This window comes from Halichoerus grypus, chromosome 4 (genome assembly GCF_964656455.1).
Source record: "Halichoerus grypus chromosome 4, mHalGry1.hap1.1, whole genome shotgun sequence".
In the NCBI taxonomy this organism is placed as follows: domain Eukaryota; kingdom Metazoa; phylum Chordata; class Mammalia; order Carnivora; family Phocidae; genus Halichoerus; species Halichoerus grypus.
The window spans coordinates 159,909,070-160,051,362 of NC_135715.1; the positions used below are offsets into that span (position 1 = coordinate 159,909,070).

At 42.4% G+C, this 142,293-nt stretch overlaps 2 protein-coding genes, 1 long non-coding RNA gene and 1 pseudogene across 3 annotated transcripts; all 4 read left to right on the top strand.

The window, feature by feature from the left end:
- The first annotated feature begins 2,734 nt into the window (after nucleotides 1–2,734).
- On the top strand, nucleotides 2,735–84,498 carry LOC118539774 (aldehyde oxidase 2-like). The gene is made up of 36 exons (XM_078070028.1): nucleotides 2,735–2,788; nucleotides 4,866–4,917; nucleotides 6,514–6,619; nucleotides 8,103–8,211; nucleotides 9,589–9,715; nucleotides 10,955–11,016; nucleotides 14,044–14,133; nucleotides 16,738–16,818; nucleotides 18,614–18,758; nucleotides 23,252–23,344; nucleotides 27,478–27,629; nucleotides 29,155–29,248; nucleotides 31,232–31,341; nucleotides 32,962–33,146; nucleotides 33,813–33,990; nucleotides 35,252–35,344; nucleotides 36,444–36,613; nucleotides 37,208–37,322; nucleotides 39,088–39,210; nucleotides 42,153–42,249; nucleotides 42,774–42,898; nucleotides 43,800–43,933; nucleotides 46,221–46,308; nucleotides 49,131–49,217; nucleotides 49,407–49,598; nucleotides 51,870–52,097; nucleotides 56,669–56,764; nucleotides 58,616–58,744; nucleotides 60,676–60,750; nucleotides 61,502–61,554; nucleotides 62,717–62,831; nucleotides 66,901–66,966; nucleotides 67,078–67,266; nucleotides 70,019–70,186; nucleotides 80,604–80,679; nucleotides 82,926–84,498. Exons 1-35 carry the CDS (start codon nucleotides 2,735–2,737, stop codon nucleotides 80,655–80,657), a joined length of 4,035 nt encoding a protein of 1,344 aa, XP_077926154.1. The 3' UTR covers nucleotides 80,658–80,679; nucleotides 82,926–84,498.
- A 9,716-nt stretch (nucleotides 84,499–94,214) lies between these two features.
- On the top strand, nucleotides 94,215–110,779 carry BZW1 (basic leucine zipper and W2 domains 1). Its single transcript, XM_036098516.2, has 13 exons — nucleotides 94,215–94,364; nucleotides 95,588–95,661; nucleotides 97,428–97,604; nucleotides 99,477–99,571; nucleotides 100,491–100,556; nucleotides 101,169–101,304; nucleotides 102,123–102,232; nucleotides 102,377–102,547; nucleotides 103,002–103,148; nucleotides 103,682–103,820; nucleotides 105,563–105,685; nucleotides 106,092–106,115; nucleotides 110,554–110,779. Exons 2-13 carry the CDS (start codon nucleotides 95,598–95,600, stop codon nucleotides 110,751–110,753), a joined length of 1,452 nt encoding a protein of 483 aa, XP_035954409.1. The 5' UTR covers nucleotides 94,215–94,364; nucleotides 95,588–95,597; the 3' UTR covers nucleotides 110,754–110,779.
- Nucleotides 110,780–121,209: 10,430 nt separating this feature from the next.
- On the top strand, nucleotides 121,210–123,459 carry LOC118539745 (uncharacterized). The gene is made up of 3 exons (XR_013446785.1): nucleotides 121,210–121,993; nucleotides 122,944–123,076; nucleotides 123,375–123,459. It is a non-coding gene; the product is annotated as an uncharacterized LOC118539745 (long non-coding RNA).
- Nucleotides 123,460–141,356: 17,897 nt separating this feature from the next.
- Nucleotides 141,357–141,465, top strand: LOC118539775 (U4 spliceosomal RNA; annotated as a pseudogene).
- Nucleotides 141,466–142,293: the final 828 nt, after the last annotated feature.

Genomic DNA, 142,293 nt, shown 5'->3' on the forward strand with positions numbered 1-142,293 from the left:
TGAAAGGCCTAAATGTGAGACAGGAATCCATCAAAATCCTAGAAGAGAACACAGGCAGCAACCTCTTTGATCTCGACCACAGCAATTTCTGGCTAGACACATTTCCAAAGGCAAGGGAAACAAAGGCAAAAATGAACTATTGGGACTTCATCAAGATAAAAAGCTTTTGCACAGCAAAGGAAACAGTCCACAAAACCAAAAGACAGCCTACAGAATGGGAGAAGATATTTGCAAATGTTTTATCAGATAAAGGGTTAGTATCCAAAGTCTATAAAGAATTTATCAAACTCAACACCCAAAGAACAAATAATCCAGTCAAGAAATGGGCAGAAGACTAGGTGATGGACATTAAGGATGTCCTTAGTGTGTGAGGATCCTCTAGATGTGAAGAAGTAGGGACATAATGGATGTCCATCCATTACACATGATGTAATGAACACTGGGTGTTATATACAATTGATGAATCACTGAACTCTATCTCTGAAACTAATAATACACTATATGTTAATTAATTGAATGTAAATAAAATTAAATTAAATTTAAAAAAGGGAGAGGAAATTCAATGCTGCTTTTTGATGGTAGATAAAGAGGGAGGGAGGGCATCATAGCAGGAAAAGAACAGGGTTGTTCTGATTGTAGACATGGAAGAGCCTTCTTCAGTCATTTAACAAATACTTATTGGGCATTTATTCTGTGGGAATTTACTCATTCTAGGATACAGTGGTGAGTTGAAAGTAATATGCAAACCCTCATGGAGATCATGTTCTAGTAGAGAAAGCAAATAGAAAGATGAACAAATATCCACGTCAGGTAGCAACAAGTGCTATGGAGAAAATGAATCAGCATGGTAGAAAAGAGAGTGCCGGAGATACGACTGCAGACTGAGTGATCAGGGAAGAGCTCAGACCCACAGAGCAAGAAGGCACCAGCCATGCCAACGTCTAAGTGAAGAGAAGTTGAGGCCAAATGAATAACACGCACCAAGGTCTTGGCACAGGAAAGAATTCCACATGTTCAAGAAGCAGGGGAAGACCAAGATAGCAGGGATTACAGACAAGGGAGGAATTGTTTGAAGATGCACTTGGAGAGGTGGGCAGGGCCAGTCCCATGGGGCCTCCATGGAAAGTATATGGGGTTTTGCTAAGTGCTCTGGGAGGCCATTGGAAGGTTTTGAGTAGAGCAATGCCAGGTTTAAGCAGAAGAATGGCAATGAGAAGAGTAATTTGGCTGGAGCATGAGATTTTTTTTGAACAGCAAAAGTCTGAGGCCTGAAATAAGGACAGACTATGGAGGGCTTTGCATCCTGCACTAAGGAGTTAGGACCTTATGTTCCAGGCCTAAGAGAGCTACTGAGGGTATTTTTAGCAGGAGTGACGTGATCAAAAACACTGACCTAAAGGTCATACCTAATTCACAGCATGCTCTCCAACATCTCCTCTCAGGACCTTGTTGTGGGTTTATTCAGCAACTTTTAACACATGTGAAACACCTGCATACACACTGAAACATGTGTGTAAACACTTGTCTCCACAAGTGTAGGAAGATGCTTGGAACCTCGGCGTTAGAATTGCAAAGAAAATTGGAAGCTACCAACTCCATTCAATTAGGAGTGTTTCCGGACTAGCTCTGTGGTGGTTAGGATTCTGAAGCCACATGTGGACCAAGTAGGAAAGGGGATCGTCCTCAGTTAGCCAAATCAGGATGATACTAGGTCTTTGCTGTCACTGGCTTGAGGCCCTGTCACAAAGTGAGGTCATCTTAAGACAAAGGGTTGACTCTAGCAATGGTGTGCCAAGGCTCCATGCACTTGTGAAGAAGTGTTAGGGAGCAGAGAAGTCTGGCCTCCTCTCTTGAAACCAGTCCAGTTGAGCAGCTACCTGCTTTACTTTTATGTGAGGCCGAGTCCTGGGCATTGCTTTAGCTGAAAGAACAAGAACTGCTTGATTTTATCTCCTCATATCTAACTGGAGAGTTTCAGAAAAGTAAAAAATTATATTTTTCTTTTTATTAAGGAATCTGTCGATACACTTAAGGTGTTTTAAGCCAGGAGATCTTGGTTTGGTTTCCTGCTTTGCCACTTAACTTTCTATGTGACCCTGAGCTACTGATCTCACATATCTGGGCCTCGTTTTATTCACCTGCAAAGTGGTTGCTTTGACTATATCACTCTTTTCCAGTGGAGCAATCCTCTAGGTGTGAGGAAGTAGGGAGGGGCTGGGTGGATGTGGCACCCCACCCCTCCACTTTAGGGCACAGAGTGCACTTATCCATATGTTGTCCTTGAGGACATTTCTGCAGCTAGAGTAAGAAAAAAGTTGGGAAAAGTGGGAGGTCTCAGAAGGCCCACTTCTAGCTCTCTTTGAGAAGAATGAAGTCTGTCCAGAATATATTCCTGGGGCTAAGACAGTGTGCAGAGTGGGTTTAAGTTTAGGTGGTTGTTTATGGTTTTCACACTAAAGCACTCCAACTCACAAGAAAGCAAGAAGAGTGGGCTGTGCATGGAGGGAGCTGTGAAGCCAAGATTGGTGGGAAGCAGAGGAAGAGGCCGGGCCACACAGGCACCCTAGACTTAACAGACCACAAAACAGGGAAGTCTCCACCCCTTGCCCTGCTCTCTGGGGCTCTAAGCTGCCTGCTTCTGCACAGTTGCTTGGCGCTAAATTTTCATTTCTCTGACTGGTGCCAAAGAACATCTGCACCTAGAGTTGTAAGGCAAAATTTATTTACAGGTGCAATGCCTTGCCCATCGAAATTGGACGACTTGGTTTTCTTTGTGAATGGGAGAAAGGTAGGTGTTGGGTGATACTACTGTGGCTTGCAGAGACAGCAGGAAACTACTAGCTTAGGGGCAGCTCTTGTCCGTCAGGGACAGGAAACCAGGGCCTAGGAACCCAGACTAATTTGGCCTCTTGCCCACTCAGCCAAGGTCTAGCTTCTGAGAATATGGGGAGGTGGTAACGCATCAGGGTTAATCACACATGCCTCGGCATCAGGCAGGCTGGTTCCAATCCAGCTCTGCCATTTATAACCTCATGCAAGTTACTTCAGCTCCCTGAGCCTCAGAGCACTCATCTCTAGAATCTACTTCCTAAAAAGATTAAAAGCAAGATGCTTCTTTCATCTAGTAGGAATCCCCTGGGTCCTTATAAAACACTTAGCACTGGGCCTGATATCCTGGTAGCACTATATCTAGTAACATATCTTGATCCTCAAGCTCAGGGGGACAAGAAATAGAGCTTTGTTTATTTTTATATTTATCAACTTAATTCTTCTCTCGAGACTTCATTAATCAGAATTAGTTGAAATGTAATTGCCGTCAATTTTCAGTCCCCTTTCCCAGGTTGCAACTAAGTTCTAGGGGGAACCTGTGTGACAAGAAGAGTGGCCTCTGCCATTGTCGCTCTCCCCTAGCATCCCCCGGTCAGTGCCCACCACCAGGCCGCACACTGCTGGTTGACCCTCAGTGCCCTCTGCCAGGCCCGCTCTGCTCATGAGCCTCTATCTCTCAGGGGAACCTTTCTGTAGTTCCCAAAGCATGTGGCTTCGCTGTGATCTTGCCACCTCCTCCAAGGCCCCTCTGCACTCCAATCCCACAAACCTAACTGGGATTTGGCCTTGTCCACCCTCCCACCCCAAGAAAGGAGATAGAACATAGTTTTCTTCATGTGCCTTGTAACTCTTCTCCTGTAACCAGCATCCACAGCCAGTAGCCACCATACATTTTTCCAAACCTTCATTCATGAGCTGAGTCCTAACTCACTTGTTCCACCTGCCTAGGCTTTGGAGTCTCCTTTGTCTATTTTCTGTTCTAAATCCCTTCTGAATCATGAGCCCAAAATTATTTTGTAGGGGGAGGGTCTACACAAATTCATGTTTTTCTTCTAGGAAGAAAGGAAGACCCTAACATGAGTAGACCACTGTGTCTTCCTTTCCTCTGATGCCACAGAATGGCTGGAGGTGTTTACAGGACACTCTAAGATAAAGTCAAAGGAAATATCCCCAAATAAGCAAGTGGGAAAGAAGCACCGGAGAAGATCCCTCCAGGCTTCTGAGTGATAATCCTCCACTTTTCGAGGAGAGGGAGGGAGAGATTCTAGTGTACCACCAGAGATACCCTGAGTCCTGAGCTGGGACGAGTCTCACCATTAGCCGCTCTGCCATGAGAGGACTGGCACACTCAGGGACCCCTTCAGGATGACAGCAACTCTCCCCACCTCCCATTTCTGCCACCAACTCTGGAGGTCACTCATACTATCACGTGTGCTCCCCACGGGAGGTGTCTCAGAAGTGCCAGATGAGCAACTTCCTATCTAGATGCCTTCCCTCCAGGACCCTGCATTGTACACACACACACACACACACACAGCATCCAAGTCTCTCCCCCGTTTCAAATATTCCAAGAGTACAAAAGACTGAGTTGGAAGATTCCACACACACAGGTAATGGAGCAAACATGAAGAATGTAACTCCCAGTGGGGGCTTACCCAGCAGTGGCCCCCCACTCTAATCACATATAAAAGCATTGTTGTCACACTTGGTAAGTCTCCAGCTCTGTACACATATATGAAACTTGTTTGCCTTCAGAGCAAAAAATAAATGGGCAAATGAAAGTATTATACCCAAGTGCCTAAATCAAGCAGGCCACGGCAGACATTACTCTGGGTCACCCTCTCGATCCCCATAATAAATCTCTTTTCTATTTCCAACGCAGGTGATAGAGAGGAATGTGGACCCAGAAGTCACTCTGCTGACCTTCCTACGAAAGAACTGGATTCTTTTGATCAAAATCTGGGCAGTGTCTATGTTTGCCTTAAAACTTAAGCCTGCTATGATTATGAAAACTAATCTAACTTCTCTGTCTCCAGTCGGCCCCGTTGGCCCTTGCTGTCTCTGCTTTTGGCAGTGGTTTTAAGGATGGTAAGTTAATTGGGCTATTTGGAGAGGATGAAGTTTCCCCAGAGCTTCTTATATCTGGATTTAATAGCAATGAAATAGAAGCTAAGCTCTTTACTTCAGCACTAATTATTCCTTTAAGGGCTCTCCAAATCCCCAGGAGGGTGGTTATATAATCGAGGTTTATATTGCATGTACCCTGTCCTGGCAGGAAACCAGATTCTCCAGATTCAGGAAGAGCATGTGTCATCAGAAAAGATCGTCTTTCCCTACATCTGTTCTCTTATGAGAGATTTTTCCCGACCATTTTATATTCTGAAATTGAGATCTTCATAATGACAAACATTTTAAGTGGTAGGTCTAATGTATCTCTCCGAGAAGCCAAAAGGTAAGTAAAGAAATGGCAGAAATTATAAATTGATGGAGTCAGCCCATGGACAAGTTTTGCTTAAAAGTCCACGTGGTGTTTAGTTAGTTATCAATGTTTGAAAATTAGGAAATCTCATATTTTAAAAACTCAAGATTTTTCAGCTTCTCATGAGAAACGAGAAAGTAGTCATTGCTGCATGGCAGCCGTCTTGCTGAGCAGGGAGGGACTGCCCTAGCGCCCTATCTAGAATGGGCACAAGCTCTCCAGGTACACGCAGCCCACTCCACTCATTTACGTGCCTCTCTGATAAGCATCTGATGTTAGAACTTAGTTTAGATGAACAAGCCTTATGGCTTAAAAAAAAAAAAAGTCAGTCATTCTGAAATCTTCTGAAACAGTCGAATGAATTACATCCAATCTCATAAACTAAACTGGCTGGAAGTGGACCACAATTAGGAAGAAGGAGGAGTAAAGAGAGGGGGTGGAGTCGGAGCCTGGATTTGGGCTTCGACTCTGACCAAGCAAGAGCACAGGGACACGTTAGGTGAGATCTGAAAGTAAGGATGGGGGTTTTTGCCAAAGGCTCAGTCACTTGTTTTCAAACCATAAAACTCTTAATCGTAGGAAACAAACTGAGGTTTGCTTGGAGGAGAGGTGGGTGAGGGAACGGGGTAGCTGAGTGATGGACATTCAGGAGGACTTGTGATGTAATAATGAGGGATGGGTATCATATAAGACTGATGAATCATTGACCTCTACCTCTGAAATTAATATTATATGTTAATTAATTGAATTTAAATTTTAAAAATTAAAAAGAAAAAATAAAATAAAATAATTAAAAAACAAAACCAATGCAATACAAATGGACAAAACTAGAATACATTGAACTGCTAAAAATAAGATCTTCTCTCCCAATTACACGATTGGGACCCAGAATACCTATAATGAAATAGGGCTTTTCAAAGGGCTTTTACAGCCATCGTCCTATAAGATGTTCATGATAAACCTGTGAAGGTAAAGTAGGTATTACTTTTCCCTCTTTGCAAGTGAGAAAACTGACAGGAAAGGTTAGCCTGTTCAGTATCACACAACTAACAGGATCTAGAGTGGCCTTTACTGAAACCTGGCAGGCAAATGACTTCTCAGACCTACCCTTCACCCCCCAAAAGAAGACCTTCCTCACTAGTGACACCCCAGGGAGGCAGCTGTAAGGGGGTGACATGTGTGCTGTGCATCTTTTCCTTGAACAGCCCCTCTAGTACGCCTCACAGGAACCAAGTACGCCTATGGAGGAGGAGGGCGTGGGGCCTGCACTGTGATGGTGTTGAAGCGTGACCCGCTGTCCGCGAAGATCAGGTATCCTACCCAGAAGCCAGAGGCCAGGAGGGCTTTGTTTCTTTGCCAGGCTTGTATTCCCATCTGAGCGCAAAATGTCTCTAAGCCCTTGTGATTCTAACCCTCCTTAGATCTTCAACCCCTCTGAAAATTGGATAAAAGCTATGAGCTCTCTACTCAGAAAGTACATAAACTAATTATATTTTGCACATACTTTCAGGGAGATTACAGACCTCCTAAGGCCCGTCTGTGTGGGAATTCATAATGCCTGTCTAGAGAAGATTTAATAAACACATGCCTCCCAGGGTGAGGCCAGTTGAAAAGCAAAGAAAGAGTGTCCAGAAAACTGGGCCCCTTTAAGGTTTCTGGGCTGAAAACAGCCAGATCCTCATTATGGCTCAATGTACTCATCCGGGGAGTAAATGCTTGACTTAGGAGAAACATTTATCTTTGGCGGTCATGTACTCCATGCACTTCCTGTCTGCACATGCGTCACGAGCACAGCTTGTTCTAATCACACAATACTCCCTATGCCATTGCCCTGATTATTAAGGCTTCACAGTCCTTCCTGTTTTTCTTATTCCCTTGTTGTGTTGATAACATTCACAATAAAGGTGGGGGCAGACAGAATCCAGCTTGGGACCTTTCGCAACTAGAGCTTCTGGTCCCCCCTCGCCTTCTCCTTTCTCCTATAAGGTGTCTGGAGTGATCTTTTCATTCACCACCTCAGGGTTTGCTGGCCAAACCCAACACATCTATGCGTCCCACGTTAAGAAACCCCAATTTAGGCAAGCCATTCATTTTACAGATGAGGAAACTGAGGCTTAAAGAGATGAAGTGACTTGTTCAAGATCACACAAGTTTCTAGAACAAGGACTTGAACCCCTACATGTTCTGGTTCTGAAGATGATGCCTTTTCTACTGCTGGGCTGAACCAACCCTGCAGAGCAGGGACCTGGGCCACAATTGCATCCTTTAATTAAGGGCCAGATTCCAGGACTTGGGCTGCTCCCAAATCCACTGGCCCAAGAAATCAAGAAATGGCCTCAGAACACATGTCATTCCACTGTTGAATGAACTTATCCAAAGATTTTAATATTAACAAGCAAAAAAATTCTCAAATGTAAACATAAAAGACATAAGTGTACCTTTTACCTGTTATGGGGTCAATATCCTAATGAATACTAGTTGAGGTCCAGTCATACTCCTGATGACATGAGTCCATTCCCACTGAGTCCAGACCCAAGTGGGTCTGTATGGGCTTAGGAAGTGTTCTGAAGTTCAGAACGCCCAGGTTCCCTCTAAGGATCCTCAATTCTTACGGATAGCACAGTGTCAGCAGAGAGGACTCTAAATTCTCCTTCCCTGTCACCCCTCCAGTTCCCCATCCCCCAGGCTGAATGATAGGCTTGGGGAGTTTTCTGCTGCCCTTCTTGGTTCCCAGATTCCCCAAGAGGCAGGACTGTGTTACTCTCCTTGATTTTCCTGCGTTGCTCATATGAAGACACTTCTCCATTACTGCGTGCCTGGTGCCCATCTGCTCTCTGGACGGGGCTGCTGTCAGCACCGTGGAAGGTGTTGGAGGCATCAGCACCAGACTTCACCCAGTGCAGGTGAGAGCACACTGTAATTTTCTCACTCCTTAACTTTTTCTTTTTAACCAACACTGTGTTGACTGTGCTGCCAGGAGCTTCTAGGTTGTAATCAGGTAAGTAGAAGCTTTGGATGCATATTGATCAAGATAGTAACACCTAGGTGATTTAAAGAAAGCTGGAAATCCATCCACATTTTATTAGACGATCATCTTCTTTTCTTACTTTTTCCACTTGAATGATAAGCAGGATTATCAAAACATTGATTGATGCCTATGTGACTATAGGCTGGAGTAAATATTGTACACAGGATATTATTCATAGGATAAAATGTCAGAGGCGAACAAGATAAAACTCAGGATCATTCCCTGTGGCATAGGAGATCTTGAGAGTAAAATCAGAACTGGGGCTGACTGCACCAGAGCACATGGACAATCATTTCTCCCAATCTTAACTTGAAGCTGGAACACAGAGCCTGGTTTTAAGCGTTGGCAGAAAACACATCGACTCCTCTGTCATTGTCACGAAGAAGGGAGCTAGAGAACTGGAGAATCATAGGTCCAGATCCACCAGGACCGCAGGTGCTTCCAGCAGGAGGAGCCCAGAGGGTCTCTGGGTTTCACAACATGAGAATCAATTCGAGGAAAGGTCAGCAAAGGCCAAGGACCCAGCAGAATTTACTAGAATGTCTGGGGAGATCAAAGAGGATAACACTCTGAAATCCAGAACAGGGCTTCCCAAGTTTTCATGTGCTAAGAATCATCTGGGAGCTTGTTAAAAATACAGATTGTGAGTCAGGCGTTTGGGAGCAGAGGCCTGTGGTTTTGCACTTCCTGCAAGCTCCCAGGTAGAACCGACCCCACCGGTCCATGGACGACGCTTCAAATAGCAAGGATCTAGGACACAGGCAAAAATCTTGGCTCTTTGAAAGTAGAATTCCTTTTGAGCCAACACAAAAGAATTTAAAGAAGGTAAAGTGAGGTCAACAGTAAATAGCCTCCAAATCAATCAAAAAGAGGTGGCCCCATGGTCAGAATTAAGCTGGACAAGACATGGAGGTATTCAAGAAAATCATTTCTGAAACGTACACATACTTTCCTTATAATTACTGATTTCCAGACAATTCTCACTCTGGGAATAGAAGCTGCACACTATTAACTCCCAGTTAGAAGGATCTGGGCTTCTGAGCTTGAGAGATGGTTATAATGATAGAATATGGCTTCTGAGTCACCTCCTCCAGAGCAGCACAGGAAAGGGGATGCTGGCCATCTCTGAGCCAGGGCAGGGGTGCACTGCTCAGGCACTGGGTTCCAGCATGATAAGGGAGGTGCCAGATGGGGACTCTGGTGAGGAGTGGTGACAACAGAAAGGCCTGTGATCATGCATATGTCCTTCTAGGAGAGGATCGCCAAGAGCCACCACACCCAGTGTGGGTTCTGCACCCCTGGGATGGTGATGTCCATGTACACGCTGCTTAGGAACCACCCGCAGCCCTCAGAGGAACAGCTCGTGGAAGCCCTGGGAGGCAGGGCTGACATGGAAAAAACCACCACACGCTTCAGGCTGCTCCACCCCACTCACAAGGTCATCTCAGCCCCACTCAGGGGCCCCCTGGTTGTTTCTAAAGTAGCTACAGCTCACCCAGGAGCAGAGAAGAATGGCAGAGCACTTGCTGGAGAGGGACCACACACACACATCTTGACACCTGACTTCTCTATCCAGTGACTTACTTGGCTGCCTTCACTGGGGCTGTCGTAACAGTGTCACCAGCTAGGTCAGTTAAAACAACAGGAATGTATTCTTTCACAGCTGTGGAGGCTACAAGTCTGAAACCAAGGTGTCAGCAGGGCCATGCTCCCTCTGCAAGCTCTAAAAGAGGACTCCTCCTTACCTTTTCTTTGCCTCTGGTGCTTGACAACCAACCTGGCATTCCTTGACGCATCACTCTAGTCTCTGCCTCTGTCTTCTCATGGGCTTCCCCCCCTGGGTCTGTGTCCAAATTTTCCTCTTCTTATAAGGACACTAGTTCTTATAAGGATTAGGATGGACTCTAATCCAGTATGACCTCAATTTAACTTGAGTATATCTGCAGCGGTCCTATTTCCAAATAAGGTCACATTCATAGGTTCCGGGTGTCAGAACCTCAATATATCTTTTTTGGAGGACACAGTTCAACCCACAACAGAGCCCTTCACATATTGAAAGGACGCTTTTAAATTTAAAAATGGGTTTAAGTTACTAGAGAGGAGTACCTACTCATATCCCTTTTGCAGGATCAATAAACACCATTCTCAGGTGTCAACAGTCTCTAAACAAGTCATCTGTTAAATACACAGATTCTTAGATTGAGACCTGAAGGGTGAGCACAGACACCCTCGTAATCTACCAGTTGCTTCCTTTGCTCTCTCTGCCCCATTACGGAGAATCATACCATGCCTTAGAACTGGCCTACGTTTTCTTGTTTTAGGATCCCCTGTATCTTACATAGACACATGTTGAATGAATGAATAAACTAATAGATGAATGCAAGTGAGCTCACCAGATGGATGATCATCTTCTTTAGGACAGAAAATAAAACTGGGATTGATGTGGTGGGAAGGTTCATATTCTAAGAAGAGGAAAAAAGCATTGGACAGTCTGGCAGATATTTAAACACTCTCAAAAACAACAACAACAACAACAACAAAACCTAGGTCTGTTTTAACTTTGGAAAGAAACTAGTGAAAATAAAGCCTACTGATAAGCATGCTTCTTCTCTGACAAGGTAATCTGTGCCGCTGCACCGGGTATCGGCCAATTCTCGCAAGTGGAAGGACCTTCTGTGTGGTGAGTAGGTGACTGGGGACACCCTACAGAGCAAGAATGACAGTGACAGCTGGTCAAGGCTGGGAATACAGGGGGGGAACTGTTTAGATCATCTAAACAGACTATAAGGGAGACCAAGTGAGTTAGTGTCAACTAACTCATGAGAATTTTATCTATTTGTTGAGGATAGGGTGAAAGTTACAGCACCTCTGGTGTTCCACACCCCACCACAGAGGGCAGGCAGGGATCTAACCAGGCATCCAGATATCTTCCATCACTAGTTACACGAGGCACCAGGAAAGCACAGGTAGGAGGGTTCCAGCAAAACCAAGGAGATAAGCAAAGGTGTGGAATTTGCTTTGGGGAGGCAAGGTTAGTTCCAAGAATTCAGACTGGCTGGAAAAGTGTAAGCAGGTAAAGAAACCAAATATGCAGAGTGGAATCCAAAATTCAACCCCAAGTACAAGAGCACAGGGAGTTTCCATCATAAAGTGGGGTGATGGACGCCTGGGTGGCTCAGTCAGTGAAGCATCTGCCTTCTGCTCAGGTCATGATCCCGGGGTCCTGGGATCGAGTCCTGCATAGGGCTTCCTGCTCAGCGGGAAGCCTGCTTCTCCCTCTGCCTGCTGCTCCCCCGGCCTGTGCTCGCTCTCTCTGACAAATAAATAAATAAAATCTTTTAAAATAATAAAATAAAATAAGATAAAATGGGGTGCTTCACTGGGCTACTGTGAAGATCAAATGAGAAATCATTGGCAAAGCATGTAGCAAAGTTCTGGCTGGCACTTAGTTGCTACAGTTTGCTGACAATGCTGTTGAGGCAGGATGGATGTGTGCAGTACTGCCCTTATTCCCAAGCAAGGGGGACTCCACATTTGGAAAGGCCCCTTGCTGGTCCCTCCTCCAGCCATTCTCAGGAGACCATGGAGCCAAGGTGACTTGTTTAGTTGGACCCTTCACCCTTTTCTAGACCATGCTCCAGATTTGGTCTTGACCCCATTCCCAGGCCTAACACCAACCTCTTCCTGAGCCCATCTTCCTAGGGCAGATCATAACAGCCAGTGTGTGCCCCCCTAGGTTAGAGGGCAGCCAACAACTGGCTGTTTCTGGAAAGAGTGGACGGAACTGAGGCATTCAGCCCGGGATGTTCACACAGGTGTTTGAGGCCCCTCAGTTCAGAACAGAGCCAGGGTGGGAAGAGGAGGGCAGCAGGCCAAGACCGGGGTATCCATTTATACTCTTGCCCTAGCTCCACAAATAGTAGAGGTGGGCCTGGAAGTGGACCAGCAGGTGTATCCCTCTCCCCAGAGCCAGGCAGCCCCCGTAGGTGCATGTCCTAGACTTCTGCTGCCACACAGGGGAGCCAAAGTTGATAAGCTGAGAAATAAAATGAAAAGCTTGTAAACCCATTAAATTGCCAGTGTAAGTGAAGCACTTGTCAAATATGAATAAAGGAAGTTAAAGGAAACCTCTCTCCCTCTGGAATATGGATGTTATCCACCTTTCCAGGCACAGACTGGGGATAAAGGCAAAAATGTGGTCGGAGACCCACCTGCAGCCAGCTAGCCCCAGGGACTTTAATGGGTGAAAGAAACTGGGCCCCAGTGGAAATACCTGAGGCTCACATCTACTAGGTCAAGAGAAGATGGGCTGTTTCTGTTATAGTTGATTCATGGCCCATCATGGATGCTCTCAGAGCTCTGAGTAAGAGAGGAAGCTCTGGTCACTGGGCCCAGATGGTTTTGCTCCTTGGACAGTTAGGAAGATGGCAGCCTGAGGCATTTGGGCAGAGAACTGGGGTATCAAAAGAAAGTATTTTACTAGATACTGAGGAGAAATTATTTAAGGAAGAAGACACAAGAGGTAAATTTGGAGGAAATGGGAAATGAAAGAACCAGTAAATGGAAACCTGCTGTAAAATTCGATTGTCCATTCATTCTCAGTCAGTCCCATGCAGATCCCAAATGTCTAGAACACCTGGTTCCAAAATAGGTTTTTTTCTCCATCTTTCTTTATTTTTTTCTTTTCTTTTGTCTGAAAGGTCCTTATATAAATGATAACATTCAGTGTTGCTAGATCTTATATATTCTAGAGAATGATTAAATCATCATTGCCCTAAAAGGTATCATATCAATTAATTCTACCACTAGGAATTCACCTATGAAAAAATTCAGAGACGTACACAAAGCTGTCCATGGAATGAACAGAAATGTTCATATGTTATTTATAGTTATACAATGAAGGGAAAAAACCTAAGTATATAACAATAGCAAATGTTATGAATATATTATAGAATAGCCAGAAGATGGACTTTTATATGATCAGCAAAATTATATTTTAAAGACATTTTAGATGTATTATATGTTGACTAATTGAATTTAAATTAAAAAAAATAAAGACATTTTAATGATATGGAAAAAGATTCACAATATAAATGAATAAATAAACACATAAATGAACAAAATAATAGGCAAATAAATGAATAAAAAGGCAAAATAAAAAGTATATTGTACTATAAATATAGTACATATATATAATATATAAAAATATTATCAGTGGAATAGGGTAATTACAGTTTCTTTTATGCTTCTTTATATTCTTTATTATTATATAAATAATTATTATTATACTATATATTATATTTTTCTATATATTATACATCATATTTTATATTTCATATAGTCTATATTATCATTTTATTTTTTAAAAATTTATTTATTTATTTGAGGGAGAGAGAGAGTGAGCACATGCACACAGAGGGAGAGGGAGAAGCAGACTCCCCTCTAAGCAGGGAGCCTGATGCAGGACTCAATCTCAGGACCCTGGGATCACGATCTGAGCCAAAGGCAGGCACTTAACCAACTGAGCCACCCAGACGCCCTAATCATTCTATTTTTGAAATAAAGCAAAAGATCTTGTGATTATCCCTGTTCCAACAGAAACCACTAAAAAAAGTCTGGAGTCACATTTAAATTGCCAAGCCTTTCGAGGCACATACCCATTTACCTATTAAAAAGTTTTTCATCTAAAGGCATTTCACTGTCCTAGGAGTCAAATGGCTGTCAACAGAAAGGAACAGGAAAATGCTGCTTGGATCCTGGAGGAAATGATTCTTCCTCACTCCGCAGGGAAAGTGACGTGAGTCCCTGTTTGTTTCGTCCTCTCCCTGAGAGTATTGCTTAATGCTGGCCCCGTGTTAAAACTTTGCTTGTTAAGTGTTGATGGTCGTACGCTGCATTACTTTCAAATCTCCAGAGCACATGCATGAATAAAGCACTTTTCATTTGGAACCTGATAACGGGGTGATTCAAAGCCAGCCTCTGATTTTCCCCTTCAGTCTCTGGAAGGATGAAACGAGAAAACATAAACCCACTCAGACAAGAGGAAAAGACCTGCCCCAACTCTGATGAGTCCCATCCTTGGGTGGGAAGGGGGTTTTGTGCCTGGTCCCACTCAGGCAAAGCTGTCCTCTATCACCACGTCCCCTCCTTTGCAGAGAGAGGGCACTGCAACCTCAGGAAGGGAGCCTGTCCAAAGTCACGTGGCAAAGGCATGATCACCACAGCTGGGAAGTTTAGCCGGAAACATTGTGGTCTCTGGCTTTGCTCTCTGAGAGATAGTAGTTTCCAAAAAAGACCCACTGCCAAGTTCTTAAAGGAATTACTTAGAGAAGTTGGAATAAGGATAAAATAGGGTCCGCTCCCCGTAGACAAGGAAATCTGAGAGAACAGAGCTGCCCTAAGACAAAACCGAGCCCATCATCCCCCTGCTGTATCTATTTCTATCCCTCACACCTACCTTGTTCCCATTCTCAGCCTCCCACTGTCACCTCATTTTGGTCTGAAGATGTGCAGTGGAATAGAGGGTTATTGCCAAAGAAGGTAGGCTGCACCCTCCACGAACACTTCACAGAGGATCAGTGTGCCTCAGAGGGGTCAATACATTCAATTATCCTCAATTTTGTGGCCTCTGGAAGTCCATCTGGGCAATGACTGGGCTCTGGGGACCATCTGACTCACTTTAACCAAACTCAAAAGAACATGATATTTAAACTGGAATGTGCCCTAATATTCATTTACAGAAACCCAATTATAAAGTGGATCTTATGGTCACTGAGCTGCATGTCCTTTCCCTATAGGAAAACACACATAGGAAGCTCCATTATAATGAGGTTGCTTGGTGAACATGGATGCAGAGCAATTGGATAATCTTAAGGGTAGTACCACAGAAGACCCCTCTCTTCCACCAGGGTAGACCAGCTGGATGGCAGGGGTCTGCCCCATGACTGTTCCTTCTCTTAAAGCTATGTTAAGATCTTCTATTATTGGACCAGCTATTAAGCCCTGGCCTAACACCTGTTTGGGGAAACTTTAATTCCTCAGATCTGACTCTTTATGTTTTTTTTACATTTTCATTCTCACACACCAGCTTATTCCTAGGTTTCAAAGACATACCACATTATTGCCCCCAGGTACCGCCTACATTTCTTTTTTTTTTTTTAAAGATTTTATTTATTTATTTGACAGAGAGAGACACAGCGAGAGAGGGAACACAAGCAGTGGGAGTGGGAGAGGGAGAAGCAGGCTTCCCGCCGAGCAGGGAGCCTGATGCGGGGCTCGATCCCGGGACCCTGGGATCATGACCTGAGCCGAAGGCAGACGCTTAAAGACTGAGTCACCCAGGCGCCCCCTGCCTACATTTCTAATTCTAGCTAATGCAAAAACTGATCATTCAGACGTTGGCCTGTAATTCCTCAATCTGGGGTCTTACTAAGAGCCGTTATAAGGAACAGTTTCTCTTCTGGAACCTGGGAAGACCCCAGAGAAACAGAAAAAGAGGGGGAGTGTTGGACAAATGTCAATCCATTTCACCTAATTGTCACAAGTTACCCTTCAAAATATACATTACTTCCATTTATCTTTAGAAAGGTTAAGTACCTTTCTTTTGGGAGGGTGCCAAGTTGTGACAGAGCTGAGAATGAACCCAGATCTGCCCCTGATGTCTACCCATGTTCTTCTCCACTACACAGACCTCTAGCTCTGCTTCCCATGGTTCTCCCAGTTTGCTGCACCTTTTTAGGAATGTTTTCTGGGAATAAGTGTTTCCAAAGCTAAAACAGATCTCTTTCAGACAAGATTAGAGTTTGGGTAACTTTCCACTGTGCTTTAGTTTTCTAATTGGTAAAAATGGAGATGATAATTTACATTCTTTATATAATTGTTGTGAGGACTAAACAACAATTATACATGTAAAAGCACTTGGAATGTAACACTCCATAAATGTTAGCTATTGTTATTTAAATTAGTGGGGGTGGTTTATGCATAGGCATGTATGTCTAGAGTCATTTTTATTTAAACTTCAGGACTTCTCAGAGCCTTTAGCATTTTGAATCCTGACCTGACTGGTGAGAGGACAGTGGCTGGGGCCCAGTGGAGTTGAGTCCCAGACCTACTGACCTCTGATAGTTTCTCATATAAGGTCTTGGTGTTTCACAGGGGACTCTTTGAACTATTTCAGAGAATACTCTTTTCCTTAGTATCATATCAGGGGCAAATCAGTATTTCTCTTACAACAAGATTCTTATTTAAAACTTTGATTTGGTTTGAACTATTTCCCATTACTCTCATATTAGGAGAGTAGGAGAATTATGACTATGTTCATTTTGCCTAATTAATGTAAAGAATTACAATGCTGTTTCTGGTTTAGCTGGGCTGACAAGACCATCTTCTGCCCTTTATAAAGATTTGCACAGAGTTATTTGCAGAAGACGAGTTCCAGCCCTTGGACCCTACCCAGGAGCTCATATTTCCCCCAGAACTCTTGGTAAGACAAGTTGGGTGCTTTATGTGTTTGTTCAAATGTCACTGGTTATAAACTAAGTTTTATAAAACTACCCTTTCCTTCCTGCGAAGTTGTCAAACTGTGGAAATATTTGATCACATCAAGAAGCCTGTCCCCACCCAGCTCAGCAAGCCCTCCCTGGCTGATGCCCTGGACACACTCCCTGAAGCCTCAACTGAGGCTCTTTGTTGAATGACTTTGTCATTATGCTCACCGTGGTCATCTGCAGCATCTCTCTGTTGACTGTCCTAGCCATCCAGCTTTGCTCAGCTTCTAACTTGGTCTTCCAGCCACACTAGTACATTGACCCCAAGAAGCACTTCCAGGGCCCTCCCTATGGCCTACCCTTCCCTCTATCAGCATCTCTCTCTCCTCTCTGGCATCTAGTGGTCCCATTCTATAAAATACCTATTTCTGAAGGGGTTCTGATGTGTTTATTCACTCATTCAACAAATATCAATCATCCACCAACATGCCAGGCACTGTTCTAGGTACTAAATATAGAGCAAGGAACAAAACTAACACAAAAACCTACCCACAGGGGGTTGTCATCTGGTAGGAGAGACAGGTAATAAGCAAGATGATAGATAAGAGATACAGCATGTTAGCTAATGAGAAGTGGTAAGAAGGAAAAAAATAAAACTGAGAAGGGGGCTGGAATACTGGCCAGAGATTTCTCTGAGAAAGTAACATTTGAAAAAAGTTCACCAGAAGTGAGGGAGCAGCCTCGACCGTAGGGGAAAAGCAGTCCAGGCAGTGCACACAGCAGGTGCAAAGGGGTCAAGGGTAGGAGAGCACCTGCCCTGACCAAGGGGCAGAGCAAGGTGCAGCCTGGCTGGAGCACAGTGAATGAGGTCGGAAAGCCACTGGGGAACAGACCACAAGGACTTAGGCTGCTGACTTTTACCCCGTGAGAAATGAGAAATGATTAGGGAGGTTGGACAGGGGAGGGGCAGGTTCCTATTAATGTTCTAATGGGATCTGGGATAGTTCTGGCTGCTGGGATGGGAATAGCCTGGCGAGGGGCCCAGGAAGGAACAGCGAGCCTCGTCAGGGTGGTAGATCTATCCTGAGAGATGGTGGTGCTGGACCAGGCTGCCAGCATGTAGCTGAGAAGAGAGTGGATTCTGGATATATTTTGAAGGAGAACCAACAGGATTTGCTGCTGGATGTGATGTGGGGTATGGGAGAGAGAGAGATCAAGGCTGACTCTGGGACTTTGGACAGCTGGAAAGGGCAGTGGCCATTGACAGAGAAGAGGAAGACCTCAGGAAGAGCAGGGTATTTTTTTGATGGGGGATCCTTTTTGGGGGCTTCAGAAAGGATGGGGTATGAGGAGCTCAGTTTGGGATATGTTAAATCTGAGATGTCTATTAAACATCTCAGAGGAGACATCAAGTTCTCATTCAGATCCATGAGTTTGGATTTCAGAGGAAAAGTCCAGGCTGATGATGTTAATTTAGGATTATTAGTATAATTATGATTTTTAAGACCATGATACTGAATTGTGTTCAATTGATCTATAATGAAGTATCATTGACAGGTGCCAACCTATATCATCACTTGCCTACCAAGAGCTACATATATTAACAAGTCTTAAGTTAAAGAAGTGAATATCTAATTATGGAAATACAGGCATTAGTCGATGAGTGTAGTGAGTCTTTTCAGTCAAGTGGACCCCGGGACTCCTGCAGTCTCTCTAGAGGAATATACCTCCCTCGGGGAACCTGGAAGGCAGGTGTGCCCATGTGCAGACACATTTGTCCTTTGCACTTAGAGAATGGTAGAGAAGCCAGAAAAACAAACCCTGACCTTTTGTGGAGAGAGGGTTACCTGGATCTCCCCTGGCACCCTCAAGGATCTCCTGGAGCTGAAAGCCAAACATCCTGAAGCCCCTCTCATCTCGGGCAACACCTCAATGGGTGAGTGACTACAGCGTTTCTCGCACCACTGTTAGAGCCGAGCCCGACCTCCCATCCCCTACTTCGCTCTCAGTCTACAAACACTCCTTTTTAAGCCTCATCCTTTAGAATAAAAAGGTTATAATATAGTAGTGCATTATAAAAATTATTATAGAAATAATTAGATCATTATATCATATGATATATAATATAATAGTACACAATACGCTATTTCGGGTCATGAATATATGTGATATATATCATATGATATAATGATCTAATTATTTCTAAAATTTTAGATATAAATAATATGTGTAAATTGTGTATATTATAATAATATAAAAGCACAATACAAATATTATATTATAATAAAGTGGTCTCCAAAGTTGGGTATACCTATACCCTGGGAGTGTGCAGCATGACCCCCTGAGGTGTGGAGAAAAAATATTAGAGGGTGTTTTTTATCATTTGGTTTATCTTATCTTTTTTTATTTTGTTTTTGTTAAATAGTGAGTAGATATAAGAGAAGTTTTAAAATATGTATGGGTATGTTAACAGTGCACACCCAGTTATCACCTACACCCAGTTTAAGAATGAGAACTTTACCAAGAACTTTGAAAGCCCCGTGAGCCCTCCTAACCACATCCCCTACCTTTCCCTTCCTCTCAGAAGCACTCATTAGTCCAAATGTGGTGATGGTCAGTCACTTTCTTGTTTTTACCATTTTACCACATATATTTGAGTCTTTAAGCAATATGTCATTTACTTTAGCATATTTTTGAACTTCACATAAATAGACTGACACAGTATTCTTCTTCTTCAATTTGCTTTGTTTGTTCAACATTTTTGACCTGAAATACACTCATAATGTTGCAGGTAACTGCTAGATTCCATTGTATGACTGTGTACAATTTGCTCATCCATTCTACTGTTGAACGACATGGAGTGCTTTCCAAGTTTTGGCTCTATGAATATTCTTTTTTTATTATTTTTTATTTTAATTCCAGTATAGTCAACACACAGTGTTATATTAGTTCCAGGTGTACAACATAGTGATTCAACAATTCTGTATATTGCTCAGTGCTCCTCATGGTGATGCAGTCTTTATTTTTTTTTTTTTTTTAAAGATTTTATTTATTTGAGAGAGAGAGAATGAGAGAGAAAGAACACATGAGAGGGGATAGGGTCAGAGGGCGAAGCAGACTCCCTGCCAAGCAGGGAGCCCGATGCGGGACTCGATCCAGGGACTCCAGGATCATGACCTGAGCCGAAGGCAGTCGCTTAACCAACTGAGCCACCCAGGCGCCCCGGTGATGCAGTCTTTAATCCCCCTCACCTATTTCACCCGTCCCCACCCACCTCCCCTTTGGTAACCATAAGTTTGTTCTCTGTTGTTAAAAATCTGTTTCTTAGGTTGTCTCTCTCTCTTTTTTTGCCCTTGCTCATTTGTTTTATTTCTTAAATTCCACATATGAGTGAAATTACATAGTACTTGTATTTTTCTGACTGATTTATTTCACTTAGCATTATACCCTCTAACTCCATCCATGTCATTGCAAATGGCAAGATTTCATTCATTTTTATGGCTGAGTAATATCCCATTGTGTATATATATATCACATCTTCTTTATCCATTCATCTTTTGATGGACACTTGGCCTGTTTCCATAATTTGGCTATTGTAGCTAATGCTGCAATAAACATAGGGTGCATGTATCCCTTTGAATTAGTATTTTTGTGTTTTGGGGGTAAATACCCAGTAGGGCAATAACTGGATCGTAGGGCAGTTCTATTTTTAACTTTTTGAAGAAACTCCATACTGTTTTCCACAGTGGCTGCACCAGTTTGCATTCCCACCAACAGTGTGCAAAGGTTACTTTTTCTCCACATCCTCACCAACACCTGTTGTTTCTTGTGTTTTTTATTTTAACCATTCTGACAGGTATAAAGTGATATCACACTGTAGTTTTTATTTGCATTTCCCTGATGATGAGTGATGTTGAGCATCTTTTCATGTGTCTGTCAGCCATCTGTATGTCTTGTTTGGAGAAATGTCTGTTCATGTCTTCTGCCCATTTTTAACTGGATTATTTGGTTTTTGGCTGTTGAGTTGTACACATTTTGGATACTAACCCTGTATTGAATATGTCATTTACAAATATCTTCTCCCATTGAGTAGGTTGCCTTTTTGTTGCTTGTTTCCTTTGCTGTGCAGACACTTTTTATTTTGATGTAGTCCCAATAATTTATTTTTGCTTTTATTTCCCTTGTCTTGGGAGACATATCTAGAAAAATATTACTACAGATGATGTCAGAGAAATTACTGCCTGTGTTCTCTACTAGGATTTCTATGGTTTCAAATCTCACAATTAGGTTTTTAATCCATTTTGAGTTCATTTTTGTGTATAGTGTAAGAAAGTGGTCCAGTTTCATTCTTTTGCATGTTGCATGTTGCTGTCCAGTTTTCCCAACACCATTTGTTGAAGAAACCATATTTCTCCCATTGTATATTTTTGCCTCCTTTGTCAAAGGTTAATTGACCAAATAATTGTGGGTTTATTTCTGGGTTTTCCATTCTGTTCCATTGATCTATGTGTCTATTTTTATGCCAATACCATACTATTTTGATTACTACAGCTTTGTAATATAATTTGAAGTCTAGAATTGTGATACCTGCATTTTTTTTTTCTTGTTCAAGATTGCTTTGGCTATTCAGGGTCTCTCATGGTTCCATACAAACTTTAGGATTATTTGTTCTAATTCTGTGAAAACTGCTGTTGGTATTTTGATAGGGATTGCATTAAATCTTTAGATTGCTTTGGGTAGTATAGACATTTTAACAATATTCTTCCAACTCATGAGCATGGGATGTCTTTCCATTTCTTTGTGTCATCTTGAATTTGTTTCACAAGTGTTGTATAGTTTTCAGAGTACAGGTCTTTCATCTCTTTGTTTAAGTATATTCCTAAATATTTTGTGATTTTTGGTGCAATTGTAAATGGGATTGCTTTCTTAATTTCATTTTCTGCTGCTTCATTATTAGTGTATAGGAATGCAATGGATTTCTATACATTGATTTTATATCCTGCAATTTTACTGAATTCATTTATCAGTTCTATGTTGTTGTCATTTTTGGTGGAGTCTGTAGGGTTTTCTATATATAGTATCATGTCATCTGCAGATAGTGAAAGTTTTACTTCTTCCTTACCAATTTGGGTGCCTCTTATTTCTTTTTGTTGTCTAATTGCTGTGTTTAGGACTTCCAGTACTATGTTGAGTAAAAGTGGTGAGAGTGTCTCATGTCTTGTCTTGTCTTGTCTTGTCTTCTCATTCCTGACTTTAGGGGGAAAGCTCTCAATTTTTCTCCATTCAGTATTGTTAGCCATGAGGTTTTCATACAAGGCTTTTATTATGTTGAGGTATGTTCCCTCTAAGCCTACTTTGTCAAGGGTTTTTATGATGAATGGATGTTGTACTTTGTAAATGCCTTTTCTGCATCTATTGAAATATCATATGGTTTTTATCCTTTCTCTTATTGATGTGATGCATCATGTAGATTGACTTGTGAATATTGAGCTACCCTTGCATCCCAGGAATAAATCCCACTTGATGGTGGTGAATGATTTTTTTAATGTATTGTTGGATTCGGTTTGCTAGTATTTTGTTGAGGATTTTTGCATCCATGTTCATCAGAGATATTGGCCTGTAGTTCTCTTTTTTAGTCATGTCTTTATCTGGTTTTGGTATCAGAGTGATACTGGCCTCACAGAAGGAATCTGGAAGTTCTTTTTTATATTTTTTTGAATAGTTTGAGAAGAATAGGTATTAACTCTTCTTTAAATGTTTGGTGGAGAGGCATCTGGGTGGCTCATTTGGTTAAGTGTCTGCCTTCAGCTCAGGTCATGATCCCAGGGTCTTGGGATCGAGCCCTGCGTCAGGCTCCCTGCTCAGCCAGGGGCCTGCTTCTCCCTCTCCCTCTGCCGCTCCCCCTGCTTGTGCCCTCCTGCTCTCTGTCAAATAAATAAATAAAATATTTTAAAAATAAATAAATAATTCAATGTTTGAATTATTGAATTATTGAAGCTCTCTGGTCCTGGACTTTAGACTGTTGGGAGTTTTTTGATTATTGCTTCAAATTGCTAGTAATTGGTCTGTTCAAATTTTCTATTTCTTCCTGCTTCAGTTTTGGTAGGTTATATGTTTCTTATTATGAATATTCTTATGTATGTCTCCTGGTTCCAATGTGTAAGAGCTTTCTAAGAACCTCCCATCCATTCTATTTTCTATTTTTATATACATATAGTAAATGTATAAATAAGTAAATACATGTACTGGGAGAGCATTCTTATAAATTTACTTTGCAGGACATATAGCTACTGCTTTTACATCTATATATATTTATTATCAATTTTTTAAAAATTAGTATCTGAATATTTTTATGAGAAACTTTAAATGCCAAGAAAGGGCATTTTCTCTTTCCTAAATCTCTCTAAAATACATATATTTACTTTTCAGGACCTGCAATGAAATATCAAGGACACTTTCACCCAATTCTCCTCTCTCCTGCTAGGATTTCTGAGCTCAGTATGGTATCCAAAACAAGGGATGGTGAGTTCCTGGTATTCTTAGTAAAACATTAGTGAACAAATCCCTGCACAAAACTTACACTTACCAAGGAGCTTGGAACCTACTTACACATTGTCTTGTCTGGCCTATTTCTAACTCTTCATCATTTTTCTGATGTGATATAATATCCCTACCATAAAACCTTACTATCAAAAGCTTTGCACAGAATATGAGGTATTCAGATGACATCATTTAAGACCTTGTAGTCACTTGCAGGATTCTTGCCTATAAAATGCCATGGTGACCCAAAGACAGTAAATTTGCAGTGTAATTTTGATGGGAAGACAGCAAGAGAACTAGTGCTATCCATCAGTTGAATAGTCAATTTCTAGGAGGGAGGATGTTTGCAAGGAGAAAGTAGGAGAAATATTGTCTGGCGCTCAAATGCTACTTATTTCATGTGGACAATGGCAAGAGGTAAAATGAGACAAAGACCTGCCCAGGCAAGCACCCCAGTCACTTACAATGTCCTTAAGGGACATTGTGGCCCACTACATGCAAATACTACTACATCAGGCAAGGTGGTACTCACAAAGTAGGAAGAAAACCTGCAAGACTTTGCCTTCAAGATGCACAGCAAACCCTTTGATAAAAGGAATCTTATTTTACTCCTTTCCTCATCCCCCAGAGCTCCTAGCATGTAAGCACATGCATATAAGTACTATACATGCATATAAGTGCTCAGTTCAATGACTGACGAATGAGTTAATGGGAAAAAATGAATGAATGAGTGGGTCAGGAACTTGAATTTGTGATACAGTGGTAATGATGACTTTCTTAACTTAGGCAACAAGGAGGTGGACTGAACTGAAAGCTGAGTCAAGACTGACTTGTAGGCCATTGTGTGCTTGTGGGCATCAGTGGTAGGCAGGGGAGGGGACCTGCCTTGGCTGTATCACTGCCATCCAGGAGTCCCATCTTCCTGGCTCCTAACCAGCATCAGCCGAAGTCAGACTGTGCAGCAGACCAGCAAGCATGCCTTTCCCCGGCATCACCCTACTCATTTGCAAGGGAAGGGACCCTTCCTGGTTTCGCCCAGCACTGGGGCTTTGCAGCTCCAGCCTCGGGATGACTCAGATAGCACACCTGAGTGTCACTCAGAAAACAAGGGGAATGTGCTTAGATTCACTCAAAATCTTGGTGAGAACAGAAGGGAGAGAAGAGGGAGTGGTAGAATGGGTGGATTGGGAGCAAAGGTAACCAATATAAGCAGGAGGTTAAGGCAGGAAAAACTTTCCCTAATCTTCACCCCAGGTATTATTTAGCCCAGTTTTCAGACTTCTCTAGCACCCCAACCCTGCCTTCAAAAAAACCCCCTTAAACAGAATAAATAAATGAAAATAAGCTGCTCTGTTCAAAGGAGAGGGGAGACTTTTCACCATCCCCCTATCACTGAGCCCCCTTATGTCTGTGCCTGAGAGGACCCTTCCGAGCACAAATCAGATTCCTCAGGGTTACCCAAATCCCTCATTTTTAGGAATTCCTCATGAGGAAGCCAACATGCAAAAGGAGAGTAGACTTGCCGAAGGTCCCCAAACTGGCTAGTGGCCAGGCCACCAAGCCACACATCTCCCGTTTCCACTTGAGAACTCTTTTCCTTACTTGATGAGCCTTTCCCCATCCCCCAGGCTCACCCTGTGGCCTGCCCAACTGGTGGTTGGAATGGACTGCTCAGTTTGGATCTGCAAAGTAGAGCCAGATTCTGAAATCTGAGGAAGCTGTAGGCCTTCCTCAGGCCCTCTTAAAATTAAAGTGTGAGTACCCTCTAGTGGCAGAATGTTCCTCCAGGAACTTTTCCCAAGATTCCCAAATTTTTCCTAAGGCCCGGAAGAATGCCAACATTGGTGGGGGAGGGGTACATTGGAGCCAAATGTGTGTGTTCCCCCCTCCCAGGACCCCTCCCACGGGAAATAAATTTCTGTGAAGGTTTATATTTGTTTAAATTTTGAATGCTGATCCAAATCACGTACATGTTTGACTCAGTGTACATTTTTTCCCCTCAAAATCTTTAGTATAGTAAGTGCTCCAGAAAGTCCCCACCTCTTTTTTTTTTTTTAAGATTTTATTTATTTATCTGAGAATGAGAGAGAGAACACGAGAGGAGAGAGGGTCAGAAGCAAAAGCAGACTCCCTGCTGAGCAGGGAGCCCAATGCGGGACTCGATCCCGGGACTCCAGGATCATGACCTGAGCCAAAGGCAGTCACTCAACCAACTGAGCCACCCAGGCGCCCCAGTCCCCACCTCTTTATCCCATAGACCCATGCACTCTGAAAAACATGAAGTTAAAACAAAACCCACATTCTGAGAATTAAAAAAGTCGAAACTCTTTCCAATTATACAGGCTAGGTTTTGTGACCAAAGATGGAATAAAATGTGAATAGGAATACAGTAAGTAGAATTTTCTCAGTACAGCCATGTCAAGCCTAACACAAAGTCAGGGGGTAATGTGAGCAATGGAAATAGAGCAGAGCAGACAGCCAGCATTTTACTCTCCCCTGGGGCTGAACGGCCCTATTTTACCTGTGTCAAATAAGAGACAGGCTGGTCTGTACGATGCTTCTGACCTTAAAATAACAACAACAACAACAACAACATCTTTTTGTTTCTGAATTCTTCCCTACTAATAAGGCTCTGGGTCTATAAGGTAGGAGGGATTGCATGACAGGAAACAAGCTTGGACTTCCCAGTGCTCCTGAGAGCAAAAGTATGGCCAGGATTTTTGCAGAAGTTAAAGACCAAGCTCCGATGGACCCTGTGGTGATAGGAAGCAATGAACCATCGCTGATGGGTCTGGGATGGGCTCCTATGTTACAGGGGCCTTTTATGAAACACTGGGCAGCAACAGGGTGAGGACTCTAGGTTGAGACATTCCAGGGGGAGGAGAAGTTGAGTTATCTTTAGGCAAGATTTGCTTCATATAAGGATAATAAGGAACAGATAGTGGTTTCCCTAATCAATTAGGTTAGCTGTGATTATTGAAGCTGCAGGTATGTTATGTGTTATATGGGTATGTTGGCAGGGGTGGGAGAAGTATTGTGCCAAGTATGTTCTTAATATTGATAAAAGATAAAGCTATGCGGGAGGGGAAAATATTCTCAAAGATTAATCCACAAGAGAAAAATCAAAGCCTAGCCTGCAACCTGCAAAACAGACTAACTAAAGTTAGAACCCAGCCCTGGAAGTGATGTCAAATCAGACTCTATGTGTGGGCAATTCATTCTACAAATGCAAAGAAGTCAAGGATTAATTTTAAAAGGCCAACTAAGTGATCCCTTGACAGTTTGGGTGACTTCTTCACTTTCAAAGATTGACCTGAACCCTTTTCATCTCTATTGTAGGGAAACCCCAAAGCTGGTGCTAATAGCCTGCCAATACGCACAAGTATGCCTGCAACACCTGTTTATTTTTAATTACTTCCTTGTCAGGTAGCAAATAGCATTGCCCCAATCCTCCTGGATGCTCTCCGATCACTCCCACTTCCCTGGACACTCCCTGGGGACCCCCGATGTCCTCACACCCAATAATGCCCAACATAATATCTGGGGAAGCTCCTCAGGAGCTGTGTTCATTCTGATTGGCTGGCGCCCTCTTGGGACTGGTTGTCAAGGATTTTGAGTATCAACGCTACCTGTAGAGGTGCAAATCGGCAGTCAAAACATTATTGATTATAGGCAGTGATCTAAGTGATTGAAAAATCCTTGGTCATTATTTTAATGCCATCAGATTTATTCCCCTTAGTCACAAACAGCTTTGCATAGTTTCACTGTGGTCAGTCAGGAGAGTTCTAGTAAGGTCTGCCACCTGCTAGTTGTCACTCTCATTCCTTCTTTCTAGCCTCTATTTCCTTGCATTTGTCTAAAGAAGAGTATAGACCAGCCCAGGGATTGCTCCTGGCTGCACAGAACTACCTGGGGAGCCTTTGAAAAAGCCCCATGTCTGGAAATTCCGACTTAAGTGATTTGGGAGTAAGGTATCTGTGCTGTTGAGTTCCCAGTGATTCTCTGTGCAGCCAGTGTTGGGAGCCAATGCACCAGCTGAACGCGACGGCCCCGGCACCATGATTATAATTCAGTTGCTCCTCCCATGTCACCTATAAAAACAATTTGCTTCCTAGGACTGACAATAGGTGCTGGCTGCAGTCTGGCCCAAGTAAAAGACATTTTGGCTGAGCGAGTTTCCGAGCTTCCAGAGGAGAAAACTCAGACATACCGAGCCCTCCTGAAGCACCTGAGGAGTCTGGCATGCCAGCAGATCCGGAATATGGCAGTACGTTCTAGGGGCCAATCATCAGACACACTGGACCTATTTCTTAATTTCACTGCAGTGTTGAAATAAGCATTGGCAGAATCAGTATGCAAAAAGTTCTCAGCAGATTGAAACAACAGGCACAATAAATAAATACTTAATATTTAACAAACATTATTAAAAATATATTTAAAAGAGGACTCTAAGTCAAGTTCAACATAATAGCCAAGTAGCAATGTAGGTCATAGTTTTGCTAATTTCATGATAAGACTATCAAAGAATGTAATTTAGTTTTAGGCTGCATTAACAGAAGTATAGTACCTAAAATAAGGAGGGTAGCCTTCTCTACTCCATACTGCTCAGACTGCAGCCGGAGAATAATGCTCAGATCTGAGAGTCACACTTTAAAGTCTGGCTGTTTCTGAAGAAGAAGAAACAGAAGAGACATGGCTTTTCAAAATAGGCATGCTCCCTCGCTACATACCCCCAAATGGTATGTTAGAAATCCTTGGGATATGGGCAATTAAGGGAGGACGTATTTCTTTTGAAAAAGCTCTTCCAGTGATTCCTCCTGTCAAGAACTCTAACACCTTGCAGCCTGGTGAGGAGATGGTGGCAGGAGAGTGCGGGGTTGGAAACCACATCAGAAAGAGGAATGGTGGGGGTCAGAGGGATCATGAGCGCTGCCTTCAAATATGTATAGATTCAAAAGGGCAGATGTGATTGACTTCATATAATCACAAAGGGTAGAAGTGTGACTGATAGGGGAAAATCCAGGGAGGCAAATTCAGCTCAGTGGAAACAAGAACTGGAACATCAAGCTGTTCCTAGAGGAATGGGGGTTCCCTGTCCTCACCCATGTTCCAGCCCAGACCACAGCAACCCAAGGTGGTCACTGGAGGCACCATCACTATGTGGAGAGGAGAGTATGAAGTAGAATGGCCAGTCATTTCCCTCCCAAGTTCTGAGATGCTATAGGTTCAACCAGACCCCAGAAGAGGAAAAGGGCGGCTCTCCCTCAGTGGTGTAGGAGCCCAGAGCCCCAACACACCCATGTGGGTGCTGGCCATGTTGGAGGCAGGGTTAGATGCGGGACAGCAGCTCTGTAGCCGGGACCGCAGCCACCTGTGCTGTGGCCGAGGCTGAGCAGGGGCTGGTTCACAATGGGCCACAGAGTCCTGCTACCTGGGTTTGAATCCCAGGCCTGCCCCTTCCTAGCTGGGAGACCAGGCTCAAGTTTCATAATTCCTCTGTGCCCAGTGTCTTCATCTGAAAAATGGCATCAATTTCACTGGGTTGTCGAGAGAAGTGAGTGAATGTGTGTGAAGAGGTAGAACAGGACGAATGCTGTGTGAGTGGCAGTTACCATCAGTTCCTCTCCCGATCCCAAGTAGTGGGCAGGAGGGGCCTCCCAGATGCTCGGAATGGAGTCCCTCTGCCAAGAAGAACAAGACTCCTTGTGACTGCGAGAGGACCTTAAGCAGGTGCCCGTGGGGCATAGGATCTGAGGGATAGAATGACCCAGGTTATAACTATCTCTTCTTAGTCCTTAGGGGGACATATTATAAGCCGGCACTGCTATTCGGATCTGAATCCAATTTTGGCTGTGGGCAACGCTACCCTCAATCTGCTAGCAGAAGGTGAGCTGCCCCAGAACATTCTGAACTGCACCGAAGACTTTCTGTCTTTCTTTCTAGGGAATGGCTGTAAGTGAAAGCCCTGGTCTGGGGCTCTTAGTCCACGTGGGGAACTCGGGCTCCTGGAGGAAGGCACACGGATGCGAGGGAGTGGCTCGCGCTTGCGGCTGGCCCCACAGCCCACACCCACACGACACTCCCCCACAGCCGCGTGACAGCCAGGGGAGGTGAGCAGAGCCCCGGCCGAACGTGCTCTGCTGCCTGAGGGCTGCTCCCTCCTCCTTTTCATGCCCACCCCTCTCAGTTGCTGTGTGTGAAGCCACGAGGCCAGGGAGGACACACTGCAGACACCACGGGCCCTCTAGGGACAGGAGGAAGGGAATGACTCATTCTACATGCTGGCTGAGAACATCATTCCCTTGGGGCCGTTCCACGCGAAACTACCCTTGTCTCCCTGGAAACGCTCATCTCCCTTGGTGCCTCCGCTGCCAGGCCGATGCCGACACGCCCATTTCCTGGGCGCTAACCATGGCCCAGGCTGTGCCGGACATCGGACACACAGCCTGTCTAGTCCATCCAACCGCCCTGCTGAGGCCACCTGTAGAGACAGACACGGATGGGAACCATTGCCTGCAATGGGCTGCCTCCCCGGGGTTCTGCTTCTCCCTGTGATCACTCCTGCCCGTCCCTCACCCACAACCCACCAGATACCCACTCCTTCCACCCACCCCACTTGGCCGGCCAGTCATTCACCGTTCCTATGGGCGGTGGGACCCAGGGGCTAGGCTGCAGGGAAGCAATCACAATCTGCTCCCCACGTGAACTTTGGGGCGAGGTAAGCCTCTCCAGGGGTTTGTTGGCCATAATACGAGCCCATCCCTAACTGGTGGGAAGTGTTGGGAGAGGCTTTGTGCAGAGGAAAAGCTCTCGGTGTCCCTATTCAGCTTTGCATGGGGCCCACCCAGGAGGGAGGAGCCAAAGGGCCTCACCCTGGCCTGGCCCTGTCACCCATTTTTCTCAGCCCTCCCCGCCTATGGTCCAAGACAACCCCAGCCTGACCCCCAAAGAGCAGGAAAGAAGAAGCAAGACTCTGGAGCATCAGGATAGCATGGAGAGCCCGGCCCCCATGCAGAGCCTTCTGCTTCACCAGTAGGAGTAGTGCTAGCAGTGGTGTTCTCCTACTGGGCTGTTGGTCATTACCTTTGGCTTAAGGTCTCTGTTTGCCCAGCTTTGCCCAAGCCACCTCCACCCTGAGCGCAGCCTCGCTCCGGCAAGGCTGGTAGATGAGCTCGCTGACCCCAGCGGCAGGACAGGCCAGCCAAGGTCAGCAGGGGCTCCTTTGGGGCGCTCCTGCCTCCTTCGGGACCCCCCTGCGTTCCAGTCAGCATCTTGCCGCCTTTGTCAGGCACAGAACCAGCTCCGACTCTCTGGGCTGCAGTTTGAGCCCTCATGGCCCTGCTGTGCAGCCACAAACCACGTTTTATAACGGGGGGCGGGGGTATTGCTCTGACCGCTAAATTGTAACACTTGGGCTGAAAGGTTTTGTGAATTGCTCACTTCATTTTAAGGGTGTAGGTATCCAGCAGCAGCAGCAAGAACAAAAAGCAAATGCAATGATTTGAGCTCTGCTGCTAGTGGAAATAAACCCTGTCTCTGCCGAAGCTACGCCCTTATCTTGATCATAGCGTTGAACGAGTTAGGTTTAGTCAACCAGCCTCTGCCTAAAGATGAAAACGGCACAGGCCTGACCGGCCTTGGGGGGGGGGGGCAGGAGCCCCAGCTCACAGAGCACGTGAATGCCCAGGGGCCTCCGCCACCCGCCCTGGGCGGAGGAACGGGGGAGCCCTGGACTGTCACGCACGCAGACGGCTGCCTCACTCGGGGCAGAGGAAGGTGACCTTTTCCTCTTTGCTGCTGACATTTAAGAGTGCAGAATACTCCGGCATTCCTGTCACAACTATGCAGAAATGTCATTTTCTTCAACAGCAGGTACACGCCAGATTCCTCTAAACGAACATTTTCTTGCCGGGTTGGCAAGTGCAGACCTTAAGCCAGAGGAAATTTTGGAATCTGTGTACATCCCTCACTCTCAAAAGGTAAGAATTCTGCTGGCTGCTTCTGAGAGTTGTTTTTCCCTTTCCATAACTGAATGCAGTCATCTTTAGAAATCTGAAAACAGATGGAAGGAAAATAACTCTGCCCTGAAAATCTGTTTCCTGTCCACTGTGGGCTGGCCCAGCACCAAAGCTCTCAGACACCCTCGGGTGAGCAGCTCTGGGGTGTGGATTTGGGGTTGTTGTTTCAGCTGTGGGGTGGGGCCCGCTGAGGGCAGCGGTTGTGTTTCCACACCCCTTTGTGTCTACAGATCAACTCTGGGAGGCGGAAATTAAAGCTCTCCAGCTATGGAATGAGCTTCTCTGCCTCACCCACAAAGAGGTGGACGCTAGGGCTGGGCATCCCCACTTCCCACTCTAGCTAACTCCAACAGCTCAGAGAAACACGAGGGCCTCCAGAAGTTTGCTAACACAGGTATCTGGGGTTGATGTGACCACCCAGCTGGCTGTGGCATGGGTCCTCTGTCCTCACTCAGTGTTCCGTGTCTCTCCCCAAAACTGTACCTGAGTCCAAGAGTACAGTCTTCCCAGAGAGAGGCAATTCAACACACACACACACACACACACACAATTATCAAAAGCCAGGAGTTAGCTTGGTTATGCAGGAAGTCTTATATTAAGTCATGTTTTCAGCCATGTATGACCTTCATTTATTTTTCCTTTGCAATGGAAACTTTGAGATGTATTCTAGTCAAATGTGCATCTGCCTAAAGGCTCCAGACAGAAAACCAGGCCAACTCAAGCACAGTGCCCTCAGTGGCCGTACAGTTGGAAACACACTTGAGATACAGGTCATCGCCATTAACCCCATGTCAAAACATCCACAGTCACGGTGCCAAAGAGCCCAGTGAGGCAGCCATCACCCTCCTGACTCTTGTTCCTGATACAAGAGTCCCTAGTCCACTGTCAGAAAGTTCTAGTCGACTCCTTTGTGACCTTTGCAAAGTGGAAAGGTAGTCATTTCTACAAACCAAGAAATGTGGTGGGTCTCTTTCACACTGTAAGCAAATTGCATTTAAAAACACCTATGCTGGGGCGCCTGGGTGGCTCAGTCAGTTAAGCGTCTGCCTTCAGCTCAGGTCATGATCCCAGGGTCCTTGGATCGAGCCCCGCATCGGGCTCCCTGCTACGCGGGAAGCATGCTTCTCCCTCTCTCACTACCCCTGCTTATGTTCCCTCTCTCGCTGTGTCTCTCTCTGTCAAATAAATAAATAAAATCTTAAAAAACAAACAAACAAACAAACAAAAAAACCACCTGTGCTGGGAGGGCTCCTCCAGCCTCATGAAGATAGAGGCATCTGGAGACTAGAGGGAAGAGCCCCTGGAAACAGAGCACATAGACATGATCCAGGTATCTTAGCCTCGGGAAAAGTGCACAGTGATCCCTGTTCCTTGAGGGCGCCGGGCACTGGGGATGGGCCTTCGGGAGGGCGCCATTCTCACTTTGAGTGAGAAGGCAACCGACTTGCCCTCTAGCTGTGCCAAATGTCTTTTGTGTCCTCTTAGATTGAGTCTACGTGATGAATTAGTAGACCAAGAAGCAGAAGCCATGCTCTTAGTTTCCACATGTCAAACAACCCCAAATGGTTCTTGTCCCCACAGTGGGAATTTGTGTCAGCCTTCCGACAGGCTCAGGGCCAGCACAATGCCTTGGCCGACGTGAGTGCTGGCATGCGGGTCCTCCTCAAGGAAGGCACAGACACCATTGAGGACCTGAGCGTCTCCTACGGAGGGGTTGGGGCCGCCACGGTCAGCGCACGGAAGTCCTGCCAGCAGCTTGTGGGGAGGTAGGTAGCGAACCCTGCACCCCAAAGGTGAAACCTGGTGTCAAAAAAGAAAAAAAAGGAAGAGATTTGGCTCTGGCCAATGTTGTTAAAAGCCCTGGGAAGATGGAAACTCCTGTACGTAGAACACACTGCTTGTTCTCTCTGTAATTTTGCTAATGAATCAAACCTCACTTGACTTTGGTTAACGAGGGGCCGCGCCATGGGTGCGGGATACAACAAAACTGGCCTGGGACCGCATTCAGCCCCCGTCCTCACGCGCACACCAGCACGCCAGCAAACCCACACCAGCCGGTGTCCGAGGGCACCTATTGCTGCACCTGCTGCTCGGGAACACTCGATTTCTTCCTCAGTAAGGGCCTGTCCAGTTCCCAATGGAATTGTCCCTAATGGGCTCTTTGTCTAATGCCTGGCTCCAGCGTGGTCTGGCTCTCGGACATGCTTGGTTCATGCTGCAATGAAAGGGTCCCATCCTCACCCTGCCATGACCCTCAGGCCCTCGGTGCCTGGATTTTCCTGAAGGGCTTGGTTAGGGGATTTCTAAGTTCCCTTCCAACTCATAAAAGGAGACCGGGGGTTCTCTAAATTGTCACTATCCAATATCTAGTACATGCTGTGCTGTTGAAACTGCCCTTGAACTCGTCCCTTCCCCGCCTCCAACCCCACCAGGCCCTGGAATGAGCTGATGCTAGAGGAAGCTTGCAGGCTGCTTCTGGAAGAAGTCTCCCTCCCAGGCTGGGCTCCAGGGGGGAAAGAGGAATTCAAGAGGACTCTGGTGGTCAGTTTCTTCTCCAAATGCTACCTGGAGGTTCTGCAGGAACTGAAGAGGCTAGGAAAGCTGATGCCTGTAAGTGCTCTGGCATTCCTGGGCTCCTTGCAGCCAAAAGCTCCCAGCTTCCCGCTCCGTGTGCGACCTGTCTGTGGGCAGCCTGGGCCGTTACCTGTCACCTGTTCTGAGGCGGGTCTTGTCAGCTCCCAGCCAGCCCCCCTTCGGGGATTCAGCCCTGGAGGGCTGCTACGTGAGGCTCAGGATGCCAGGCTGTCTGCATTTCTTAGACGTTCACTGCGTGTCCTGAGCCGCACGGCCTCGCGGGGCCCCTGCCCGCAGTGTGCAATTTCTTTTTCTTTTCAACTCAGCTTTACTGCAGTATAATTACATATAACAAAATGCACCTATTTAAACCCAATGAGTTTTAACAAATGTGCAAACCCACATAGCCACCGTCAAACAAGGTATAGAGCATTTTCATCACCCCCAAAAGTCCCTTTTGGCCCCTTTGCAGTCAATCCTCCCAGCCCTGCCTCCAGGCAAACTCTGATCCGCTTCATGGCACTAGAGATTAGGTTTGCCTGTTCTGAAATTTTATATTCAATATAAAATGTAAGATAAAATTTTATTTTTCAAAAAAATACTAAAATTTATTTGTATGCAAATATTTAAGTGGCTTCTTTCTAGACTTTCTGATTGTAAATTTCTGGAATAAGTTAAGCAAAACAAAACGTTCTCTCACTCTCTATTTCTTTCCCTGACTATGAATATAACTCTCACCCTACCTTGTACCCCCTGTTTCCAACCACACCCCACTCCAACACTCCTCACGTCACCCAAGGTCCCCAATTTTCATTTACTCAGAGGTAGACCCTCACCAACCACATTCACCAGGGCAGTCATCCTGCCATTTAATTTCTGAATCAAAACACTTGGTGTGTTTCAGACACCCAGAGAGCTTTCCCAATTTTACTGCTGAATTGCTGCGTTGTTGAGAAAAGCAATCAGGATGTGGGCTCTTTTGTGTACAGTGAACTCCATTTCATTCTGGGATGGCTGATCCAGTCCCCAATTTTCTTTCATCTGCCTTTACCCAGCTCATTGACAGGTCTCTCCATCCTCAGGGTGACTGGAGGATCAGATTCAAATCAGTCAGTCCAGTTCCTCTTTATGTGGAAAGGAAGGGAGATCCTGGGAGGTGATGTGGATTTTGGTCCTCCAGGTTACCCCGGGCTTGCAATTTCTTGGATACTGTAGGCAAGTCATTTTCACACACATCAAAGCCCAGTTTAATCATAGGCTAATCGGTTCATCTTTATTGTTTTGAATTGTCTCTCAGGACAGCCATCATTATCCTGAAATTTCAGACCAATTCCTACGTGCTCTAGAAGATTTCCCTGTCACAGGACCCCAGGGAGTCCAAAGGTACCAGGTCAGTGAGTATAATTTAATGGGAACCTAGGAACTAAGAGATAAGCTATAGCTACGTGAGCTAAGCAAGCACTTCAGAGTTGTGATTTACAGTTCTGACTTTCTAGTTTTTGCTAGTACATTGCCCTTTGTTTAGGCCAAGTCCGGGAGCCACTGTATCTAGAATCAGGCCTGAGCTACCACTATGCATACTCAAGGCTGAACCAACCTGGAATGGTTTGACCATCTGACTAATAATTGATAATCTCCTCCGACTGATGTTCTTTGGGCATTTGTTTGAAGAGCACCTAAGCCAGGTGTGGGGGAAGGACTGAGTAAGACAGTAGCAAGGTTCAGCCTCCAGCCCTGATTGCAAATGTCTGATCTCCAGTCAGCAAAGCAAGAGCCCTGCCAGTACCTGAACCCACCCTTCTTGAAGGACAATATAGAAAGTATCTATTATTATCTGTTAGCACCCAGCCCCTCCCCCCCACCCCATCTACACACACACAGATCATCCCTGAGAAGCATTCCAGAGTAAACACCTCCATCTCCTTATCCTCCCAGTGATGTTTTTGGGCCACTTACAGGGGCAGCCAACGCACCTTGGTCTGGATCTGGGTGGACTCCACTCCATTAGCTCTTCTCCCCTCTCCCCTCCCCCAGGCCCCGTTCAAGTTGATGCTCAAGGTTTTGGCTTAGATTTTGGTCCCCTACCATCGGGATTTATATCATTTTAGGCTTCATCATCATGATCAGTTTAGTTGTGAACAGTTTGGTCATGAGAAAGGTAAGAAAGCAGGACATGGAGGCCCTCTGAATTCCAGAATAAAGCAGTACAGAGGCACGACTTGGAAACAGAAGATGCCAAAAGGAAAAGCTAGGGTGCCCCTTCACCTACTTCACAATTCTGCCAAAAGGTCGGCATTACCACATAACTGACAGGACAATTCCCCAGGCTAGTTACATCATTAAATTGTCACATTTATCATCTGACCCACTCCAGTGTTTGTTGCCTGAGGGCAACTCATTTTTTAATCCTGAATCAGGAGTGTTGGTAATTGGCCAGGCCGCTTGCGGAGATTCAGGTTTTCCAGGGCAACTCTTGTCTCCCTCTGCAGAGTGTGGATTCTCACCAATCCCTCCAAGACCCAGTTGGACGTCCCATCACGCACCTATCAGGTCTGAAACATGCTACATGTGAAGCCGTATTTTGTGATGACATTCCAATGGTGGATAGAGAACTTTTCATGGTTTTGGTGACCAGTACCAGAGCCCATGCAAAAATCATGTAAGTAAATGGAAAGCTTTCAAAAATTTTTTTAAAAGCACACCTGCAGTTTCCCTCAGAAGAATGTGCCTGTTCTGCTGTGTCCTAAACCCAAAGAACCTAAAATTGAAAGAATAAAGAAAAGGTCACCATCCCCAGGAGCAGAAAGGGAGGGTATCTGGAAATGACCATTAAGAAAGAGAGAACAAAAATAGTAGTTATGGGCTCCTTGCTTCTATTCTAACTTCACAATACCTCAGCTCTCTGCTGGAGCCTCAGGCCTGGCTCCCAGGAGTAACTCAGAGTAGGGCGATACTCAGCTGGTGATAAAACCCTGAAATACTGCATTTCTGAATGGTAAATGCCCGGTGTCCTAAGCTTCCTAAGAAAGTCGCTTGCCACAGCCACATGGGCCCCGACCCTCACTCCCCTCCAGTAGCTGAAGTGTTACCCTAACCCAGCAGGGAACCTCCTAGATCCTGGGGCAGGTCAGCTCTTATTGGTCAGGACCTAAGCTGTTGTAATTTTTATTTTCAACAATGTTCTATCTTTCCCTTAGGTCTGGGGCCCTCGAAGTTTGCTGATTTCTACTTCTTAAATATTTTTTTTTTTCAGATCAATTGATTGGTCTGAGGCCCTTGAACTACCTGGGGTGGTCGAGGTGATAACAGCTGAGGACATGCCAGGCACCAGTGGGACTGAGGATGACAAGCTGATGGCTGTAGATGAGGTACAGAGCACGCCTTCTCAGGCGACCTTGTGCAGATAATCACCAGGGTCCGACCTCGAGCTGGTTTGCAATCGCCCCCCTCCACCCACCCCCCATTGGGGGATAGAAGTGCCAATTCTTCCAGCTTCTCTCTACACCTAACATCTTTATTCAGACAGACTTAGAAATTACATAGTAAAAAGGACATTTATTGCAGAAAAACAAGTCCTAGTTTTCCCACTGTGTGCTCTTGAGTCAGTTTACCCTTGTCTGAAGAATGAATGTAGGAGCTGACCGTATCAGGATAGAATACACTAGAAAAACCTTAAAAGGAGAGTACAAAAAATACAGCTACTCCCTGTTATTATACTAAATTCCTCCTTTCCTGGACCAACCCCACATACACACCCCCACCCCCACGGACTCTTACACAGGCCAGTTTTTATAAAGTTGCTCTTGCCATCCTTGACCTTTTAATTCAATTCCACGATCATTCATTGAATACTTGCTTTTGGAACCAGGCTACCCTGGTTCATGTTCCAGCTCCACCCTCACTAGCTGTGTGCCTTTGGGCATCATTATCTGCAAAATGGGAATCATCATAGCACCAACACCGTCGTGTTACTGTGAGATTTAAATGAGCTAATGCATGTAAAATGCTTACAACAGTGCTTGGCCCCCGAAGGCTCTCAGCAGGTGTTAGCTGTACTGTCAGGTCTCAGTGAGTCACACGGACTGTTTCTCCAACCGTGAAATGAATCACTGTTCTTTTGGTTGCACTCCGGACGAAGAGGTCAGCTGTTACTTAAGAGCTCTATTATCTGCGGGCGCCTGGGTGGCTCAGTTGGTTGGGCGGCTGCCTTCGGCTCAGGTCATGATCCTGGAGTCCCGGGATCGAGTCCCACATCGGGGTCCCTGCTCGGCGGGGAGTCTGCTTCTCCCTCTGACCCTCCTCCCTCTCGTGCTCTCTGTCTCTCATTGTCTCTCTCGCAAATAAATAAAATCTTAAAAAAAAAATTAAAAAAAAAAAAAAAAGAGCTCTATTATCTGCTCAGGAGGCCATAACAAAATACCACAGCCTGGGTCACTTTAACAAAACTGAAACTTATTTTCTCACAGTTCTGGTGGCTGATCAACCAAGATCAAGGTGTTGGCAGGTTTGGTTCCTCCCGAGGCCTTTCTTCTTGCTTTGCGGGTAGTCATTCTCTCAGTGAGTCCCCACACGACCTCCTGTCTGTAGATGAGCCTCCCTGGTAGCTTCCTCTTCTTGTAAGAACATCAGTCCTTTGGGTTAGAGCTCCACCCTGATGACCTCACTTAAGTTTAATTACCCCTTTAAAGGCCCTGTCTCCAAATACCGTCACATTGGAGGTTAGAGCTTCAACATAGGAGTTTGGGAAGAAGGAGGGGATTCAGGGTAGTTCGTAACAGGAATCACACTATACAAAAAACACTTTTCCTTCTCTTTAAATTCTACGATGATAACTCATACCATGAAGATGACACGTGTGAACCAGGCTTGACAGAGGACACAACAGATTCCAGTCACAGCCAATCTCACATCCACTCTGGGGCTGACATTCATTTAGTAAAATGGCCAGTGGAATCATCTGTATTATTTAAATTATTTTTTAAATTAATTTTCTTAACCAAGCACATGTGGTTGAATGTGACCTCCAGTATGGTTATTATTGCTAAACAAGAATAAATAAGACACCAGCCACTGTTGAGTAAGACTATTTCTACAGATATTTTTCTACCTGCTTCAGGCATATACTTTCTGCAGGTGCTTTGCGTGGGCCACATCATCTGTGCTGTGGTTGCAGAGACAGATGTACAGGCAAAGAGTGCACTTGAAAAGATAAAGATCACCTATGAAGATCTGGAGCCAGTAATCTTGACCATCAACGTAAGCAGGGGAGGCTGGTTTCTTTCCTGTAAGGTTGTAGAATCAAAAGCACCTTTGTAAATTTCTTTTTTTATTTTTTTAAAGATTTTATTTATTCATTTGAGAGAGAGAGAGAGAGGGAGAGAGCATGTGCAGGGGGAGGGGCAGAGGAAGAGGGAGAAGCAGGCTCCCCACTGAGCAGGGAGCCTGATATGGGGCTCGATCCAGGACCCCAAGATCAGGACCTGAGCCAAAGGCAGACGCTTAGCCGACTGAGCCACCCAGGCGCCCCCACCTTTGTAAATTTCTTGATGCAAGACTAATTCTAACTTTTTCTTGTCACTGACTCGTTCTGGAAAAATCAGCTTTCTCTAGAAGGTATTACTTGTATGAATTAAAATTAGCTTTGGCTCTAAGAAATGAGGAGGAAAAAACACACCAAGAATTGAAGTTTCTTTCTCTCTCACATTCAAAAGATCTAGAAGTAGTCAGTCCAGGGCTTATTTGGGGTTTTATGTTTCAGGGATCTGGGCTCCTTCTATCTAGTTGCTGCATCATGCATGGTTTCTATACTCCACGTCACACTTTGGTCCACAATGGCTGCTGAAGCTTTGGCCATTAAGTCCACATTCCAGACAGCAGAGAGAATGAGATGATGAAGAAGGGCATGTCCCCTCCCTTTAAGGACACTTCCCATATCTCATTGGTTAACACCTAGTCAGATGCCACACCTACATGCAAGGGGAGCTGGGCAATGTAGACTTTATGCCAGGTGACTACATATCCACTAAAAATTGGGTAAGATGATGAGAATGGATATTGAGAACGATCATGTTTTCAAGGTGGGGCCAAAAAAACAGAGTGACTTTCATGATAGAATTCCACAGAAATTTCCCCTCTTATTTTTGGGTCTAGCTGATGGAATACAAATGCTATTTCCAAAGCAGAAAGAATGAAGTTAGAATAGAAAATTCAGATATAGACTGGGATTTGCAGGTTCTAACTCAATGAAGGACAAGTTCAGAGTAACTGAGCTGAGAAAAGCTTTCTTATTTGTGCACTTGTGACAGAAAATAGAATTTTTTCAAAGGCCCCAGTGAACCACTTGACATTTTTTAAATGTGCCTAAAAGGTACAACTTGCTCAATATTCAAAGTGTTAAAAAGGTCATGTTTCTTGATCTTTCTAAACCAAATCAATTCTGTTCCAAATTCCCATTTTGCCAAGTTTGCAAGAAGTCCAGACCCTTTTTCTTGGCTCACTCTCCATCCCTGGGTTGTACTAAGATTCTAATACCAGTTTTTGAAATCTCAGTTCTAATCCCATTTCCTCAAGGGGGAAATGGCACCCAGAAGAAAAACCATGAAATATCCTGGGACTCAGAATGGTTAGAGATCTAGAGTTCTCTCAGAATGGGACTGTCCAGAGTCAGCTAAAAATTTCTTTTGTGAATGAAAGTAGGTAACAAAATAGTCATACATACCAACACTTACTCACCCATCCACCCATTCATTCACTTCAATGCTGTATATATGAGAGGCAGTGGAGGGTAGTGGCTAAAAGCACAGGTTCTAGAACCAAACTGCTAGGTTTGAACCCTGGATGCGCACCTGACTAACCGTGTCACCTTCAGCGAGTTAAGGTGTCATGGTTTCTTCACCTGTAAAATGGAGCTAATAATAATACCTACCTCATCAAGCTGTTACGAGACTAAATGAGTTAATACATGGAAAGCACTTAGCACAGTGCCTGGCACATACTCAATCCTCACTAAACAAAGCACATATTACAACAAGATTATATGATCTCATGACGCATTTCCAGTATGGCGATAAACATACTTCCACATGAACTCGGGTGGCTCAGTGAGATCTTGGTGTAGAAGAAAATGAAAAAGTCCACTATCTGGTACACATTTTCTGCTGCTTTAAGAAATCAAGTATTCTTCACCAGGCAAGAGGCTTCTGAAAGCTAAGCTGGGGCTCAAACGCTGCCTCCATCTCTTATTTGCAGCATGACTTTAAGAAAGGCATTTAACCTCTCTAAACCCAGTCTCTGCATCTGGAAAAAAGAGAGATCATAATGGAATTAATGTGAGAATGCATATACATGTGCTGTGTATTGTGCAGTGCTTGAACAAAGCGAGCCCTTGGTAAATATTGGCAGCTCTCATCATTATCATAACGAGCAAGATAGATGATGAACTCTAAGGCTATTGGAGAGTAAGAATGCAGGAAACAGGTGCCATTCTGAAGTATGGAAAATCACGTTGGGCCAAAAGGCTCAGCAAGGATCAGCTGTTAATAGGTGAATCCACAGAGCCTCAGAGTGGGATGGCTTCCAGTCTTCATGTGTAGTCAGTTCACACTATTGTCGGAAAGAAAACATAGAAGAAAGGGCTAGAAAGGCCCTTACGAGATATGCCAAATACCCAAAGAAATGAACAAACTTCCTACAGTGTCTATTGGGCTTTCTTGCCCAGAGATGTGTTAGGACTTGAGTCTTCTCTCTCAACTTGGCCTCAGTTCTTTAGATCCCTGAGTTAGAGGTTCTTGTATGTGAGCTACCTAAGTCTTACACAAGTATTTTTCTTCAAGGAGAGGTTAAAGAGGGAAGGCCTAGAACCTCACCCGTACTGCAGTTAGACCTATCACCTGTTCCCTGGACATCCACACTGAAGATGAGAAATGAGCATTTATCATCCTGGGCCATCATAGCATCCCCAGATCTCAATTCTTCACATTTCCCTAATCCTTCTTGTCGGTTTTCCCTGCAGTCTAGAAGACGTCCTTCTGACATCCATCTCATCTCTACCACGAGCCCACTACTCTAGTACTTCCTTGCTTGATGATTCCCTTCGTGGTTATTTTAGGGAGTTTACTGGCCTTTGATTAAGAAAAAAAAATGCCATAGGAAGAAAAAAAAATTTTAATTGGCTTGTGTGTTTTTTTCCTATCATTTAGGATGCCATAAAGCACAACTCATTCCTATGCCCTGAAAAAAAACTTGAACAAGGAAACATTGAGGAGGCATTTGAAAAAGCTGATCAAATTGTTGAAGGTAAGTGATTCAGGATATTTAATAGAATCTTTGCACGATTTCTATTTCAAAGCAGATACTGAGAACATGTGATTTTCTCTCAGAAGGGTATCCTCTAAAGACTCAGAACTTTGACAAATTTCTCTTATAGCTCTTCCTCTCAGATTATGTGTGTGTGAGAGAGAGAGAGAGAGTGTGTGCGTGTGTGTGTGTGTGTGTGTGTTGCCTTTAGAGGTGGGGGGTGGGGAGCAACAGAATATATAGAAGAAAAATCCCTAGCACTTTGATTAGTCAAGGACAGAGGAATAGAACCAGACACTTTGAACCTGTTATCCAAAACTGTAATCTCAGAAACAGATTGCCCTCTGTTGCCACAGGACAAATGCCTGATCCATCAGTTCCTTGGTCTGAACAAATCCAGACTGGTCAGTCCACATCTTACTTGCTTTTCAATTCCTCAACATAGTAGTTTCCAACTAGCACACGCTTTCAAGAATTTCCCTATCTTGCACTTAACAAGAATTTCCCTATCTTGCACTTAACAGGAGAGGTCCATGTTGGAGGACAGGAACATTTTTACATGGAAACACAAAGTGTGCTTGTTATTCCGAAGGCAGAGGACGAAGAACTGGACATTTATGTGTCAACACAGGATCCAGCCCACGTGCAGGTAAGGCCCAGGATCGCCTTTACCTTCCCAAATTCCTAATTCCATCATGGCCTTTGATGCCCACAGCCTCACAGTTGGCAGCCATTTTACCTGTAGAAACTTGATGTCCAGGTACTAGACCCCAGTGGAGCAGCTAAGATACCAGAACACTTTTATTTTGTCTGGTCTTGTCAAGTAAATAAAAGAACAGTCGAGGTGAAGGGGATTAAGAGTACACTTATCATGATGAGCACTGAGTAATGTAGAGAATTGTTGACTCACCATATTGTACACCTGAAACTAATATAATATGTATGCTAACTATACTGGAATTAAAATAAAATAAAATAAATTAAATCAAATTTAAAAAAAAGAACAGCCACAGTCACTTGAGATTTAAAGAGAGCATTCATTTGCAGCATGCTTAAATGAGCTCTATGATTGGATAACAACACTAAATAATATCCCGTATGTGGTTTTTCTCTAAAATAATCATTACAGATAAACTTTGGAGTGAACACATCACTTTGTAGCACATTTTCATTTCCCAGTTGCAAACTGCCCTAGGGTTTTTAGCTGCAAACATCTTCTTTAGCAAGTTGTCCTGAGTTTGCTGATTTTCACCTTGTTGGGACTTCAGGTCTAGGCATTTGGCTATGATTCCAGCTTCTGACAGGAATCTAGGACTCAAACAGTTTCCCTTCTGGAAAATACCATTTTTCTGCTGGAAAGGCTGTTCTGTAAGATTAACGATGTTTATGAACTCAATAGAGCTCTGCAAGACAGATTTAGACTATCTTAGTTTTTTGTTGTTGTTTTTCTGATAGTAGGTATGGATGAATATTGCTATGATGTTGTTTCAGAAAACAAAAGGATTCTTTGCCATTTCTTGGAAAACTTTTCCATTATCTAACTTTTACAGAAAACAGTGTCCTTTACTTTAAACATCCCCATCAATAGGATCATCTGTCACGTCAAACGGGTGGGTGGAGGTTTTGGCGGGAAAATAGGAAGACCAGCCGTATTTGGAGCTATTGCAGCTGTGGGCGCTATCAAGTAAGTGCACTAGGGGATATAGGAGGGTATAAAATGTACAGAGCTAAGGGTAAATCAGTGAGTCACTGAGGGTCACTTGGACTGCTGTCACAACCACCTGAGTGTCCTTGGGCAATTCAGGCTCCTGTCTCTTTTTCTTTATAATTATAGATAGAGTACCCACCCTCCTAGAGTTATTTGAAAAGTCGAATGTACACAGGACTTCAAATAGGCTAATTTGCTATAAAAAGGAAAAGTGATATTATTAGTTAAATAGTTCCAAGGCTGAGGCTGCCCTGGCCTTGAGTTTCAAGGAAGGTGACCCATTTAGGGGTGGGACAAGTATCCTACCCAAGTGGAACACCAAGGGGGTGGGTCCTCCCCCACTTTTCCTTCCTACTCTAGCTGCAGACAGGGTGGAGTGAGGAAAGAAAGGCTCCCACCCTCTGCCTCTCTGCACCTGGGAAGGGCTGGCTATTCAATGTTAGTTTAATGATAGATGACATCCTCAAAGAAAGTTCCCGGGCTAACCCCAACCAGAAAGCTTGCTCTTTTGCTGTTTATGCTATTCCAGTTGCTAGCTTTTCAGATCCTTGTTCATTTTCTACGACTGTTTCTTGGTAGTAACAAAGTACTGTCAGAGCCCCAGTCAGCCCACAAAGTTCAAAGGTCCTGCTTCCTTTGACAAATTCTGTGTAGTTCAGAGCTAGCTCCCAAAGCACTCAGATGTGTGTCTTGTTCTGCAGTGAGAGGTGGAAAATCACAAGATCTGAATGCCATCTCTAGTTCTTTCCATAATGAACCTCTCTATTCACACCCACCAAGAACCCAGCAAGGGATAATCAGTTCATCATGCTCCCACTAGGCGTTGTGCCTTTAAGACTATTCAAGCATTACCGCACATTTGAATCATCCAGGGAGCACTTAAATCCCAATGCCTAGGCTGCCCCATAAAGATCCAGGCATCACTGTATTTGAAATTACCCCGGTGGTGCCACTGTGCTGCCAAGTGTGGGAACCAGCGCCTTAGGCTACAAGCCTGCCTTAGCACACATCTGCATGCATTCGGTAGTTCCCAGAGTAGGCTTCCCAAACTGTTGATAATAAGACTCTCCCAGGCTCATAGAAATCCCTGCCTCCCCATCCCAGACCCACCAAATCAGAATCACCAGGGGGTGGACCCAGAAACTTTACATTTAACTGATGCTCCAGGTAGTCTTCACCATTAAAAAAACAAAAACACAAACACAAAAAAGCAAAAAAAAAAAAAAAGGAAACCTCGTGCCAGAATTATAGTTTTCAACATGTACCTGAAAATACCTGATAAGAATCACTGAGAAAAATGCCAATTCTAGGGCCCCTCCCCAATGTATTGAATGAGAGTCCTAGTGCTAAGGCTCAGGAATCTGAATTTTCACCAAAATACCAGATGATTCTTTTGCACTCCAAAGAGTCCAGAACCACTGCCCTAGAGATACAGAAAGGCTAACGCTCCGAATACTGAGGGCCCAACTTGGCCAACAGGGTAGCGTTCATGGGTAGAAATGAAGATGCTAACCAGCAGGCTAAGGACAAGTACTTGGCCTTGTTTTTGCAGTTGTGTTGTTAAGTTTGCATTTATCTATTTGCACTCTTTCTCTTTTGTAACTAGTGGTGGGGATATGCAAAATGGCTGGATCTGGGTGAACATCAAATCTGAAGCCGTAAGAACGCAAGTTAGGGACGCCTGGGTGGGTCAGTCGGTTAAGTGTCTGCCTTCACCTCAGGTCATGATCCCGGGGTCCTGGGATCAAGTCCCACATCGGGGTCCCTGCTCAGCGGGGAGCCTGCTTCTCCCTCTGCCTGCTGCCCCTGCTGCTTGTGCTGTTTCTCTCTCTCTGACAAATAAATAAATAAAATCTTAAAAAAAAAAAAGAACACAAGTTAACTGGCATGTGACATTAATCGCTTTAGCTAGATCTCCAACCATTGAGTTATAGGCTACAGCGACAGTAGTAATTTGGTCACATGTTAATTCGGATCAGTGCCCAGCTCGTTGTATGTGCTCAGAGAGTATGGTTGCATATCAGTGCCCAGCTCATTGTATGCACTCAGGGAATGGATGGTTAAATGAATGGCTGGATAAATGGGTGGGCGAATGGATGTAGGATGGATGGGTAGAAAGGTAGATAGATGGATGGGTGGGTAGATAGTTAAATGAGGGATGAATAAATGGGTGGGCGGATGATAGATGGGTAGATGGATGAATAGGGGAATGGATGGATGGGTGGGTGGAAAGGGTGGAGAATCTAAGATTTGTTTTCTTTAGAACTGGTCATCCCATTCGTCTTGTTCTTGATCGTGAAGATGATATGCTAATAACAGGGGGAAGGCACCCATTATTTGGAAAATATAAAGTGAGTATTAAAGGTGAAATTATTAAAATACCTCATTTTATCTGAGTGGTTTTATAATTTTTTATTATTTTGATTTTGCTACATTCTAAAAACAATAATCTTACCTAAAATATTAAATGAAAATGCTGTGTACTTGAATACTCATAAATTTTATGAGGAAATTTTAGTAAATCTAGTATAGATTATGAAGAAATTGAATGATAACACAATTTCAAATGATAAAAAATTATTGAAGGAATAAGATTTTCATTGGTGGTTCCTCAAAGACAAAAAATGAAAGAAGCTACAAGGACTTGTTATACCAAAACTTCCTGACTATAAAAATATTTTGTGTAGCGGCACCTACACAAAAGTGTGGCTCAGTCGGTTAAACATCTGCCTTCAGCTCAGGTCATGATCCTGGAGTCCCGGGATCAGCCCTGCATCGGGCTCCCTGCTCAGCTGGGAGTCTGCTTCTCCCTCTGCCTGCCCCTCCCTCTAACCGCCCTCCCCGCCCCCCTCGCTCATGTTCACGTGCGCACTCTCTCTCTCTTTCTCTCTCTCTCTCACTCTCTCAAATAAATAAATAAAATCTTAAAGAAGAAAAAAAAAGAAAAATATTAAAAAGAAAATATTTTAAAAAAAGAAAATATTTTGCAGTTGAAATGTTTGGAAACAATTTTACCACTGTAACTACAAAATCATTTTTACAAGTGTTTCCACTAAGTTGTTATGAAAGTGTCACAAAAGTTCTTTGCAAATAGGAAAAAAAGAATCCACTAACTAATGAAATAATTTTATATTTTTTCAAACCACACTCATTGCATTTTATACAACTATGGCATAAGCACCATTAAAAATACTGTTAACATCTAGTTGACAACAATAGTACTTTTCAAATTTGTGACTGAGTTCTTAGGATAGTTCTAATGTAATGTTTCTATATCAAAGACGTTTTATCTGGGAATTGCTTAGAGCATACACATAGCTAGATACTCTACCTGAGGTCACTGCCTTAGATTACTAAAGTATTGTATTTCCTGGGTTACTAAAGCCATACCACAGCACCATTTTATTTCTTCCATTGGCATTAGTAATTTTTATAATTTGGGAGAAAAGGACCACACTTGGCCATTAAATTTTTTATTTGCCTTCAAATGCACAGAGATGAATACAACTACTATTATCTTCTAGCACCAAGAATAATGTAGAGGCACATTCTAGGATTATGGCAGTGTGTTTTGTTATGGTGGTTGTTGAATTCTTTGGTTTTGGCCTGAGTTATAAATCAGACTTTATTTATATTGCATTATGAGACTGTTTTAGTACTAGTCTTTATTAAGAAGGTTCTAGACTGTAAATATTTTGGTAATTATAGTAATGTAAAATATAATTAAAATGAGGGAAATAGACTTTAGAAAATCCAAATTTTATTTTATTTTTAAAGAAATATAATTTTACTTCCAATATAGTAAGCTGTGGGTGTGAGAGAGATGTGTCAGTATGTGTATATATATAGAGAGAGTGAGATCCTCATTCAAACCTAGCTAACCAAGTTTTGCTGGGTTATTCAGAGCTATTTGTAAATTAGCATAATAGGTGTTTATGTGTAAATAGGTTCTTCTGAAATTCTTGAAAAGTTTATAAACAGTTTAAGAATTCTCTCTACTACCTTACTTATTATACCGTTTTGCTTAGCAGTCCTTTCTTCATGAAAAGTCACAGGTAAACTTCAGCCTAACCTTTGTCAAAATTACCATAAATTCTGAATTTGTGGATTTTTCTACACGTGCTAAGTGCTCTGCTTTGTTATCTCCATAGATGATGATAGCCATACGGTTGTACCTCAGAAAGGCACAGGTACCAGGGCCAATCCTTTTCTGGTGGAACTACACCAGGAAGCGGGAGATTTTCCATCTGGCCTGTGCAGACCAATGGTCTAGGTGGGTGGGAGGGGAGTGGCAACTTCAGGAAAATGCAAGGTGCTTATTTGAGTCCCAATAAGAACAGTAGCACTAGCTCACATTTGTTACATCCTTAATCACAAACAATCACATTTGTTACATCCTCAATCAGAAAAATGCAAGGTGCTTATTTGAGTCCCAATAAGAACAGTAGCACTAGCTCACATTTGTTACATCCTTAAGCTCCCTAAAATGAGAGCAGCCGTTCTCATGTCCTTTCCCCAGCTTCAGCTTCCAAGGCTTTCCCATAATGAGATGCACTCTGGAATTCCAGAGACTTTTCCACAAGGGGGAGAAACTACAGACTAAATTAGAAGGAAAACTAACAAAAAGTGAAGGAGATTTGGGGCACCTGGGTGGCTCAGTTGGTTAAGCATCTGACTTCAGCTCAGGTCATGATCTCAGGGTCCTGGGATCGAGCCCCCGTGATGAGCCCACCGTGGGGCTCCTTGCTCAGCAGGGAGTCTGCTTATCCCTCTCCCTCTGCCCCTCCCCCCACTTGTGCTCAAGCTCTCTCTCTCTCTCTTTCAAATAAATAAATAAAATCTTAAAAAAAAAACAGTGAAGGAGATTCTTCCAGGAATAAAGAAGAAGAGGGTAGCAATTATACACCAGGAGGCAAGCAAGGACTTTGGAATTCCATACTGACTGTGAAGCCAGAAAATGATGCCTCAAAAGGATAGGGCTCAGCAAAATTCAGGTCAGGAGGCCTTTGTCAGCCAGGCAATGAAAAAAAGGGGATGGCCAGGAGTGGTACACCACCAAGCAAATGGGAGCAGAGTCTGCCTTCAGTTGTGCCCAATCCTAGAGCTGGGTTGTGACTTAAACTTGGCTTGTAAATTTTAAACAGATCATAATATGTCCTTCATTTGGTGACAGGTGGGATTCATGAACAACGGGCGAATCAAAGCTCTGGATATTGAGTGCTTCATTAATGGAGGATGCATGCTGGATGACTCTGAGCTGGTATGTGCATCAGAAACCAGCACCATCTTTAATCCTGAATAGAATGCAGAACTTCTAGATGAGTCTTTACGGAGCATTTTTCTTCAAGTACTTACCCAAGTTCCACAAGCAGTTAGACTCGGTACTTGACTTTTACAGAAAAAAAACAAAGTATTGTCCAATATATATTAATATCTCCTTTCACTTTAGGTAACAGAATTTCTCATATTAAAGCTGGAAAATGCATATAAAATCCGCAACCTCAGGTTCCGGGGCCGTGCATGCATGACAAATCTACCATCTAATACAGCCTTTCATGGATTTGGCTTCCCACAAGGAACCCTGATAACAGAATCTTGCATCACAGCTGTGGCAGCCAAATGTGGCCTTCTGTCAGAAAAAGTAAGGTTGTAATCAAGGTCGTAACCAAGGTTGGTGAAGAATCAGATGAGGTAGGAAACTAGCTACCCAAGGAAAGACCCTAGAAGAACCACTCAAATTAGCCCCAGCTCAGAATTTGAGGTAAATTAAGTGCTACCTGAAAGAAATGACTTTCCACTATCTTCCTACATCCTTATGCAAACAACTTTCTGTTTCTTTCTTTCTTTTTTCTAATTTGTACAAAAATAATTGCTCTTTTTAAAATTCTAACCACACTGAGGGAATTAAAATAAAAAGTGAACGTCCCCTTTTTCATCCCATCATCCCTATTGATCAAGGGTAACCATTGTTAAGAATTCTATGTTTATTGTTCCAGGCCTCTAGATTCATACACACATATGTAAACATTGATGTATTATATGTGTGTGTGTGTGTGTGTGTGTGTGTGTGTACATAGAGAATTAGTTACCAAAATGGGACCATGATAAGCATATCATACTTTTTCTGCTTGACAGTAGGCCACGGTTATCTTCCTGTGTCAATAGAATGATCCACTCATTCTTTTTCATAACTGAATAGCATTATGTAATAGGGACTTACCATAATTTATTTAGCCACTCCACTATGATACACATTTATGTTGTTACCCATTTTGGGCTGTTAAAATGATGTTGCAAGAAACATCTTGGTACAGATAGACCAAAATATAGATGTATTTTTGCCCTATTGTATATATCTGAAGGATAAATTTATAGAAGTGGAATTGCCAGTATACTTGAAAATTTTTGAGAGATATACTGCCAAAAGATGCCCTCCAAAAATATTATTTTGTACAGTATCCTGGAAGGTGCACAGTATAGACAGGATGCTAGGCCAGAGAGAGGCAGGCCACTGGCAACTGAGATAATTATTAATAACAGCTTTCTAGCCTTCACACATTTCAATTAGGCCCTAGCCTACTTTTTACACTTCTTTTCCCTGTTTCCCCAGTATAGTCTCTCTGCTCCAGAAGCCACACTTAATATATTGCCCTTTGAGCCCCTTGGCCCCCAAGTTCAACAGAGAGGACCAGCAGGTTTGTGATTGTCAGGGTACTTCCTACACACAGTAGAACACCTACATATGGTACCAGGAAGAACATAGTTATCCTAGAGAAGTCACATAAAGTGTTCTATGAGTACAAGGGAGAAAGACATCACTTTGGCTTGCGGGGAGGAGAGTCAGCAAGAACTTTCTGGAGAAGATGACACTTAAGATAGGCCTTGAAGAATAATAGGCACAGATAATAGGAAGGTAATCCAGGCAAATGGAGCAGCTCCAGCAAGGAGAGGCAACCTCTTTGTGGTTCAGTTTCCTTATCTATGAAACAAGGATGATATGACTCACCACACAGGGTTCCTGCAAGAATCAAATGAGCTAGCACTTGTTAAAACATTTGTTTCCACAAACTGGATGGTATTATTCCAATGTTACTGCTGATAATGATAATTATTTAATGTTACTAGAGCGAAATGGGGAGAATGAAGACTTCCTGAGCACATCTCAGTGGGCTCTCCTTCTTTATCAAATCTTGCATGCTTTCAGGACATACAACACCCCATATTCAAATACATTTTTAAAAAGATTTGACCACACATTCCAGAGGCAATCAGAAGGCTTAGAGTAGATCTGCTATTTGTTACTCGCTGCAATGCTATTCCTCTGTAGCAGGACAAATCTTCAGTTATGACAATAAACCCTTGCTTTTATATACAATCTACCAGCTCTTCCTCATCCTCTGAACCTTGTAGGAAAGAAGGCGTATCTTCTTCCCTCAGCCTCTCCATCCTGCTGCCCTCCAGGGACCAGTTACTACCGCTACCCTCCACTTGAGGAGGGAGAAACCCTGATTGGTACATTGAAGAAGAGATGAGAAATAACTCCCGTTATTTTTTTTAAAGATTTTATCTATTTATTTGAGAGAGAGAGAGCACAATCAGGGGAGGGCAGGGGAGGGACAGAGGCAGAGGGAGAAGCAGGCTCACCGTTGAGCAGGGAGCTGCCATGGGACTCGATCCCAGGACTCTGGGATCATGACCTGAGCTGAAGGCAGATGCTTAACCGACTGAGCCACCCAGGCGCCCCTAACTCCCATTATTTTTACAAAAGCACATGCTGTTCAAAGAAAGAAGCAGCACCCTGTCTTCTCCTCACCAAAGTTTGTGTTTTAATGGGGAAGCTTTTCAAGTCTCTCTTTTGCAGTCAGTTTCTGTCTTACCATAAACTATCAACTCAACTTCTCACCCATTTCAGATTAGGGAGAAAAACATGTACAAAACAGTTGATAAAACCATCTACAAACAAGCGTTCAGCCCTGAGACCCTGATCAGATGTTGGAATGAGTGTCTGGACAAGTCTTCCTTTCACAACAGGAGAATGCAAGTGGAAGAGTTTAACAAGAAGAATTACTGGAAGAAGAAAGGCATGGCAATCATCCCCATGAAGTTTTCAGTCGGTTTTGCTGCAACAAGCTATCATCAGGTAAGGCTTTTCTACGTGGTGAATAACCCTCACATCAGATGCACTTCTCGCCCTGTCAGCTCACGTTGACTTTGGGAGAGGGTCACATTTCCCAGGCACCAAGCCCCTCCCTCCCCAGCACCTGGGAGAAATGTAAGAACTCTCCTGAGCAGCACCCCCATCTACAAGCTCGTTCAACACAGTGCGGTAGAAAAAATGTCTCGGTGTCAGAAAATGGCATCAGCAAGCCTGCTACCAGCATGGCTGCCAGGACGCAGCAGTGACCACAAGCACCACCCCACCCCACCCCAAATCATCCCTATGCCAAAGGGAATGAGAGCCCACAAGGCCTGGGGTGCTGAGCTCTCTGAGCCCAGGGGTTACGGCTTGGGCAGGGAGTGGGGCCTCTCCCGGTCTGTGCCCCAGACCCCTCAGCTCTCCTCAGTGCCCCAAAGTCTAGGCAGAGAGGTCACTGCATGTTGTCCTGACAAGCTGGCTGTTTCCAGCCGCCTCTCCCAGGAATCTGTGTCAATTCTAGTGGGGAAACAGGGGTGCATGGTCCAAAAATCCTTCTAGGTAGATTGCAAAAGGAAGAGGCAAGTCACTCAGAGGCCACATCCAGAAGGGAGGAGGAAAGGTGCAAATAGGTGAGTCCATTAAATAACACAGGACTGGTACAGACAAGTGTTCCCAGCAATCCCAATGGGTCCCATATGGGAAAGCTGTTTACAAAACAGGGAAATGGTATTGCCTCCCCATTATTGTCCACCAGAAGCAGAGACTCCGCAACTGGAAAAATCTTATGTGCATTAGATCTAAATCTAAATCTAAAAATACATTAGATCTCCCTGTGCGTATACCATTGAAAGCATTTTCCCACTTACACCCAACTACCAGCAGCCAATAGACACATGCGCGTGCTCACACCACAGAAGCTGCCCTGTCCAAGGAAATCCTTCTTAGGGAGTAAAGCAGTTGCCCCCAAGCCCTAAGCAGCTGGAGTCAGGTGGCCCTAAGAAATCCTTGGCCCTGCCACTTACTAGCTGTGTAATATTGAGCAAGTTATTTAACCTCTCTGAGTCTCAGCTTCCTCAATTATAAAATGAGAATAATAATCCTTTCTCTTAGGACTGATGAGGACTCAACAAGCTAACAAATGTAAAGCACTTGGCAGGGTTCCCGGAGCACTGTGTAGTTATCCAAGGCAGCCCACACCCCTTCCCCAGGAGGTCTCAGACGCACCTCGCAGGGCTGTGGCTGCTCCAGCACTAGGATGAGACTCGCCGGTCTCCTGAGTCACACTCCTGTTCAGGCCCAGCGTGCCTGTTCTGCACAGAGGTGCGGGCAGGTTGACCGTTACACCTACGGGCCTGGACTAATCCAACAGCTGGAGCGTAAGTTATTCTAGATATCTGCCTGTGGGGGTTTTTTTCTCTGACACCAAATGTTGTGTTTTTTTCTGCACCAATCCTCCAACACCAACTGAGTGTGCAACAGTTCAATTCAATTCTGACGCTAACTACCCAGAGTTAGCACAGACCGCACAGATCAAGGGCTAAGTCCCACAAGACTGCCTCCATTTCTGATACCAGCAAAAGTAGGGTGCCCAAGCTCTCACACTTCTGTCCAAGCAACTACAAATTCAGGGGTTTCCACTACCCACCTCACTTAGGTTTGATACTTGCTAGAGCAACTCGCAGAACTCAGGAAAGCACTCTACTTACTATTATGACCAGTTTGTTATAAAGGATACCACCCAAGAATAGCCACATGGTAGACATGCATGGGGCAAGTTATGTGAGAGGCAAATGGGGCTTTCATGCCCTTCCCCTCCAGCTTGTGGCTATGGTCACCAACCCAGAAGCTCCCAGAACCCAGTTGTTCGTGGGTTTTATGAAAGTTTCATTACATAGTCACAGTTGATTAAATCATTGGCCATTGGTGATTGAACTCAATCTCTAGTCCCTCTCCCCTCCCTGAAGGTCAGAGGGTGGGGCTGAAAGCTGGAACCCTCTAACCTTGTGTTTGGTTTTTCTGGCAACAATTCCCACCCCCTAGAAGCTGTCTAGGCTTCTCCCAAGAATGATCTGAACAGCAGACAAAAGACAGTAAATTCCCAGGATTTTTGGACCTCTGTGCCAAAAATCAGGGACAAAGAACATATATTTATTTTTTTATTATACAACACTTCCCCTCACCTGGATGGCTGCCCCTCACCTAAACCACAGTCTACTCTCTGCCATCATCCATGTGAGCCAACTTCCTTACCTCGCCACACACACACACACACACACACACACACAAATCCTTAAATCAAGCAATGACTTTAAAGCTCTATTTGAAAGGCCTCCAGCTTCTTCACAGAGTTCCAAATTGATGCATCCAAGAATCACCAGGCTAAGAGTTGAAATGTGTTATTTCAGGGCAGCTGATGACTCACAAAGCTGGAACACCTACTCTCCAAACTAGGCATGGGGAGCACTGTCAGAGGGAGTCAAAAGGCCCACGATGATAAATACTATTATTAACATCTATAAGCCTGGATGCACCAAAGCTCCTCCAAGCCATTCTGAGACAGAATAGACTGAAATCCTAATTCCTCCCCCTTTTTCCCTCCTCCTCCTGGAATGAAAAATAACACATTTCCATTTGTCCAATTCAACATTTATTTAGTGTTTCTGTGATTCAGACTTGCTCTAAGTTCTCTACAGGACACAAAACTGAACGAGACCAAGTGCCCTTCCTCCCTGAGACTCTCACAGAAGAGCTGGTCACCCCCTGTATTCATTTCCTGTGGCTGCCATAAGAAAGTACCACAAACTGGGTGGCTTACAACAAATTTATGCTCTCCCAGTTCTGGAGGCTTGGAGTTCAAAATCAAGGTGTCAGCAGGGTAATGCTCCTCAGAAGCCCCCAGAGGAGAACACTGCCTTGTCTCTTCCAGCTTCTGGTGTCTCCTAGTATTCCTTGGCTTGTGGCCATGTCACTCCAATCTCTGCCTCCACCTTCACGTGGCCTTCTTTGTTGTGTGTCTTCACACAGTCTCATATAAGAACATCAGTCACTGAATTTAGAGCCCACCCTAATCCACTATGACCTTCTCTTAACAATTTTATCTACAAAAACTCTATTTCCAAAGAAGGTTTCATTCTGAGGTTCCAGGTGGACAGGAATTTGCAGGGGACACTAATCAGCCCAGTTCACCCCTGTAAGAGGAAGTGCAGAGAAGCAGGTAACTGATCCTTCCCAGATGGGAATGAGAAGTGTTTGGGAAGCTTTAACAGAACGGAGATCATAGGTGTGGGTCTGACGGCTGGGGAGCAGGCCAGGAAGTGAGAACAGCATAAGCATGAGCACAGGTCAGGAAGGAGCAGCAGTAAGGCAAAGCAGGAAAAGACAGCGATGGAACTGGAAAAGTACACTAGACCAAATCCTAAAAGACCTCATATTGTAAAAAGGAGCTAGGCTTTCCCATACAGACAATGGGGGATTTTGGCCCACCTTGCCCAGTGGTGAACCCTTCTTCCCTTTTATGATTCCATTCAGTTGTCTCTTTGGGGAACCCCTCCCCAAGCTTCTCAAAAGCAGTTTGATCTGTCCTCCCAGGTCCCTAGGGCCCCTTATACCATGCCCATTGCCTCACAAATCATTCTGCATTATGACTTGCTCTCTACCCTGTCCCCCCATTACAGTGGGAGCTACTAAATGTTGAGGAAGAACCACATCTTGTTCATCTGTGTATATCCAGAGCTGAGCGCAGGTTGGAACATAACATGTGTCAAGTACTTAACAAATGTTTAATTAGTTAGCTGAATGGTCAGCCAGAGACTTTAAGAAGGGGAGTAACTTTCAAATAGTTGGAACCAATACTCATAACTCCTGAGTATCCAAAGGGGCGCCTATTAAAACCAGGTTCCTGGGACACCTAGGTGGCTCAGTCAGTTAAGCATCCAACTCCTGGTTTCAGCTCATGTTCTGATCTCAGGTTCGTGAGATTGAGCCCCATGTTGGGAGATCGAACCCCATGTCGGTCTCCATGCTCAGTGTGGGGTCTGCTTGAGATTCTTTCCCTCTCCCTCTCCCTCCTCTCCCCCCACTCACGCTTGCTCATGTATGCTCTCTCTCTCTCTCAAATAAAAAAATAAAATCTTGGGACGCCTGGGTGGCTCAGTTGGTTAAGCGACTGCCTTCGGCTCAGGTCATGATCCTGGAGTCCCGGGATCGAGTCCCGCATCAGGCTCCCTGCTCGGCAGGGAGTCTGCTTCTCCCTCTGACCCTCCTCCCTCTCATGCTCTCTGTCTCTCATTCTCTCTCTCTCAAATAAATAAATAAAATCTTTAAAAAAATAAAAAATAAAAAATAAAATCTTTAAAAATTTTTTAAATAAAAAATAAAAATAAATAAATAAAACCAGATTCCTAAACAAGAATGTTCTTTACAGGTGACTTCTGCACAGAACAGAACTAAACGTCAGAATCCCACCAGGAAAGCTTGCTTCTCTGACCCTCTGACGGGGGTCTCACTACCTCATTTGTTTATATTCAATCTCACTAAACTTGCACTGAGCGGTGCCTTCTGGGTTGTTTTACTAGGCAGCTGCTCTCGTTCATATCTACACAGATGGCTCTGTATTGGTCACACATGGAGGCAACGAACTGGGACAAGGTATTCACACCAAAATGCTGCAGGTAAGCTACATAAAATTAAGTCGTTAATCTTTCTATACATTGTTGACATGCCTGACATTTGGCACTAATTTTAGGGGAGATGATCAAACCCTAAGATCTTGACTATTTGATTGAAAAACTTCTTCCGTATCAAATGGAATGTCTGAGGTAGCAGAAATCCCACGTATGTACAAATAGTCCTAGAGCGTGGCCAGGCTTTATGGGTGGAGGTGGTTGTTAGTGAAAACACCACTAATGAGCCCCTGGAGCACTGTGGTAGGTGCCCCACGCAGACTTTACCTAGAGTAGGAGTTTCTCAGCTTTTCTATTTTGAGACCAGTATGCATGATTTCTAAAGTTTGGACAACAACATTAGGTTGCTAATATACATTTTGGACAAGTAAGGACAAGTAAGTCATCAACTGTTATCATGCTATAATTTTTAAAGTATAGTTTAACACACACACATACATATACATGAAGTAGGAAGATATCTCAAGAGGAAAAAAAAAGAAGAATCCTTTAAATTGAATAAATTTCACTATGACAAATTTATTAGATTGTTATAGTACACATCTGCAGCTTTTGACTATCCAGCCCCTTAGCTCCTTTGGAATACACCCCCTACATTCCATAGAGTCCTAAAGGACTCCTCAATTCTGGTACCTTTTAGCCCCATTTCCCTCCTTTCCCCAACTCCTGCCACAGATAGAGGCACAGGTGCCAGGCCTAGCTAGTCATGGCTCCCGAACCCACTGGCTGCAGGGATGGGTCCAGGGGGAAGGCACAGGACCAAGATCCTTTCCTGGGACTGATGTGTAGATGCTGACAGAGAAGAACTAGCATTCCCTTATGGTTGCTGAGCTCCTCTGCTATAAGTCAGGGGATGTCAGAGGCAATTTTCCTGTGCCATCGAGGAAGCATGCCTATTCTTGGAAATAACATAGCCATCGTAGGAAGAAAAGCAAATGTGAGAGGCAGCGAGAGGTCGCTGATAATACCAGAAAGACTTAGATGCATATATATGTGACACAGTCTCCACTTGTCCTTCCCATGTAGGGGACCCAATACATTCCCTTTGGCTCTTCATCACCAAGAACCAATAAAATTGTCCTTTTTTTTTTTTTTCCCATTTTGCCTCTTTCTGGGGAAACTTAAACTTACAACAGCATTACTCTCTAGATTAGCACTTGGGAACAAGTCCATAACCGTAGACGTCTGGAGAAAGTGTTTTTGCCAAAACTAAAAGACAAAAGAAACCAAAAAAATGCTTTTTCTCTTCCTTCCTTCCTTCCCTCCCTTTCTTTCTCTCTTTTTTATTCTTTGTGATTAAATATCTTTCTTTCCACGTGTCTGCTAGAGAGACTGGAAGAAAAAGAACAGAAAAGAAAGCAGTGAACAGCAAATACTAGAGGAGTATAAACAGGAGGGAACAAATAGAAGACAAGGGGGAGAATCAAAAGATAAGGTGGGATGAGGGCAAGAGAGAAGATAGGACCTCAGGGTCATTTGAAATTCATCGGATGCTCATACCAACAGATTTAAGACCAACCTTTGAACCAGTCAGTCCGATCTCTCTCTTCCTGCCAATGCCACCAAATAAAACTCAGAAACAAAGGAAATCCTTCACATCCTAAACACACTAAGTTTGAATGGAAGAACCATTATGGAATCCTACCAAGAAAACACTTTAAAAATCAGCGTGAGGCTCTACTAAGAAGTGGTTTTCATTTTTTTAAGACACATTATTTTAGGCTTTCAAGGATTTCATGGATGTAATAAAAATGGTAGTGTTTTTTAATTAAAAAAAAAAATGACTCAACTCTTCCTAGAAAACTGTGCCAGACTTGAAAATATTTATTTTTCACATAGGTGGCCAGCCGTGAATTAAAAATACCCATGTCTTCTTTGCGCATCTGTGAAACGAGTACGGCCACAGTGCCCAACACCATTGCTACAGCAGCTTCCATTGGTTCGGATGTCAATGACAGAGCTGCGCAGGTGCTGTGCCCTGTCTTTCCCTTCCGAACTTTTTCCATATTGCTGGTTTGCTTAGCTGGATACAGACACCAGCAGTTGGCTTCAGAGAAGTCACCTGTGGCAGTAAACATAGTCTCAGGATAACCAAAATGTCAGCAGAGTGGGCTAGTTTGAGTAGGCTAAACTGAGGTGACACATAGACACATAGTATACAGTGCCTCAAACACGACAAAAGTCCCTTCCTTGCACACGTAATGGTCCAGAGGGAGCTTTCGTCATTAGAGTACCCTGAGATTAATGGCAATTCCTCCACCTTCAACATGTGGCTTTCAAGCCTGCCCTGAGCATCATCATCAGGGAAAAAGCATGGAGGTCAGACCTGGAAGTGATGCAAGTCACTTCCCCTAATCATCCACCAGCAGAACAAGTCTCGGGCCATGTCTAAGTGCAAGGGAGGTTGGGAAAATGTGGAGGAGTACACCATAGGCCCAGCTACTATGGAACAAGGGGAGAATGGAGTTTGGTGAATAAACAGTCTCTGTCGCTGGGAGAAACAAAGAAGAAATCTGGGTACCGAGTAATGCAGAACTGGGCAAGTCTCTGACACAAACAAGTTCTTGCAGGCAGGTAAGCAGGCAGAACACCAGCTCAGTAGATCTGGTTCAATTAAAGTGTTTCCGTCAGTGCAATTCAACCACAGCACTCATACCTATCCTTTGTATTTATTTTCTAACTGATATTTTTAAAAACTGCTAAATTTTCACTTTTTCAGAATAGACTATGACTCCCATATTCCTTAATTCAGAGATCTGATCGCATGTACTTTTTTTTTTTTAAGATTTTATTTATTTATTTGACAGAGAGAGACAGCCAGAGAGGGAACACAAGCAGGGGGGAGTGGGAGAGGGAGAAGCAGGCTTCCCGGCTGAGCAGGGAGCCCGATGCGGAACTCGATCCCAGGACCCTGGGATCATGACCTGAGCCGAAGGCAGACACTTAATAACTGAGCCACCAAGGCGCCCCTGATCGCATGTACTTTTGAAGTGATGTCATGTTTCTGTTATAAACTGTCCACTTTTCCCATTGGGATGTTGTGGAGAGGCATATTCTCAGAACACTGCACTTATGCTACCAAAAGGAACCGCTTTCAAATCCATCTGATCTTCACAGAGACACTTGTTAGGGGCTTTTTCACTCAGAACAAATGTGTAGGAAACTTCAAATTCTTGAGACCCAGTTTTGGGTAGGATCAAACATAAGATAGGAATAGCTCAGTGCGTATGGGGGTTGTCAACGCAAACTAAGCATTAACCCATCTTCTAGAGCTTTATGTTTCTGTGTTAAGGATCGGAAACCTTGCGGATCTAGATTATTATAAAGACAAATTTAGTTATCTTCTCACTTCACACCCAAAACCAAGGCCTTCATTACAGTAGTTTGATGGTGGATGGATAAACAGATGGAAGGATGGACAGAGACTTGAATAATATTTCAGACCTACAGGAATATTGGCATGTTATTGTTGCAGAATGGAAAGCACAAATTAGAATGAAAATAAGATGTTTTGTTCCTTTGATTTTAATGGCTGGAAAATACAAAAGAAGGTGTAAGTTAAAAATGTAGAAAAAGAGAAGGAATTAAGAGCACAAATAGAAAGGAGACCTGAAAGTAGAAATTCAGCTGAGCCCGTCTTTTCACAGGAAATGAACCAGGGAGGTTTAAAAAACAAAAAACAAACAAAACAAAACAAAACAAAACAAAAAAACCCTGCAGTAACTGATACTCTCAAGGTCAGGGACTGTGTTGTTATTGTCTCTGTGTTCCCAATGTATGAGTATCAAGCACTCCAGAAACATTCACCAACCCAATCAATTATCAATTACTATTCTTCCACACAAATCCCAACCACCGGGCTCTTCTCTAATGAGGCTTCATTTCTTTACCCCTTCAAGAACGCTTGTCGGATCCTTCTGAAACGCCTTGAGCCCATCATTAAGAAAAATCCAGAAGGTACATGGGAAGACTGGGTAAGTGTTCCACTCTGTTTGTGATGACAAATGAGAAGACACTCCAAAGCAGGGCCGAGAGCATCACGGCAGCATTCAGCCCCACCACACACAGACAGTTTTTCTAAGAATGGGCTTCTACAAAAGGGCAGGATCATGAAAGGCTGAGACGGCCTCTCCATGCTGTGTACCAGGTACATGTATGTGAGAGAGTGCCCAGGGAACAGCATCACTGAGAGGAGGAAGGAAACGTATGAAGAACACCTAGAAGGCCTTACCCATTCCGTTTAAGTAAGAAGAGGAAGAGGCTTAGTCTTCCTAAGCCATAAGAAAAAAAAATTGTTGTTTTAAATGGGGAGGAGGAAAACCAAAAGGCCTAATTGCTATTAAACATGTCTCAAAGGAAATGACTCATCTAATCCAACTTTACAGCATCCTTTATCTTATCTCATTAGAACAGTTATCTCACACACACACTTACCTAGAGTTCTGACACTGAGAAACGAAGCCCCAAAATACCTCGTGAACTCAGCCCCTACATGGACGTACAGCAGGAATCTATTTTATTTGTTTAATTCAGACATCTCAACCCAGTCAGAAGGAAATTGTTCGCGTACCAGCTGAGGAAAAAAATATTAAAATGAGTTCCATTGTTGGTAACAGAGCACCAGCAACAATTATCAGATGTCAATTTTGATATAGGGAATATTTTCATTTTCACCTCTCAGATAATGTATCTATTTTCTTCTGACTAAATATGCCCATTCTGCAGATAGAAGCTGCTTTTGAACAAAGAATCAGTCTTTCGGCCACTGGATACTTCAGGTAAAAATTACAATAATGTCTGGGCTTAGCTGAGAAAATATAAGGTAACCCAATTGCTCTGGGCCTTAGGTCCCTTATTTGTAAAACAGGTTTTTATTATGTGATCAATGAGGTCCCTTCTAAGCCTAAAATTATATGATTTTATGTAAGCCTTTGAACTATGTCCAGAGAAATACTAAATAATAAAAATACCCTTATTGGGTAAAAAAAAATTTTTTTAATATGACTTAGAACATCTGATCATCATTTACTATTCATCGTTGAGTAGTAAAAAAATAGCATCATTAGAAACAACTTCCAACTCAGTTTTACCAATCTCCCTCCCTTTACCATAAAACCTTTCTGTTTTGAAGCTCCTCTCTGGGCAGGAAGAGATGCGAGGATAATCACCAGTCCTCATTTGTGCAGTTTCTGTCAGTGGGAGGCCCTCAGTCAATTCATGTTCACTGAATGAAGCACAAAGAGGAGAACTGGTTGTCGAGTTCAGGAAGTGTATGACATCAGTTTTATGATCTAGTGAAACAAATCACCAAACTAAACACACACATGCACAGAGAAAGAAAACACTAAAGCAATTTTTTTATGAAGGAAGGAAGGAAGGAGGAAGGTAACAGCCCAGCCCAGTGCCCTGTACTTAATGAGCTCTAAATTTCTGAGTTCAGTTACCCGAGAAGAGAGCAAATCAGCCCTCTAGCCCGGTACATCTTCCATTGTACATTAATGCACTGAATTACGTGCCCTTTTTTACCATCCCTGAATTACCATCACTTCCCCAGTTAGCACAGTCTAGGGGGGCCCTTTGGGAATGCTGATAAAACCAGTTAAGGTTCTCAATCCACAGAGCTAAAGCTCAACCCCTAAACCATGGATACAGACACACTGGGAGGTCCAGACCAAAACAGTCTATTGGATTCTCTCTCTTTTTGTCATCCTAACTGTAGCACAAAGAGTGTCCTCTTTAAATGGAGGCCCATGATAGTGCTGCTGTAATTAGCTAGGTTGGAAATACAGGTAGCACTTTAAATGAGTTTAAAAAGCAGTTGAAATAAGTATCAATAAAATGAAATACTATCATAATAACTTTTAAAATGAGTCAACATCGTTTGCAACCCCACCACCACCACCACCACCCCAAGCTGATGGGCTTTCTTTCTTCCATTAGGGGCTACAAGGCTTTCATGGACTGGGAGAAGGGAGAAGGAGACCCTTTCCCATACTATGTCTATGGAGCAGCCTGTTCCGAGGTTGAAATTGACTGCCTGACAGGAGCTCACAAGGTAAGCCAAATATAACTTTCCTCTTGGCAAATTAAAACAACAACCACAAAATTGTGTTGTATGATAAATAGCCCAATTACATTATGTAATACTTGTACAATAAAAACAGGATTTTTTCAGTTCCTTGGGAATGTCTAGAGATCCAATCTCATGCTGAATTTCCACTTAAGTCGTGAAGAAGGAATTGCTCCTAACAGTGGTCAGTGGTTGCCAGAGGTGGGGGGTAGGGGCTTAGATGAAAAGGGTGGAGGGGTTCAAAAGGTACAGTTATAAAATAATTAAGTCATGGGAATGTAAGGTACAATGTGGAGACCATAGTTAATAATACTGTATTGCATGTTTGAAAGTTGCTAAGAGAGTAGATCTTAAAAGTTCTCATCTCATGAAAAAAAAAACTTTTTTAACCATGTGTGGTAATGGTAACTATGTTAACTAGACTTATTGTGATAGTCATTTTACATACAAATATCAAATTGTTATGTTGTACACCTAAAACTAATATAATGTTATATGTCAATTATATCTCAATTAAAAATTAATTTAATTTAATTTTTTAAAAAATTTTAAAGAAGTAGTCAAAAAAGAATTGTTCATGACAGCCTAAAATGCATTGTTTTTTATTCCATTTCAGACAACAAAGTTGCTTTCCAAAGTTTTTGCCAAGAAAAAAAGGGGTCTGTTCCTAAAGTAAGGTCAAGTTATCTAATCCTGAAGGAATAGGTCATTTAGTAAATTGTCTTGAGTAAACATCTGAGAGCACATAACAATGTGATGTTTCTCTAAAGTCAGTTATCCCAAGGGTACTACTGTCCCTAACAAAATAGATGGGGGAAGGGTGTGAAAATAATTTTTTTTTAAATATTTTATTTATTTGAGAGAGAGTGAGAAACAGCATGAGAGGGGAGAGGGTCAGAGGGAGAAGCAGGCTCCCCGCTGAGCTGGGATCCCGATGTGGGACTCGATCCCAGGACTCCGGGATCATGACCTGAGCCGAAGGCAGTCGCTTAACCAACTGAGCCACCCAGGTGCCCCTGTGAAAATAATTTTTATGTTTACTACTTAATCAAGCATCCTACTGGAGGCAGGGAGTCATATTTAATCAAAAGCTAACAACTTCCAAAAAAAAAAGTTAACATCCACCATAAAAGGTAAACCATGAATATACCTCAGATATCATTCTCAGAATAGAGAAATTACAGAAACCTGAAATAGAATATAGTATATCCAGTAAGAAACTCTTAACTATAGGAAACAAACTGAGGGTTGCTGGAGGGGAGAGAGGTGGGGGGATGGGGTAACTGGGTGATGGGCATTAAGGAGGGCATGTGATGTAATGAGCACTGGGTGTTATATGCAACTAAGGAATCCCTAAACTCTACATTTGAAACTAATGATACACTATATGATAACTAATTGAATTTAAATAAAATAAGTTATAAAAAATATATAGAATATCCAAAGCATAATAATTGATAGGAAATTTACAGAATGGACCAATGACACATCTAAATTCCATATACAGATTATTCCAACATCATCTTGAACCATCTTAGCTGAAACTAGAAATGATCAATTTATGTAAAATAGGAAGGAATTTGCAAATACTGCCTTGGAAATCTTATCAAAATGTCTTTTATTGCCCCAATGTTAGTAAATTTGTCCGTAACTTAAATTTTATATAAATAAGATAGAAAATACAGTAAAAGAAGGGATGTCTGGAGAGCAGTCACCCTCACATTCCACTTGAGTTCATCCTTAGGATACGTTATATCCCCATTTTCACTCTAGATCATTGTGAAGAAGTAAACCCATGAAAATAGGAACAGATTGTTCATATGATAATATTAAAACTGTGTTTCCTAATGCTTTTCACATCATGGTACATATAGATAATGATAATATTTGCACAGCACATTTACAAACAAGGACCTCATGTTGGCAGGTAAGCAGCCTGAGAATCTCGCCCCAGACCCGCAGAAGTCCAAGTGTCAGGGTCCTGACACACCTGTAACCCATTCAAGGCTCCACACTCAGTGGAAAGCTGTTCTTACACTTTTTTTTTAAAAGATTTTATTTATTTGAAGGAGAGCGAGCGAGTGAGCATGAGCAGGGGCAGGGGCAGAAGGTGAGAGAGAAGCAGACTCCCCGCGGAGCAGGGAGCCTGACATGGGGCTCGATTCCAGGACCCTGGGATCATGACCTGAACCAAAAGCAGATGCTTAACCGACTGAGCCACCCAGGGGCCCCTGGAAAGCTGTTTTTAGAAATCAACTAATTTTTCTGATCCTCCGCCCTGAAGGTGGTATTGCCAGATTTGTTGCTAGCAAATAAAAATACAGGATGGCTGGTTAAATTGGAATTTCAGATAAACAACAAATAAATTTCTGGTATAAATATGCTCACTGCAGCATTGGGGACATACTTATTTTATCTGGCAATTCTATCTGAGGGCCTTGGTATAAATCCCTGAAGAAACAAATCTCACAGGGATATTCCAGAATTTATGGTACCAGTAAAGTTAAAATCTGGTTGTCCCTGTGCCTTCCTTATTACTGGCTGAGGTTCAGTCATTGTGGTATCACTTCAGCCCTTGAAATAGTTTATTCCTTGAAGAGGCAAAACTTCTTTTAACTAAAGGGAAATCAGAGAAATTAAATGACAGGCCTGTTGCTGCTGGCCACTTGTGGGTGCTGAGCCAGAACGTGTGCCCGTCCCATTACTGCACAGCCGTCTCTTCCCACCGTCCAACACCCTTCATGCAAAATATACCAGTTTTCAAGGTGGAAATAAATCCAACGCCCACTCTGAGGTGTGTCCAACCTCCTGCCCTATCTGTTGAGAATAAATGAAGGCTGGTCCCAATGCCCACAGAAGGTTGTCTGAAAGGTCAACATTTGAGTCAAAAGAGAACTGTCAACCCAAAGGACTAGATAGAAAGGAGGAGCCTGGCTAGTAAGCCTAAACGGAGAATGCTGATGTTCTCAGAACAAGCACAGGACATGGGGGCAGAAGGAAAGCCCAGAGATATTCCCGAGATAGACCACTGGCACATACGGGCTTTCTGTGGCTCCTTAACAACCCGTCTGCACGAGCCCCATGCCAAAACATAAGGGCCAAATTAGTGTGATGTTTCTCAGGGAAGGAAAGAGATTAGCGTAGTCAAAGGTAGTGTCAACATTTTCCCTTCATATGTTCCAAGATCTTTGAAATCTCCAATTTCATACATGCCACTATGGCTACATGATTTCCTCCGTAAATCAGCAATAATACCACCTCCATCAAATCATCACGAGGACTTGATGAGCTCATGAGTTGTAGCAGAACAACAAATCCAGGTTTAGAATGAGATGAGCAACCAGGATCAATTATTCACTAAGTTACACTCAAAGGCACTCACATACCATGGACTTTGGAGTCACTTAAGAAGTCAAACCAGGGGCGCCTGGGTGGCTCAGTCGGTTAAGCGTCTGCCTTCGGCTCAGGTCATGATCCCAGGGTCCTGGGATTGAGCCCCGCGTCAGGCTCCCTGCTCAGGGGGAAGCCTGCTTCTCCCTCTCCCACTCCCTCTGCTTGTGTTCCTTCTCTCGCTGTGTTTCTCTCTGTCAAATAAATAAATAAAACCTTAAAAAAAAAAAAGAGAGAGAAGTCAAACCAGGATTACGTAAGATCTCCTGGGGTCACCGCCAGTCCTAGCACTAAAGTTGAAGAGTTTGGCAGATTTCTTACCACTTCTGATATTGATGAGGTTCAGTGCAGTGTTCATTAACCAGTGAGAGTTCTGGAATAACTGGAGACCTTTTAAATAATTTTTTTTTTTAATTTATTTATTTGACAGAGAGAGACACAGCGAGAGAGGGAACACAAGTGGGGCGGGGGGGGGGAGGGAAAAGCAGGCTTCCCGCTGAGCAGGGAGCCCAATGTGGGGCTTGATCCCAGGACCCTGGGATCATGACCTGAGCCGAAGGCAGACACTTAATGACTGAGCCACCCAGCGCCCTCTTTTAAATAAATCTTAAGATAATCTTTTTAATTTAAGCTTTTATGGTGAAGTAATTTTCATTTTTGGCAGAAAATCAGAACAGACATCGTCATGGATACATGTTGCAGCCTAAATCCCGCCATTGATATTGGGCAGGTAGGTGCTGGCCCATGGAGATGGATGCCACTTCCTGAAAGTCATTGCGGGGAGACTAAGTACGTCTAAAGAGCATACAGCCTCACAGAGCTTGACATTTTCCCCTTTCAGGTTGAAGGTTCCTTTATTCAGGGAATGGGCCTTTATACCACTGAAGAGCTGAAATATTCCCTGGAAGGTGTTCTGTACTCTCGAGGCCCAGACGAGTACAAAATTCCAACCATCACTGATGTCCCAGAGGAATTCAATGTCTCCCTGTTGCCATCATCACAAACCCCACCAACCATCTATTCATCCAAGGTAAGCGCTCAAACCTACTGCTGTGCAATGTGATCCATCAAGTAGCATGGTAAATGAAAGCAGGTAGACAAAATAATAATAATAATAATGTCAACCTGTATCAGGACCAAATTACAAGAGACTGTTAGAATTTGGAGAAGAATCACCTAGAGAAAAGTGAGATTCAGAGAGGATAAGTGATCTCTGCCTAATGGCCATCCTTGGCCAAGGTCTTTATTTATTAGTATCTTCTTTCACTGGAAATGCTAAAATTTGGTGAAAAGTTCTGATTTGATAGAATAATATTTTCACTTAAGAACCTTAAGACTAAAATGGGGGGCGCCTGGGTGGTTCAGTTGGTTGGGCGACTGCCTTCGGCTCAGGTCATGATCCTGGAGTCCCAGGATCGAGTCCCGCATCAGGCTCCCTGCTCAGCGGGGAGTCTGCTTCTCCCTCTGACCCTCCTCCCTCTCATGCTCTCTGTCTCTCATTCTCTCTCTCTCAAATAAATAAATAAAATCTTTTAAAAAAATAAATAAATAAATAAAATAAAATAAAATATTAAATGGGATTAAAGGCATGATACTACTAAAATTTTAGGAAAAAGTGGCAGCATGGGAAGAATCCTAGACTGGGCCTCAGTGGACCTGGGTTCTTAGCCTAGCCTCGCCAGCTCCCTGTGATCATAGATGAATCACTCACCTCTTGGGGGCTCAGGGTCCTCATCCATACCCATAAATGGATCCAGAACAATGGTTCTCAACTGGTCCCCAGGGTACATTTGGCAATGTCTGGAGTTATATCTGATTATCACAACTACGGTTGTGGAGGGAGGAGATGTTCCTAGTCTGGGTAGAGAGGCCAGGGATGCTGCTAAATAGTCTTCAATGCACAAGACAGCCCCCCAACAAAGAATTATCTGGCCCAAAATGTCAGTGGTGTCAGGAAGCAAAGACACAAACCGTTAGTAATTGCTAAAGTAGTGGAGCTGCAAATGAAAATAAAGGTCAGCATTTCTTGTCATTGCTGTATGCAGATTATGTGAAAATCACTCTCAGAGTAGAAACTTTCTTTAGTTTTAAGATGTATTGTTAAAATTTTCTTTTAAGTCTTTTAGGAGACTTCTTACTAGGGGTGATGAATTGATATAAGAGAAAATGAGTTCATCTGTATCTGCTGGAATGTTATCATTTCCAAACTGGAGGCCACTGTCAGCCCAGGAACTTTCTCTCGTCATATGGTGACGGAACTGGAGGGTGGAGAGGTGGTTGGGGTGCAAATTTGAAAGGAAGGACAATCAGCATCCCCTTTGGGTTCTCATTAGGCTGGAAATCACTCAAAGAGCAGCATTCAGGCCACCAACAGCAATGGGACAGGCAGGACCTGTGAGTCCTATGGTTGTGACCAGCCACTCATACGCAGACCCTGAGGAAACTCATGGGTTTACAGGTGCCCCATAGAGTATATTCTGTAATAATAACAGGGACCTACCGAGTACCAGGCACTGTGCTAGGAGCTTTTGCACTTGCTAAACTTTACAACACCCTGTAGCGTAGATATCATTGCCTGAATTTCACTGATAAAGGAACAGAGGCTCAGAGAGATAATCTCACCCAGAGAAACAGAGGGAGTAAGGGCCAGGTTTCAAACTTCATGTCTCTAGCTTAGGGTTGCAAATTGGGGGACCACTGGCTGAATCTAGGCTGCAGATGTGTTTTTCTGTGACCCACACAGTGTTTTTAAAAATCAGGGAATTGTAGGGGTGTCTGGGTGGCTCAGTCGGTTAAGTGTCTGCCTTCAGCTCAGGTCATGATCTCAGGGTCCTAGGATAGAGCCCTGCATTGGGCTCCGCATTCAACAGGGAGTCTGCTTGAGATTCTCTCTCTCCCTCTCCGTCTCCTCCTCCTCCTCTCTCTCTCAAATAAATACATCTTTAAAAATCAGGGAATTGTACATTAAAATAAGAATATCTAAATTCTCTTGAAAAATTGGATGATCTGGTAATTTTGGCTACATTTTTAGAAGACACCAATGGCCCCTTTAGACAGGACATGGGGGTATCTCTACTTCACCATAATTCCCACTTTTCTTTGCTGTCCTTCAACTGCCCACATCCTCTCATTTATATTACCTGATTGTTCCTTGCAGATGATGGGCTTGCAACCCATCATCTGGTACCCAAGTCTGTACTCTTCTAGAGTACCTTACCTCCCCTGATGCTGGAGTCATAACGAGGCATTTTTCTCTCTGCTCATGAAGTTGGCCATTGAATGTGCTTCCCTAAGTAGGATACCACACAGGGTGCCTGGGTGGCTCAGTCAGTTAAGTGTCTTCAGTTCATGATCCCAGGGTCCTGGAATCGAGTCCAGCATCGGGCTCCCTGATCTGCAGGCAGCCTGCTTCTCCCTCCGCTCCCTCCTTCTCTCTCTATCTCTGTCTCTCATGCATAAATAAATAAAATCTTAAATAAATAAATAATAGGATGCCCCCCCCAACACACACACACACACACACACGTGCATGTGCATCCACCTTTCCTATAGAACAAAGATTTAACCTAGACAGCATTACAGATATGGGAAGTTCAGGTGGTATTGTGATTTTTAAGAGTACTCAAGCTTCATTCAGTCAATAAGTTACTGAACAAATTATTGTGAGCAAGACACTGTGCTAGGAGTTAGGGAATACAATGGTGAATAAAGACCTGGGTCCTGAAATATAGTAGCTTGTAACCTAGTATAGAAAATTCTAAAACAAATGTGCTTTCTTCCAGGGCCTGGGGGAGTCCAGGATGTTCCTGGGCTCATCTGTGTTCTTTGCCATCACTGACGCAGTGGCCGCAGCACGCAGGGAAAGAGACATAGCTGGGGACTTCACAGTGAGGAGCCCAGCAACGCCAGAATGGGTTCGAATGGCCTGTGTAGATCGGTTCACAGAGATGGTATGGAATTATTGATTATTTTCCTAAAAGGTGGCTTTTCTATCTCTTGTTTCTTAGACCTCTAAGGTAAATTCATAACCTAATCTGATCAAATTACAAGGTCAAATTATAAAATGTAAGCTTATCAAAGGATTAAGAGGCGGGGTGCCTGGGTGGCTCAGTTGGTTAAGCGGCTGCCTTCAGCTCAGGTCATGATCCCAGGGTCCTGGGATCGAGCCCGCATCGGGCTCCCTGCTCAGCGGAGAGCCTGCTTCTCCCTCTCCCTCTGCCTGCCTCTCTGCTTACTTGTACTCTCTCTCTATCTCGCTGTCAAATAAATAAATAAAATCTTTTAATAAAAAAAAAGTATTAAGAGGCTAAAAATAAATCACACAAATACCTTGTGTATATGTAGCAATTCTAAATTTTTAAAAAGCATTTCTACATCTGTTATTTAATTTGATTGTCTCGGCAACCCTGAAGTAGGATAATTTATCATGCTTCAAAAACTAATAGCTAAATATGAAACAACTGGATGATTTCATTGAACCATTATATTTCCTCCCTCTATCCTACCTAACCTATCCTACTCTTAAGAAAAACAAACACAAAAAATAACCCATGTATCATGTAGCTACATTTAATAATACACTGTCCGTGTTCCCAGTACAAACACAGAGTACACAGTCTACCTTTCCTTGAGAAATAACGGGATCTTATTACCAGCTGCCGCTTTTCCACTTCATGACAATGCCTCCCAGCCCAGGAGAGGGACGACTGGGAGTCACCTGCTAGATGCCCATGCACACAGCAATCCCAGCCTGCTGAATGCTGGAGAGTCACCACCAGTCATTGAGTCCACCTGTGCCCATTTCCTCATAGCATCCTAATATACACATTAACGCTAGTTAGCATTGATTGAGCACCGTCCTAGATATTTTACACAGATTATCTCATGAGTCACTACTATAACTGTCAGGTAACTGGTATTATTTTCTTCATTTTACTATTGAGGAAACTTTGCCCAAAGTCAAGATTCAAACCCAGACCATCTGGCTCCAGTATAGTATATTGCCTCTTAGAGAGAAAAGAATTGATTCTCTACCTCTTAAAGGAAATTTGTGTTTTCAGATCTATATTGAAAGAAGCCTAAATACTTAAATGACCTCTTCAAAACATCCAGCCATAGAGTGAAAGAATAATGTGACCCAGGATTTGGAAATACTGCTCAAAAGGAAGTGTCATCATGACACATTTCCTTCCCTTACATGATCCAGTCCTCTTCCCATCTCCAAACCTGACTCAACATTGCTTGTTCTCCAGCCGTACCAACCACCCCGTCTTTCCCACCAAGTGTCCCGGCAATAGCTCTGCCCTCCCAGGCGGCCCCTCACCTGACTGTGCTGTCCACAGAAGGTTTACTATCACCTACCTCAGGTCAGTCCTGCTCAGCTGGCCACGGTCAGGGAACCAGCACTCCTCCACTGCAGGGACCCCTTCCCAGGACTGACTTGGGCCTAGAGGGCCCTGTCCACCTCCTCCCAACAGCAGTGGTCACACGGTAACTGCGGAATCGCTTGATCTCTACCCCAGTGCATAAGCACTCCCAACCTTTCAAAAAATGTTCTCAGTCATCTTTTGCAGTAATAAATATCCTTTCCCAAAATGCGGCAGATTAGCAAAACTAAAAACATGCAGCAGCAGGTTCTAATCTTCCTTTCTTGCCCATGTTTAACTTTGTCAGTCTTCAAATGACCTGGCTCTCAGAAAATGAATTCCTTCATTTCCAAGTTTTTAGGCCATTTTTAATAGTTGGGTTATCTGGCAAAGTCAGTCTGTCACATGCAATGGTAAGAAGTGAATCGCTTGGATTTCAATTACTATTTGGGACTCAGCCTGCCAGGTACCTTGCTCGTGGGAAGGGGCCATATTTTCTCCCAAGTCTGATGGTTTTTTGATAAGACTAATTTAATATGTCTCTGTGGATATAAATCATGTACTAATTTGTATACCCATCAATCAAATGCTCAGGGTCAGTGTAAAAGTAACATCACATTTTCTTTTTTTTATATATTTTATTTTATTTTTTAAAGATTTTATTTATTTATTTGAGAGCAAGAGAGCATGAGCGACTCTCACAAGAGAGCACGAGTGAGAGACCATCAGCCAGTGGGAGGGGCAGAGGGAGAGGGAGAAGCAGATTCCCCACTGAGCAGGGAGCCCGATGCGGCACTCAATCCCAGGACCCTGGGATAATGACCTGAGCTGGAGGCAGACACTTAACCGACTGAGCCACCCAGGAGTCCCTTCACATTTTCTAAAACACACCTAAATAGCACCTCGTGTTATAATCTAGATTTGATATATAAACCTCATTTTAGTAACATGTATTATTTTTTATCTTCATAAAAGTAACACATGTCCATTATGGAAAAGTAAGAAAAATATTGCAAAGAATAAGATGAAAGTTAAAATCAGCCATACTCCCACTAACCAGAAATAATCATAAAAATTTTGGTATTTAAGGACACCTGGGTGGCTCAGTTGGTTAAATGTCTACCTTCTGCTCAGGTCATGATCCCAGGATCCTGGGATCCAGTCCCGCATCGGGCTCCCTGCTCAGCAGGGAGCCTGCTTCTCCCTCTGTCTGCCGCTCCCCCTGCTTATGCTCTCTCTCTCTCTCTGACAAATAAATAAATAAAATCTTTTTTTAAAAATCTGGTATTTATATATATTCACACACACTTGTAATCATCTCTTAAGTCATAATTATTTATATGTACAATTTATTTACATACTCATTTTCCAAAATTGAGATATCCCTGATATAAATGTTTAAAAAGATTTGAACAGTATAATTGGGAGTGACTTCATGATGAGAGTATGGGCTTCTTCAAATTCTTGACAATACTTCCGGGATTCAAGAGTTTCTCTGTTCTGACCTCCAGACACCCATAGCAAAGGATAACCAGAAGCCAGCCTTCAGTGGGGCCTCCCAAGGGAAGCAGAGAGGAGGAAGTCCTGACTCTTGGTTTAACAAAGAGGACCAGAAACACACGAAATATAGATTCTGCTACTTCCTGTCACAGGACATGGCAATACTCCTCCATCCGTATTGTACCACAAAGCAGGTGCCAGACATTGTTCTGGGGGCTGGGAAGTCAGAAGTGAATGAAACAGAGAGCAGCCTCTCCATTTGTGGAGCTTACTTTCTAGAAACCCGAAGTCCACCTTCCATCTCTCTAGCCTGGGTCGAAGCAGCCTCTTCGCTGGCCTTCCTATACCTAGTGCAGCTAGAAAGTTGTGGTGTGACAAATATGATCATGGCACTCTAGCATGTACAGAGGTGAGAAGGTTCCCAGTGCTCTTCAGATAAAGATATAACTTTTTAACTTGCCCTGCCAAACCTATAAACCTGCAAGTCCAGCATGGCCGGCCTCGCCCGCTTCTCCAGCTCTGCACGGTACCCTCCCCTGCCTTCTCTCTCCATGCTGGCCACCTTCTGTCTGTCCCTCTTGTCAAGGACACAGGCCTCCAACAAGCTCTGCCTTCTGCTAGTAACCATCTTTATCCTTTTTCCAGGCTAATCCCACTCACCTTTCATATTTTTAATCAAATTCAAGAAATCAATTCAATACTTTCCTTTTTGCATATTTTGAAGTACTGGGAGTATACTGGGGAACCAGACTCACAGGTACCTGCTCTAAGTTGTTTATGGTGTAGCAGGGGAGAAAGACAAATAATTACCGTGAATTGTAAGTGCTTAGCTGACTCTGGGTTATGCCTGTGAATCAATAGAACAAAACTTTTCTAACTTAGCCTTAACCTTTTCTTAAAGTCAAAGAGATCATAGATTTGGCCCCAGCTTTGATCATTCAACATGCAATCATTTATTCATTTTTCCATGCACTGGACACTGCTGGGGAACTAAAGAAGCAGTGAGCCAGTCAATCCCTGCCCACATGGAGCTTACATTCTACTGGGGAAACCAGACAGTAAATAAGTAAACAAACACACAATATAATTTCAGGTGGTGATAAATACTATGAAGCAAAATAGAAAAATCGGGGGCTAGAATGTGATGGAGAGATTATTTTAGATAATTTTTGATGGTTTATTAGAGAAATTTTCTCTAGGGCATTGACATTTGAGCTGAGGCCTGAATGAAGTGAGGGAGCAAGCATAAAGCTGGTAATGGTATGGTTAGAGAATAGTTAATGCAAAGGCCCTGTGGCAGTTTCATTGGATTCAAAGTAGCATGGGACCAAGTAGCCCTCAAAAATGGCCTTACCTTGTTAGTCTCTGATATTGGTAGAAAAAACTTGTAACTAAAAGGCTGCAGTTGTTGTTCTTCCTGGCATAAAGATATCAGAAATAAAAATGTGTGGGGTGCCTGGATGGCTCAGTCGATTAAGCATCCAACTCTTGATTTCAGCTCAGCTCACAATTTCAGGGTGGTGAGATCAAGCCCTGCATCAAGCTCTGTGCTGAGTGTGGAGCCTGCTTAAGATTCTCCCTCTCCCTCTCCCTCTGCCCCTCCCGCACTTGCTCTCTCTCCCTCTCTAAAATAATTAATTAATTTATAAATAAATAAAAATAAAATTTGTGACTTACTTATCTCCACATCAGGAGGGTGAAACCTGAATAATCCTTATTCCAGCTTCCGTTGCAACTAGCCTCTATCACAATCCAGGTCTATATCTTCAGTTCTTTAGAAATTACGATTTGTTCACACGGCAGGCCTCCTAAAGTTCTCATAGCCTGGCTCCTCACACAGACCAGTCTCTTTAAAGCATCTTAGAACAAATCTGAGCCTATATCAGATTTACATTTAATCAAACTACAACATGGTATTTTAACCGAAATACAGTCTACCCTTGAACAACACAGGTTTGAACTGTGCAGGTCCACTTATACCCAGATTAATACAGTACAGCACTGTAAATGTATTTTCTCTTCTTTAAGATTTTCTTTATAACCTCTTCTCGTCTCTTACTTTATAATTTTAAGAATACAGTATATAATACATATGTGTTCATCAACTCTGTTATCAGTAACAGAGTTCATTTCAGTCAACAGTAGGCTATTAGTACTTAAGTTTTGGGGGAGTCAAAATTATAAGTGGATTTTCACCTTCACGGGGGGTCAGCACCCCAGCCCCCACATTGTTCAAGGGTCAACTGTATATAATGATTCACTCTGGCATATAAAACTGTACTATGCAAAAAAACAAAAACCAAAACAAACTTTTTTGAGAAACAGATATTAACACTCCTAGTATATTTGGCCTTTGAATTCTGTTGTCAAAACACAATTTGTTATGACACATAAGAAGGCAAGAGGTTCAGAAGGTCTGTGTACCAGAACATGAGCATTGGAAAGTCTAAAACCTCCTCTTGAAATAACCTCCTTTTAACCATAAGGTAAATAACAGCCTGCCTATATCTATTTCTTAAACAGAAATGATGGTCAAACCCTCATTACTTGTCCTTTGGAATTAAATAAAATAACACATGTAAGAATATTGTGTAAATACAAGTCACTCTGTAAATATTAAAGTGAAGTTTCCACCAAATACCCATAACTATTAATGACTTTCTTCAAAATATGCCTCTCCCAAAGGGCTTAAAAAGAATTTCCACATTAAATCAAGCTGACCTGCTAAGGGCCGAAAAAAACAACCCTTAAGACTAGCAGCCTCATTTTCACAGATAATTAGCTTTAAGCTTCAACAAAAAGCAGGCCGAAAAAAAAAAATTCTTCTATTTGAACAATCATTTACTATATCAAAGATTGTTTACATCTGTGGCTTTGGTTACCTTGATCAAAGTTGTTGATTATTGTTTTTATCCATGGGCCCTTTCCTAGGTGGTTAACTCCTGGTCAGAACAGTGTTGCTGGTGGTAGGTCCTGCTCAGAGCCCAGCAGAGCAGCCCGGCTCAGCCAGACCCAGCCAGAAACATCATCTGTATATATTCGCCTTTTTGGTGATGGGAGAAAGAAAAATGTATTTCTCGGAAAATGTGTTTTGTATAGTCACTTAAAATTCCACAAGGGAAAAAAAAGGAAATTTCTCTTAAAGATATACAGAAAATACCTAATTAATACTTTCAAGTTAGAACTTTTCCTTAGAAACAGTGATTTCATCCAAAAAAAAAAAAAAAAAATCTTTAGGATTCAAAGACAAGAAGAGCTCCACAGCCTTAAAAATTAGAAAAATCCTGCCTTAAGGAATTTGGCAGTAGGACAAATACAAAAACCTTGTTATCACTAGCAGCAAAAAGTATTTATTAAAGTAACTACAACACCGTGGTGGGTAGGGGCTGCCACCACGGGAAGCCATGTAAAGTCAAGGAGCAGATTCAGTTTCTGTCTCCTGGAAGCTAAAATCAGACACTCAGCTTAGAAACAAGTATGTAAACAGGTTTCAGTTCACCCCACATTTTAAAGGGGCAGCTTTATCATGCTGACTCATAAGGAATGCTTGCAACCACAATGAGTGGGTATGTCATGTGTTAGGCGGAGGCCTGACTTTAGAGTAACTTCATGGGAACCAGTCCTTCCATTCTAGACCGGTACCCAGTTCCGATGGCCATGCCTGCCCTGCCCTGTTATTCTGTACAGTTGGTGGGTGTCTGGTTTCTGAAGGCCTTTACCCTCCCCACTCTGCAAACCCTAATGCAGCCTCCTTCCACCTGCTTCCTTCCCTCTGCATCACTAGCACCTTGCCGCCCCCATGCTTCGCTTTCCCTTCCTGCTTCTTTTGTATTTCTAGATGCCCAGACTCAGTGAGAGTTGGCAGCATTAAAAGTGCCACCTGTTTAGTTCAGTAAAGGGAGCCCTTCCTGCCAGATGAAGGAGAGACATATGAACATTTCCTGCGCTGTGAGCAGCCCGGTTTGCCTACACTGCCGTCAGCTGGTTTGCCCCCAAACACTAGTCCTCAACCACATATCCTGTGCGCCACCTTGCATTTCTCTGAGCAGAGGGAGATGTACTGCCGGTCCTACATGATTGTGTTCTATTTTTTTGTAGTGTTGGAACCTACCCCCATCACATGTAGAAACAGGCATTCTGCATCCTGTCCTGCTGAAAGCTGAGCCACAGATACTTGGCAAGGCCTTAAAACTAGCACAGACACACCTCAGCCCCATGGGTTCTGCGAGCTGGAGCGCAGACACAAACGCACGCTGAGGAGATGACTGCAGCGGAGGCTCCCATGGTGCCTTCCTCAGAATGCTGTCTACCCTTCTGCACACACACACACAAACACACAAACATTACTCACATGCACATGCACACATGCTCAGACAGGCACATGCCCTCTAGTTCTTCATCACGTTCTCCTCCCAGCCTCTCACGCTATCTGGGAAGACGTTTTACTGGCACTCGAACAGGCTGGGAAACTGGTTCCGTGTTGAACATGCTTGTCGCAGGGTGCGGGGGCCAAATCTGTTCCCTGCCATGCTTGGTGACACTTGACACAGTGGCGTTTCTTACCACTGAAGGGGGATTATCTGACACTGTTACTGAATGTATATTTTTGTATCTAAGAGCTCTCCTACCTGGTCTCTGGAAGGTAACTCCTCTAGCTGAGAGAAGCAGAGGAAGAAGAGAGGTAGGGAGAACACCTAAAAAGGAACAGGGCAAAGCTGGAGGCATTCCTCGGATGAAGAGAGAAACAAGCAATGCAGAATGTGACACAGGAAGGAGGCAGCCGTTTAACTAGCAATGGACAGGAGTTCCAATGTACTTAGTGGTTAAGACACAGGCGCTGGAGTCAGAAGGATGTAGGTTAGAATCCTAGCCTTACATTTGGTGATTTATATAACTTCTCTGATCATTCAGTTTCCTTATCTATAAAATGAGGGGAGAGGTCTGTGGAGAGAATAATTCTAATTACTTTACAGCATTGTTGTAAGGATTACGATAACGCATGAATAGCATTTTCGCACTTGTCACACATAGTAAGTGGTCAATACACACTGAGGATGAGGATGAGGATGGTGATGATAATGAAGATGATTGAGTCAAAAGTCCACGAGACCACCTTCAGATTTAATGATTTGCTAGACGGACTCACAGAACTCAGAAAAGCTGGTATACTCACGGTTATGGTTTATTACAGTGAAAAGATACAGGTTAACATCAGCAAAGGAAAAAGGAACATAGGGCAGGGTCCAGGACAGACCAGGCACCAGCTTCCAGTTGTCCTCTCCCAGTGGAGTCACATAGACAACACCTAATTCTCCCAGCAGTGATGTATGAGAAGATATACAAGGTATTGCCAACCAGAGAAGCTTACCTGAGCCTTGGTATCCAGAGTTTTTATTAGAGATCAGTCAAGTAGGCATAAGTTGCCTGCATCTGACCTTAGTTACTCAGTGTCCAGAACTTCCAGAGGTTAAATGATACCACATGGCTCAAGGCCCCAGGTAAACAAAGACATCTTATCAGGTGGGATTTCAAGGGCTTTGGTGTTACCTCTCAGGAGCTGGTCTGGGGCTAAAACTTTTTTTGGAATGTGCAGAGTTTGGACAACCCAGGCCTGCTGACTTACTCCTTTACTGCACAGTGATGATGACAAAGATGGCAACTACCCATTGTCACTAGACCTTGAGACCAATGAGATTGGGCCAGATATATCTCAGAAGCTGAGAGTTAATGAAAAGCAGAATTGGTCTGGACAGTCATAGTGAATATTGCCTTAACTGTTGAGAACCAACAGGGAGAAATAGAATGGAGAAGGAAGGGGATGATGGCACCAAGCAAAGAAGATAAAGGGAAGATTACCCAAAGCCAATGAAGAGCAGCTTAAGTCCCAGAGGTGGGGCCTTTGAGACCAAAACAAAACAAAACAAAACAAGTGTTAGGTCCTCACTCCAAGAGCTAAGGAGTTGGTGAGACTCAAGAAGGCCAGGAATGACTATTGACCTGTGTTCCAAAGCAGAGGGGCACCTGGGGGCCTAGGTCTGGTGAAAAGAATTAGAAGCAGGTTTTGGAAAAGACTAAAAATTCCATTCCGTTTAGCAGAGGAGCTGACCTAAAACCACCTTAGACTAGACTGAGGCGCTTTGTCTGAGTCTAGCCCAGCCCAGGTGCAACAGGATGGTTCTAAATGAGATAGCCAAGCAACTCCCCAAGCCCCAGGTAAGTAGAGAACACGGAAAGGCCCTTTGAGAAGGGCAAACCTAGCCCCCATTTACATTTCAATACAGACTAAGAGCAAACAGAACAGAATTTGTGAAGATAACAGGTTAGAATTTGAGGGTTTTTTTGTTTGTTTTTGTTGTCTTCTTTTTGTATTTCTATGAAAGAAATATTAGGAGAAATGCTTTTTGGAATCTTCATAACTTTCCATTACTTATGGGAAGTTTGTTTTTGTTTTTAACAGTTTTGTAACTAAAAGTCAACTCTCCAAACAAAAACAGGACAGCAGCAGAGGGGAGGAATACCTGCTTTCTGCCAGACCTGAGGGTGGGGGAGGTCCCAGCAGAGGACTCAGGAATTGAGGAGCACAAGGAAGAAGGATAAACAAGTCAAATTCTTGGGGCTTGTAGCCCAGGATAGTAGAATGAGCCTGGGGGTTAATTAGCAAGGGCACTATTCCACACAAATCATTTGGCTAAAGGTGTAGATGGGGCTGTTCTCAGATCACTGCAGAGGAGACAAAGTCTGTAGGCTCCAATGCAGACAACTCTCAGCCTAACCACTCTCCCCTTCCCACTATCCTCCCCCAAACATCTTCCTAAAATACATCATTCTGAGGGGCGCCTGGGTGGCTCCGTCGTTAAGCATCTGCCTTTGGCTCAGATCATGATCCCAGGGTCCTGGGATCGAGCCCCACTTCGGGCTCCCTGCTCTGCAGGGAGCCTGCTTCTCCCTCTGCCTGCTGCCCCTCCCCCCACCTACCCCCATTTGTGTGCAATCTCTCTCCCAAATAAGATGTATCATTCTCTTTGGAATTCACATCTGGGAAGCAAAGAAGATAGGTAAGCAATCAAAGTGCCCTCTTAAGCAACATTTAAGTATAGCAGAGATCACAACACGGAATCACTGTCACTTCAGAGTTGTCATGAGAGGAATGGAACCATCCCGTTCCTCAGGAAAATCCTGACTCCTCCTCTCAGAAAATTTTTCAAGGGTTGCCTGGATGGCTCAGTAGTTAAGCGTCTGCCTTCGGCTCAGGTCATGATCCCAGGGTCCTGGGATCGAGCCCCACATCGGGCTCCCTGCTCCGTGGGAAGCCTGCTTCTCCCTCTCCCACTCCCCCTGCTTGTGTTCCCTCGCTCGCTTTGTCTCTTTCTGTCAAATAAATAAATAAAATCTTAAAAAAAAAAAGAAAGTTTTTCAAAACCTACAGATTCGAGATAGTTTTTCTGATGAGATATTGCAATGGCATTATGACATTAAGTATTTTATTTGCTTTCTTTCTTAGATCCCAAGAGATGACCCAAAGACATTTAAACCTTGGTCTATCCCTATAGCGTAACGTTGTTGTCATTTCCTAAAAGGTAAGATTATTAAGCTGAAAGACAATTACTCAGAAAGAAAAAACATCAGCCAGGCCAGTAGCTTTCAAACTGTTCTAAGGAAGTTTAGGATTGCACAAATGTATAAATCTAGTTTCTTTTTTTAAAAGATTCTTTATTCATTTGAGACAGAGAGAGAGAGAAGGAGAGAAGGAGCAAGGGGAGGGGCAGAGGGAGAGGGAGAAGCAGGCTCCCCAATGAGCAGGGCATCCTGCCGCCCAGAACCCTGGGATCATGACCTGAGCCAAAGGCAGACCTTTAACTGACTGAGCCACCCAGGAGCCCCTCTAGTTTCATTTTTAAATCTTATCCAACATTTAATTTTTTAACACTAAACATGCATGGCTTTGGATGCTGACAAGGAAAGTCAAGGTATTTTATCCAAGAAAAACATAGCAATTTTTCTTTTCATTTTCTTCTCTTTTCTTTTTTAAAGATTTTATTTTTAGGTAATCTCTATACCCAACATGGGGCTCGAACTCATAACTCTGAGATCAAGAGTCACATGCTCCATCGACTAAGCCAACCAGGCGTCCCAGTTTTTCTTTTCATCTTAAAATAAAATTTTAAATGAGAAAGCTGGGATGCCTGGGTGGCTCAGCCGGTTAAGCGGCTGCCTTCAGCTCAGGTCATGATCCTAGGGTCCTGCTCAGCGGGGAGCCTGCTTCTCCCCTGCCTGCCGCTCCCCCTGCTTGTGCTCTCTATCTTTCTCTCTGACAAATAAATAAGTAAAATCTTTAAAATAAATAAATAAAATAAAATAAAATGAGAAAGCTCTGGATTAAGATATTTTAAAGATCCGATTCCCTGATTCTTTTGAGAATCACTTATATCTTGAGTGCAAAACACCAAACTAAAATCTATTGCTTCCCACATTTATAATTAATTAGTGCTATTTAAAAGAGGTATCTAGTTGTATTTGTTGAGTTCAACGGCTACAATTTTATAGTGCAGCTTAACACAAAACACAGAACACTGAAGGCTTTGGAGCATGACCACCAAAACTGCCTGGGAAATTTATGCTGACAAAAAGAAACATACTTTCCTTGTTGGAAAATTAAACTGTTTTTCTGCACACTTACTGGGCAACAATTTTTAATGTTGAAAATGAAAGCAGAGTCGAGAACTACATCGTAGATTCAGAGAAAAATTTTTTTTTCTTCAAACTCTAATTTTCCAATTAAATGTCTAAAACAACCTATGTGTATTAACAGATATGTTTAATTCCATTGTGCTTTGTCACCTAAGAACTTGCATTGATAGTTTTGCTATATCAGACTAAATAATTGATGAGATTTTTGTTTCTCCTTTCACAGTAACAACAAAAATCAAAATAGTCAACATTTAAAATTATATTTTAAATTATTATAAAATAGTAATTAAAAAACATACACCCACGTATAGAGGGCAGAATAGTTAGCTCTTTAATTATTCTCTCTCTCCCTACCTCTCTCTTTCCGTATCAAAATTAAATGTGGATATGCTGGCAAATTCCCTCTAATCCCTGTATAAAACAAGGCTTGTAAAGTGCACAGAATTGTGCCTGACACTAGTACTCAAGGAAAGCCACACACACACACACACACTCAGGTACGCTAAGTGCCAAACTTTAACAAATTGGAGACAATCAGTGAATGAACTGGGCTGTCAAGTTTTTGTACAAACTTCAAAATAAAGAACATCCTCAGAGTGCAAGAGAAATTTAAAAACCAAAAATCAAAGCCAAACCAAAAAAATCTCTTTTGCTACTTTACCACTTACAGCTATTTATGTGTCAGAATTATCTCCATGCTGTGCAGTTAAAAAAAAAAAAAAGGCAGATATAAATTACATTCTGAGTCTTTAACTGTCATCCTTTACCCGCAATTTCAGATTTTTGCTTTCTTCAAAGTAGCATAATTGTTCTCATATATTTGCTTTATAAGCAAGTGTTAAACACTGACCTTATTAAATTTGTACCCCACTAAAATCATGTGTGTGTGTGTGTTCCCATAACATTTTAAACCTCTGCCAAAAATGTGTGAAAATCTCTGAGCTCATCCAGCTTCTCATTTACTTTATAAATGAAGAGATGGAGGCCAAGGAAGAATAAGAACTACCTAAATATGCTTATTCAGATCCGTAAAGCTTTACCAATCCAATTTTTCAACTATTTATTGTTTTCCTTATAAGCAAAAGTTGGGGGATTTGCACACTTTTATAATTATTCTCTTTTCTTTTTTTTCCAGGTGTTTCAGTTTTTCACAAGTAAAAAGGTGGTTTGTTAATCCAAACTGATATTCTTATACTGTTGTGGAAAAAAGACACAAATTTTAGAAACATTATTCAAGTCTGATTAGGTTAAAGATTAATCACTATTTATAAATTATTTACTTAGACTTTCTAGGCTAGAGGCCACCAGACAAATTTTGCAATATACACCATAGCCAAGTTTAAGTTTGATTTGTTTCTGAAGATATCATGTAAATATTGCTCTAAAAGCAAATTGTTTCTTTCTGTGTCCATCCAATCTAACTGGACTAGTAATGCAAGTTACAAACCTATAATGAAAGACACTTCTCAGTAAATAAATATGTGATTACTTTTCCCAAGGATACGTTTGATTTAGTGGTGACAGGTAGGAACACTACAAGAGTTCTGCAAGGTTTTGTTTTGTTCCTACTGTGAATTAGCTGTGGGTCTGTGCAGGAGCATCTGACAACAAAGGAGTGGTATTTTACTCATGTAGGTCAGCTATTCAACTGGTTAACATTCTTTTGGAATTTGGAGATAAAAAGGCAATGTAAAAACTATTCAATGTATTATCATAAAACCCTTTAATTTTTTGTCCTAGAAAACATCTGATCTAGTATCAGTTTCAGAAATACTTCCCTGCTCAGTTTCCCGTATATTGAAGGGAGTAACACAGAGCAAAAGAGTTCTAAATTGTAATCATCCCAACGTTGTAGTTTAAAACATGTGGGATCCACCAAATTCCATTGATCTGAGTTTTTGAGGCCATCAGAGGAGGAGAATATGAATTAGGCCTTATTTGACCAGAAAGTCAGGAGGTAAACTGACACTGTCAGCCAGAGTTTGCATGATGAAGTCACCAAGCCCCCGTCCGCAAGGACTCCAGAAGCGAATGAGGGAGGAGGGGCTGATCTGAGAGCACTGGGTGACGGGTGAGAGGAGGCAGAGATCAGGCTTGCCGTATGGGAGGCTGTAGGTCGCTGGAGGCAGTGAGCACATCTGGTTGAAGGGACTGGGATACGGCTGTGCACAGGCCTGTCCACTGACTTTGGAGGCTTCACTAGGGCCACAGGAGCCTAAGGGAAGAAGTGGGACTGGAGCACAAAGAGAAAGGAGAGTAGAACAGAGAAGTCATAGGCAAGACAAAAAATCATGCAAGGTTTTTGCACACATAAGCAGAAGAGCTTGGGAATTTAGTGGGAATAGCCAGGGCAAAATAAGCTGAAAGTAATAAAAAAAAAAAAGTTTTGGCTCTCAAAAATAAAATCCTTAACTGTGTAATCTAATGTGAATATAAGAAATTTGTTTTGGGGCGCCTGGGTGGCTCAGTCAGTTAAGTCATGATGGGGGGGTCCTGGGATTGAGCCCCACACTGGGCTCCCTGCTCAGAGGGGAGTCTGCTCCTCCCTCTCCCTCTGTCCCTCTCCCCCTGCTTGTGCTCTCTCTTTTTCTCTCTCTCTGTTAAATAAATAAATAAAATATTTAAATTTTTTTTTGTTTTATCATCTGTATCATTTTAAACAGTGGTAAATATAATTCATATTTTGTAAAAATTTGGTCTTGTTGGGGCTAAGGATGGTTACTAGGCATTTATTTTCTATTTGTCACAGTTGAGAACTATAAAGCAGCAAAAATAGAGGGGTCTATATAAAAATTACTTGTGTGAGTTGATACACTAAAATCTGAATGGCATGGATATCAATCAAATACTTTTTCAAAAAGGCACAGTTGAAACCACATACTTGAAACCAGTTCTTTGGGCTCTAAGCATCGTTAAAGGATAGTTACTAAATTTTTTTAATTAGTAATACATTCACACAGTTCAAAAATATAAAAAGGTATATAGTGCAAGGACTTACTCTCATACCATCCCCATCCAGCCAATTCTCACACAAGCACAAAATATAACCACTTTTTAAAAAAAGATTTATTTATTTGAGAGAGAATCCCAAGCAGACTCCACTCTGAGTGCAGAGCCCTGCTGGTGTGGGGCTCCATCCCACAACCCTGAGATCATGACCTGAGCCGAAATCAAGAGTCGGACACTCAACCAACTGAGCCACCCAGGCGCCCCAACCATTTTTGTTAGCTACTTTTTTTTTTTTCCCTCTTCAGGAATAGCTGGTCCCAGAAGGCCCAGCCACTCTTGTCAAGATTAAAGTTACTCTTAGTTGGTCCCACACATGGATGGGACACAGTGACCAAATGTCGGGGTGGTAGGGGAAGTCTAAGGTGACAGGACGAGCAGCTGGTTCCTGCCCATGTTACACCTGCTGGACCCACTGAATGAGGTGCTGATCCCCCCTCCCCGTCTAGACAATTCTATCCCTTTCCCCATGTCAGCAGCGCCCTGGTGCCTGTAACAGTGAGGAATATAACCCTTAACGCTCATCATGGCTCTGTGGATCCTCCTGTTTTCCCCATGGGTCTTGGGCACACAGAAGGCATTTGTACTCTTGCCTTCTGAACCTGGGCTCTCTGAGTGGGTTTTCTCTCCTGAAAGGAAAAGCAGCCTGCTCCCAGCTCCACCCCCAGAATAGTGAAAATTAACATTTGATCTGTCTCATATAACTGTGTAGACAAATAGCAAAAAGATATCACTCCTGATTCATAAGATGCTGAAAAGAAGTTTAAAAATGAGGCAGAAATAGTTGGAGACAGAAAATAAAGGCATTTTCTCAGTCTCCTTACACAACCTTGAATGAGTTGATACTAAGATATCACTGAGTACAAAACAAGAATGTTCTTTCCTTGGCATAGCCACCATAGCAGGACAGACATTCCCACACTCCCTTTACTTCATATTTAGATGATGTCACCAGCTGTCTAACTGGTCTTGTTCCAAACCATTCTGCACATAGCTGCCCGGATAATCTTTCTCAACATCTATAACCACCTATCCTCACTGGGTAAAAGAGTAGCATTCAACAGGACAGTTTCTTCTTCCAAAAAGGACTGTACTGTAATTTGTGTGGTAGTCACCAGTTGCTTCCATCTGCTTGGGATCTTTTCCTTTGGGAAGTTTCCCGTCCTCCAGTCCATGTGTTCCAGGAGGGCTGCTGGGCAAGGCACAGGACAAGCTGGGTCCAAGTCTCTCCCGAGAGTGAGACTCTTGAGTAAGGTCCATGAGCTTAAAAGGCCACTGGTACAGGTTGCCTGGATGGCCCAGCTGCGGGGAGCAGGTCCACAAGCTCTGCTGCTAGACCCTCAGAGGTACCCCATCCCTGTGCATCTCAAGGGCTGCTTCTCCAGTTCTGCCCTCAATTCTGTCCGCTAGCCAATATCTTTCCCGTTTTATTAGTTTCCTAGAGCTGCCATCACAAATTCCCACAAACTGGATAGCTTAAATATTTATTCTTTCACAGTTCTGGAGGCTAGAAGTTCAAAATCAAGGTGTTAGCTGGGCCATGGATTCTAGGGAAGAACCCTTCCTTGCCTCGTCTGGTGGCTTAAATATATCATATCATTTATACTAAATTTCTAAAGTATTTTAAAGTAAATTACTACACAGAAAACAACACCGATTAAGACCAGACTCCTTAATATATCCGCCTAGGTTCTTCTCAGAGTAACCCTCGCTTCATCTCCGCTGTTCCTCCCCCAACACACACAGACATATGTACAAACTACACTCCACACTAGACACACCAAGCTGCTCCCTGCTCCTAGAAGTCGGCAGCCATCGCCACTTCTCAGGCCTTTCCACATGCCGCTTCTTGCCCCTACTTCTCCACCTGACTAACCTCTTCTCTTCCTTCAAGTCCCACTTTAGCTATCTCCTCTTCATACTCCTCTGGGAGCCCCTTCCTTCCCAGCCCTGCAGATCTGGCCACTCCCTCATCCACATTCTAGTGGCATCTAGTGCAGATCTCTCCATCTGTACGTTCCCAGTGATACTGCGCTTGTCACTATCATCTGTGTCCCTCGCTGGACAGTGCACGTCATAAGAACCACAATTTATTGTTTTCCGACCTCTATTATAGCACACCAGGCACATAGTAGGTACTTAGCAGATATGTGTTGAATAAAACAAAAGTGAAGGTCCTAGAACATTCCATTTCTCACCTCTTCTGCCAAGGAAAAGCAGAGACCTTCCTCACTGTTCTTAGCAAATGCTTTGCTCAAAGACAAATCTGTTGCTTACATACTGTTCTTTCTAGACAAGTGATTCTCAAAATGTCATAAGACACCAAAGTTCTTCATATTATTTCATAACACTTTTTACCTGGGTTCTAAAAGTTCATGGAATTTGGGCATTTTAAAACTCGACTCATATTCAAAGTAATAGGTATAGAGAATTGTTGCAGATTTTCACATTAGCACTTCCTATGACAATTTGCCTAATGCTAAGAACCTCTGTTGTGGACAAGCCTTATTGTATAAAGCCCTCTGAGGCCACAACCACCTGCACTAGCTAGGTTCTGAAAAATGAAGCTATGTTTTAAAAGAAAACGACTTTTGGTCTTTCTGGAACCAGAAAAGGAAATCCTCCAAGACAGTTTTAATACTGCATTTTAAGAGTAGAATCAGAAATGCACGATGAGTAAAAGGCTACTTTTCTCATCAGATAAATTGGCATTAGATTTCCATTATAGACCATCCATGACCTTCTTCTGGAAGAATAATCATCATCAATGATATTATATTTAGCTTCCCTTGAAAGTAAAACAGCCCTGCTCCCTTACCGAGTTTCTGTGAAGAACTTTAAAATGCATGTGAAAATATTTTGTAAACGATAACATCCTGTCTGTATGTAAGGTCTACAACAACCACTCTATGACTACTAATATCAGGAGCAGTAGTAGTACTTACTACCAGTACTGTGGTTCCTGCTGCCGTTTCTACTACCACTAACAACAACAATAAAGCACCAACTAATTTCTATTCAGTTTAGTTGCTTTCTCATTTTAGGCTAATAACTTGATATCACACATAGGCCCCTAAAAAGTGAAATTTGGGCTTATAAAAAGAGAGCAAAGAAAGATGGCCATCTAAATATGCCAGGCAACAGTTCAACATACATTCGAGATCATTTTCTAACACAGAGATCTTTAGATCTAGATTATCAAGAAGACTTCTTGTTCTTTAAATGAATTTTAATATATTAAGAAATAAGAATTAATAAGCAATAAACAGTCCTTCCTAAATAATCCTATAACTAACAGTTATACCATATGCCATCACAGTTAACTTTGTTGTTTGTTTTCCTTTAAATAAATGCCTTGAATGTTAAATAGCTTAGAATGTAGCTATTATGGTCGTCCAAAATATTACTTACTTGGCAAGTTACCTCAAACTATTTTCTGAATAAACACTTTACAGGAGCAAAGAGTTTTCACCTTAACCTACCATCATTCCTATGTGGAGAGAGAGATTGAATGCCAGGTTTCTTGAATCCCTAAGCCTCAAAAATCTAAATAATAGAATCTGTTTCAAGAGGAAAAATCAGTGTCTTAAAAGAATAACTTATTTACCAAATTTTATTAAAATGTTCAGGTAATTAGCAATGCCTATTTTTTATTTTTCACAATCTTGATTTTAACAAATATTACTAATAGTAAATATTATTAATAGTCAAATAACTACTAAAACTCTTCTATACAGCAAGTGAAAGCGATGGGATATATGAGGGGTGCGTGGTTAGCTCAGTCAGTAGAACAAGCAACTTGATCTCGGGGTCATGAGTTCAAGTTCCACCTTGGGTTTGGAGATTACTTAAATAAAAAAAAATTTTTTTTAATGGTATATATGAGGGACACCTGGGTGGCTCATCCGGTTAAGTGTCTGCCTTCAGCTCAGGTCATGATCCCAGGGTCCTGGGATCGAGTCCCTCTCGGGCTCCCTGCTCAGCGGGGAGCCTGTTTCTCCCTCTGCCTGCCGCTCCCCCTGCTTGTGCTGTTTCTCTCTCTCTCTCTCTCTCTGACAAATAAATAAAAATCTTTAAAAAAATGATAAATGATATATATGAGATATGTAGCAACTATTTAACACATTTTCATCTAAAATGAAATTATTTGAAAGCTCACTGCACCTCAACACTTTTTCATTGTAAAAATCTTGTGGAGCCTATGAAAATACTTCTAGCCACACACACATACATACATTCATATATATGTAGGAGTACACATGCATTCATATGTACATATGTGTAAACATACATATATGATACAGTATTTAAGCCAGATTCATAAGGTGTTCTACAATCATCTATCCAAAGCAAAGGAGTATAAATACTTTTCCCAGATCATTTTTAAGGGAAGCAATGTGCTTTTTGAAACAGGGCCTTCGCATCTTCCTGGTTTTTGGAAGAAAAACCTATTGTTACTTGCCCTTGAAAAAGAAACACGTATCTATTTCCACCACCAACGTTAAAACTAATATCAAGTTCACATGTTGCATCTAGCATCTTTCATCTAAGTAGGTCAAAAATTTTAAATCCAAGAATACAATGGGGAACTTGCAGCAATGGCAAAATGAAGATGTCAGCAAATCCCCTCTGCAAAACTAATGATAAAACTGGGCAAGATTGTCCCAAACTACCATTTCAAGACTGTAGAATAATTAAACAAAGGCCAACAACAAATTGACACGTGTCTATTCATGAAAAACTGTTAAACTTCAAATAAGAACAGGAGGTGGGTGGTATTCTGTGGAAATCAATGAAATAAAAAACAAAACCAAAAGATAGAGAAAAATCAATAAAACCAAGAGATTTTTTGCTTTGAAAACGTCAACCAAACCGATAAACCATTAGCTATACTGACTCAGAAAAGACACAATTATCAAATGAGGAATGAAACAAAAGACATCACAACTAACTTTACAGATGTTAAGAGGATTATTAGAGAATTTTATGAACAACTGCATGCCAACAACTTAGACAACTTAGACAAAATAACAAATTCCTAGAGACACACATATTACCAAAGCAGACTCATGAAGAAACAGGAAATCTGAACAGATCTCTAACAAGTAAAGGAACTAAATTATTAATTAAAAATCTTCCCACAAAGGAAAACCCAAGCCCATATGGCTTCACTGATAAAGTCTATCAAATACTTGAAAAAGAAATAATCCCAATCTGGGGTGCCTGGGTGGCTCAGTCGTTGAGCGTCTGCCTTTGGCTCAGGTCATTGATCCCAGGGTCCTGGGACAGAGCCGGGCTCCCTGCTCCGCAAGAAGGCTGCTTCTCCCTCTCCCACTCCCCCTGCTTATGTTCCCTCTCTCTCTGTCTCTCTCTGCCAAATAAATAAATAAAATGTTTAAAAAATAATAATAATAATCCCAATCCTACACAAATGTTATGAAGACTACTGGGAGTGATTACTGAAAATATCTTCATTCATGAAATAAATCTTCATTTAAAATAGGGAACCTAGGGACCCTTGGTTGGCTCAGTCAGTAGAGCATGTGACCTGATCTCAGGGTCGTGAGTTCGAGCCTCATGTTGGGTGTGGAGCCTTCTTATAAGTAGATGGATGGATGGATGGATGGATGGATGGATACGTAGGTAGATAGATAGACAGATAGATAGATAGATAAAAAACAGGGAACGCAACCTGGCCTAGCAATGATGAAAAAAAGTTCCAAAATACTTTTATCATAAGACATTGTCTTGAATGTTGCTAATATTTCACCAAAAACTTTATTATTTACATGCTGGAGTTTGCAAGGTTAGCCATTACAGAATTCTTAACTGAGCACTAACAAAAACAAAAGGCAATTTAAAGCAGGCCCTGACCTTGTCTTATGAGGCATTTCCTCAAAGATCTGATTTATCCCTCTTCTCAAGCTCATTAACTTTAAGCTCCTTAAACTTAAAATTATCACTTTAAGCTCCTTAAACTGTTATACTAGTACAGCATTTATCAGGTAGGCATGCAGTATATTGTTGGGAACTCGAGTCAGTTTAAGGATACCAATAACGAATCTACAAAAAGATATGGAACCCCATTTATGAGAGTTAGAAGGGTCTTAGCTGTCACGTAAAGCATCCATACTCATATTTTACAGAGAGATTAAGTCACTCATGTAAAATCTCAAAAACAGCCAGGGACGAGATTCTCCTTTAAACGTCTATCTTCCAGCATTGCTATAAGAAACCAGGTTGACCTTCTTTGTCATCCTTTCTCCTCCACGGTCAAGTCTCCTCCACGGAAAGTACTAGCTTTATCAAACTCATCCCATACTCACTAAAGCATGTTCCTTGCCATACACTGAAGCACAACTAAAATGAGTAAGAAATTGCCATCGCCATCAAGAATTTCAGTATAGGATAAAAGATAGGACAGTTGCAAATTCAAAGTAGGTCAAATATCAGAAAGTACGAAGAAGTTCAGAAAAGGAATGTGTTCACATCGGCTGCAGTGACTAAGAACGGCTTAAGGGAAGGATAGTATTTGAAATAAGGCTTGAAACGATAAATAGGATTTTGACAGTAAAAAATGAGGGAAGGACATCTCAAGAAGAGGGACATCTCAGTCTGACTAAAGCATAGAGTTCAGGTGTTTGGAACCTTTTCAGCCGTGATACAGTTTATAAACATTTCCCTTGCGAGCCCACAGCACCTATTCCCGTGGGCACACCTGAAAGCATAGGTAATATAGGCTGCCTGCCATGTACAATGCCCAGGGATGCCCTCCCTCTCTGACTTTCAGGTATGTATATCCGAATGGAAATAAGTGAGAATGATCTTGTAATAGATAATCTTCAATCCGCTTTAATTTTTAAGGAAAATCACTTGCTGGGGCACCTGGGCCGCTCAGTAGGTTGAACATTGACTCTTGATTTCTACTCAGGTCATGATCTCAGGGTCCTGGGATCAAGCCCCACATCAGGCTCCGCGCTCAGCAGGGAGTCTGCTTGAGGATTTTCTCTCTCCCTCTTCCCCTGCCCCTCCCCACTCTCTCTCTAAAAATAAATAAATAAATCATTTAAAAAAAAACAAAAATCACTTGCTAAATTTAATATAGCTTTTAGTCAAAAATTGCTTGCTATACGCCCCACAATGGAGAGCAATAACAGATTAAGAACCACTAATGTGATGGGAAGTAAAGGTGAGAAACATTGGTCAGAACGATCCCTGGGTGATCTGGAGTACAAACCAAGGCATTTAAACAGTGAAATGCTTCAGGCTGCATTTGGGAAGATTACTCTGGAAGTGCGGAGAAAGGGATAGCAGTTAGGAAGTTATTGCAAAAGTCCCAGTTAGGGGAAATAGAGGCCTAAATGAAGATGATACTGGAAAAAGATGATGGAATTGAGAAATGTGACAAATATAGAAGATAAGCTTGGTGAGGTCAGAGGTCTAACTTGTCACTTCTGTATCTCTAGTGGTCTTTAGCTCCGTAACTATTTGTTGAATGGATAAATTAGATCTTGGTGGCAAGGCAATAATGCTATAGTGGTGCAGCCAGACTGCCCGGGTTCAAATCAAGCTCTTCCATTTACTAGTTCTATGACCTTGAGTAAGTTTCTTGACCTCTCCATGCCTCGGTCTTCCAGTCTATTAAATGGGGCTAATAATAGTTTCTAGATCATAAGGTAGTTTTGAGGATTAAATAAGGTGAAGTGTTAGAAGAATACATGTATCTTTAACAGAACTTCAGAAGTGAGAAAAACAACTTTGGGGTGGGGGGAAAAATAATCAATAGCGCTGAGTGTTTAGTTTGGCATTTAGTGGAGATACCAGATAGTGGGGCTTTGCAGCTTGGGGGAAAGGGTTAGACTTAGAAATCTGGCTCTTAACCACTCAACTGTGCTCCCCACAGACCTCCCATCTCCCACCAAGATCCAGTCACACTAGCCCCTTTCAGTTCCTCCAACAGGCCAGGTTTTTCCTACCTCAGGACTTGCCCACTGCTATTCCCTCACCCTGGAAGGGCACAGAGCCTAAACTCAACAAATATTTAATGATTCAATAGAAGAGTGTGGCATTCTTTGAAAAGTTAAATCCCTAGGAATGTATGGAGAGTGTCATGTAAGAAAGCATGATGGAAGATAAAAGGTATGAGCACAAAAAGGAGCAAGCATCTGGGAGGTAACCAGGACAACTGCAACAAAGTTTTGAGGAGATGGGTAATGCCCAAAATGCTCAGAGGAGGAAAGGAGGGTGAGGACTGAAAGATCACTGGAGTTGGCAATAATTTCAGGAAAGAACTCTGAGAAGTAATTCTCCAAAAAGTTGCGAGGGAAAAGGGGCAGAGGTCAGATAAAGAAAATAAATCAACTAATACAAACTAATTTATCCAAAATGTTTGATAAGGAAGAGAAGCAGAGTCCAGGAAAGGTGAATGTAAGAACAAACCCTGATTTTGCGGGGTTTTGGTGTTGGGTTTTTTTTGTTTTTGTTTTTTTGGTAGGAGGGTAAGTAACAATGCAGAGGCAAACTACTAATACAAACGGAATAAAAACGCGAGGCAAACAGCATCGCTATTTGTTCAGTTTTATAATGTCCACAGTGCTTTTCACACACATTACCCTGTCCCCCAGCCCTCTAATTCAGTGGTTCTCAAAGTGTAGTTCCTAGACCAGGGTCATCAGCATCACATGGAACTGGTCAGAAATGCACATTTTTGAGTCCCACAACAGATCTACATAATCTGTGCTTGTGGGACCGAGTAATCTGTGTTTTAAAAAGTCTTTCAGGGGATTCTGATGCTCTCCAGGTCCCCGCAAGCACCACACTCAGAGAAGAAAACGACAAAGACCACTCACTGCAAGGAGTAGCGGCCACAGTCGGAGGGCAGACTTTTCTTCTGAACCCCTCCATCCGGATCCCCCTCCCTCCTGAGAGGCAGTGCACAACCCACCCCGCCAGCACCGCAAAGCAAAGTCACCCCGCTTCGGACTTAACCTGAGCGAGTTCTACCAACCCCGGCGGGAGCAGAGGTCGGCAGACGGCCCCTAGGCCAAACTCAGTCACCGCCCCAAAAGGGTCCAAGCGCACCCGGCCCTCGGACGTCGACTTCCTGCACTGGCGGGGGGACGTCTATGGGAAGGGACTCCGGACGGACGTGTCCAACTTCTCCAGGACTGGAGGGGGTGGGGGCGGGGTATTTGCTCTTCTAACCCCTCCCTGTGCCAAGAGGCCGGATGAAGCGGAGAAGGAAAAAAGAGAGGCTAGTCTAGGATAAGTTTCCGGGAAACCTGGAACCCAATAAAGAAACAAAGAAGCCTTGAAAACTCCCCTCCCTCTCCTTTCCTACTGTCCCACCCCGAACCCCACGGAATGGAAAAGGCGGAGGCTCAAGGCCGCGACAGGGAGGGTCGCGGGGGAGGACGCGAGGGGAAGAAATCTCGCGATAGGAGGCCGGCCGGGGCGGGGGTGACACCTCTTCCCTCCTCCTCGCGTTAGTTCCGGTCGCAGAGGAGACACCGCCGCAGTTGCCGCCACATCGGGGATTTCTGGCTCTTTTCTCTTCGCCTTAAATTCGGTGAGGCGCGACGCCCGCTTGGCCCTGGCCGACGTTGTGGGCCCTCGTCGTCGGACGGGACGGGTGGCAGGTCAGGTGCGGCCCGGCTTGAATGGGCCCGAGCGGAGGCCGCCGCATGAGGCCAGGCCGGATCCGGGGCCTGGATTCGAGGGCCGCCGCCGCCGCCGCCGCCTCAGCAGGGAGGTCGAGGGGTTGCGGCCCGGGCCGGAACGTGGGGCCCGGGTGTGCGCTGCGGCACCGGAGAGCGAGGCAGTGGCCGAGGCAGGCCCCCGCTGCCGCCCTGCCCGGCCTGGGTAACAAAGCCGCTGCGGCCTCTGTTGGGTGATGTGCGCGTGGGGGGTTCTGGCGGGCGGGGCGGAGGAGCCGCCATCACCTCTGCGGCCGCCTCCACCGCCGCTGCTTTCGCTGGAGGGCGGGCGGATGTACGGGGCGGCGGGGCCCCCGGCGCGAAGCGCCTCGGCGCCTGTGGTCCGCTCGTTGCGGCGGCCGCCACCGCCGGCGACGGGGTGAGTGGGGAAGGGGCTGCGGGCCAGGAGCAGCCCCTACGGCGCCCCGCGCTGGCCAAGGGGGTCCTGGGGTGGGGGCGCGTTATCGCGCTCGAGCGGCAGACACAGGAAGGGTGTGGAGGGGGAGACACGTGCCCGGCCGGGGAGGAGACTTGGATTGCAGGGTATGGGGCCAAGGAGGCTAGGCCGGCTCCCAGTTCGTTTTGCAGGCTGGGGTGGTACAAGCGGCCGCTGCAGTCCCAGGCACGACTTGGTAGGCTGGTGCTGCTCATAAGCCCCTCTGTAGAAGGCGTGCGCCTTTGCCGGTGTCTGAGCATTGACGTACACGTTTTGGATACCTCCTGACTATGGTGGGAATCTCTTTTAGCCTACGGTGGTGCTTAGAAGTAGTGGAATATGTAGGGGAGTTTAAAGAGGAACGAGGAGGAAACCAGTCATGTTTATGATGGGTGAATTGCCACCGGTCACTATGGTGCGGTAAAGTCATTTAAAAGTGTACACCACATCTTTAAAGGGTTTCTTGTAGGGGGAAATGCAGGTTTTGAAGTTACATTTAATTCAGGCAAAGGTAATTCCTTGTTTCCCCCAGGTCTATTGCCAGGCTGAAAGTGTGTGTTATATTTGGCTTATATGTGACTAGACCAAGGTTTGATGCATTGTTTTTAAAATGAATGTTATGGCACTGATATTTTTAAGGCCTTATTTTTCTTTTTTTAGGGTGTCTTTTATGAATAATCAAAAGCAGCAAAAGCCAACGCTATCAGGCCAGCGTTTTAAAACCAGAAAAAGAGGTAAATATTTATGTTTTAATATCTCTCTTCAAACTTCCAGAATAACTTTTATATCTTGGTTTCTCTGGCAGGCAGTCTCTTAATAGTAAACTTTAAGAGAAAATACCAGAAAGGAACTTGAATTTCTAGTTGACTCCATTTTAGATATATCCTTAATATTTCTACTGTTTTTCTAAGCCTTTAGTTTTTAGTATCAACATATATGTCTTTAAGCAGGTTACTGAATGGTCTTTTTATTGCTGAAGTACATTTTTTCTTTTAAGTGTGGAGTGCATTTTCACTAGCTAAATTTTATTCAAGCAGACTTACGCTTGAGGGAAAAAGTTAACTTATGAAAGGAGAGCTCCTAATGTGATTGCTAATTCCTCCCAAACTTTGTGAAGGTTTGTGAGAGAAAAACCAGACTTTATGCATGGAAGTTAATTACGGAACAGAGTTCACATTGTAATGTCTTTTGAAATTAAATATTTCTCACAGACTTAGTAAGAAAAGTACTAGAATTATGTTAACTGCTTCTATTAGTGGGTGGTTAGGTGAATAATAATTCTGTAGCAAGGCACTGTAGTAGTGATACAAAGTTAATGAGATGTGGTCTCAGGTATATTTTGTATTGGGCTTAATATTAATACTTTCCCCAAAATCTTTCAATGTTATTGCTCAAAAACACATACTGACCGTATTTTACAGGAAATTTTGAGGAAATAGAACTGGGTCAGTTACTGGTTATAAATTGTTTCTCTGCCCTGGGTAACAGACACTTTGAGATGTGTATTTACAGTCTTGTAATCCCTGATCATAGACTGCCCTCTGGTAGTGGGGAGACTGAAGAAGATTCGATTCTAGCCTTTGCAGATTTTTTTAGATTAAACCTGGTAAATTTCCTCAGGAGGAACAGAAGTTGGAAACCAGAGCATTTCAGCAGTGATGGGGGAGTCTGTATCCTCTTGCGTATGTGGTAGTGTCAAGTAATTTTATTGTTACTGGCATCAGAAAGAGCTGTCACTTCCCCAGTTCCAGATTGAGATCACTCATGCCCTCCTAGTTCTTGATGGTGGGGTTCTGGGTAGCATGAACAATCATCCGAATTTGTCTGGGACTGAACACAGTTCGCAGGACATAGGCTTTTCGGTGCTAAAACAGGAAAGTCCTGGGCAGGCAGGGAGGAATTGATCACTCTGGTGCTGTGTGAAAATTAAGATAGCATCTAACCTAGATAGGGAAGTCAGACCCTATCATGGAGTGTGTGACAGCAGCTCAGGAAAGGCTGGATATGTGCGTAAGGCACTGTTAAGTACCAAATGATTTAAAAAACAGTAACAACATAGAAAGTGTTATGGGCATTTAAAGAAAAGAATGAAGAGTTCCAGTGTTTGGACAGAATTTCACTCAAGAAGAAAATTTACTTGAAATTTAGAGGATGTCCTAAATTTCAGAAAAGCCCAGAGGCAGTAGGAGAGCATTCAGGGTAGAAATTGTCTCCTGGCCATAGGAACACACTAGCTTGCTTAACTCATCATTTATGAGACTTATGTAAAAGAATAGTGGGAAAAAAGCCACACAATTCTTGTGACTAGGCAGTCGTGCCTTGCATTTGCGGAGAGTGTATGTTTAGGTCTTTCCTTGTGTTTGTGTTTTCCAGCTGTTGAAATAAATGAGATTGTGCTAAATGTGGTTAATTTATTCAGTACTTAAACTTTCATAAGGTGGTGGTTTTGTGGCATTTTGATAAGCCTTTTAAACTAAATGTTGTGGGGTTTTCCCCCCAGATGAAAAAGAGAGGTTTGACCCTACTCAGTTTCAAGACTGTATTATTCAAGGCTTAACTGAAACTGGTACTGATTTGGAAGCAGTAGCAAAGTTTCTTGATGCTTCTGGAGCAAAACTTGATTACCGCCGATATGCAGAAACACTCTTTGACATTCTGGTGGCCGGCGGAATGCTGGGTAAGTGGGTTTTGTGGGAGGTGTAATGTATAGAGATTATGTGGAATCCAGAATATGAACTATTTGACAGTCCTGTTAAATTGGGATGGCTTTGTTTTTGGCTTTTTACCTCTTTGGGATTTTTCCATTTTTTTTCCTCCCAGATCATAGTAACTTAGCAAATTATCTTGCCTTGTGCCTTGTCTAGCTTTATAGTTGAAATCTGTTACAAAACCATAACACTTGGGGATGGCTTTTCTCATACCTCTGTCCTTAATACATCCCCAATCAATAATTTTTCCAGCTTGTGTTTGAACACTCTGAGTTAATGGAGAAACCCCTACCTCTTCTGTCTTATGAAATACTACCTCTGTATGCCTGAGGACTAATCCTGCACTCTTGAATACATAAGCCACTACCCACATGTGGCTATCATGTGGAATGTGGCTAATCTAAATCCAGAGGTGCTATAGTGTCAAATATACATTGTATTTTAAAGACTTAATAGAAAAAAGAATGTTAAGACCTCAATAATATTTTGAATACTGAAATGTTAAAATCAATATTTTTGATATGTGGGGTTAGAGTATATTAAAATTACACTTTTTATTTTTAATATTCTTAATAAAGTTCCTAGATGATGGGAAATTACATCGTGTGGCTCACATTCTATTTCTGTTGCACAGTGCTGCTCTAACTTAACTTCTACCTCCACCCTCAGCAGCTCAGGGTATCTTAAGAGAATGTGCCATTTAGCTATATATATTCAAATGATGATGGCAATTTCATTTCCATAGCTCTTTAAGATATTTCAAAATGTTTTCACAGTGATGACTGTATTGACCCTCACAACCAGGCTGATAGAATCAGAACTCTATTTGTAAGCTTGCAGGGTAGAGGCTTAGAGAGGTTTTAGTGACTTACATGCACTCAAATAATTACTCAGTGGTAGAACCAAGGAATGTTCATATGTTCTAATGCCTAGTCAATGAGTATTTCTTCCACTGCATTACCAGTTTATAGTAAGAAAAATCCATTTTCTATTTACAATACTATCAATAAGCCTGCTTTTAAAATTCTTTTTTTTTAGAATCTCTTTTTTTCTTTTTTTAAGATTTTTTTTTTTTTATTTATTTGAGACAGAATGAGAGAGAGAGAGAGAGAGCACATGAGAGGGGGGAGGGTCAGAGGGAGAAGCAGGCTCCTCGCTGAGCAGGGAGCCCGATGCGGGACTCGATCCAGGGACTCCAGGATCATGACCTGAGCCGAAGGCAGTCGCTTAACCAACTGAGCCACCCAGGCGCCCTAAAATTCTTTTTTTTAAAACGTTTACTAAGGAAATTTTCAAAGATACCCTAGAGAGAATAGTAAAACAAACTTCTTGTCTATTACCCAACTTCAGTAATTGTCAACGGTCTTAATCTGGTTATGACTCCACTGACTTCATCCCCCTCCCCAGATTTCAGAGTATATACCAGACATCACTTTATCCATAAATACATACAAATGTATGTAAAACGTAAAGTCTCTCAGTTGTAGGTTTTTATAGCCCAGCCTCTTTGGTAACTTGAAGGGTGGTTTTCTGTATGAAAAGTTACATTATCAAAACCAACTCAACATCTTCACTTGTGTGACAGATTTGATACTGTTGAATGGTTAGTGCAGCGAGTTTAATTGGATTGCTAAAGGGGGTTATTCCCTTAAATTGTTTCATTTTTTTCACACATACTGAACCAACTAGCCATGTTCCTACTGAGATACTGAATTTGCTTTCAGGTCATCTTTTAGAATTTTTATCATTTTATTTTATAATGGGAATCCTTACAGAAAGTAAGATGGAAACAATTACTAATTTTAAATGTCACTGCAAATTTTTTGTAAAATATACCCTAGCCCCAGGTGGTACACTGGCAGATGACATGATGCGTACAGATGTCTGTGTGTTCGCAGCACAAGAAGACCTAGAGACCATGCAAGCATTTGCTCAGGTAAATGAGACTACATATTTATTTCAGTTAGCTGCTATCCATCTGAATAGGAATAGTCTACTTTTAAGAGGTTGCGGGTAGAAAGTTGAGGGAATTAGAACTGAAGATTTAGAGATACTTTTTGGTGCAATATAATGAAATGGGTTAAGGAAAACAAAGCAGAAAAGATTGAATTAGTTATTTTCCTACTTGTCCCTTTGGAGTTAGTCCATTTTTAAGAGAAACCTCAAGCTGAAAAGGAAAATCATATCCTTGTCATGAGTTGCATCATAGAATTATTCTACATATAACTTTTTTTTAAGATTTTATTTATTTATTTGAGAGAGAGAGAGTATGAACAGGGAGAGGGGCAGAGGGACAGGCAGGGACTGAATCCCAGGACCCTGAGATCATGACCTGAGCCAAAGTCAGACACTTAACTGACTGAGCCACCCAGGCGCCCCTGCATATAACTTCTTAAAGATGAATGGGTTATAGGCAGATTAGCTTACCAATCAAAATTTCATTTGAAGATTTCGTACATAGTTAGGTTTGTGTCATTGTAAGCAAAGAATTCAAGTGTATCTAGCCTAGAGATTTGTTGTCTGTGTCACTAGGAAAATAGAACTATATTCTGTGATCTTACTCTGTTAATATCCTGCAAATGGGTAAATGACTTGTATTTGAGCAATGATTAGTCCTTGCTTTAACATTTGGCAATAAAAATCTATTGTGGGGTGGCTTAAGTGTTAAGATCAGTATATTGTAGGGTTTGGGAGTTGACAGACTTTTCCTAAGCTGGCTTTAACAGCTTGTAAACTCATATCCAGTGGAAGGTTTACTTTGATGTTTTAAAAAGATACTATGAAATACTCAGATCTTTTAGGAATCTGGCATCTGTAGTTATGAAATTATTAAATTCCTTCACTGTTCTTAATAGGTTTTTAACAAGTTAATCAGGCGCTACAAATACCTGGAGAAAGGTTTTGAAGATGAAGTAAAAAAGGTATGAAGAACAGTATGCTTTATGGAAACAAAAGGTTGGGGTCAAAGAGGAGAACGTTGTATCTTAATACTGCCACAGATTTGAAATGATTAGCTGTTTATGTAGGCCTGAAATGTGGTTTGGGGGTATATCATTTAGTTTAATTTGTTTTACAGTGTTTCTTAGCTTTGTGTCCAAACAAGTGACAAAAGGCTAAAGATCAAAATGGGGTCTGTCCAAGATAGGGGTAGAGGATCAGAGCTAAGCATATTGAGAAAGAAATTTAACATACTTATTATTGGAGTCTTAGGTATTCTGTATATAGGCCGACCAAAAAATCTAGTAATCGTAATGTTAATAACAACATCACGTTTCAGGCATCGTTGTAGTTATTAACTCATTTAATATAAAAACCCTATGAGGCAAGTTTCATTATCCACATTTACTTATGAGGAAACTGAGGCACAGAGGTTAAGTAACTTGCCCAGGATCACTCAGCTACTATTACAACTGAGATAAAAATTTGGATGGTTAGACCCCAGAGCCCACACTTTTAACCAATATAGTTTGCCTTACTGCTTCTCTTTATATAATGTAATTGCTCTTTTAACCTTTAATTATTTACTTTTATAGCTGCTGCTGTTCTTAAAGGGTTTTTCAGAGTCGGAGAGGAACAAGCTGGCTATGTTGACTGGTGTTCTTCTGGCTAATGGAACACTTAATGCATCCATTCTTAATAGCCTTTATAATGAGAATTTGGTTAAAGAAGGTAATCAGCCTTTAGTAAAGAGTTGTCTTTCATTGGCTGAGGGTGGGGATAGATAAGAGCATGAAAGATGTGAACTGATACAAAAGCTAGGATATAGTTTATGTAGATACGACTGTGTGATAGTTTTCTTAACTATCCTTAAATTTAATAAAATTCATTAGATATTTCATGTATACATTTGGCTATCTTTAGGCATACAGCAGATATCCAAAGCTCAGACAAATGTGGCTATAACATAAAAAGAGAAATGCGAGGGAAACCCAGAAATATTAATTCCAGTTGGGGAAATGTTGAGCCAAAAAGAAAATAAGGTCCCTGTTGTCATTTTCATAGTTAAATAATTCTCTACAGTTAAAAAACTAACTTTTTTTATTTAAAAAAAATTTTTTTTAAGATTTTATTTATATTTATATTTATTTGGGAGAGGGAGAAGCAGGCTTCCCGCCGAGCAGGGAGCCCAATGCGGGGCTCGATCCCAGGACCCTGGGATCATGACCTGAGCTGAAGGCAGACGCTTAACGACTGAGCCACCCAGGCGCCCCAAAAACTAACTTTAAACTAGAGTACTAAGTACTTAATGTGCCTATTTCCCACAGTGACCCTGTCGAGTGTCATTTTACACATTTCAAAAGCAGTTTAACGACTAAAATACATAACTAGCAAATGATAGAAGAGAGAAATTGGAGTGAAATCGTAAGCAGCTTAGTGGCAGAAGGAAGTTTAGGGATAAAGTGAGTAATTCTGTGTGGTTGAAATGAGGAGATAGAGTGGTTGAAATCCACTTACACGTCTGTTAAGTAAGCTCTTTTGTTCTACAGGGGTTTCAGCAGCTTTTGCTGTAAAGCTCTTTAAATCATGGATAAATGAAAAAGATATCAATGCAGTAGCTGCAAGTCTTCGGAAAGTCAGCATGGATAACAGACTGATGGTTTGTAATTTGTTTCTCGTTCTTCCCATTCTTGCCAACACTTGGTGTAATAAGGGAATTTTCTCATTTCTAATCTGTGAAAAGAGGAGGTGTTTTTCTTGATAGGATTAAAGACCATTTAACCAGATTAAATTCTCCTTTCAGGAACTTTTTCCTGCCAATAAACAAAGCGTTGAACACTTCACTAAGTATTTTACTGAGGCAGGCTTGAAAGAACTTTCAGAATATGTTCGAAATCAGCAAACCATAGGAGCTCGAAAGGAACTCCAGAAAGAACTTCAAGAACAGATGTCCCGTGGTGATCCATTTAAGGATGTAAGATATTTTTGTTTAAACCATCTTAATGATTTCTTTCTGACTAAGAAAATGTTTATTCACTTGACTAGTTTTAAAGTATTTCACCAGAGTGGGTTTTAATTAATAGCTATAGGATGTTATGCTGGGGCTTTTCGTCATTTTTCATATTTAGTGCTTTTATTAGTGCCCAGAAATTATAATGCTTGGGGATTTTGTAGGGTGCAAGCCAGTGGATAGATCATCTGTTTCCATCTCCGTCCTTTCCTAGCCAGTTTGCCTGTGTGTAAATTAAGGTTTGGACTACAGGCCCATCCCTTCCAGTTCTAAAAGTTCTCTGATCACATGTGGCACACTGTGGTCATTGCCAGTTGCACGGAAAGGTGGTTTTATGTTTTTGTAAAAGGTCTGAGTTTGATGTGTAGAGTGTACATATCAAAATTGATTTCTTTTACTAAAATTGATCTTTTTGCAGATAATTTTGTATGTCAAGGAGGAGATGAAAAAAAACAACATCCCAGAACCCGTTGTCATTGGGATAGTCTGGTCCAGCGTAATGAGCACCGTGGAATGGAACAAAAAGGAAGAGCTTGTGGCAGAGCAGGCCATCAAGCACTTGAAGGTATTAGAACTATGCCTTTGCAAAATATTATTCTGCTTTTTAGTGGGGATAAGTGAGGTGTTACTATACTTAGAGGATGTATCACATCCTGTGGTTCCTGGGGATAACCACCAGTGAGTAGACAAATAACTATTTGTGATAGTTATAAACTATTGATAATCTTTTAAAAAGTCTGACTTCACCTTTCTTTGGTTCACAGGTTAAAAACAAATACACGTTTAAAAATAGCATATGCCTGCAATTTGGTGTTTGCTTTTGAGGGAATATTGGAAAATAAGAGCACTCCTTTTTTATCCTCTAAATTATTAACATCGTATTGACAGTTGTCTGGAATCCCTGGTGCAGTATTGCTTATTTGACTTAGATGCTTAGTAGATTCTTCTGCTTTGTTTTATTTGTTTGTTTGTTTTAGTTTCCATTACATGGAATATAATTCACAGTGACTTTAAAAGATCAGTCTTGTATTTTAGGAATTTTGGAATGGAGGGTCATTGTAATAAATGACAAAACTTTTTCTCCTTTCCCTTTAAAAGCAATACAGCCCTCTACTTGCTGCCTTTACTACTCAAGGTCAGTCTGAGCTGACTCTGTTACTGAAGATTCAGGAGTATTGCTATGACAACATTCATTTCATGAAAGCCTTCCAGAAAATCGTGGTGCTTTTTTATAAAGGTAACTTAAATTTTAAATTTGGTGATAAAAATCCTAGGGGCGCCTGGTTGGCTCAGTCAGTTAAGTGTCTAACTTCGGCTCAGGTCATGATCTCAGGGTCCTGGGATTGAGTCCCCCTGTGGGGCTCCACACTCAGCAGGGAGTCTGCTTCTCTCTCTCCTCTCACCCTCACCCTCCTCTCTCTCTCTCAAATAAAATCTTAAAAAAAAAAAAAAAAAAAATCCTAGAATACTCCCTAATAATTCCAAGGAGTAATTGTCTGAACATCAGCTCCATAAAATATTTTACTCTAATCATAGGACAAAATTGTTTCTAATTAAATTGGGTGTTTTTTAGTCCATTAATATCAAAACATCTCTAAATCATACTAAGTTAAAACCTAAAATCTTCTTGATGTGGCCTCAGACTTTACCTCCCATTCTCTACCAGTTCTCTTCTCCAGACATAGTCTCCAAATCTCTCTAGTCTTTGGCCCATGACAAGTTGACTTCCCTTCATCCTACCCCGTTACCCAATGTAGACTTTTACTTGTCTTTTAAGACCAGTTCATAATGCTTATTATAAAACCTGTTTCAGTTATTATTCCCTTTTCTGTGATCCTATTTTAGAAAACTGGTCTAAAGTGGTTAAGAAAGATAAGGACTTTGTTGGGAGAGAGTCCATTGCAATATTTAGTTTACTATGGTTGTTAGTGAAGTTTTCTTCGATTCTGCGTAAATCATACCAGTTTGACCCCAGTAAGTGTAGTTTGTGTGCACATGTATTATTTCCATGACCTAGTTTTACATAAATGATTTTGTTGGTTCCTATATTCTAAACTTAGAACAGAGGTCTATATCCCATCTCCAGAATTTTTTGTTTTTAAGAAAGAATAGGGTAATGAACTCCTAAGTAAATACTCCATGCTTTGGTTATAGTTAGGTTTCTTGGAAATGTACCCCCATTTACATTCTTCTCCCACTCTAATTATTTATAAACAAATCCTAGAAACCTTTAATTAATTTTTCAAAAGTATGGGTTTATAAAGTACATGGACTTTTTTTTGTTTTTAGTAAAACCACAGTACCATTTTCACACCTAAAAATTTTAACGTAATCCATCTGATATCCCTGATTGTTTATCGAAAGGTTTCTCAACCTTGGTACAATTTGGGGCCATTTAACTCTAGTTGGTAACAGTCCTTTGCATTGTAGAGTGTTGAGTAGCATCTCTCCCCAGTGTAACAACCAAGAATGTCTCTAAACATTGTCAGATGTCCCAGCAAAGGGGGGTGTAAATTTGCCTTCAGTTGAGAGAATCACTGGTTTAATAAGTGTTTTTCCTAGTTGCAGGTCATATGTTGGCAACTAGTTGATAAAGCATTTCTTTTTTTCTTTTTTTTTTTAAAGATTTTATTTGACAGAAACTAGCGAGAGAGGGAACACAAGCAGGGGGAGCGGGAGAGGGAGAAGCAGGCTTCCCGCTGAGCAGGGAGCCTGATGCGGGGCTCGATCCCAGGACCCTGGGATTATGACCTGAGCCAAAGGCAGACGCTTAACGACTGAGCCACCCAGGTACCCCTGATAAAGCATTTCTTAATAGAGGGCTTGTCTTTAAAAATTAAACCAACTGAGTATTTTGAATACAGTAATTGTTCATACCTAACTTTTCAGTAGGCTTTTTTTCGCCATGCAGGCATTTGCACTTTAGGTGGCTTCTGACTGCCTGAAAACTCCCGAATGTAATGATTGCTCTCTTTATAGCTGAAGTCCTGAGTGAAGAGCCCATTCTGAAGTGGTATAAAGATGCACATGTTGCAAAGGGAAAAAGTGTCTTCCTTGAGCAAATGAAAAAGTTTGTAGAGTGGCTCAAAAATGCTGAAGAAGGTAAGTCTTTTCCTTAGTGCAGTTTGTTTGGTAAAGCCCAAGAACTAATTTTAATGCGGCCATAGAATGTGCTTCCGTTTTTCATTGAGAGATCATTTTGTACCTTGAGTACAGATTTTTGTTCATTTGTGACAGACCTGCAAATACTCATTTGCTTTAAGACAGGTGGAGAGAACTTGACTTTGGCTTGGCCAATATACTAACATACTTACGAGGGAAATTGAAAAATTTAAGACTATTTAATAAATATTAGATTTACAAATGAAGGCTTTTGAATATCCTCCTCATAATTAGGGGATTATTAATATAATTACTTAATTGTAATAAAGAGCTTCAAAGTTACAAATGGGAACTTCTGCTTTCTGATATTTATATAATGTTTGACTGCATTTTTCCCCTTTTCTAGAATCTGAGTCTGAAGCTGAAGAAGGTGACTGAATTTTGAAACTACACCCTCAGTAAAGCAAACAGGAGTTGTAGATAAAATGTCATGTCTCATGTGTCCTGGTTCTTACATCTTCCTACCTCCCTATATCAAGCATGATATAAGGGCTTTCATGGCAAATTTTATTTTAACTGTTTCTATGGTTACTGGAAATGTTGGGTTTAGTTTCTAAAACCATGTTTTAAGTAGCTACAGGAGCTATAGATTTGAATCTAATGTTGCATTAGTCTTTTCAGTTATCTTCTACCTCCTGTATTTTCTACTGTAATAATGTAATTTAAGGCCTTCCACAATGAACAGTTCACTTTATTCCCTGGGTTTTCTATATAAACAGTTTTCAAGATATGATTTGGTTAAAAATAATTTGTTATAAAAATTCTGTTTGCAAATTAAACTGTAAAAGTATCCAAAGTCTCAAAAGGCAATGATTTGTGTGATAATTTGGTATGCCCAAAGCCCTACTCATCAATGAGAATCTCATATACAGTAATTGAATTCATTAACATGAATCTTGAGTATTTGGACCATTGCTTGCATGTTGATATTTTCTTGCATTTTTAACCCCGGATGTCCTTGAGCTTGGTTAGTTGTTCTCTGGTTTTCATTCGTTAGTAAAGCCATAGAGAACAAGCTTAAAAGTGAGTTCTTTGGGAAATTGTATGTGGCAGAGGTGGTGGGAAGAAGAAAGTTGAGCTTTTTCCCATTGAGAAACTTCTGCATTCAGTTTGTATCTTTCCAGGCAAAACAGATGGATATTCTTTTCATTACAACCATTTTCAAATGTACCTTAGAAAAATCTTGTCATTTAAAGTATTTTACACTTGTCATGCACTTCGATTGAAAGGAAAGGACTCAAAAGAGTCTGTGAGTTAGGGGTGCCTAGCTGGCTCAGTCGGTAGAGCATTTGACTCTTGATTTCGGGGTCATGAGTTAAAGCCCCACATTGGGTGTAGAGATTACTTTTTAAAAAAATAAATAAAAATAGTGCGAGTAAAGGAAATGACTATACTAACCCCATTAAGTTGTTAAATACTAAGTGGTCAGCATGTTCTAATTGAGACTCTAAATGTAACTTACTTCCTCTTGGCTTAGAGTATTTGTTGTAAAGAATGAAGTGCAATGGTAATAATTCCCACTTGATCATACTGGATCAGCTTCATTCTCTTAACATACTCACAGCTCAAGCACCTGGCTATTAACATACCTGAGTTGCCATCTTTTTAAATTGCCATGAGCCAAATATCTCTTCTATACAATTGATCCATTTATTTTAATGGCTGCCTTTTAATTTCCATTTTTCTTTTCTTGCTGCTACCCATATATATATTTTATATATATATACATATATATATATATATGTAGTCATTAGAAAACAAAATATGACCACTTTGGTGGAGAGACTTCATGTTAAAAGTGAACACTTTGAAAGGTGTTTTTTTTTTCTTGATGAAAGAAACTAGCTTGGAATAATGCCACCAGAGACTGAATGGAAATTGCCCCTTTCAAAGGTGCCATTCTTATGAGCCAAGAATTTGGTGTTTAAAAGTTCATCTTGAGGGAATAACATGTAATATATAACCTTATGAAGAACATTATAACTGATACCATTGTGAATGGGGTGAAATTGTTAAATGAATAATTTTGATAAAGTTTTCATGCACAGGCAAAATGTATTCACTAGGTTTCTACATAGTGATCTGCTTTTACTTTGTAATTTGTAGTCCTCAAAAGACTTTTTTTAAAAAATAAAGTCCATCCTTACACTTAGGTTATAGGACAGTCTTCTTTAATTTTTTTTTTATATATTCCATGTTAATACCTAGGAGTAGCTGTATGTTATGTGTTCAGACGTCTCTCCTGTGTAAGCATTGAATAATTGTCCTCATCCTTATGATTCCCAAACTGTAAACACCCACACAGAATTCTGATGTAGCGGAAACTACATTTAATATTCCTACAGCCAAACCATTGCATGTTACTGTCATACAAAGTGTACCCTATTTTATTATATACTGTGTATAGTGAAAGAGTGTGTAGTCTTCCAGAACTACATTATGATCTTTGTCTGATCGTAGCTTTTTTCTTCATAATGACAAAGTAGTATTTACTTACTACAGTATTACAGTAAATGGATAAGTCACCTGTGACAGTATAGTGTAAAGAAAGGGAATGCTTCCTAAAGACTGCAGATTTTCATTTTGAATTTTAAGTGGTAATTTTGGAACTGAGCTCCCAGTGCCCATCTATGGCCTCAAATATGTAATGCTTAATCTAGATGTTAAAATTGTACTTGTAATTATGATTGGATAAATGTTAGTTGATTTTCCAAACTTGGTGTTGGTTTCTAAGGATAAGTCTCCTTAGGTGCCATAATTAAATATGTGTTTAGAGCTGATCATAGGTTTCTTAATTATTCTGGGAGTATTGTCCTAGAGATATTTATTACTCTGTTCTTAGAAAATTCCAAATACCAAAAATGCCACAGCATGTTTGGACATAGCATAGTGATGGTGGTGAGAGGAAATGCATGTGACTGAGAGATGTATCTGCTTTATACATGAAGAAGAGTAAAGATGATTTTTACGTTTTTTGTTTTTGGTCCCACTTGGCGGTGACATCACCCCTATTGTGAATGCATGACCTAATATATCTTTTTTTAAAGGGGGGGGTACCTAATGATAGACCTTTGCATTGGCAGACATACCTTTATGTGTATCTGTATCCTGAGATAGTATTTTTTTCTGCCAGTCTTAACCGTTGGGCTTTACACTCCAGCCCACCGTAGACAACAGACGTATCATTCCCCATTGGCTTTGAAGGTCTTAACAGATTCTTGATTGTAAATGTATCATAAATAGAATCATTTGGGATCCTTCTAATCTATAAAAATCAATTAAAATCCTAGGTGAATGGTTTAAAGTTGTTAGGCATAACACGTGGATAATGGTATTGAAATTTTACTGATGAAACTTTACAGGAGATTGGGAACTGACAGAAATATTGGTTGGCTTTAAGTAACATGCCAGAATTTTAGTGTGCATTATCACTTGGACTACTGAACTACCTTTGTGAAATTTTTCCTCAGATGCTATTTACAGGTACCATGTAAAATAGGCTAAGCATTTCTGTGGGAATTCTGGTAAATTGCCTTGCTATGATTTTTTTTTTTTATGTAAAGTATTTGTCCTTTAGTATTGATAGAAGGTGTTTCTATTCACCAGCCTACTGAGGCCTAAAGGTTTAAAATATAGTAAGTTTTTCAGTAGGCTTTATTTAAGTGGACTCTAAAAGATATAAGTACTTCTGACTTCAAAACAATTTATAATTGGCTTTTGTTTAAAAATGAATTGCAGTGGATTTGTGTCTAAACCCAATCATGCATAATTGTATGACACGATGTGGATTAGAAAGGCTTCCCAACTTTTTCTCTCTGTTTAACTGGGCAATGAGCAGCCATATCAAATCCAATTCTTTTTTTAATCTCTTTTATTTAAATTCAATTAGTTAGCATATGTATTGGTTTCAGAGGTAGAGGTCAGTGATTCATCAGTCTTACATAATACCCAGTGCTCATTACAACACATGCCCTCCTTAATGTCCATCACCCAGTTACCCCATCCCCCCATCCCCTCCCCTCCAGCAACCCTCAGTATGTTTCCTCTGATTAAGAGTCTCTTAACGGTTTGTCTCCCTCTCTGGTTTTGTCTTGTTTTTTCCTCTCTTCCCCTATGATCCTCTGTTTTGTTTCTTCAATTCCACATATGAGTGAGAGACCATATAATAATTGTCTTTCTCTGATTGACTTGGCAAGTTCAATCTTTTATTTTCCATGCACTTAAAATAATTTTTTCTCATTCTAGGAGTATAGTCTCACCTCTTAATGAATTGAAAAAAGGATGAGGATACTTTACAGATGCACTCAATCACTGTCAACTTAGTAATTTTTAGTAAGAAACTTACTTAAATGAAAAGCTCACCTGCTTGTGGTGCCCACTGTTAGTGCCCTGAGGAAACACTGGGGAAAAATCTGCTGAGTCTTGTTTCATAGACTATCTGGAGGGACCAATACCTTGTTCAAACGATGACCTAATTAGAATGTTGATGGCAGGCTTGGGAACTATGCGTTAAGTGTATACAATGAATTTGGGGTGTGACAAAGTTATCAAATATAATTGAGCTATTCCATTTCAGGAGTGTCCAGTCAGTGTAACTTTTACAATATCTAAGGACAAAAATAGTTTAAACCATTTTTTAAAGCTGAAATCCCGAAGGCTGTGCTTACGCAGTTGACTTAGAGGTTAACCTATTAGGGAAATAAGTGACCCATTATAGACTGAAGCCTCTATTACTTCAAAAAGATGTTCTATGTTCTCTGGCATCTTAAGAGTATTTTCTCTGTAAATACACCTCATTTCCATTCTAGTTAGGAGTAATGGACCCCGGCATGGCAAACAGTTGAAGAACGGAGAAAACTGGATAGCTGACCTTCCAGATAGTTGTTGGCACTCAGAACCACCTCAAGTACAGCCATCCAAACCAGTAATTACATTGCTGCATTATTTCTGTGTTAACTGTGAAATCTGCTTCTTGTCTGTACCCTTGAAATGGAATAAAATTTCATGAGACTCCTTGTTAACATAAAGAGAGAAGCAATGACTGTTGCATTGGTTGTTCTAATAACCTTGACGCACTGGAGTTGGCTGTGGCTCCAGTCCTCGTCTGGGTCCTTGTGGTTTTCCCTTGGTGTTCTAAATACCATCAGAAGGCCTGTGCCTCCAGAGATCTTTTTCTTCAGGCCACTTTTGCTTTTGTTTGGCTCACGTATACTTCAGACTCATCCAAATAGTCAAAAAATATTGAGTGTTTCACTTCATAAAAGTGCCATCTACCCTCCCTGGAAAGTTTCAGCTCACTTCCCTTTCAGCCCTCCTGTCTAATGGGATCAAGTTCTGTCCATTTCAACTCCCAACTCCAGTGCCACCACTCTAATTCAGGCCCCCGGCATCTATTAACAGTAGTCTTTGAATGCAAGTAAAACAGTTGAAGACCTTTTTGCCAGGAGGGACCTGCATGATTCATTCTTTAGCTTAATCTGCCTTTTTCTCTTATTCACCACTATATGCCCAGCATCCAATAGTACTTGTCAGGTAGCAAGCATTAAATATTAGGTAAGTGAAGAAGTGAGAACAGGCACAATAATACTTACTGGGTTTAGTCAGAATACTGAAGAGGATATGCAAAACGAGGGGTTGTAAGCACAAGGTTCTGTGAATTAGGAATAGGTAAATATTTAGAAGCAACTTAGACAAGGTTAAATCCAAGATATGTCTGTCCTGTGGTGAGGATTTCTATGACAAGTGACCAAAGTAGAAGAACCTGTCAGCCAACAAGTTGTAAATGCATGTTCGATGCTCCGCTGAGCTTTAGCACTATGGTAATAAACAGAATTGGATACCAAAATTCAGGTTTACAGGAGGAGGTAGGTAATCAAGAGTGAGGTGAGTGCAAAACCAAGCACACGGTAGGTACCGGCGAGTGGGGAGTGTCTGGTTTCGAGGGTTACATAATCTGTAAATGATTAAAACAACCATGGGAGACAAATTACACTTCAAAAAAATATGGTTTGTACTCCCTAACCTTGAACAAAACAGACTGTACATGCCTACGTGAAACAGTTGGAGAAAGATACTCAGCTACTAGCTGTGTGACTGGGCAAATAGTTCAACCTCTGAGCCTTGTTTTCTGCATCTATAAAATAAGAATTAAATGGTTGAATGATGCCTATGTCATGGAGTGGTTGAGAAGTTTACAATAAAATAAATAAAAGGAAGGTACTTAAAACGGTCCTGTCCTAATAATAACTCCGTGAACCGTGGCTGTTCTTAGAGCAAAAAGCTACTGACACTACTAAAGCCCTGAATACAGGTTTCTTGTTTGATTTGAACTAGTAGAAGGTAATGAAAGTCCCCAAACCATCATGCTTGTCTTAGCCACTGTACAAAGAGACGGAAGATGAACTGAAATCCTCATGGCCCAGTAGCAAGAACGGAAGCCATGTTTCGTGAGTGTGGTCAAGTACCCAGTCAATGTCCATTCTAATAACCATGTAAAAGAAACCCACAAAGAGTCAATGGTAGATGACAGATATATATGTTGAAAGCAAGCAAGCAGATAGGTGACCAGCTGGTGTGGTTTTAGCTTTCTCTGTTCTGCTAAGCCTCTGCGGTGCAGCGGAGAGCCAGCCATAACTTAGATCAATACTACAGGACCAAGGGAAGTCTCAGAAGTTGGGGGCACTGGTTTCTTTTAAGGCAAGGAGCAGGGCTGAAAACAGATGAGATTATTGGAGTCTAAAAGGAGTAGCCACCTTGTCTGTCTGCTCCCCTTAACTTAAACCGCCAGGTGACTGCCCTTAAACACAGCAGAAAACAGAAGGTTTACCATCTGCAGAAAGGAGTTAGGGAAAAGAGGTGGGGCCTATGGACTGGTGGATATGGTAAGAGTAAGGCCACTGTATTAAAATTCAGAGAACTAATATAACAGGTAGATCCCCAGCACTGTACACCTGTGTGGCAGAAACTAACCGTGTCCTCTGATATTCCCTGATTTTTTTCTTAGAATCCCCAACTTTTAGCTGGATACATGACTGCTCAGAAAGTATCTCCTAGCCTCCCTCGGAGAGACTAGGAGTATGGCCACATGATTAAGTTCTGGATGGTGGAATGGGCTATTTCCAGTGGCTTTGAAGAGGTCATGTCTTCCCTTTCTCCTGTCTAGCTGGGAAATGGGCATGGTGACTGGGGTTCAAACAGGGCTTTTGGACCATGAAGATGAACAACAGACTTGCTTAGCATTACAAAGCAACAATAGACAGAGCCGAGTTTTTGTTTGTTTATTTTTAAGATTTTATTTATTTGACAGCACAAGCAGGCGGAGCGGCAGGCAGAGGAAGAGGGAGAAGTAGGCTCCCTGCTCCCGATGTGGGACTTGATCCCAGAACCCCGGGATCATGACCTGAGCCAAAGGCAGACGCTTAAATGACTGAGCTACCCAGGTGCCCCTGAATATTTGTTTTCATTTCTCTTGAGTATATACCTAGGATGGAATTGCTGGGCCACATGGCAACTCCACATCTAACTTTTTGAAGAAGGACCCAAATGTTTTCCAGAATGGATGCACAGGGGCGCCTGGATGGCTCAGTTGGTTAAGTGTCTGCCTTTGGCTCAGGTCATGATCTCAGGGTCCTGGGATCGAGCCCCGCATCCAGCCCCGCATCAGGCTCCCTGCTCGGCAGGCAGCCTGCTTCTCCCTCTCCCACTCCCCCTGCTTGTGTTCCCTCTCTCGCTGTGTCTCTCTCTGTCAAATAAATAAATAAAATCTTTAAAAAAAAAAAAAAAGAATGGATGTGCAATTTTTACATTCCCTCTAGCAAATTTCTCTACATCCTCAAAACATTATCGTTGGCCTCTTTGATTATAGCTGACCTAGTGAGTATGAAGTGTTATCTCATTTTGGTTATTTGCAAGGAAACCTGATAAGTAATAATGTTGCATATCTTCTTGGCTGTTTGTATATATTCCTTGGAGATATGTCTATTCAAATCTTTTGACTATTTTTAAGTGGGTTCATTATGAGTTGTAAAACTTCTTTACATATTCTGCATACAAGGGCATAATTTCTTTATATGGCTTGCAAATATTTTATTTGTAGGTTGTTTTTTTCATTTTTTTGATGCTATCCTTTGAAGCAAAAGAAAAAAATTTGAATTTGTATGAAGTCCCATTTATCTATTTTTGTCTTTTATCCCTGGTGCTTTTGTTGTCATATCAAAGTAACCACTACCTAATCTAAGTTCATAAAGACTTATTCCTATGCTTTTTTCCAAAAGTATTATAGTTTTAGTTCTGACATTTAGGTATATGATCCATTTTGAGTTAATTTTTATATGTGGTGTGAGGTAGGGATCCAACCCCACTCTTTGCATGTAGAAATCCAGTTGTCTTAGCAACATCTCCTGAAGATATTATTATTTCCCCTTTGAATTGTTTTGGCACCTTTTTCAAAAATGCCCAATTTCTTGGGCGCCTGGGTGGCTCAGTTGGTTAAGCGACTGCCTTCGGCTCAGGTCATGATCCTGGAGTCCCGGGATCGAGTCCCACATCGGGCTCCCTGCTCCGCAGGGGGTCTGCTTCTCCCTCTGCCCTCTTCCCTCTCGTGCTCTCTGTCTCTCATTCTCTCTCTCTCAAATAAATAAATAAAATCTTTAAAAAAAAAATGCCCAATTTCTCGATTCTCATTTCAACTCCATTGATCTATATGTCTATCCTAATTACAGTACCATCCAGTCTTGATTCTCACTGTAGCTTTGTGGTAAGTTTTGAAATTGAGAAGTGTGAATCCTCCAACTTTGTTCTTTTCTAAAATTGTCTTGGGGGCACCTTGGTGGCTCAGTCGGTTGAGTCTCCAACTCTTGATTTCGGCTCAGGTCATGATCTCAGGGTCATGAGATGGAGCTCCATGTTGGGCTCCACACTCAGCATGGGGTCTGCTTGTCCCTGTCCCTCTGCTCTTCCCCTCACTTGCCTGCTTTCTCTCTCTCTCTCTCTCAAATAAATAAATAAATAAATAAAATCTCTAATAAAAAAATAAAATTATCTTGGCTATTTCCATGTACATTTTAGAATTAGCATATCCATTTCTGCAAAAAAGGAAGCTGAGATTTTAATAAGAATTGTTATATCTTATGGTGCCTGGATGGCTCAGTCGGTTAAGCTTCTGCATTCTGCTCAGGTCATGATCCCTGGGTCCTGGGATCGAGTCCCACATCAGGCTCCCTGCTCAGCAGGGAATCTGCTTCTCCCCCTCCCCTATCTTTCCGCCAACTTGTTCTCTCTCTCAAATAAATAAATAAAATCTTAAAAAAAAAAAAAAAGAATTGTTATATCTTAGATCAATTTATGAGTATTGCCATCTTAACAACATTAAGTCTTACAACCCATGAATATGAAATGTATTTCCACTTATTTAGGTTTTCTTTAATTTCTTTCAATGATGTTTTAGTAGTTTTCAGTGTAAAGCCTTGAACTTTTTTGGCTAACTTTATCCCTAAATATTTCGTTCTTTGTGGTTCTACTGTAAATGGAATTTTTAAATTTTCATTTTCAAATTATTCACTGCTAGTGCATAGAGATACAAAAAATTGATTTTTATATATTGGTCTTGTATCTTACAATCTTCGTGAACTCATTTGTTAGTTCTAATGCGTTTTTTCAGTAGATTCCTTAGGATTTTTCTTTCTCTTTTTTTTTTATTGATTCCTTAGGATTTTTCTTGACACATATCAAGTTCATGTCATTTGCAAATAGAGAATTTTTCTTCTTCCTTTCTGAGGAATTCTTGCCTATTTGCCTTGGATAGAATCTCCAGTTCATTATTGAACAGAAGTGCCAAGATCAGACATCCTTTTCCTGTTCCTGATCTTAAGGGGAAAGTTTTCAGTCTTTTTATCATTAAGTACAGTGTTAACTGTGGGTTTTTCATAGATGTCCTTTACCAGATTGAGGAATTTTCCTCTTTCAGCTTTATTGAGATACAACTGATGAATAAAAACTGTATGTGTTAAGGGTATACAAAGTGATTATTTAATAAACATATACATTGAGAAATGATTACCACAATCAAATTAACACATCCATCACCTCACATAATTACCGTGTGTGTGTGTGTGTGTGTGTGTGTGTGTGTGTAGAGTACTTAATATCTACTCCCTTGGCAAATTTCAAGTACTCAATACAGTAATATTAACTATAGTCATCATGCTGCATATTAGGCCCCCGAAATTTATTCATCTTATGACTGAAAGTTTGTATTCTTTGACCAACATCTCTCCCATCTCCTATGCCTCATTCTCTGGCAACTACCATTCTACTCTCTGGTTCTATGGTTTTTAGATTCCACATAAAAATCAGAATATACAGCATGTGTCTTTCTGTGTCTGGCTTATCTCACTTAACATAAGGCCTTCCAAGTTCATCCATGTTGCCACAAATTGCAGGATTTTCTTCTTTTATATGACTGAATAATATTCTAGGAATTTCCCTTCTATTCCAAGGTTGTTGAGTGTTTCTATCATGAAAGAATGTTGGATTTGTCAAAGACTTTCCCACATCTGTTGAGATTATCAAGTGTTTTTGTCTTTTATTGTGTTAATTTGGTGCATTACACTGATTGATTTTCATATATTGAACCATGTTCTTTGCATTCCTGGGATAAATCCCATTTGGTCACAGTACAATCTTTTTTTTTTTTTTTTAAAGATTTTATTTATTTATTTGAGAGAGAGAATGAGAGAGAGAGCACATGAGAGGGGGAGGGTCAGAGGGAGAAGCAGACTCCCTGCTGAGCAGGGAGCCCGATGTGGGACTCAATCCCGGGACTCCAGGATCATGACCTGAGCCGAAGGCAGTGGCTTAACGATCTGAGCCACCCAGGCGCCCCACAGTACAATCTTTTCATATGTTGCTGTATTTGGTTTTCTAGTATTTTGTTGAGAGTTTTGCATTTGTATTCATAAAGGATATTGGCCTGTAGTTCTTTTGTTTCATTTGTTTTTAAAGATATTATTTTTGAGTAATCTCTACACCCAACGTGGGGTTTGAACTCACAACCCTGAGATGAAGAGTTGCATGCTCTACTGACTGAGCCAGCCAGGTGCCCTGGTCTGCAGTTTTCTTTACCTGTGAGGCCATCGTCTGTTTTTGGTATCTGGTTAACATTAGCTTCATAGAATAAGTTGGGAAGTGTTCCTCTTCTGTGTTTGCTAAGAGCTTACAAAGAATTGATGGTAATTTTTTAAACATTGGTAGAATTCACCAGTGAAGCCATCTGTGCCTGGGCTTTTCTTTGTGCAAAGATTTTTTTTTTTTTAAGTTTTATTTTAAGTAATCCCTACACCCACATGGGGCTCGAACTCACAACACCAAGATGAAAAGTCACATACCTTTTTACTGAGCCAGCCAGGCCCCCTCTTCATGCAAAAGTTTTTAACTACTAATTCAATCTCTTGTTATGTCTTCTGTTCTATGTTTTTTTTAAAGATTTTATTTTTTTTTTTAAGTTTTTATTTATTTATTTGTCAGAGAGAGAGAGAGAGCACAAGCAGGGGGAGTGGCAGGCAGAGGGAAAGGAAGAAGCAGGCTCCCCGAGGAGCAGGGAGCCCAATGCAGGGCTTGATCTCAGGACCCTGGGATCATGACCTGAGCCAAAGGAAGAGGCTTAACCAACTGAGCCACCCAGGCACCCCTAAGATTTTATTTTAAAATTTTTCTTAATTTTATTTTTAAGTAATCTCTACACCTAACTTGGGACTCCAACCCACAACCCTGAGATCAAGAATTGCATGCTATACCAACTGGGCCAGCCAGGTACTCCTATTCTATTTCTTCTATTTCATCTTAAGACAGTTATTGGTGAAAGGAAGTTTGGCATTATGAATCAAAATTTTAAATAAGCATATCTTTTGATTTAGCTGTTCCAATCCCAGTAATTCATTTCCATTATATATTGCTATGTAACAAATCACCCTCAAATTTGGTGACATAAAATAACAACTGTTTTATTATGTTCACAGATTCTGTGGTTCAGGAATTTAGGTAGGGCACAGTGGAGACTGATTGCCTCTGTCCCATAACATCTAGGGCCTAATCCAGGAAAATTAGAACAGTTGGGACAGGGGAGTGACTCCCAATGACAGAGGTCTGGAAACACCTGGAAGCTGGTCTAGGATGACTTGGAGACTGGGGCTATTGACTTACATGTGGCCCTTCTCAGTGACTTGGGCTTCTCATAGCTTGGGAGCTGGATTCCAAAAGGCAGTCCCTCAAGAGGGAGTTGCTGAGAGCAAGTGTTCCGTGAAAACAAGATGGAATCTGCGTGACCTTTTACGATCTAGTGTGACTTCTGCTATTATCTATTATTTGAAGCAGTTAGCAGTTCCAAAGTGAGGTTGGAGATACGTGGCAGACATTTTTAGAAAAAAATCTGCCACACCTATCTTATAGAAAACTTGCATTTGTTAATTAAAAAAGCAACAGGCACAATCTTATTTGTAAAGTTAAAAAATGGGTACATATGTACAGATACAAATACACAGAGAGAGACCTGAAAGGGAATGGGATTTCTGTACCCGTTATCTCTGTGATGGGGATGAAGAAGATGGGTAAAGCTGGACTTTCAGGGGCGCCTGGGTGGCTCATTCGGTTGAGCATCTGTTTTTGGCTCAGGTCATGGTCCCAGGGTCCTGGGATCGAGCCCTGCGTCGGACTCCTTCCTAGGCGGGGAACCTGCTTCTGCTTCTGCCTGCCACTCCCCCTGCTTGTGTACTCTCTCTCTCTCTGTGTCAAATAAATAAATAAAATTAAAAAAAAAAAGCTGGGCTTTCATATATTTTGATCTACATTATATTGTTTGAATCTTTTACAATGAGAATTACTAATCTGTTTTTTGCATAATAAAATACCAATTTTGAAAATATCAGTAAAAAAAAGAAAATACCAGTTTTTAATAAATGACATAACGTATGGATGCCTTCAATTTACAAGACAAAAAAATAACGTAAGGCAACATGTATATTGTAGAGGCTGCTTTTAACTTGATCAAGGCAAAAGGGCCCACAGCAACCACCTGGTTGAATATAGACAGGCCCATCAGGTGACCCACCACAAAGTATCCATAGGCCCTAACTAACCAATGAGTTACTTAGAATCAGGCACGTGTAACAGAAAAGGGAAAATTCCATATGTTTCCATACCTCCTCACCTTCCCTCTTTAAAAACAGCCCCCACCTACTGCCTCGTGGCAGACAGCCTCTGCTTTGCTGCCCTGCCCCCTGCTCCTTAGCACCGTATACAATAAATTTCTATCTCCTTTGTTCTGCCTTGGGTGAATTCTTTCACTGCCCACGCCACCATCCCCCCACATCATCGCCCCACATCTGGGGGCCCCCATCTGATTAGGAGAGACACTACATATATGACATAATAAAATGCCATTGACTAGGGCTCAGGGATTAGAAACACAGGGGTGGGGGGCGCCTGGGTGGCTCAGTCGGTTAAGCGTCTACCTTCAGCTCAGGCCATGATCCCGGGGTCCTGGGATCGAGCCCAGCATCGAGCCCCGCATTAGGCTCCCTGCTCAGTGGGGAGCCTGCTTCTCCCTCTCCTCCCAGCTCAGTGCTCTCTCTCTCTCTCTCTCTCTCAAATAATTTTTTCTAAAAAAGAAACACAGGGTTTTCCAGAGGGATGTGAGACATATGAAAGGAGACTTTCTAGAACCTGCAATTCAAAGTTCTTTGTTAAAGGCAGAGCAATGGGAGTTATTCCATGCTTGACACTTACCAAACTTAAAATCTAGCAGTGGAGTAAATTCCACATGATGGAGGGAAACTAAGAATTTACAGTAGGCAATACAGATTTACAAATATTTAGTTGCTAATCTGCATGCAAAATGAAAATCCCAAGTTTTGCTATTTAGGAGAACGTCCCAAGGGTTTTTTGTTGGTTGGTTTAAACAAAATCTGAGGGATCCTTCCCATGCTTTTTTCTCTTCTTCAATATTTTGTGGCTGTGATTTTTGCTTCTGGCAATGGCAGGATAACTTCTTCCAAACAAACTTTCTTACTAAGAATAACTAGAAAATCTGAACAAAATGTAAAATACATAAGCTTGCAAAAACTGAGGAGTTACCAAGGCAGCGATGACTTGAGGGGCCAATATCCTTGAGAAAAGAAGATGTGGGGGGACCAAGGAAGCAACCCTTCAAAGTATTAGGGAATTTACCAATAGTGGCTGAAAGGTTGAGCAGAATTTTAGGTCGCTGCATGGGGTGGAGGGAAAAATGGGTGCTGGAAGCCTGCCAAGGAGGACCCCAGATTTTTCACTTGGGATCCTGTGGCAGACACCATTGGTGCCCTGCCCATTTCCCTCAGGTTTTCCCATTACAGTAAATGGAGGTTAACTTCCAGCGACCATTATCTCATTTGCATTTCTTTGTCTGAAGGCCTCTTTTGGCTGGCAGAGCCCACTCTATGTTTGGCAGGCTGAAGTGCCAACAATTTATTCTGTCCACCCTAGCTGTCCTCAACATTGCCCCTTGGGGAGAATATTCTGAGGTTCTTCTACGCTGGCTCCCAGAGTTCCACAGACGCATTAAGTTCCAGGTACCCACAATAGGAACTTCCTTGAAAATACCTTCTGTCTTGGATGTCATCACTTTCCCCTCTCAATTCTCTACTCCCTTACGGGTGTTTTCTGGAATCACCTCCCAAATAAACTACTTGCGTTTGAAATCATGTTTCAGAACTTCTGCCTCTGGGAAAACCACAAACTAAAGCCTTTGGGCCAAGAAATGGTCCTACAAAATGGGGTTCCCAAGATGGGACTCTTGACTGGATCGCTCACTGACTAGATGGTGAACAAGGACCGTATGCGGGGTGCTGAGGATCCCCGGAACGCTGTAGCACCACCACTAAGACCCTCACTTGTGAACTGAGCTAGGACGCAGGTGGTAGGCGACGTGCTGGCTTATGCAACGTCACCGGCTTTTGAGAGATGGCAATGGGCATTATAAAGACCGAAGCTTGTTTTGTTGTGAAGTGCCATCGATGGGCCCGGCTCTAACTTTGCTGAGCCACGCGGGAGCACGCTTGCAATTTGTCCCGCCGCCTCGGGATTCCCCGGATGGAGCAGTTGGCCTCGGCTGCGCACCAGGGCGCACTCTCTGCCTCCCGAGCGACGGCGGTGATAGATCGGGGTCAGCTACTCTTGGCTGCTCGATCCCAGCCGGGAGGACGAGGTCGGGGAGGACAGCTGCCAAAACCTGTTTCGTTCGGAGCATTTCCTTTCTCCCTTGCCCGGAGCTGGCGTGGACTGCCTTAAGCGCATTTGGTGAAGTAGAGGAACGAATTAGAAGTAGCGGGCCTTAGAAGTTCGCTCCCGGTAAGTTCCCCCGATAATTGCACATCCGAGCCCCGTCCCTCCTTGGTTCCCGACTGTTGAGTTCTTTTGAACCATTTGTGGTTTTTTAAAGATTTTATTTATTTATTTGAGAGAGGGAGTGTGGTGCGAGCGCGAGCGGGGGAGGGGGAGGAGCGGAGGGAGAAGGACCAGCAGACTGTGCTGAGCGCAGAGCCCACACAGCCCGAGATCACGGCCTCAGCCGAAATCAAGAGTCAAATGCCTAACCAAGTGAGCCACCCAGGTGCATCTGTGCTGGGTTTTCATAACGCGTTTGTTCAGGTTTGCACAGTGTAGAGAACAAAACGGAGTCTCTCAAGTCAAGCTGGAGGCCGTGTCAACCAATGACCCGAGTAGTTAAAAGTACTGCAGCATCAGCTGATAAGGAGCAGAACCAATGGAGGGCTGCGGGGGCCCAAGACCAATTAAACCCCTTTAAAGATTTTATTTATTTATCAGAGAGAGAGCGCGCACAAGCAGGGGGAGAGGGAGAAGCAGGCTCTCCGCTGAGCAGGGAGCCCGATGCGGGGCTCCATCCCAGGACCCCAAGGTCCTGACCTGAGCCAAAGGCAGATGCTCAACCGACTGAGCCACCCAGGCGCCCCTGATTAAATCCCTTTAAAAGGGGGAGGATTTTTGCAGCAAACTGTCAGACTCTTCAGACGTGACCTCTCAATGTCTGAGCACCTACAAAAGGCAACTGCCATGGAAGGCTCTGCCTGATGGATCTCCGAACAGAACAGAGATCCTTCACTGCTTGAACGTAAGCAGCAGCAGTCAGCGCCGAGAGCTGACCCGGGCCTGACCAAGACCTTATCTCAGCTGCGCGTCCGCAGGCTCACTTCCCGTTTGGTTCATTCACTTCCTACACCCTTCTGTTATCTTGTTTGTTGTGTGGTTTGTCGTCTGTCCTGCTCTGTGTGCTGTGTAAGAAGCCAAGTTTCATCCCATGGTGAAATGTCATGGAGTTTGGAGTCCTGAACCTGCTTTATACAATTCGATTAACTTTGCTTTATGATTGAGTAAAGCCAACACTGGAAATACACAGCTTGTGTGTGCGCCTCCACAGCGTGCTCATGACCCATAGCTGGAGTCGTGGCAGGGGCCGGTCGTAAGTGGTGAAGGGACCGCTGGAGAGAGGAAGGACGTGAGGTACGCAGGAAGCCAGGGAAGGCATTTGGCGAGATCTCTGTTGGAACTGGTGTGTGTGTACGTGTGTACAGGATAGGGAGTGCTAGCTCTGTCCCTTCCCAATGATTCCGAGGAGGAGATTGGCTGACTGGTCTGCTTTTATTTATTTATTTTTAAGATTTTATTTATTTGACAGAGAGACACAGCGAGAGAGGGAACACAAGCAGGGGGAGCGGGAGAGGGAGAAGCAGGCTTCCCGCTGAGCAGGGAGCCCCATTGGGGCTCCATCCCAGGCCCCTGGGATCATGACCTGAGCCGAAGGCAGATGCTTAACGACTGAGCCACCCAGGCGCCCCCTGACTGGTCTACTTTTAATTATAAACCTATGACTAAGAAGAAAATGATTTTTATTGTAACACCACCTGGCCTATGTCTCTGTTAAGCTCTGAATGGCTCTCTTGGATTTCTTCCTTCCATTTGGTTGCCTCCAAACAGCAGGTTTGGGTTTGGCTCTCTTCTCTTGTCTAGGAAGCTGTTTGTTTGGTTTAGTTGGTGAACCCCGCCCCCCCACACACACACACTGATTTTGGGGAAGAACAAATGCTAACAGCAGAAACTCTGGGCTCAGTTATAGATTTGTTTCTTCTGTGTTCTTTCTGAACTTTTGACAGGAAGATGGGGAATACTCCTGTTCTAGAATAAAGTCCATCAGGACGTATTTTGAATAAATGGGGCAGAGGCCTGAAAACCAGAGAAAAAGCCTGTTTTGCAGGAGGGAGAGACAGGAGATGGAGATAAAGGAATGTGAGTCCAAACTTAGAATCGACCTCAACCTTGCTGGTGGCACCCCTGCTGCCTCTGCACCCGCCTTCCCCTCCCCCGCCTTCCCCTCCCCCTCCCCCCGTGCCTGGACCACCACCAGCTCCTATACCATCCTCAGTGCCTGCAGCGCCATCAGCCCCTGCTCCTTATCCTCACTAGCGAGGAACAAAACACACCCCAAGCTGTTGGGCCACCTCCTTAGGAGGTTCAAACTGCAGCATCTCCCAAGTCAACATGAAGGGGCCCAAGAGCTCCCCTGGACTTAAACCACCCACTTCAGATTTCCCCACAGGAGCCCCAAGTCACATGGATGGTGGGGAAGAAATTGATTGACTTTTAGTGGACACAGGTGCAACATATTCAGGATTAAAGGTAATTTAAGTTTGTTGGTTTCATTAAAATAGACACATCTTTGGAGCTATCAGCATTAAATGTAAAACTTTTATTCTACCAAGGTTTACTAAAGGTCAAATAAGTTCATGTCATTTCTGCTGCAATTTGTCAGCAAAAAGATGACGTTAAATGATAATTAATTTTGTCTGTGTCAAAGTTTTTGTGTACAACAAAAACAAGTAGGTTTTAAGTAAATGAAAAGGTTTAAAGCTTTCAAAAACTTTTGGTAACCTGGAACTTTAAAGTTTTGCTAAGTTAAATGATGAGTTGGGTTGAATTCATTGGCTATCTAAGTCTTTTTCAAGTAAGATAGAATACTGAAGCATTGATTACAGAACAGGTTTGTCTGCTTTTGGCTGCATATTGCAGAGAAACTGAGGATGCTTGGGTCTGTTGGTAAACCTGCTTTGTGCTTTACTGAAAAAAAAACCACATTTTTAGGAATAATGAAATATATTAATAAATTTCTGATCTAAAGAATTCTGGTGCAACAGAGTTTACAGTTGTTTTTTTTTTTTTTTTTAAAGATTATTTGACAGAGAGAGACACAGCGAGAGAGGGAACACAAGCAGGGGGAGTGGGAGAGGGAGAAGCAGGCTTCCCGCTGAGCAGGGAGCCCGATGTGGGACTCGATCCCAGAACCCTGGGATCATGACCTGAGCCGAAGGCAGACGCTTAACGACTGAGCCACCCAGGCGCCCTGAGAGTTTACAATTGTTTACGTACTTAGTTTTCACTGGAGACTAAGGTTTCTTTCCTTTCTTTCCTTTCTTCTTCTTTCTTTTCTTCTTTTTTTCTTTCATTCATTCAATTCCAGTATCGTTAATATACAGTGTTATATTAGTTTCAGGTGTGCAATATAGTGAGTCAACACTTCCATCCATTACTCAGTGCTCATCGTGGTAAGTGTACTCTTAATCCCTTTCATCTGTTTCACACATTCCCCCCACCCATCCACCTCCCCTCTGGTAACCCCCTGTTCTCTATATTTAAGAATCTGGGGTTTTTTGTTGCTGTTTGTCTCTTTTTTTCTTTGTTTTGTTTCTTAAATTTCACATATGAGTGAAATCACATGGTGTTTGTCTTTCTCTGACTGACTTATTTTGCTTAGCCTAGTACCCTCTAGATCCATCCATGTTGTTGCAAATGGCAAGATTTCATTCTTTTAAATAGCTGGGTAATATTCCATTGTATATATACACCACATTTTCTTTATCCATTCATCTATTGATAGACACTTGGGCTGCTTTCATATCTTGGTTATGGTAAATAATGTTGCAGTAAAAATAAGGGTGCATGTATCGTTTTGAATTAGTGTTTTTGTTTTCTTTGGGTAAATACCCGACAGTGTAATTACTGGATTATATGGTAATTCTATTTTTAATTTTTGGAGGGACCTCCATATTGTTTTCCACAGTGGCTGCACTGGTTTGCATTCCCACCAATAGAGCACAAGCATTCCTTTTTCTCTACATCCTCACTAACACCTATTGTTTTTTGTGTTTTTGATTTTAGCCATTCTGACAGATGTGAGGTGATATCATTGTGGTTTTGATTTTCGTTTCCCTGATGATGAGTGATGTTGAGCATCTTTTCATGTGTCTGTTGGCCAGCTGTATGTCTTCTTTGGAGAAATGTCTGTTCATGTCTTCTGCCCATTTTTAATTGGTTTATTTGGTTTTTTTGGTGTTGAGTTGTATACGTTTTTTACACATTTTGGATGTCAACCCCTTATCGGATATATCATTTGCAAATATCTTCTCCCATTCAGTGGGTTCTGTTTTTGTTTTATTGGTGGTTTCTTTCACCTTGCAAAACTTTTTATTTTGGTAGAGTCCCAATAGTTTAATTTTGCTTTTGTTTCCCTTGCAAAAGGAGACACATCTAGAAAAATATTTCTATGGCTGACGTCAGAGATTACTGCTTATTTTCTTCTAGGAATTTTAGGGTTTCAGGTCTCACCTTTAGGTCTTTAATCCATTTTGAGTGTATTTTTGTGTATGGTATAAGAAAGTGGTCCAGTTTCATTCTTTTGTATGTAGCTGTCCAGTTTTCCCAACAGCATTTATTGAAGAAATTGTCTTTCTCCCATTGTATATTCTTGCCTCCTTTGTTGAAGATTAATTGACCGTATAATTGTAGGTTTATTTCTGGGCTCTCTATCGTGTTCTGTTGATCTGTGTGTTTATTTTTGTGTCATTACCATACTGTTTTGATTACACCAATGTAGTATATTTTGAAATCTGGGATTGTGATACCTCCAGTTTTGTTCTTCTGTTTCAAGATTGCTTTGATTATTTGGGGTCCTTTGTGGTTTCGTATAAATTTAAGTATTATTCTCTTTTTGTGAAAAATGCTACTGGTATTTTGATAGAGATTGCATTATATCTGTAGATTGCTTTGGATAGTATGAACATTTTATCAATATTTGTTCTCCCAATCCATGATCATAGGCTATCTTTCCATTTGTTTGTGTCATCTTCAATTTCTTTCATCAATGTTTTATAGTTTTCAGGGTACAGGTATTTTACTTCCTTGTTTAAATTTATTCCTAGGTATTTTATTATGTTTGGTACAATTGTAAATGAGATTGGTTGCTAGTTTTGTTTTTTGTTTTTTTGTTTTTTTACGATTTGATTTTTAAGTAATCTCTACACCCAACATAGGGCTCAAACGCATGACACCAAAATCAAGAGTTGCAGGGTTCAGGGGCACCTGGGTGGCTCAGTCAAACATCTGATGCTTGATTTCGGTTCAGGTCATGATCTCAGGGTCATGAGATTGAGCCCTGTGTAGAGCTCTGTGCTCAGCAGGGAGTCTGCTTAAGATTCTCTCTTTCTCCCTGTCCTTCTGCCCTTCCCTGCTGTGCTCACACTCCCTCTCACTCTCTCTCAAAATAAATAAATCTTAAAAGGAAAAAAAAAAAGAGTTGCATGCTCCACTGACTGAGTCATTTAGGTGCCCTGAGATTGTTTTCTCAATTTCTGTTTCTGCTACATCAGTATTAGTGTATAGAAATGCAGTAGATTTCTGTATATTGATTTTGTATCTTGAGACTTTACTGAATTCATTTATCGATTCTAGTAGTTTTTTTGGTGGAGTCTTTAGGGTTTTCTACATGTGTTATCATGTCATCTGCATATAGACTTTCACTTCTTCCTTACCAATGTGGATGCCTTTTACTTCTTTTTCTTGTCTGATTGCTATGGCTATGACTTTGAGTACTGTGTTGAATAAAAGTGGTGGAAGTGGACATCCTTGTCTTATTCCTGATCTTAGAGGAAAAACTCTGTTTTTTGCTATTGGGTATGATGTTAGCTGTAGGTTTTTCATATATGGTCTTTATTATATTGAGATATGTTCCCTCTAAACCTACTTTGTTGGAAGTTTGAGACTAAGGTTTCTAAAAGTAAAAATTCTGGTAAATGTAATTAAGACTGCTGGAAAATAAGGAAAGGAACTTTGTATGCAAGGAAAGTAAGATATGTTTTTGATAAGAAAGGTATGAGGAATGGGAATACATTTTTGTTGATGGAAAGGAAAGTAATTTTGTCCTAAAATGAGATTGGTTATTTAGAGAGAGAAGGCTTAAGACAAAATCTGAATGAAAAAGAAAGTTGTAGGTTTTGAAGGAAATCTTTGGAAAAGAATTTTATGCGTGGTCAGAGCTAAGATTGGAATGAGTGAGTTTTAAAAGTACACTGGTTTAACATTGAGATTTGGTTTTTCTCTCCATTAAAAAGACAAAATTTTCTTGGATTGTTCATCTGCTCTTGATAATAAATTGTAAACAGAGGTTTGCTTTGTTCTCTGTTTCCAGAGAACCAAAGTTTCTATGTTGTCTTTATCAGATCTTTGATTACTTAAAGTTAAAACTTCTCAATATTAAAAGAGCTAAGTTTTGCCAACAAGTACATAACCTTCTGTATTTGCATTTAGAATCTCTTATTGCCACCTTAAATAAATAGATAATTAAATACTGAGTTTTATAATGATGTGTAATCCTCTTTAAGCATGGGCTTTAAATCCTTCTGAGGTTTTTAACAAACTTCCCAAGATTTGAATTCTAAATGAAGTCTTTTTGACTAATTAGGCTGTTTATTTGGTATGTTAAGTTATGTGGGAAGCATTGTCAAACATACGATAATAAACATTCTTATGTTATATTGCATGGGTAAATGCTATAAGTGTTCTAGAAAATATATTAAATTCCTAAAACTGGGCCCTGGTTACAGCAGCATTTAAAGAGAACTTCTCCTGCAAAAAAAAACAGGCCCTGTACCTGACTGTGGAAGTAGGAGAATCTAAAGAAAGCTACATTTACAACCAGTCCTTCAGTGCTAAAATCTGGACCCTGGTAAGAGAGTGGGGCTATCTGACCTGGAATGGGATATACTTGGGAACCTTGAACCTCCAGATTCCCTGAACCCTCTGACATGGTTGAAGTTGCCCACTCCCCGCACCCTTGCTAGAGGATAATGTCTCCAGTTTTTCAGATGACCACAAAAAGCCTTCACATAAAGCAGATGCCTCACAAAATGATTTATTTCCTCCTGAAGATCCATCGTTGCCTGTCCTCATTGCTTCTAGACTATAATCAGATTTTCACCGTGGCCTATTTGGAGAAATCCTATGACTGCTTTGGGAAGGAAGGTATTTACCGAAAGTGTCACAATACTTGGCTAATACGTAGAGCAGGAACTGGGAGAACATGACTGGAATTGAACTTGGAGGTGTTGGACCAGGGATGGAGAGAATGGCATAATACAAGGCTGGGTAAGGAAGAGTTTGTTGATACGGGGAAATATTCCCTTGGCTGAGGACTAAATTCCAAGGGTACCTGAAGCTTGTCCTAGTATGCTGCTGAGATCACACCTTGAAACTCAGAAAATATGATGGCGTACAGTAAAATAAGGAGGGGATGCGGAATTGTCTTGACAGAATATTGAGGAAAAGGCCAGACTTCTTAGAGTGATAATAATAGACATGCTAAAATGAATTTATGATGTTGGATGAGAGAATCCATCAGCTAACCATGCTCCATAGGAGCCACAGGACACTCTCTTCACTAAATCAATAAGGAACAGGACACCTAGCATCACTGAGAAGCTTAGAGGTAGGTCTCCCCTAAAGGCCAGGATTATCAGTAGGGGAATATTACTAAAGAACTGGGTCTTTAGCATCAGTTGGGATAAATGGATTCCAGAATATCATAGGTCAGGGTACAATATTTCATCATCAGAGGCAAGGTGGATGTAATTTGTCAGCAAATTCAAGTTGGCAACTAGGAGAGCCCTGACCTGCAGGGATCTGTGACAACTATGTCACCCCTCCTAGTGTTAAGATAGCATTTAAGAGTGCTGCTTGATGTATATAAAAACCAAAAAAGTTCAAGAACAAAAGAGCAGAAGGCTGATGTCAGCTACCATCGTAAAAAATCACAGTGCCCCTCCAGTTGCCAGATTTGAGTTGGTTCTCAGACTGACAACCCATAGATTGAAAGGAAGGCTGGGTTCCCCTTAAGGAAGAATCCTTCAGCACTTCAAGTGTATACAGTGCCAATCCTTCTTTGCTGTCCCCAAGGCCATTACCATAGTAAATGTAAGCTGGTGAAATTGGAGTATCTAGCACTTTTGAGGGCCTTTTGAGTCAGGGTCTGCTCTAAGACTGAATGCTTGTGTCCCTCAAAATTTATATGTTGAAATTCTAATCCCCAGTGTGGTGGTATTTTAGAGATAGGGCCTTGTAGGAGGTAATTAGCCTTCATGATGGGATTAGTGCTCTTATAAGAAGATAACCAGAGAGCTTGCTCTTTCTCAGTCTCTCTCTCTGCCATGTGAGGATACAGCGAGGTGTCTGCAAACCAGGAAAAGGGCTTTCACTGGGAACCAAATTGATCAGCACCCTAATTTTGGACTTCCCAGCCTTCAAAATTGCAAGGAATAAATATTATTTAAGCCACCCAGTCAATGGTATTTTTGTTATAACAGCCCAAAATAAGGCAGGGTCTGAATTGGTATTTATCCTAGGGAAACCCAAATAACCATCATAGCCTTCCTGTTAGAGTAGAGCACATAGAGTCCAGATGGTAAATGGAGTTCTGGCCCAAGTCTGTCTCACAGTGAGTCCGATGGGTCCCAAGGTCTTACTCTGCAGTCATGGCCCCATTCTTTGAAATAAGGATGGACAATTTAGCAGTTGACGAAATCTTCACATTGATCCCTCAGCTGCAGTAGAAGAGATATTGAAGTAGGAAAGGCCAAGTGAAAGCCTCTAAAACTGCTTCCCCACCCCAGCCAAGATAGTAAATCAGAAGCAATTCTGCATCTCAGGTAGACTATTAAAGATCAATGAATGATACCCTCAAAGTCTTCAAAAACATGGGGATGGTTTTATTTCCCATTTAACTCATCTATTTGACATCTACAAAAATAAGATGGATCATGGTGGATAACAGTGGATTACCCTAAATTTAACCAAGCAGTAGCCCCAATTTTAGCTGCTGTATCAGGTTTAGTATCTATTAGATCAGATCAACACAGTCTATGAAACAGTATGCAAAAAAACACAACAAAAACCAAAAAACCAGTATGCAGCTAGTGATTTGTCAGGTGCAGTCTTTATAATCACATAAAGATAGAAGATGAGGACAGAAGAAAGTCACATTTACATGGAAAGGCCAGCAATTCCTGCCCATGGTCTTGTCCCAACGCCATAAGCTCTCCTACTCTCTGCCACAGAATTGGCACATTCCACAGAACATCACGTTAGTGCACTTTTTCAATGACCTCATTTATTTTTATTTTTCTAAATTTTATTTTATTATGTTATGTTAGTCACCATTCATTACATCATTAGTTTTTGATGTGTTCCATGATTCATTGTTTGCGTATAACACCCAGTGCTCCATGCAGTACGTGCCCTCCTTAATACCCATCACCGGGCTCACCCATCCCTCCCCACCTCCCCCTAAAACCCTCCGTTTGTTTCTCAGAGTCCATGGTCTCTCATGGTTCGTATCAATGACCTCATTTAAATCAAACCTGGGGAAGTGGCGGGTACACTGACTGCTCTGGAAACACACCTGTAAGTCAGAGGGTGGGAAGTAAACCCTACAAAGACTGAGTCTGCCATATCAGCGAAATTTTCAGGAAGAGGACCTACCAGTACATTCTCTGCAAAGTAGTAGACTCACTGTAACTTCTACCACTAAAAGAGAGCAGCAGTGGTTGGTAGACCTCTTTATGCTTTTGGAAATAGCACATATCCCACTTAGAAATACTGCTCTTACTTATTTATCAGGTAACCGAGAAGGCTTTCAATTCTGAGTGAGGCCCAGTGCCAGACCGAGCAATGCAGCAAGTCAGGCTATGGTATAAACAGCCCTGCGTCTCGGGTCAGGGACTGTGGCATGGTGCTGGGAGTCTCCACAGAGAGAAGGATGTTGTGGGAAAGCCTCCGAAGAAGTGTGGCAGCATGGATCCCTGAGGTTCTGCAGCAAGGCTGTGCTCTCTGTACCAGAGATCTGCTCACCATCTGAAAAGTCGCTTCCGGCATGCAGCTAACCCTGACCGTGACGCATCCAGGGAGTGTGTGACTTGAGCTGCCCACTCGCAGCTGAGTATTCTCAGACACCCCCACCCACCACACACACATGCGCGCACACACACACAGTCATGAGGTCAGGTGGGCAGCAGCCATCTGTCAAGTCCGAAACTGTGAAGATCTGAGACATTATCTATCCTGGATGATCCAGTCAGCCGGCCACTCTGTCACAGTGTTACACACGCACACGCACACACACACAGCCCATGAGACGTCTGGATTTAGACAACAGAACATTTTCTCACACAGCATCTTCGCAGTGCTGACTCCCGACCTCCCCACTCTCCACGGGGCCGTGTGATGAGGGTCAGATCGATCTGCAGTCCCCTAGGGTCGCTTCTGAGCAGAGCTTTGAAGCTGTGAGACTCAGATCTGATATAGGGTGGCTGGCACATCTGTGCCTTCTCTATCTTTCTCTTTCTCTTTTCTCTGGGAGGAAGAAGGGGGAGAGTCCCTAGGTTGGTTTTTGTTGTTGTTGTTGTTGTTTTTAAGTAGGCTCTGCACCCAGTGTGGGGCTTGAACTCATGGCCCCAAGATCAACAGTCTCATGCTCTACTAACTGAGCCAGCCAGGCACCCCGAGAGTCCCTAGGTTTTTATTACTCTTAGAATATAAGCAAGTGGCCCCAGGGCAGATGAATCTTTAAAATTTCAGGAGTAATTCACTGTCTCCAATTTCTAAGATATGTTTGTCATTCGGTCATCCTTTAACCCAGAATGACAGTCATTTTTGAGCAGGAAGCCCTAATTGTGCAGAAACATGCAAGTGTTCATGGAGCATTGTCTTCCAACACAGTCTATTGATGGGATGCGTTTTAGGCAGGTCCAGAGGGCACAAGTAGGTCACATCATGTACTTATGTTGCACCAGATTTTCTCCCTTATCTGACACCTTAGGCCTTGGGGCAGTGGAGGGAGGAGGCAAGTGGGTGGCCTGTCATGGATAGGACAGCTCAACAGGATGGTATAGCTGAAAACGGTGCTTTTGCAGTATAGTCCCGCTCAGGGGTGACTCTTGAAGATCGTGGTGAGGGAAAGACTGGGCAGAGCTCTGAGCAGTACACCTGGCCATTAACATGTTTTAGGGACCAAGGTGACCTGATGTAAGTATATACCTGGACTCCAGAGCATCAGGGGCAAATAAGTTAGTGGGTAAGCCAGGGGTCTGTAAGGACTAACAACCGAGAGATTGGAAACAAAAGATCTGGAGAAAAAGCATGTGGACAGACCCACAGGTGTGGGCAGGAGAAGATACCCACTTACTCAGAGCATGGCAGGCACTGAATACTCAAGTGTTTCAGATGACCCATCTGTGAAAGGCCGGCCATCCCCCTTCCTGCCCATGGGGCCTTGAAACTAATGACGGGAATGGAGACTGTGAGTGGGCCCAACAGTAAAACTGTATTCTATCCAGTGGGGACATTAAGACTGATATAACTTCTCCACTGCTGTCTGACCTGTTGGCAGCAGAAGTTGATGTTGTCTCCCAGTATGCTACTTCGCCTTCAGAAGACCGATGAGCCATCTGGTGGCAAATTTATTGTATCAGACTGCTTCCACTCTGGAGGGGACAGCAATTTTCCCTAAGTGGAATTGGACACATATTCCAAATACAGGTTAGCCTTCCTTGCCCTACAGCTTTGGCCAGCACCACTATCCAGGGTTTTACAGAATGTCTGCCTTATCATAATGGGATCTTGCTTAAAAATCGTATCAGTTTATGACAAAAGAGGTGTTATTTTTTTTAAAAGATTTTATTTATTTGAGAGACAGTGAGTGAGGGAGAGAGACCATAAGCGGGAGAAGGGGCAGAGGGAGAGGGAGAAGCAGACTCCCCGCTGAGCAGGACCCTGGGATCATGACCTGAGCCAAAGGCAGACACAACCAACTGAGCCACCCGGCAAAGGAGGTGTTACAATGGGCACATGACCATGGGATTTACCAGTCCTATTATTATACCACCTCACCTACAAGCTATTGATCAGATAGAATATGTAACAGCCTCTTAAAAGTGCTGCCAAGACCCCAACTTAGGGGTAATAATCAGAGAGCACTATCCTTCACGATGTGGTATGTACTTTGAACCAGTGACCATTGTATGCTGCTATGTCCCCACTGGTTGGAACACGTGTCTGGGGAACAGTAAGTGGAAGTACAATGGCTTCTTTCACCATTGCTCCAGCAGCTCACTTGGGAACAGTCCTGAACTAGAGGTTCTGTTCCAGGGACAGGAGGAAGCTTCCACAAGGGGATACCCAGTGAGAGTTCCATTAAACTTGCTGCTATGACTGCTGCCTGAATATTTGGGGCTCTTTATGCTGGTTGACCATCAACCAAATCAAGATGGTAGCATTCTGGCAGGGAGATTGGCCTGATTATTATGAAAGCCATGCTTGCTGCTACAGGAGCTGGGCAGACTCTCTCTTGGTCCATCTATGACTTGATAATTACAAGTGGGCAATTGTACCAGCCATGGCCTTACAAGGGCAAGGTAAGCAGGGACTCAGTCGCCTCAGAAAGGATGAAGGTATGGGCATCCCATTAGGGGCAAGCCTTCTAGACCAGCAGAGTACAAATCTAGAGTGTGTGGTAGAAGAGAGAGGTGATAAATATCAGTACTGGCCTCAGGGCCAATTACGGCAGTGCAGACTTTACAGCTTATTCTAATGAACCTCCTGTTGTAAGTTCCTATTTCCCCCTCTTTTTAAAAAATTTTATTTATTTATTTATTTATTTATTTATTTATTTATTTATTTTAATTTGAGAGAGAGCGGGGGTGGGGGGTGGTGTAGCAGCAAGAAAGGGACAAGCCGACTCCATGCTAAGCACAGAGCCCAATAGGGGGGTTGATCCCATGTCCCTGAGATCATGACCTGAGCCAAAATCAAGAGTCGGGTGATTAACCAACTGAGCCACCCAGGTGCCCCTCCTTCTTTTTTAAAATTATGACCAGCCACCACCTGGAGGAAGCAGTAACAGGAAAGAGTAAACTTAATATAGGTCCTGAGTGGATCTCAACAATGCAAAGAATGAACTGTAGTAGATGTTGTATCCTCCTTATCCCCTCAGGACTTAACAAAATAATACATACAGGTCCCACTTTTCCTATCAATACTTGCATCTTTTTGCCTGAGGACTTCGCCTGAGCCAGAGCCCAAACTGCCTGAAAGCAGAGTCCAGAAGTGCCAAGAATTAACAACCCCCTGGTGTTTATGCAGAGCACCCTAAATCAGTGACTAACAGGAGTTGGTGTATAAATCTCTCTCTCTGGCCCCTCAGCTGGAATAACTTTAAGACACCTGTGCTTCCCAGAGTTCCTCGGTGGTATTAAACTCCCAACTATCCACAAGTGGGTAACTTGCTTGATGATGTACTCTATATTAGATGTTTCTCCTTTCCTGTCTCATTTCCTCATTCCACAACTAGTTCTCCATGGAATTACCTCCCCAATAAACTACTTGCACTCAAACTCATGTCTAAGGGTCTTCCTCTAGGGGAACCCAAACTGACTGAGACTACCTGAGTACATACCTCAGCAGTAAAATTAGACTGGAAATAGATTAGTCCTAAAAAAGACTGAAACCTAGTTTCAGGGGCACCTGGGTGGCTCAGTCGTTAAGCGTCTGCCTTTGGCTCAGGTCATGATCCCGGGATCCTGGGATCGAGCCCCGCATCGGGCTCCCTGCTCGGCAGGGATCCTGCTTCTCCGTCTCGCTCTGCCTCTCCCATACGCTTGTTCTCTCTCTCAATAAAATCTTTAAAAAAAAAAGACTGAAACCTAGTTTCAAATCAGTACAGTACCTAATTAGATTAGAATGATTTTCCTTTCCTCTATTTCCATGTCAGAAGTAAATGTAAATCTTTCCTGGAGAAAGATAACATCTTGGGCTCCAAATTGTCTCAGTAATTTCATACACAATGCCTGGCATTCAAATAAAAGCCAGGCAAACAAACAAAAAAAAACCAAAACAAAACTGACTGAAAATCAAGAGGGAAAGTAGACAAGAGAAACAGATCAATAGGAGGTTGCAGATTTTAATATTACCAGATATGATTAAGTTATTTTCCAAGAATTATGACCATATGTTCAAGATAACAACAATGGAGGACTTTAGCAGAAAACTAGGAACAATGAACTAGAATCATTATAAAAACCCTAGAGCCAAAATATATCTGAAATTAAGACTTCAGTAGATGAAATTAACAGAAGACTGGACAAACTAAAGATTAGTAAACTGGGAAACAGACCAGAAGAAAATCCCAACTGAAAAATGGAGAAGATGGGAAATACAAAAAGAACATGAAAGACACTTCCAGAAAGACAGATTGAAGTACTTTTCCCTGCTCCTTCAACTAAGTACAACTAAAATCCCCAAGCATTATATATAAAACAAAAGAAGAGACTCTAAAAGGTTCAGAGAAGGCAGAACAGCTGGGGACCTTAGCTGGATCTGAGGAATGACATGGTTGTTTTTCCTGGCTTTTCTTTTCAAAAAAATTTATTTTTTTATTTTTTATTTATTTTTTTTAAAAGATTTTATTTATTTATTTGACAGAGAGACACACAGCGAGAGAGGGAACACAGCAGGGGGAATGGGAGAGGGAGAAGCAGGCTTCCTGCGGAGCAGAGAGCCTGATGTGGGGCTTGATCCCAGGACCCTGGGATCATGACCTGAGCCGAAGGCAGACGCTTAACGACTGAGCCACCCAGGCGCCCCCCCCAAAAAAAATTTTTTTAAAGATTTATTTATTTGACAGAGAGTGCACAAGCAGGGGGAGCAGGAGAGGGAGAAGCAGGCTCCCCACTGAGCAGGGAGCCCAATTCAGGGATCTATCCAGGACCCTGGGATCATGACCTGAGCCGAAGGCAGATGCTTAACTGACTGAGCCACCCAGACACCCCCTGGTTTTTCTTTATCTGCCCTAGACTTGATGCTGGAGAAGTTGGCAATGTGGAAACGCCAACAGCTGCAGACAAAAATCTTCAATAAAGTCTGTTCTTTCTAGCCAGGGGACCAGGAAAAGGGCAGCCTAGCAAGACAGAACACTTTTCTCTTAAATTTTATTTCTTTATTTGGGAGAGAAAGAGAGCACGAGAGCATGAGCAACGGGGAAGGGTAGAGGGAGAAGCAGACTCCCCGCTGAGCAGGGACCCCAAAGTGGGGCTCAATCCCAGGACCCTGAGATCATGACCCGAGCTGAAGGCAGGTACTTAACCGACTGAGCCACCCAGGCGCTCCAGGACAGAAAACTTTTAAAAAGACAATGATTGCTCTACTCCAGCCAAATACCACAGGAAAAACAAACAAACAAACAAACAAACATGGTCCTGCTTCTACTCTTGCCAGCAAAAACTTAAGTGGGGATGCCAGGTTTCAACCCTTGCCAGGCTCTAACAAGATTCCTCAAGCCCTGACGAGGTGGTGTCAGAGAAGGCTGAGTAGGGAGCTGGGACTCTCATCCCTGCTAGGTGATAACACTCCTTCCAGCCTCCTGTTATGTCCACTTGGAGAGCCTGGACTTTCATCCTTATTCGTGGTAATGAGGTACCCCCTCTGTCTTCCAGCTGGTGTGGCATTTCAGGAGGCCGGCTGGAGAGTCTCAGAATTTTGATGCTGTCCAGAGATAACATGGATTGAGGCCACTCCACCCTGTGTCAGGGGAGCCCTATGAAGTAACAGGCAATGAAGCAATCCTGCCACTCCTAGCCAGAGTGATAGTAGAGGCCTAGTGGGGATTCAGAACTCCCAACTGTCCAGCAGGGAAGAGGAGGAGGAGCTCCTCCCTGGCCCTGAGTGTTAACATAAGCTGAATGGAGATCCTGGACTCCCTGCTCCCCCTAACCCACCAACCTGGTAGTAATAAGGCAGTACTGTCTGTTTTCCCACCACGGTGTGTCAGACAAGGTCTAGTGAAATAGAATATTTAAGTAAGATCCAGAGTCTTATATAAATGCCAAAAAATGTCCAAGTTTCAATTAAAAAAAAAATGACTTGTCATACCAAGAACCAAGAAAATACCAACCTAAACTTAAAAATATCAGCAGATGCCAGGATAACACAGAGCTTGGAATTACCCCACAATAATTTTAAAGCAGTCATCAAAAAATGTTGAAATGAGCAATTACAAAAACACTTGAAACAAACGGAAAACTAGAAAGTCCATATGGAAATTTTATAACTGAAAAACATGATAATTGGGGGAAAAAAACACCAATGGATGGGCTAAGCAGCAGAAAGGGGGGAACTGAGGAAAAAACTGGTAGTCTTGAATAATGGAAATTATCCACTATGAGTAACAGAGAAAATAGATGAAAGGAAACAAAACAAAACACTAGAGGATCAGGGGCCTGTGGAACTATAACAAAAGATCTATTATTCATGTCATTAGAGTCCCAGAAAGAAAGAAGAAAATGGGCAGGGCTGAAAAAGTATTCAAAGAAATACGGCTGAAAACTCCCAAATTTGGCAAAAAATAGAAACATTCAGATTTGAGAAGTTGTGTATCTCTAAAAAGGATAAACCCAAAGAATGCACACCAAGGTACATCACAGTCAAACATCTTTTGAAAACCCAGCCACCCAGTATTTTTGGAAAGTTTTACTGGAATGCAGTGACATTCATTCATTTACATGCTATCTACAGCTGCTTTCTCACTACAAGAGCAAACATACACATTTAAAACATATATAAGAAAAAAAACACCATGAACTCTCACTGATCCATCACCCAGTTTCAACTATTATTAGCTCACGGCCAATCTTATTTTGTCTGTACTCCCCTACACCTCCCCTCCACTTCTCCCAACCCCTCTGGATTATTCTGAAGCAAAACCAAGACACCATAACTTTTCTGGGAATCCTTTTGTGAGACTCTTGAAAAGGAGGCAATTTTCTCTCTTCCACTGGGAGAATATAAGCCACGGGCTGCAGGCAACCATTCTTGCAACCACTCAGAACCTTCTAGTGACATCTATCTCATACAGAACTCTAGTCTTTACAATAATCTACAAAGCAGAGGTACCTGGCTTGCTCAGTTGTCAGTAGAGCATGTGACTCTTGAACTTGGGGTTGTAAATTCAAGCTCCATGTTGGGTGTAGAGATTACTTAAAAATAAAACCTTAAAAAAAGTAAAACAAAAACCACAATGATCTACAAACCCCTACATAATCTGGCCCCTGGATCTCTCTCTAACCTCATTTCCTAACACTCTAACACCCATTCAGCTTCAACTATACTCTTCTTCTTGTACAGTGAACACACTAAGGATGCTTCTGCCTCAGTGGCAGTTACTATTTCCTCTCCCTACACAATCTTCCCTGGGTTATTATCTGCACGAACCTCTCCCTAACTTCCTAAGAAAAGGTCATCTCCAAAAAAAAGGTCATCATCCACTTGTTCAACAAATATTTACTGAGCACCTTCAATCTACCTAGCACTGTTATAGCTTCTTGGGATACGCAGTAGATAAAGTAAAACATCTCTGATGTCACAAAGCTTACCTTTCAGCAATGCAAGAGTAAATAAACTCCTATAGAGAAAAACAAAGCAGAGAAGGGGAGTATGGGTGGTGTTAACAAGGGAGGCTGTGGCAATTTTAAGTAGTCAGGGAAGGCCTCACGGAAATAAACACCTGAGGAGTGAAATGTGCACATCCAGAAGAGGAAGGACTGTACTTGGTATGTTTGAGGAATAAGGAGGCCAGTGAGGCCAGAGCACTATAGAGGAGAAAGTAGCTGGCATGTGGTCAGAAAGATGGAGTGGCACAGCCGATATTATAAAGGTGATTATAAGGACTTTGGTAAACTGACATGAAAGCCTTCAGAAGATTTTGAGATGAGTAACCTGACATTTAATTTTAACAGGCTCACTCTGGCTTGTTTGTAGATGTTTGTAGGGGTGGGTTTTTGATTCCACTGATGGTCCAAATTCTCTACCACTGCTTTTGTCTACACCTTTTACCACATAACCTTGTTACGTCCTCCCATGTAAATGCTGGGACCCGGTCGTGTGATTTTCTTTGACCAACAGGATGTTAGCAAATTCACTCTGGGACACCATTCCTCAGGGGGCAGGCTAAGCCTCACTGCCTCACTTTTATTTTTTCCCCCACCACCCACCCCTCCTCGCTTTTAAATCTAAGCCCTTAAAGGTTTATGTCATTCAATCGAATGCATCTTACTTTCAGTCAAACATGTTACCAGTGTATTTCTCTCGCATCTTAGGGTGTTAATTAGTACAACTGAATATCCATGTCACCATCTTCAATGGCAAAAATAACTAAAAAATTAGGACTATAGCCATTGTATATAATTTGAGATTATCTGATGTTATCATTTAAAATGTACTGTCATGGGTGCCTCAGATGGTTAAGTATCTGTCTTTGGCTCAGGTCATGACTTCCGGGGTCTGGGATCGAGCCCGTCAGGCTCCTGGCTCGGCGGGGACTCTGCTTCTCCCTCTCCCTGTCTCTACCCCCTGCTCATGCTGTCTGTCTCAAATGAATAAATGAAATCTTAAAAAAAAAAAAAAAGTACTATCATGGGGTGTCTCTGGATGGCTCAGTTGGTTAAGCCTTCGGCTCTTCATTTCAGCTCAGGTCATGATTTCAGGGTTGTGGGATCAAGCCCTGTGTTGGGCTCTGTGCAGTCTGCTTGTCCCTCTCCCCCTGCTCTCTCTCAAATAAAATCTTGGGACACCTGGGTGGCTCAGTTGGTTAAGCGTCTGCCTTCAGCTCAGGTCATGATCCCAGGTCCTGGGATCGAGTCCTGCATCGGGTTCCTTGCTTAGCAAGGAGCCTGATTCTCCCTCTGCCTGCCGCTCCCCTGCTTGTGCTCTTTCTCTGACAAAAAATAAAATCTTTAAAATAAATGAAATCTTAAAAAAAATAATAAAGGGGCGCCTGGGTGGCTCGGCCGGTTGGGGGTGTGACTCTTGATTTCGGCTTGGGTCGTGGGATCAAGTCTCGGCTTCCAATTTTCTCTCCCTCTCTAAAATGAAGAGAAATTTTAAAAAAAAGAAGATATGCTAAAAAATGTACTATCATTTAGGGTTTACTCAAGAAAAAAATTCAGACACCCTCTACACAGGCAACCTTAATGTAATTTGAATGGGAATTAATTAACCTTTAAGACTGGGGCACCTGGGTGGCTCAGTCGTTAAGCGTCTGCCTTCGGCTCAGGTCATGATCCCGGGGTCCTGGGATCGAGTCCCGCGTCGGGCTCCTTGCTCAGCGGGGAGCCTGCTTCTCCCTCTGCCGTTCCCTGCCACTCTGCCTACTTGTGATTCCTCTCTCTCTCTCTGTGTCAAATAAATAAAAAAAGAAAAAAAAAAAAAAAAGACTAATTGTATTGCAAGGGACCAAACATGCAAAATACCAATCAAGATATATATGGTTCCTTCCAGATTAATAGCTCATGTACAATCTAGGCCACTATTCCATTTGTGTTTTCTTTTTTTAAAGATTTTATTTTGACAGAGAGAGAACATAAGCAGGGGGAGCGGCAGGCAGGGGGAGAGGGAGGAAGCAGGCTCCCTGCCAGTAGGGAGCCCGACGTGGGGCTCGATCCCAGGACCCTGGGATCATGACCTGAGCCGAAGGCAGAAGCTTGACGACTGAGCCACCCAGGCACCCCACCACTTGTGCTTTTCATCTATTAAACATACCCATAACTCTGAGATAAATGCCATAATATTCCTGTTTTACAAATAATAGAGATAAGCACAGACTTGGTGACATTCCAAAGTCCTGCAGCTAGTAAGGGCTAGTTTTCAAACTAGACAGTCTGACTCTGGAGTGGAGATCCTCATTCTAGCATCAAAAATTTATATGGCCTACAAATCTGCTTAATTTTAAATTTCTAAAAAACCCCAAAACTCTTGAACAAACAGTGCAGGAACTGGACATCCACACATAAAAAGATTAATCCTTCACAAAAATTAACTCAAAATGGATTAGACTTAAATGTGAAACACAAAACTTTAGAACTCCTACAAAGAAAACCTAGATGATCTTGGGTATGGTGAATTTTTAGAGACACTAAGGGCATAACCCATGAAGAATTGACAATCTAGATTCTAAAAATCAACTTCTGTGAAAGACAAGCCAGACTGGAAGAAAATATTTGTGAGACACGTCCACTAAAGAACTCTTATCCCAAATATAAAAATAACTTACTATATCCTTACTATTTGATCTAGCAATCACTCCTTGTTATCTACCCAAAAGCAGTGGAAACTTATGTCCACACACAAACCTGTCCATGGGTGCTTTGCGCAGTGGCAGTATCGTAGCCAATGAGGTTTATCCGAGGCGCGATTATTGCTAATTGAAAACAAACCTGTCCATGGGTATTTTTAGCAGCTTTATTCATAATCGTTTAGAAGCATGTAAGATGTCCTTTAGTAGGTGAATGGATAAGCTGTGGTACATCCAGACTATGGAATACTAATTCAGAACTAAAAAAGAAATGAATGATAAAGCCATGAAAAGATGGAGGAAACTTAAATGTACATTATTTAAGTGAAAAATCTGAAAGGCTAAATACTACAGTATTCCAATTATAGGACATTCTGGAAGAGACAAAACTACAGACAGTTAAAAGATCAGTGGTTGCCAGAGTATGGGAGGGGAGGGCAGGATAAAAGGCAGAGCACAGATTTTTAGAGCAGTGAAAATGCTCAGTATTCTGTAATGATGGATTCATGTCATCTTCCATTTGTACAAACCCACAGAATGTAATGCACTAAAAGTCAGCTAGGAAGTAATCTATGGACTTTAGGTGATTATGTCAACATAGATCCAATTATAACACGTACCCATTGGTGAGGGATGTTGATAACAGAAAAGGCTATACACGTGTGGGGGCAGGAGGTACATATGGAATCTCTGTACCTTCCTCTCAATTTTCCTGTGAACCTACAACTCTAAAGTCTTAAAGAACTTAATTTAAAAAAACAAAAACAAAAACCTGACTGTAGTCTTAAATGATCAAGCATAAATAAAACCATAGACAAATGCCTAACTTTGACCAGTCACTTAAAATTTGACACTTGGCCACTTGGCTACAAAGTATTCTGGAAGGATTTTTTTTTTTTTTTAAGGATTTTATTTAAGTAACCTCTACACCCAATGTGGGGCTCAAATTCACAGCCCTAAGATTAAGGGTTGCATGCTCCACTGACTGATCCAGCCAGGTGCCCCT

Excerpts from the sequence above, each read along its gene's own strand:
- LOC118539774 (XM_078070028.1), top strand. The coding sequence starts at position 2,735 with ATGCCTTGCCCATCGAAATTGGACGACTTGGTTTTCTTTGTGAATGGG. Across the intron at positions 6,620-8,102 it reads CCGCTGTCCGCGAAGATCAG|ACACTTCTCCATTACTGCGT; the intron begins GTATCCTACCCA and ends GCTCATATGAAG. Across the intron at positions 70,187-80,603 it reads TAGATCGGTTCACAGAGATG|ATCCCAAGAGATGACCCAAA; the intron begins GTATGGAATTAT and ends TTTCTTTCTTAG.
- BZW1 (XM_036098516.2), top strand. The coding sequence starts at position 95,598 with ATGAATAATCAAAAGCAGCAAAAGCCAACGCTATCAGGCCAGCGTTTT. Across the intron at positions 101,305-102,122 it reads TGAGAATTTGGTTAAAGAAG|GGGTTTCAGCAGCTTTTGCT; the intron begins GTAATCAGCCTT and ends TTTGTTCTACAG. Across the intron at positions 103,149-103,681 it reads AGGCCATCAAGCACTTGAAG|CAATACAGCCCTCTACTTGC; the intron begins GTATTAGAACTA and ends TCCCTTTAAAAG.